This window comes from Panthera leo, chromosome A2 (assembly GCF_018350215.1).
Source record: "Panthera leo isolate Ple1 chromosome A2, P.leo_Ple1_pat1.1, whole genome shotgun sequence".
Classification (NCBI taxonomy): domain Eukaryota; kingdom Metazoa; phylum Chordata; class Mammalia; order Carnivora; family Felidae; genus Panthera; species Panthera leo.
Window position 1 is genome coordinate 75,845,628 of NC_056680.1, and position 121,557 is coordinate 75,967,184.

General features: G+C 44.2%; 2 protein-coding genes across 2 annotated transcripts; one reads left to right on the top strand and one right to left on the bottom strand.

Annotated features, from left to right (window-relative positions):
• Window positions 1–7,461: 7,461 nt before the first annotated feature.
• Window positions 7,462–81,636, top strand: LAMB1 (laminin subunit beta 1). The gene is made up of 33 exons (XM_042915087.1): window positions 7,462–7,751; window positions 8,831–9,006; window positions 11,312–11,447; window positions 14,589–14,662; window positions 21,961–22,149; window positions 22,238–22,301; window positions 26,011–26,213; window positions 28,293–28,413; window positions 29,881–30,069; window positions 30,559–30,738; window positions 30,873–30,985; window positions 32,471–32,550; window positions 41,515–41,650; window positions 43,155–43,313; window positions 44,158–44,285; window positions 44,519–44,642; window positions 45,330–45,534; window positions 46,701–46,844; window positions 47,056–47,287; window positions 52,027–52,190; window positions 53,216–53,440; window positions 54,477–54,691; window positions 55,391–55,487; window positions 65,774–66,143; window positions 68,994–69,178; window positions 70,296–70,537; window positions 73,653–73,856; window positions 74,488–74,632; window positions 76,657–76,864; window positions 77,075–77,216; window positions 79,502–79,678; window positions 81,029–81,188; window positions 81,342–81,636. The coding sequence occupies exons 1-33, from the start codon at window positions 7,715–7,717 to the stop codon at window positions 81,476–81,478; spliced, it is 5,361 nt and encodes a 1,786-aa protein (XP_042771021.1). The 5' UTR covers window positions 7,462–7,714; the 3' UTR covers window positions 81,479–81,636.
• A 2,581-nt stretch (window positions 81,637–84,217) lies between these two features.
• On the bottom strand, window positions 84,218–119,027 carry DLD (dihydrolipoamide dehydrogenase). The gene is made up of 14 exons (XM_042915100.1): window positions 118,696–119,027; window positions 117,121–117,199; window positions 109,706–109,785; window positions 109,160–109,228; window positions 108,523–108,592; window positions 106,785–106,885; window positions 105,846–105,989; window positions 105,215–105,316; window positions 87,973–88,163; window positions 87,354–87,524; window positions 86,843–87,032; window positions 86,048–86,185; window positions 85,067–85,156; window positions 84,218–84,972 (listed from the first exon to the last, which is right to left on the bottom strand). Exons 1-14 carry the CDS (start codon window positions 118,732–118,734, stop codon window positions 84,907–84,909), a joined length of 1,530 nt encoding a protein of 509 aa, XP_042771034.1. The 5' UTR covers window positions 118,735–119,027; the 3' UTR covers window positions 84,218–84,906.
• Window positions 119,028–121,557: the final 2,530 nt, after the last annotated feature.

Sequence of the window (121,557 nt, forward strand, 5' to 3'; positions counted from 1 at the left end):
GAGTGCTGGCTTGTTTCTGATGGGATAAAAATGCAGCCACTCGCCTCTGGGTGGGCTGCCCTTCACAAGTCTGATTACAAGCCTTGGCAGCCTCAAGCGCGACGGCCTTGATGAAATAAATACTCTTTCCGGAAGATCGGGCTTATTCTAGAGGGACCGCAATTGTACAGTCAATTCTTCTAGAAGGCCAAGGGCATCGTGGTGGGGGATAATGAGGCAAGGCTGTGCTACACGACAGAGGTGATGGCTTCTGAACTAGCATTTCCATCACTTCTGACACGTCCTCAGATCAAAGGTTCCATCTTCTCAGAGAAAAGACCGGATTGGGAATCAGGATCCCCTCCGAGTACAAGCCATGGGTAGAGCATTTAACTTGCTAATTAAATCTAGTTTCCCAGATCACCCTAGGTAATAATTAATAACCTAGAACTATGCGATAGGGTTGCAGCAAGAGAGTAGGTTAAACTATCCCTTCAAGCCTCTGGTACAAAGATACTGCCTGAACCTTATTGGGCTCAAAATAGAGGTTAAATAAATGCTTTTTCATTCCCTAAGCATTTCCTAAGTACCTACTGTATGCCAGGCATGTGACTGGGGACTCCTAGGGAAATGTGGTGAGGACTTTAGGGACTTACTGGGAAGTGAACTGGACATTTCAAATGGAGAAAGACAGAATCTGGATTAAAAAAGTGTAAAGGAAGAGTTAAAAAAAAAAAAATACAGAATGCCCTTTTCTCCTCCTCGGGCTATTGACCAAATTTCAGCATCCTTACAAAGCCAAGGGAAGTAACACCAACTGAAATAAAATTTTCAGAAGAGTCTTTAAAATGTAATTTTAGGGGGCACCTGGGTGGCTCAGTCCATTAAGCATCCAACTTCGGCTCTGGTCATGATCTCTTGGTTCGTGAGTTCGAGCCCCGCGTTGGGCTCTGTGCTGACAGCTCAGAGCCTGGAGCCTGCTTCGGATTCTGTGTCTCCCTCTGTCCGCCCCTCTCCTGCTCAGGCTCTGTCTCTCTCCCCTGAAAATAAACATGAAAAAATAATACAGTTTTAGGCAGATTTCCATAAGAGGTGAACTGAGTTTAATTAAAAGTGTTTCTAAAATGCAACTATCAAACTCTCAGTGCTAGCTTCTACTCAATTGGATGTTTGTGATTTTCAAGCAAGCAACCGTTTTAAAACAAAAAGCAGGCCTCAAATTTTGGATGTCGATGTATTTTGTCCAAGCACATAGCTCATCTGAAAATTTTTTTTAAGTATTTATAGAGCAAATAGTTGTGATAATTTCTTAAACTTCCAGTTATACAAATGTTTGTGAATGTAACTATCAAAGTTGACAAAAGCTGACCAGAGAAACAAAAACCTTTACTTTTAAAGGTCTTAAACTGTATTCTATGTGAACGGCAAGTAGTTTTGTTTTTCATTCTTTTTTTTTTAATTTATTTTTTTAACTTTTATTCAGTTTTGAGAGACTGAGAGAGACAGAGCGCAAACAGGGGGAGGGTCAGAGAGAGAGGGAGGCACTTAATCCGAAGCAAGCTCCAGGCTCTGAGCTGTCAGCTCAGAGCCCGATGCGGGGCTCGGACACACAAATGATGAGATTATGACCTGAGCCGAAGTCGGATGTTTAACCGACTGAGCCATGCAGGCGCCCCTTGTGTTTTTCACATTCTTACTGCCCCTCCTTCTTACACAGGACACTCCTGAATGAAGGTAAAGATATGATATGCCAGAAAAATGAAACTAGCTCATGACTAGTATTCAAGTCTAAAAATGTTTAATTGACTACATCGAGGTTAATCCTGCTATGAATCTAATTTGAAAAAAAAATTTAAGAGCTTTGCTAAGGCTCTTTAGCCTTACCTCAAACATTAATCTCTCTCCTACTCATTTTTAAAGTGCCAGGATAGCAACCAGATGCTAAAATCCATAAACAAAGAATAAATAGCTGAAAATGTGTCCCACTTAGAATGTTTCCACGGCATTCTTGTTAAATATAGACAAACAACTTTGAAAGACGTTTGGAATTCACAGGCATCTCTGGGTAGAAAGTGCCACCCTACCCCTGCTGGGATCTAAAGTGTCTTCTTGGCCCCCTTGCTGGAGGTGAAGTTCGATGGGTATGCAGCCTTGAGAGAGTCTGTAAAAAGCATGGATGTGACCTTCTTATACTTATTTTGGTGACTACCTTAAAACATTCAAATATAGACTTGGGTACTCATTTGTGACCTTTCTTCTGAGCTCTTTAAGAATAGACAGACGGCTGTTTTTAAGATCGTATTGATAAGGGTCTGCTTGGATCGTGATAAAGTAGGTCATGTTGCAATTGAAAACAAAAACGTCCCAGATCTCAGGCTACAAACAACAAAGCTTCGTAAGTCTGACGCTACATGTCCAGAAAAATGTATTGGCTCGGGGAATGTCCGCTGGCTTTAGGCATAGCTGGATCAAGATATTCTAAGGTGGTACTTAAGGATCTTCCCTATTGCTTCCCCCAGTTCTGCTCTTCTCTGTGGTCAGCCCCAGTCTCCAGCCGCCACCAGCTCCATCCATATAACTTCAAGTCCAGGGAGAGAGCGCTTTTTCTCTCCCACAAAAATCCCAGAAGTCACCTCACTGGAAAACTTGAGTTGTATACCCATCCCCAACACTGGGTTTGGGTTCCCTGAACCAAACACTGGGAAGAAGAAGAGAAAGGGGTACTGATTAGCCTGGAGCCCATGGAGGGATTAGCCCCATCCAAATTCTGTTGGGCTGACAACATCAAAGGACTAGTCCCCCAAGAGAGTCTGGGGACTGTTCCCAGACAAAGGGATGTTAATACAAGCCCAAATAGCAGCTTCTATTGTATAGTCCGAGACTGAAAATGCTGTGACGCCCTGCCTGATTCAGGCCTTCCATATTCTAGAAGGTGATGGTATTCCTATGGGCTCCCTTAATGGTCATAAGGAACGGTTATTCAGTTTTAGTCATTCATCCAACAAGCAGATACTTAGTGACTCTGTACACCGAAAACTCTGCCCTTGGATGAGAATACAAATTTCAATAAAACACAGTGCCTGCCCTCAGAGAGCCCCTGAGGGCAAGGGCATTTGACACAAAATTACAAATTACTGTCCTGCATATTATGAGAGGTACTAGATGGAGAAAGTGCCACGTGACATTTGTTCTAAATTTTCCTGGTCATGGAACTTCTTGAGCTCATTACTGATTCTCACAAAGTACCCTTCAATCTAATTTTCAAAACAGCCCAAATCTAGTATTTTTCATGAGAGCAGAGTTAGGTAGACAGCCAGGTTTTAGAACCTAAAGGTCAAAGCCCAGAATGTGACCTCCTTGTCATTACGCTGTCAATCCAGGACTTAAAACGAGACCCATAAGTGGCATTTTAAGACTGTGACGGTAACCTTGAAAGCAGTTTTTGCTTTGTTTTTCCAAGCAAATAATCAAGGCCTCGGGGAGACAACTGTTGCACATTCTTTGAGACTGAACGGCCAACAGTTTGCAGTCACATCTGCTATTCAAGATGCTGCAGAACTTTCCAGTAAAAGACTGCCTTGTGCTGAAGCAGGTAGTGACAGGGGGGTACATGTGTGGAATGAATAAGAGGGTAGGGGTGGTGTCAGCAGGAGTAAAGCCTCAATGAGCTTTACTAGCAAGAGTGATTCATGCCTCCTACATTTGTAACATCAGAGAGGAAGAATTGGTTCATGAGCAAAATTTGGAAGTGTTCCTAAAATGAACTCCAGTCTGGTGATATTTCTTTTGCTACTTGACTAGAAACTCATGTTGGGTAGAAAGTGGACATTTAAGATTTAAAGAAGTTTTTAGAACCTAGAGTCCAGTCTTTATTTACTTCCACTCAAGAAACATTTATTGAGCACCTACAACGTGCCCATGTCATATTAGGCAACGTTTGTGCATAAATCGGTGTTGCTCAATACTTGGCTTGGACTCACTGTCTAGTGGAGATAAGGGCATAAACAAATAGTTACAGCGTTATGTCATTTATGCCGGAACAGGCTTTTACAAGGTGCTGGTGGACAGAGTTGGGGGTGGAGAGGGGGTAGAGACGAAGTCTATTTAAGTGGATGCTTCAAAGATGCGTGGTAGTTCACTACACTGATGAGCTCAAGGAGGGTCCATGGGACAGAGAGGCACAGTATAAAGCATGCCCTGTGTTGGGAACTTCAGGAAGCTCACATGGGCAGAGGGAAGCCATTGAAGGCTTTTGAACAAGGGAACGACATGATCAAAGGGGTGCCTCAGAAATCCCTCTGGTGATGTTAGGGAGGATTAGACCAGCGGAAAGGGAGAGTTTGGAATCAAAACGGCAGCCAGGGAGGCTCCTGCAGGGTTCAGACCAGATGGCGAGGGCAGACTGAACTAAGGCAGGGTGATGAGGTTGGAGCGAAGGGAACGTGGTGGCTGGTTGCTGGTAAGATAGAAATGACAGGAGCTAGTGATAGGAAGAGGTAAGGAGATGTTAATGTCCAATATGAGTCCCAAGCTGGGCTGGTTTTAAGGAGGATGTGTACAGTCTCTGAAGGGTCCCGGGCTAGGTTTACTGCTCTGTCACCATCTTGAAATCATTAATTTTTGAACAAAGCGTCCCCGTGCTCCTTTTCCTTTTTCACTGGGCCCTGCAAATCATACAGCGAGTCTTGTTCCCAGGCTCGTCTTGAGCTCAGAGGTGGATCATGGGGCCAATAACAGAAATTGGAAACAGAAGAACACATTTTGTTCCAGGAGGGATGGATGGGGAGGTGACTTAGGTTTTGCAGCACACGTACTTATGGGCCATCAAAGCAGAGATATTCAGTAGGCTGTTAGAAACTGGATGTAAATTCCAAACAAGGTAGAAGCTAGAGTTACAGATGTAGGGAGGACCAAGGTGAAGGTGGTGGAGAGGCTGGTCACAGATGAGAATGGTTATAGAAGGAAGAGAAGCTGGAGACAAAACCTTTGGGAGCACCCTATGTTTAAGGGAAAGAGAGAGGAAAGAGAAATGGGAGAGAGCGAGTCAGTCCTATGGGGAAATTTTGGAATGGTGTCCTGGAAGTCAAGGAAGAAAAGTCTCAAGAAGGCCGTGGTCGGGGTGCCTGGGTGGCTCAGTTGGTTAAGCGTCCGACTTCGGCTCAGGTCATGATCTCGCGGTTTGTGAGTTCGAGCCCTGCGTCAGGCTCTGTGCTGACAGCTCAGATTCTGTGTCTCCCCGTCTCTCGGCCCCTCCCCTGCTCATGCTCTGTCTCTCAATAATAAACAAATGTTAAAAAATAAAAATAAAAAATAAAAGAAGCGCGTGGTCATGGGAGATAGACCACAGAGAGTTCCACTAGGGAAAACGGCCATTGCACTTGGCAGTTGGAGGGCCAGCAGTCATCACTGAGACCAGTGGCGGAGATGGGAGTTCTGTTATAATGGGATGAAGGAGAAACCGATTGGAAACACAAGTGCGAACTATCCTTTCAAGCACCTGGGCTAAGAAGTCAAACGGAATAAAGGAGTAGAGAGTATATAGCATAAAGAAGGGTTTTGGTTTTCTTCCCTTAAGATGGGGAAATGGAGCAGGTTTGCATGTGAGAACATTGTGCTTAGCCAGTCAGAGGAAGACACATGCTTCCAGGACAAAAGTACGTTCCAGGACAGGGAATGGAGACAAATTCAGCAATGGAGTGGTCAGATGGTGAAGGTGTGTTATATACACTAGCCCCTGCACACACATGTTAAAAAAACAAAAAAGAAAAAAAAAAAACAACCCCCAAACAAACCACTCAACAAATCTCTTAACTGTCTCAGTAATGTTTACTCCTGAGAATGAGGTGAGAGCCTCAGGGCTGTAGGTAACTCTTTGCAATCTATGAGAAGACACTGACCAGGGAAAATGATCACCACTGAGTAGCAGGGAGGTCTTGTGAAAGAGGCAGAAGTGAATGATGCTTGCAGTACGTACGGATAAAAAACTAATAAGCAACTTTGACCCAGGGTATTAAGAGCTCAACAAGGGGAAAAGCATTTGCCTCTGAATGTTTTTTAATTAAGCTCTGAAGACCCTCCGTTGCAAAATTAAACCCTCACAACAGCACCCGCTTTCTCTTGTGTTTTCAGGGCTGCCCAGCCAGCACCAAGGACCCTGGACGTTAGCTGGAGGCAAAAAAATCTCCAGAGGCTGCAACAGGGCAAGTGCTGATTTAGTGAATAATTAATGCATCACCAAGACCTGAGGCTCCTGCCTTCCTCAGCAGAAAGGAGGTTTATAAACCCATAAAGCAGCTTTACTTTGTGGTCTAATGATTAAACTTTCCCTGGGTCCTGTTTCATTGCAGCTAAGTTAAAAGCTGACCAACTAAACCCTTCTCCCTGGGGTAATTAAAAGCAAGCAAAATCTCCTGCGGGGACTACCAACTAACTGTACTCCCCTTATTCAGGGCACTTTTGCGCAAACCCCAGCTTTGACTCCATCCATCCACTGCTAAGGCAGCAGAATTGGGCCAGTTCACTGGAAGGGCGGCAGTCCCGCCGCCTGCCTCTCTTCCCGCCCCCCTCCCCAGCCCCCAGGACGTGGGCGAGCTCTGTTTACCCCTTATTCAACCAGACAGGTCGCACACAAGGCCATTAGAAGCCCTCTCTCCCCATAGAGTTCCTCTCTGGAATTGCCCAGGTGGCGCTTTGTGGAGACCCTGAAGGGGGTCTCATTCGTGGTTGAATCAACCCTGTCACGGTGAGATGGGAAACACGCTTCACCAGCAATAGTGTCGATGGAGAAACGACCTTAATTAGAGCCATCGTCTGGATTTAGGTAAGTAGATTTTTTAAAACAGAATTAAACGGGCAATTCGATGCCGTGGCCACCTGGGTGGCAGGTCCAGAATAAATGTGCGCGCAAAGGAAGCCTAGGGAATAGCAGTTTCGTCGCCTCGCGTGGTGACATTAGAGACGTCGCGTCCAGCCCAAGCTTCGCGATCCCGGATTCCCTTCTTTGTAAGGCAACAAACCTGACAGGTCGACCCTCTTTCTAAAGGGTTAACCCGCCTTTCCCGGGCGCTCGGGGCGGGAGTTTGTGGCCCCGGGTACCCTTTCGTGACTCACCCCTTGCAAATGTAAACGCCCGAGTGCGCGGTAGGTCCCGCCGGGGAGGGGGTGGGGGTGTCTCTCGCCGCGATCCCGACACCTACCTCCGCCACCAGCCCAGACGCCTCCCGCCCCCCCGCGCTCCGGCAGGCGATGCGCACCCCGGGGTGGCCCCGCCGGAGACCGGGAGAGACGCCCGCGGCCACCGCAGGCGCGGCCTTAAAACAAAAGAGGCGCCCCGGGAGGGTGGGACCCGGACCTCACCCCCTCCCCCCCGGCGGTGGCCGCCCGCCCCCTCAGCCCCTACTCTGCGTGTGCGCATGAGCGGAGGCGCCTCCCCCGGTTCCTCCCAAGGCTAAACTTTCTAATTCCCTTCTTTGGGCTCGGGGCTGCGGGGAGAGCGCTCGCACCGCCGGGGCAGGAGGACATAGTGGCTGAGCGCTTTTTCCCCTCCGACCCCCCGCTTCCGTGGGAGCGGCAGGAAATGGAAGGGCCCCTCTCCTCTCTCTGAACAGTTGCTCTCTCTTTTTGTGTTTCTTTCCTCCACCTCTCCAGAAGGGAAGACGGGGAAAGCGGGCAGGCGGCTCGGCGGGTGCGTTCTCCCCTCCTTCGCCGTGTCCCCTCGGCTGTGCAGGGACTGGCCATGGGGCTGCTCCAGGTGTTCGCTTTCAGTTTCTTAGGTAATCGCGCCGCGGCGGTGGGGAGAGGAGTGGGCTTGGGAAGAAACCCCACAAGCCGTTGGACCCGGCTTCGCGGGAGCCTGGGGGCCGGGGGCGGGAGAGGGGCTGGGGTGGGAATCGCGCCCCGGGATTAAACGCCAGCGCCCTCCGTGGCGGCTGAGGACTGCGCGCGAGGATTGCCGCGGACCCGCATCCCCGAGGCTGGGTGCCCAGAACTGGGGATCCGCGGCCCCTGCTCGGGCTTTGCACCTTTGGCGTGTTCACCGTGGGTCTCTCCACTGCGGGGGGCGGGGGACAGGCTGCCTGGGATGGGCTGGGGGGCTCGCCGCGGGGGACTCCCCTGGAGCCCTTTTCCCAGCCAAGTGACCAAGCTGAGCACAGGCTTAGTCCTGGGAACTGACTGGGGCCATGTGGCTTCAATTAACCATCGCTGTTTGCCCCCGGATGGCGCCAGAAACAGCTGGGCCGGGTGCTTCCCTGGAATGACGAAGCGTTGAAGCCACTCCAAAGCCACAGGGACTGTTCACTCACCCCTTGCTCGGGAAAGCGGCGTCCCCTGCAAGTCCCACCACCTCGCCCCCAACCGAGCGCCCGGGACCCCCAAGCGTGCACGCACACACATCCGTGACCCCACACTCACAGATCTGGCACGCACACTCACGGTTTCACACTGAGGGTGCACAGGCTGCCGCACGCACGAGGTGTATACACTCACCCACCTACTCGCATGCACATAGGCGGTTCGCCTGTCGCCTCCCCGCACACAGGTCCAGGCACAGGCACGTCAAGGTGGCTGGTCTGCACATCTACCTTTTGTGACCAGAGCTGCTTGCCCGGGACGGATGAGGGTCTCCCGGGAATGATATGGGCTGCTGGACAAATTTGACATCGTGTCTCTTTCCAAACCCTCTCCACGTCCTGGCTTCTCCCGCGCTCATCTTTCCATTGTGCCTCTATTCTGTGCATTCTGCTTTCTTCTGAACCTACTCTCTTCCCGCCCCTGCTTGTTCGTTTCGCTTGGGCTCGCTCCCGGCTTGTGCCCTCCTCCCCACCTCCCCTGTCGCCTGCCCTTTCCACAGCCCTGTGCGGAGCCCAAGTGCGCGCTCAAGAACCCGAATTCAGCTACGGCTGCGCGGAGGGCAGCTGCTACCCTGCCACTGGCGACCTTCTCATCGGCCGAGCACAAAAGCTCTCGGTGACCTCGACGTGCGGGCTGCACAAGCCTGAGCCCTACTGTATTGTCAGCCACCTCCAGGTGAGGGCAGAGATCCCAGCCCTAGGCTTTGCGCGCGCGCGCGCCTCCTCCAGTCCAGACCAGAGGGGCTGGGCGCTGGGGACTCCACATCCTGCCAGCTATCCAGATAGGAAGCGCGGCCAGTCGGGGAGTCCCGGGATTAGATGGGTTGCTCGCCCTTTTTTTTGCTCCATCTCCGTTTGCACAGTTGCATCCGCCATACATTTCCTGCCGCCTCCACCGCCCGCATAGTCCCTATATGGAAAGTCAGGACCGCCCGGACCTGGCCCCTGCCCGGGATCCTGACCCCAGGCCTCCAGAAGTCTCCACTGTTGTTTTGTGATCTGTCCTCCTTGGAAATGTGCATAAGAGATAGTCCATCATCTCTTTCTTAGACTGAGTAGTGATCTTGGGTTTTTCCTAAGTCTTGTGCTTGCGGGAGGGGTATTGTAGCACTGACAGATGTCTTGTGAGGTCACTCTAGCCACTGAACCTAATATTTTCTGGTGTGGTGCTGTTCCCATCTATCCTCCAGTAGATACTTTTTCAAATGCCCTGGTTGCCATGGCACCCTGGTAGAGGAGGACCAAAATGAAATTTCAGGGTGTCCTTTCTAAAAGTAGGCCTAGATCTTAGATTTCTAAAGTCCTATTTTTAAAAAGTCCAAACTAATTTTAAAAGAAGACAAAGCATAAGCTACCTAGAATCAGAAGCCTTTTCCTTGATTTTTTTTTTTTTTTAAGTATGCGGATATTTCTGGCCTCAGCAAGCCAAAGGCGGCCTAGTCTCACATGCAGGGCAAGGGCCAGAGGCAATTGCTATAATTTTGGCCCATCCGCCTACCTGTACACCTGCCCTTTGGGAAAAGGATAATGTCCTATGGTTTGCACCACAGATGCCTTAAAATGGAGTCACTTTTCCAAAGCAGAAAGGGAGCCCATTCTGTAGACCTGATAAATTAAACCAGAGGAATGTGGTCAAGTGGATTCCGCTCATTTGCTTCCAGGTTTATACAGAGATGTCTAGACTGTTTCCTCCTGATTAGAAGGGTGGCTATAATTAACCTTTTTTTTTTTTTTTTTTAAGTTCTGGTAATTGTTCTCCAGTATTAGTTTTCTTGACTACAAGTTAATGAAGGCCGTTGATGTTACCTTTTCTAATATTAGCATGTAAATTTTACCTAAAATATTATGTTAACATTCACCTCAGAGGCGAGGACATCCTGTAAATGAGTCACCAGATTCTGAGACCGGCTTTGACCAGAATGAGAATTGAACTGTTTGTCTTACAGACCAGCCAGAGCTAAACTCTCTGGTTTACGTGATTAGCCGTGAAAGCATGGAGTGCTCTCTGTAGATACCAGAGCCGAGAGAAAGGGCCTGGGTGTGCACTTTTCTCAAGCATTTAATGGGTCTGAAAACTGAGGCAGGAATCTTAAGTATTTTGTCCAGTATTTGGTCCCATTGCATTCCTGACTTCTGTTCTCTCTCTTTGTCTTAGTACATCTTACTAGTCCCTAAATCCTTTGGGGAGGAAGGTGATAACTAATAGCTAAATAAATACAAACTTAAGAGTCTAGTCCGTGGGTATTGTCCTCCTCACAATATCACCCCTGCTTAAATGTTGTTTGTGAGGTGTATGTGGACCTCTGTGGGTGCCCGTCTTAGTGCATGTTGGCCTTGTGTGAGTTGGTCTGTTTATAGTGGGTTCACCCCGGCAGGTACCCACTTCCCCAATATCCTGAGTAGTTTGTAGATGTCCCCTACAAGCTGCCACCCTTGATTCACTGCTGGGGCAGCACAGAGGCTCAGGAAACTGGTTCTGTATTTCCCAAAGCTTCTTAAATACATTCGCCTAACACTTGGCCTCTGCATTATGTTGGTTTTAGAAAATCAGGCTGCGTGAGTTGTTTTTTTTTTTCCTTTCATTTTTCAGTTTGCTTTAAAGCATGTCAGCAAAAATTTTCTAATACCTCTTCCACATCTCGCTTTAAGTGTAAGCTTCTCTAGCTATTATTCATTGAGATGAAGGCTTAGGCCTAGAAATTTCATTTTGATTCAAGTACTAGCTTGTGGAAACAATGCCTTCTTTTACTTTTGACCTTGAATTTACAAGAGTGGAGGAAGTTTTCAGGAGTAATTCATACTCCATGAGTTAAAAAGTGGAAGGCATATTATATGGCATGTAAGTAATTTGGACACATTCATTGTTCTTGAAGCAAGCAGGTTTGATTTTTGTATTGTGGGCTTGATTTTTGGTGGGTGTGTGTGTGTGTGTGTGTGTGTGTGATTGCTTCCTACACTCATGAAACTAACTTTGCTTTCAGGAGGACAAAAAATGCTTCATATGCAATTCACAAGATCCTTATCATGAGACCCTCAATCCTGACAGTCATCTCATTGAAAATGTGGTCACTACATTTGCTCCAAACCGCCTTAAGATTTGGTGGCAGTCCGAAAATGGTATGTGGTTGGTGTGGGAACAAGTTCTATAGAGTGAGATTGGTCACCTGGAAGGGGCTCGCAGGCTCCTGGGTATTTGTAATCTCGATTGATTTCTCTGCCCTGTAATTATGGTCTTTGGCAGATTTACTGCCTGAAGCACTAACTTCTCATGGTAAAATCTGATCCTCCTTCCTGAAGCATGCACTTTCTATAAGAAAGCAGTCTTTCATGCTGGACCAAAGGGATATTTCCTGGTCCTTCCCCTGAGGGGAGCCTTTACGGGGGCAGGGTGTATCGGGAGGATGGGGCCGGGGTGGGGGGAGACCCTGCGCTATTTCAGGCCCTTAATCTTCCCCAAAATAGAGCATCTTTCTTTGGGATCGACCCCAAAAGAAAGGGCAGAATCAGCCCCCACTTCTACCAACACCTTCCTTCCATCTCGAGAAAATTCAGTAATAGTACTGTGAAGCAGCACTAAATCTAAATTTTCAATGACTCTGTCAACATGGATATGACCCCAACTCAATTCCTTTAGTGAGTATGGGAATTCAGCCCTTTTTCCTTCCTTTGCCTTTTGGGTTTGGGTTTAGTAAATTCATTAAACTTGATGTTACTTCACTGGGAAACTAAGCCCAAATTAGTTTTGCATTTGTTTCAAACTTGAAGACTGAACTTTAGGAAATAAAGGTAGAGTTCTTGTGTCTCTTAATTAACAGTGGATCATTAGATCTTTCAAAAGAGTATGAGAATTTTGGCTGTCAAAGAAGTGAACCTAGGGATGGTCATAGAAAGCATCGACTGTGCAAGGTCTTTTTATTATATGCCCTACACCTGGGACATTTTCAGATGTTTGCCGTCATTTAACATTCTGTAAAGAGGAACTCCCTTAATAGACGTCTTTGTCATTAATTATGAAGTTATACATGCTTTCTAGAAAACTGTTGGTTTCTAGGGAGGATTGATTATTGGTCAGCCATGGGACTGCATCGGTTACCAGACTGAGACAGGCTGGTCCTTAGAAAGCATGTAGATTAGAGCCTTATCAATTCTTTTAGGAGGTTATCTTGGTTCAGTGTGAAGGAGAAGGTTCTATAAATCTGTACCTAAGTCACAGAGGACTTCTGAAATAGCATAGAGCTTATTCCAAACAGGGAGCAGGAGCATGTCCTGACTGCCCACATTCTTCCAGTGAAATGAAAAGACAATTAGAAGGATGCCTCTAAAAAAATTAAAAGTAAAAAAAGGATGCCTCAACATTAGTATGAAGTTGATAGACAGTAAAGTTGTTCATCATGTGCTGTCATTCTAGAGAACGGTTTTTCTTGGTTATGTCAGGACTTCATCAATTTCTGCAACTTTGAATTTGTTGGACGAGAGAGTCCCAAATGTCAGAAGGAAGGGATCTTCAAGTAGAGGGGCTTGTGTTGTCTGTCACAAGAGATCAGATGATGTTGGGCTGGAGTTTGGTCTTCCGAAAGTCAGACTGATGAGTACTGTCCCCTCCGTGTTGTCTGATAACTCACCGTTGGGGATGTTCTTTATGGATGTGAGTTTATCCATTTTCTGTGGGTTTTGTCCAGTGTCCTCGTGGCATTAAATTATCGGTGCTCAGGCATAGAAACAGGGTTGGCGTGTACAGCTACTTTTCACTTACCCTTCCTAACAATCTATTTCTAGGTCGGACAGAAGTCAAATACTCTGTAGAAGAATGATCTGGTTTCTTTTCTCTGTGGATTTTTCTTCCCATATTGAAACACACATACGCGGGCGCTCGTGTGCACGCACGTGCGCACACACACACACACACACACACACACAAACTTTACTGCTTTTATCAGGTTATAAATCTAAAGTGGAATGTGCTTTTAGTGTACCCATTGTAGCATATTTTCTTCCATTGCAGAAATGGTACTGGTCCTGTTGGTACTTTACATTATCTTTTGTTATCTCTTCATTTTGAACAAATCTTGCAGGTTTTTAAAAGCCTGGGAGAGAAGAGCTGCGTAGTTGCTTAGCTAACATTTCACTCAGAAATGTCCAGAGTAGGTTTATAAGACGGTTCTTTTTAATAAGTTAGATAAGGTTAGTTAGTATGATTATAATGTTTTTCTTTAACATTCCAACTAACTCATATCCGTTTCAGTGACCACCCCCCCACCCCCCACAATTGCCTTGGCGGTTTTCCAGTGGGAGAGTTTATTTCAAAAGTCCTACTGATTTCCTGAAACTACACCAGCCTGTGACATGATTCATTCTGACACATTCCTGTCTTCCTGCAGTTAAGACTTCTTAGGCTCTAGAAGGTGGACCCCCAAAGTGCTCTCAAGCACAGGAAACGGGGGAAATGCTCTCCTTTAGCAAACAGGTGGGCTTGAGGGCCCAAGATGAGAGAGGGGGTCCTTTCTATCTCTGGAATTCCAGTGGTCTTTTCTGTGTGGCGGGACTGACCAACCCTCAGGGGACTCAGGGGACGGCGCAAAGGCTCATTTGTTTGTTCAGGCTTTCCCCTGAAAGGGAAGACGCTAGTATTTGTTCTGAGCTAGTTTATTTATTTGGCCGATTCTTTGTCTCTGGCATTGTTTTTTCGGTTGTGGCGATGCATCCAAAGGCTTCCCCATCAGGGATACCTCTTTCTAAATGGGAGTATAAGTAACAGACGCGGTAGGCTCTGATTTTCTTTGCTGCTGCATAAAAAAAGGAATATTTGTGTCCCCCCACCCCACCCCGCCAGGAGGATTAAGTCCCCTGCTTTAGGCTGCAAACTGAACCCCTGCTGTGCACAGGAAGCGGACCCCTTCCTTCCCCCTTGGAGAGTCCCTTGGCTTAGATTTGGGAAGATGTTTTACTTTGTCCTAAGCAGAAGCTGTCTGTCTTGACAGCAACTCCAGGCTTCCCGCCAGGTGTCTTGTTCCGGTGAGCAGAGTCCATATGTGGAGCTCCAGAATGAGTTGAGGAAAACTGAAAGTTCATTCTGGCCCGGGCCTCCCCGCCTAAGCCAAGACCAAGGGGTCTTGTCTTCAGCCTCACTGTCAGATAGAGCGCCGAGAGGGGTTCTGTGCGGGGCGTAAAGAGAATTCAAGAAAAATACTCCCGACCGTTCACAGATGTTCCTGTTTTCCTTACTATTTCCTTTTTGAATTTTGAAAAAATCTCCTATAGGCGTGGAAAACGTAACTATCCAACTGGATCTGGAAGCAGAATTCCATTTTACTCATCTCATAATGACTTTCAAGGTAAGGAATTCATAACTTTCTTGCAAATGACACGTTGAGAGCGCTATGTAATTCCCTTTTCGGTATGGGATGTCTGTTGTGAGTTGGCCTCAGTGGGAACTTAAATATTATTGTTGCCATAAATTGGGATAATTGATCAGCTTTTTAAAGATGGACGTGAATAACCATGTTTAACAAATACTCAATCTTCGTGGCAAAAAGGAGAGAGAGAGCCACTATTCTAAGGTAATTCAACTGTAAACTTTTAATTAGATCTCGTTTTATTTCCCCACGGAGAGAGGCAGCTTTGACTCTCTCCCAAACCACAATAAAACATCTGGAGAGTAAATCCCTGATCCCTTGTGTTGATGTTTTAATGCTGAGCTTGGTAACTGAAAAGGAAGTATATTATCTTTAGTTTTCAAGGTTTTGCAAAATTTGTGGGAACAGTTTTACAGTTCCTTAAGAAATGTGTATGCCTTCTTAAACGTGCATTTTTCGCATCCTTTTTCTTTTAGAGATGTAAAATGACTCCAGGGCTAGGGAATTTCTCTGTACAAAGTCCCTTTGTTTCTTCATAAGCAGCTGCCTGGAAATGACCGACTTCACATGGCTTAAAGTACATGTTGATGCACATAAAACCCATAATTTACTTATGGCTTCTCAGATTAAAATCACTTTTGAGTGGGCTTGGGTTGGAGTTGGGGGCCTTATCTGTACCCCGTCAGGTTAGCAAAAGGTGCCAGGGAAAGATTTAGCATGTGGGCAGGTAGCCACGAAAGTCCCACCGTGTCCTCCACCAAAGCCTGGGAGGCCAAGAGCACAGGTGGGCGTGGAAGTCCGAATATGACAGGAAGGATGTAGACTGCTGGTTCCCAGGCCTGAGCCCCTCTCCTCAGTCCCCCACCCAGAAGTGCTGTTGCTGCTGGGGAGGAAGGTTTATACTGTGACATCGGATACTGGCGGAGAGGGTAGGGGGCTTTCCCTAGGCAACTCGACACTATGCCCCCTCCCGTCATTGACCATGCCCTCTGCTTGGTGGTTAGAAGCAAAACTCAACCACGCATGAGGATGTTGCCTTCATGTTATGTGACACCTAAAAATACACAAAACTATCATTATTCGTGTTGATGGTCCTAGCTTTTCCTTTGGAAAGGGCGTCCGTTCACATACGTGGGAAGTTCTGAGTTTGCTTATATCCAAGTCCTTTGGGTACATACTCTGTCATTACTCATCCAGCTGAGTACAGTGGGCCATCGATGAAATTCTGCACACAAATGCTGAAGATAAAACAGGAGGCAGGGGGACTGAACTCAGACGAGAAGAATAGGTACAGGTTGTCAGACTGTAGTTGGTGAGAGAATTCAACCTCTGGGCTTTAGATCCTGTGCAAAAAGCAACATCTATGGGGTTGGACAGACTTGGAGATAAATCCCCATCCTGCCCCTTATTGGCACATGTGGCCAGAACTTTGGCTTCCTCTTTGGAAGGGAGAGTGGGAAGAATAAGGTCACCTACATTCGAGGGCCGTGTGACCTTGCCCTCTGCTCTGGAATAGGCATAATCTTGCCACCTGGCACATAATGGGAATATGATCGCTCTTCTCTCTGCTGATGCTTGGCAGGTAGTGATTGCTCTACAAATATTTACTGAATGAATACATGCATAAAGGAATTCAACTGTCTTCTGTTTGTAAGAAACTGCCCCGGGGGTGAACGACACTTGCAGATAACTTACATCACGAATGTGCTAAGAGCTCTAGCAGAAGTTCAGACGATGTGCGGTAGGAGCACCGAGGACGGGGAGAGTAATCTTAGCCTGGGATAAAGCAGAAAGCTTCATCAGGAGCGGTCTGGGACTGTGTGTGACCTGGGCCAGGAAGGGTGAGCAGGATCTCAGTGGGAGGAGGTGGAAGAAAAGCCGTTCTTGGCAGAGGAAACCGTCTGAGAGCAAAGCTCTGGTGGTGGACAGTTCAGGCAGAGTTTGTTCAGCGTAGATTAGCCTTGAGCTCAGGGCAGTGAGGGGGAAAGGGAAGTAAGGTTACATACAATCAGAAAGTCCCCGGCTCCTGGCTGAGGGGTGTTAATTATATAGGAAACAGGGAGCCACTGACAAGGAAATGAGACTGGATTTCAGGAAGATGGCCAAGGCGAAATACAGAGGAGGGCGTGGGACAGTGAGAACTGACGGTGCGTGGGGAGGCCCTTGTTGAGGTCTGTGCTAACGGGGGGCTCACCTGAGAGGGTGCTGGTGTTAATGCAGAGCCGGGCCTGATTCTCAAGTAGGAGGGAACCACCCCAGCAACCCAGGAGTCCTGGAAGTATTACCAGAAAAGCTTTTGCAAATCACGTATATGCCCTTGCTGCCAGCTCTGTTACCTGCCACTCATAATGCCTTTGAGAATCATTGCCCACTTTCCATGGGAGTCGTCAGTTGGACCCTCTGGGATCAAAGGTTCAGCCACGGGGGCGCCTGGGTGGCTCAGTGGGTTAAGCGTTCAACTTTGGCTGGTTAAGCGTCATGATCTCACGGCTCATGAGTTGGAGCCCCGCGTCGGGCTCTGTGCGGACAGTTCGTAGTCCGGAGCCTGCTTCAGATTCTGTGTCTCCCTCTCTGTCCATCCCCTGCTTGCACTCTGCCTCCCTCTCCCTCTCTCAAAAATAAATAAACATTAAAAATTAAAAAAAAAAAAAGTTCAGCCCCGAATCGGGGGAAGATGAGAAGCAGAGCAGTGGAAGGGAGAGCAGGAAAGGGGTGAATCCAAGATCACTTGGATGTCCAAGCTGAGCAGGCGGGAGGGTGGTGATAGAGTGACAGTAGCGAGACGGGGGTGGGGGGGGGGGGTGGGAGTTGTGAAGAACACCACCCGTGGAGTGGCCGTGGAGATGGCTGCTTGCTAAGTGGACTGGGTTTTCATGGGCTAGTGAAGCTCATGTAACGTATACATGGTTTGCTTTTGTAGGCAGCCAGATGTTTCCAGAATCGTAGCACTTCTGCTTAGTAGACATTCAGAGGTGGCAGGGCGCCTGGGTGCCTCAGTTGGTTGAGCGCCTGACTTTGGCTCAGGTCATGATCTCGCGGTTAGTGAGTTCAAGCCCCGGGTCGGGCTCACTGCTGTCAGCACAAAGCCTGTTTGGGATCCTCTGTCTTCTCTCTCTCTGCCTCTACCCCGCTCGCACTCGCTCTCTCTCTCAAAAATAAATAACGTTAAAAAAAAATTAAAGGGGCACCTGGGTGGCTCAGTCAGTTAAGCGTCGGACTTCAGCTCAGGTCACGATTTCCCAGTTCGTGAGTTCAAGCCCCGTGTCGGGCTCTGGGCTGACAGCTCAGAGCCTGGAGCCTGCTTCATATTCTGTGTCTTCCCTTCTCTCTGCACCTCCCCTGCTCAAACTCTGTCTCCTTCTCTCTCTCTTTCTCTCTCAAAAATAAATAAACATTAAAAAAATTATAAAAAATTAAAATAAACATTAAAAAAATCAGAGGTGGCCATGCACCAGTATAAGTCCTGAGCACGTTGGAGACTCAGGGAAGAGTGGGAAGGGCCTCCATTCTCTACATAGAAGTGTTGTCCTGGTTTCCAACAGCTCTGGAAATCCACAGGAAATTGGATAATTCTTCAGTGACCCTTTGGGACTCAGGAGTTTCCAGAAGGGAGGGAGAGAAAGCACAGCCAGAACTGCCTGTAAGGCTTTTCCTCTCTGCTCTCTTGTGACACAGAGACATTAGGCTAGTCTGTCCCCAGATGTCACCACCCAGGAGGCAGGTCTCATGGTGAGTTTGTCTTGGCTGACTTAGTGATTAGGGTTTTTTTTCCCCCCTTACTTTCAAATTCTTCATCTCATGCTCTGGAGTTTAATAAAGTATCCTTTTCTTCTATTCCTGAATAAGTAAAAAAGTAAAAATTCAAGTACCTAGTAAGTAAGTCAAAGAGTCTGTCAAAACGTGACCTTTCATTTTCTTAACCCTTGTCTCCTTTTTGTTTTTTTAACGTTTATTTATTTTTGAAGGAGAGAGAGAGAGACAGAGCATGAGCTAGGGAGGGGCAGAGACAGAGGGAGACACAGAATCCAAAGCAGGCTCCAGGCTCTGAGCTGTCAGCACAGAGCCCGACACAGGGCTCAAACTCACGAACCGGGAGATCATGACCTGAGCTGAAGTCGGACGCTTATCCAGCTGAGCCACGCAGGCGCCCCACCCTTGTCTCCTTTTATCAGTGAAGAAGACCATCAGGATTATTAAGGAAGGCAAAGTATGTCTGGGGATATACGAGTTTCACCATTAGTGATCACCCCGATTTCTCTCCAACATTGGTTTTAACTCGGAGGTGAGCATGTGTCCGGGATGGGTTTGTTCAGCCGGCTCACCTGGCCTGTTCTCCCTCTGCCATAATGTGCCATCCATCTCGCAGGTGCACGTACCCCCTTCTGTGGCATCGAGGCCTGTGCCCAATGGTAGTGCTCATTCTGCTTCATCTCTTATTTCCAGCTCACCCCCTCCACCACACCCTCCGAAATCTCTGTCCTGCCTGTTTCCAGGATTCTTGTCTTTTTACTCTTTCCTCTCTGACTTCCATTTGTCAGCCTGCTATTATGCTATGAGCCAGTGAGGCAGAAAGATGGGTTTGGGCCAAGTTCAACGTGGACTGGGATCTAAGCTCTGCCTTTAGGTAGCAGGTCAGTTAAGGTGTCTGAGCCTCTTTCCTCTACTGTAGGAAAAGTGTGTCGTGAGGGTATATTAGTCTCCGAGGGTGGCCATAACAAAGCACCACAGACTCAGTGGCTTAAACAACAGAAATGTATTGTCTCATGGCTCTGGAGGCTTGATGTCTAAGACTGAACTGTGGGCAGAGTTGGTTTCTCCTGTGGCCTCAGTCTTTCCTTGGTGTGTAGATGGCTGTCTTTATCTTCACATGGTCTTGTCTTGTACATTTCCATCTCCTAATTCCTTCTCCTTAGAAGGACACCAGTCACATGGGATTTGGGTGGACTCTAAGCCCTCATTTTACTTTTTTTTTTTTAATATTTTTTTTTACATTTATTCATTTTTGAGAGACAGAGCACGAGCGGGGGAGGGGCAGAGAGAGAGAGGGAGACACAGAATGAGAAGCAGGCTCCAGGCTCTGAGCTGTCCGCACAGAGTCCAATGCGGGGCTTGAACTCACGAGCTGTGAGATCATGACCTGAGCCGAAGTCGGACGGCTAACCGACTGAGACACCCAGGCGCCCCTCATTTTACTTTAATTAATCCTTCAGAGAGCCTGTCTCCAAATATAATCACATTCTGAGATCTTGGGGGTTAGGTCTTCAACATAAGAAGTTGGGGGGACGCCATTTGGCCCATAACAGAAGGTTATAACATAATGGAATTAAAGCTCCAGGCACCACTCTCCTTCTTTGTCTAGTCCTGTGTGGATGCATTTTCTGGAGCAATGATTGCAGCTCCTTCATCTTGCCCTTTGCTCTCTGGGAGGACATTCTACCCTCTATATTTGGAGGTGTCAAGTGTTTTATGCCAACAGTGATTTCCAGATCCACGGTTCAAGCTCCGTTCACGCAGCTGGGTGCCAGACCACTGTTTCCAGTTGTCTGTCCAGTGGGTGTCCCCTCACATGTAGCTAGTCCAAAACCAAATGGCTTCTTTCTCTTCTGTGGCTTTGCTCTTAACCACAGTTGCCCCCGCTACTCAAACTCAAGCACCCGTAGTTCTTTCCTCTCCGTCCCTTTCCACTGAAACCAAATTGATCGCCAAGTGCAATTCTTTATATTTGGCTAAATTCACTAAGTTTTCAGACGGTTGATTGCATCCTTTCCATCCACCCATACTGTAATGCTTGAGTTAAGACCTTCGTCTTTTTTTTCTGTCTCTCAGTTGGTTTCCTTGTCTCTTGTTTTTTGTTTGGTTTTGTTTTGTTTTTCCATGTCTGATAGCTGTGCCACGGGGTTATTTTTCTGACGTGTAGTCTGATCATTTCATTCTGCCCACTTAAGTCTTCTGGTGTTCCCCTTTCATGGTGTAAAAATAAAGGAAACCCCTTAGCGTGGCGAGCAAATTCCTTACTTCCCTGCCCTAGTCAACCTCTTCTGTCATGTGTAGCCACCTTCACTCCCTGCCTGGAAAACACCTACCCTTTTAGGATCCAGTCTGATGCCGTCTTCTCTCTGAAGCATTCCCTGGCTTGTGTGTGTGTGTGTGTGTGTGTGTGTGTGTGTGTGTGTGTGTGTGTGTGTAGGTGGTAAAATGTACCTAACACAAAATTTGCCATTTTAACCATTTTTAAGTATCCAATTCAGTAGCATTAGGTGTATATGTTGCACAGTGTTGTGCAACCACTTCCACTATCTGTTTCCAGAACATTTTCATCACCCCAGATACAAACTCTACCCTACTCTACTCTATTAAGCAATAACTCCCCGTTGGCCCCTCCCCCCTGCCGGTAACCTTTAACTTACTTGTCTCTATGTGCTTTCCTATTCAAGACATTTCCTTGTAAGTGGAATCCTATACTGTCTTTCCTTTTGTCTGGCTTCTTTCACTTAGTGTAATGTCTTTAGGGTTTATCCATGACGTAGGAAGGACTAGAATTTCTTTTTTACGGCTGAGTAATATCCTTTCGTATGTGTATACCATTTTTGGCTTATCCATTCATCTTTGATGGATACTTGGGTTGTTTCTGCCTTTTGGCCATTGTGAATTGTGCTGCTATGAACATTCGTGTACAAGCACCCATCTGAGTCCCTGTTTTCAGTTCTTGGGGTGATGGAATAGCCAGGAGTGGAATTATAGGTTTCCCCATCTTCTTGAGTTAGTCATTCCTTCCTCTCGTTTTCCCTGAGCGCACTGCATGAGGCTCTACTCTGGTGTTTCGTGTTGTAAATGATTTATACCTATATCTACACTTCATTGGGCCGTCTACAGCATGTGGACCACCGCGCGGTAGTGAGCAGGTGTCTGTGTGCAACTGCTGAATGAATGAAGACCAAACACTCAAACTAGCCAATCCAATTATGGGTGGTGACTGACTAGACCAAAGCTTGTTTACTGTAGGGTCCTGGTTATAATCCACTCCTAAAGAGAAACAGTTTACTAATCTCTCTCAGGGTGGGAGAAAGCGCAACATTTCAAGGCTAGACCCTTTCCTACAGGAGGAGTCTCCATGGAACAGCCTGAAGTATTTGAAATCCAGCCACAGTCTGAAATACCAACCCCACGCTGTCAGCATTTGTGCTGCACAGTGGAGTGATACCTTTGTCTGAGATTTCTTGAGAAATGCAGATCACCAATGCAAAACATCAAATGAGCCTTTTCTGCCCTGCCTTTAGACATTCCGTCCGGCCGCGATGCTGATAGAACGATCGTCTGACTTCGGGAAAACCTGGGGTGTGTACAGATACTTTGCCTATGACTGTGAGGGCTCATTTCCAGGCATTTCAACTGGCCCCATGAAAAAAGTGGATGATATAATCTGTGATTCCCGCTATTCTGACATTGAACCCTCGACGGAAGGAGAGGTCTGTTTGCTGTTTTTGTTTTACATTCTATTTACAAATCCTTTCTGATCATTGCAAAAATACCCATTACTCTTCTGTCTATTTTTAGGTGATATTTCGTGCTTTAGATCCCGCGTTCAGAATAGAGGATCCTTATAGTCCGAGGATACAGAGTAAGCTTGTTTTCACATAACAGCTTTGATGGAACACCGCAATCACGGAAGAACTCTTACCCAGAGCACTGCTACACAGAATCTAAATATTCAGTGCTAAATCCACCATCTTTATTTCCTTTTTTTCTTCGCAGTACCCAATCAGAGGCTCTTGAAATTGGCAGGAATCAAAAAGGTTTATGTCCTAAGTACTCAAACAATTATGCTCGTCATAATACCTTATTTATTTTATTGCTCAGTATAATATATATTATATATATATATATATATACACACACACTATATTATATACTATACTATATATTATATATGTGTACTCTCTATATATACATATACGCGTATATGTATATATGTATGTATATATATATAGAATGTACATACATGTACATATGCATGTATATGTATATATAAAATACATATAAACTAGGGTATAGATTAAGCTGTTGTAACAAAGGGTCCCCCCAAAAATACAGTGGTCAAATAACATAGAAGTTTATTTCTCTCTTAGGAAATCATCCAGAGGGATGATACAAGTAGACCTACTTGTATAAAATACAGGATGACGCCCAGTTAAATCTGAATTGAAGATAAATAGCAAGTTATTTTTTAGTATAACCGTATCCCACGTAATGCTTGTGACTACTACAAGGATATCCCATGTAATACTTGGGTTGCTGTAACTATGTCCCATGTGACATATTTGGGATAGACTTTACTAAAAACACTATTAACTATTTATCTGAAATTCAAATTTAACTGAGCATCTTGTATTTTTATTGCTAAATCTGGCGACCTTAGCAACCCAGTTCCCTTCTGTCTTAGAGTCATTATCCACATGGTTGGGGCTGGACGAACCCTACCATGTTATTGTCCCAACCTAAAAGATGGGAGGAAGAGAGGGGCAAGCAACATGGAAACTGTACGTGGCCCCTATCCATATCCCATTGGCCAAAATTAGCCACATGACCCTACCTCAAGGCACACTGGGAAACCTCTCTAGGTAGGCGGCCATGTGCCCTCTCACACTCTTGCCTAAGGTTCTTACTATCAAAGGAAGAAAAGAGAGTTCTGGGGGAGAATCCGAAGTCTCAGCCATGCTCCATATGCTGAGTAAGGTGGCGGTTGTCATTTCCATTTAACAGATAAGCAAACTGAGGCTCAGAGAGTTAGAATAACATGCATGTGGTGACATGACCATTTAGTGTCAGGCAGGTCCTGAAGCCATACGTTAGGATTCTAAATTTAGAGTTCTTTCCAGCATTTAACAACCATACTTCTGCTGTTAAAAAATTACATTTCGATCATCTTCAGAGGCAAAATGTGAACTACTTAAAAGAGTTCAGAGTCCGACAGACCTGGGTTTAAATCCCATTTCTAGCATATCCTAGCTCTGTGACGTGGGGCAAATAACCTGCTTAAACCTGGTTATAGTTGGGTTTTTTTTAGCCTCTGTTTTTTCATCTGTCAGTGGAGATAGTAATGGTGACCTGAGGGTCATTATGGAGGGAAAAGGAGTTCTGTAAACGACTTTCCAACGTGCCTGACACACGGAAAGTGTTCAGTGAGTCAAAGAAGCTGCTGTTGATGATGGTGCCATCAGCCACGGCCTGGGTCTCACCGTGGACCCAGTCCCCTTCCTCAGAGTGAAGGGATGAGACTCTCTCTCCTGCGGATAAGGTGTAGTCCGCCGAGCAGAGAGGCAGGACCGATTCTTGGTGCTCCTTCCTCACTGAGGATGGCCTTGTTTGGAACCACGGTGCCATGGAACCTCCCAGCATGAAGCATGAAAGAGTAGAAGGGAAAGCGTCCAGGAAATATTGCCAGACAAGTGCTATTTCCCCACTTAAATTAATTTTACGTGTGGCCCAGACTGTCTCTGGATTGTAATTCACTCATTCATTCTATTGTGAAACAAATATTTAATGGCACATCCAGTTCTGGCATTTCGGAGTGAGCTCTGTGAGGCCTGCCCTCCCTGCTCTCCAAATCCAGTTGTGAGAAAAGTTCACATGGTCTCCAGGACAAACACCTCATGGGGCCCTAGAGGAACTCGTGGTCTGCTCCTTGTTGGGTGAAATTTGTGGGACTTGGAAAATTGGCTGCCATTATAGTTCCTTGTTTTTCATTGTTAAATGGCCTCAGAAAAATTCAAGAGGCGTCCATTTTAACTGATCACGTTTTCGATTGACCTTGTACTCGCGGGAACAACGTCTCTTTCATCGTCCCTATTGTGGAGAGCTCAGAGACTCTCTTCACAAGTGGTTTTGCCTCAGTATACAACAGCGGTCAATATACAAGGCTTAGTTGTTGTTAACTGTGGTAGGAGAGAGTGGAAGGAGCATATTTGCTCTTCTGAGGCCTTCCACAAAGATCAGTTCAAGGGCTTCTAAATACTCCAGCTGCTCTCCAGCTTTGTTGTCTGGCCTCTTGTCAATAGGCGCTTGTGCTCGTTCTGTGCAGGAGGAAACGTTGGCATTCATAAATTCCATTCAGCTAAGTCGTACCACGGTTTCTCTGTTTTGTGTTTGATTTTTACAAAGAGCCTAAGTTTAATGCATGGACTCATGGACTTTCTCTTTCAACCCACGGCTATTTCTATAGTCTTCATTGTAAGCTCTGCATAGATTTTCAGTAGTTAAAATTGTATCAGGGCTTTGAATATATCTGACGCGTGGGGCCAACACCCCGTGTTCGGTTGTTCCCTGTTGTAACTGATGAGAATGTATCAGCCCAAATGAAAGTAAAGCTTGGGAGAAACCTCAGGCTACACAGGGCATAGGAGGACTGATGGACTCATCGGTGTTTTAGGGTCCACTTAGTAATTGATGAAAGCATTGGTAGAGAAGGTTGAATGGCTTCTGGCTTATCAGGTTACTAATAGAATGTAATTGCTAGCCAGCTTCTGTAGTAAGCATTCATCTATAGACCCAGGAGAGAGAAGAAAAGATCTGAGAAATTGATCTACAAGTAACTTACATTTAGGGGGGAAAAAACAAAAACTTGCCCAACCTCCTGATACTGAGCTCCTTTATCCCTATGCCTCGCTGTGGATGGCAAACTAGGACAAAAAAGTGGGAGACTGTGACGTTGTGTAGAAATTTGGTGGAGACCTTCTGTCCCTGGATAGTAGTTATTCCATAGTGTTAAATCTATTTTAGCAACTTGGATTTCATCTTTGTGGTGGGAAATTTCAGAGAGTATTTTCCTCTCCAAAAATAAACACAAAAATGTTTTGTTCTATCTTACAATAATGAAGACAATTGGAGTGTGCCGCTCAACCCCCTCCTACCTGAATAGAACTCTCTGATTTTGAGACCGACCCTAGTTGCTGTGGGCACCGCGTGGAATTGCGATGGTTCAGATTACTCTGTGCCAGTGGGTTCTTGCAGTCCTGCAGCCGTGTTCTTAAATTTCTCTGCTTTTGCGCTTTTTCCTGAAACAGTCTGCAAGCACATCCGTCGCAGAATAGATATTCTTACTAAACTAGTAAGGAGGCAGCAAACCTTCTTTCTTCCAGAGACTCACAGTCTTGATATACTTGTTAAACTTTACTAGCATGGTCATCTAGATCATACAAGGGGGTAACCTTTCCTTTACTTCGGCATTTTTATCTGCCGTGCCTTTCTATAAAGAGAAGAGGTGTTGTATAATTGCAAAACAAGTCTTGCTTGTGTGATCAGACTTTTCATCTTCTTGGTGACCTTTGTAGATCTCTTAAAAATCACCAACTTGAGAATCAAGTTTGTGAAGCTCCACACTTTGGGAGATAACCTTTTGGATTCCCGGATGGAAATCAGGGAAAAGTATTACTATGCAGTTTATGATATGGTGGTTCGAGGAAATTGCTTCTGCTACGGTCATGCCAGCGAATGCGCCCCTGTGGATGGAATCAATGAAGAAGTAGAAGGAATGGTGAGTGAGTGCTGTGGGGGGGCTTTCTCCTTCATACAGATGATTCCGGAAAGCAATTTGAATCTCGTCTTACCTTAAACCTTGCACAATTTCTAGGGGTTTTACTTTTCCAGACTGACTTGGAGCTCTTTCCGCCATTACTGGTGGTTGATGGTTTTCTCTTTGTTAACGTTCTTAGACTGTGAGAATATAAAAGCTTTTCATTTCATGGGCGAAGAACTAGTTTGGGGAAATTGTTGCAGCAAGCTGCTACTACAATAGATATTTTTTTGTAGTCAGTAAGGAGGAAAAAGCTTTCTACGTAGCCAGTGCATCTTCTTTTCCTTTAGGGAAGATTAGACACCACAAACACCCCCATCTTTATGCTACAAGGCATAAAGTGATCCCAGTCCAGAAAACCTGGACATTTGAACCTGGAACCACGAAATATGATTTCGGAATCCAATGGGCTTTGTTTCTTTATATATTTCTTCTAGTTTCATTCTTTTCCCACTTTTATGCCAAATATACGTGTTGGCAAACTACGTACTTCTAAAAATTGGGGGTTTGGATGATTTGCCAAATGGAGAAAGTCGGGGTTATTTTACCAGTCTCTAAGTAAACTGCTAATTCTTATAGACCCACAGGATTTTACAGCTAAACAGGATTTATTCAGCCAATTATCCTTGTAAGAAGAGAGCAGGGATTAAATAGTTCACCAAAGGGCCCTAAGTAAATGGCAGATGGAAATTCAAATCTTACCCTCCTGGACTCTGCCCCAGGATTCCTTCCATTAGACATTGGGCCTCCCTCGTTGAAGAGTGTAAGGCTTCCTTACTTGCCGTTTGCTTTTTCAAAGATCATTAGTCCTCATCAAAGAAGGTCCAGGATTGAGTGTATTCAGCTGCCTGAAACTTCCGCCTTCATTCGCTCCAGTTAGAATATTTGCTACGTAGATAAAGTGGCATTTTCAATGGGGCCTCAAGGGAGGACCTGTCCTTGTAATCTCTTGCTACATCTTTCAGGGAATGCTAGGTAGATAATGTTTACTTTGCAGGATAACAAGCCTGGCATGTAGCTAAGTCCTACAGGCCCGTCACTGTCACGGGTCTCCGTACATTATGCTGTTAATTCAGACACTGTAGGGTCCTGTGGCATGTGCTTTGGGTCTGTTTTTCAGTCTGCAGAAAACTAGCTTGTAATGAGATGATTTTAGTCTTTTGCTCACTGCACTCTTGTCAAGGTGAGTCCAGGGCGGACCTGTCTGTCCTGTTCCTGAATTCCATTCTGTAGAAACTAGTGTTAAGGTGAGGTGCCTAAGTACATGCATATTTGGTAGACTGAAAGAATTTATCATTTACGTGCCTCAGGGGCTTAGGCATATCTTGCCAGAGACACAGTGCAAAAGAGTGCATCCTAGGCCCTTCACAAAGCAAAATAATTTATATTTTTCCCCCAAGATTTTAGATTTCCTTTCTTAAAGAAAAAAAGCAAATGTGAATGTGGCAAATGATTAATATTTTGAATCTCATTTCGGTTGGGGAAAAAAAATGAAGTGCTTTGCCTGAAGTCAAAAACAAAACAAAAGAAGCAGAAAAACCCATTCTGTTCTGTGACTTAGTGGTAAAATTTGCAGTAATGTGAGTTGGTTTCCAGTGGTATGCATACATTTAGTTCTGCATTATAACTTTTGTTGATTTCTCTTATAATAAGTTTCTTTTTGACATAGATTTTTTTTTTAACTCTTAAGTACCTAGTTTTTGTGTTTTGTGGGGCTTTTTTTGTTTTTTTGTTTTGTTTTGTTTTCTAATTTTTAAGTGACCGATTTTGTTCATCTGGGTTCTTTGATCCCTACTTCAGTGACATATATATTGAGTATCCATTATATAATAGGAACTGTTCCTAGAGATGGGAGTTCAAGCCACCAAAAAGACAGAACTCCCTTCAGGGAGGGACAGAATTAAAACAAATCTTCATTGCGCTGAGCTAGAGATGCGGATTAGTAGGAAAGGGGTTTATTGCTTCCACTGATTGTGGAGAAAACCTGGCCATCAGGTTGCATCTCTAACTTTGCTCCTTCCTGTTTGTGTAACTTTCAAGGTTCATGGGCACTGCATGTGCAGGCATAATACCAAGGGCTTAAACTGTGAACTGTGCATGGATTTCTACCACGATTTACCTTGGAGACCCGCTGAAGGTCGAAACAGCAATGCCTGTAAAAGTAAGTCTCCGTCAGAGGGACGTCCAGACTCCAGGACCCATTTTCTGATTAGAGCTACTATAAGAGTACGTGACTTTTGCAAAAGGAAGAAAAGTTAGTACCCTTTTGCCAGCGTCACCCAGATACTCTTAGGAAACCAATATCCACTCAGTTCAATCAATACATTAGCATTCAGAGCTGTAGCCAGGGGCTTGGCAGACTTAGAAGTTGGAGATGTTGTCCCTGACACTGTACCTGTCTCAAAGGCAAGAGGAGCGCGAGAGAAAAATGAGAGAAAAATACGGCACGGTAGATCACTAAGGTGTAAGAGTTGTTGGCCCTGTCTCTGTGCCAGTCTGGCTGCAGCCCATGGCATACGTCTGGCCAGCTGGCCAGCCCGGTGGCATTCTCTGGGCAGACGTGTAGTTTGAAACACCTCCCCGCCCCCCACAGTGATTGCAATGCCTGCCCCTTCCCCCACTGAGGCCTGTTCTAGAAGTTCAGAAACCAGTGAGGGCTGGAGTGGTCAAGGATTGTTATTAAGTACAACCCTTTGATGATAGCTGAGATTGTTGAGGTAAGAACAAGAAAGGGAGGTGGGGGGGGGGGAGGGAGAGAGGGAGGGGGAGGCAGGAAGGAGTTCAGATAAGGAGAACCGAGCAAAGCCTAAAGCCCCAAGGACGTTCTTCTTAGGACCAACACCGAGTCTGCCCTGGGAGATGATTCCGACATTTAATTCAACAGGTGTGTCAAGGGCAGTTCCCTGCTAGGCACCCAGAGTCTGTCGGTGGATACCTCGCAGCCCCTCCGTACGGGAGGTTGTGTTGCAGGAGGGAGAGGATGAGGCCAGAGTGTAGAGCCCTGTGAGGGCCAATCGAAGTTAGGCTTCATTGTGAGAAGACAGAGGAGTCCATGTGGGTCACAGAGCAGAGAGTGAGATGATGTGACAGCCGGGTTGGACCAAGGGGGCTGCCCAGTGGGCCAGCAGAGGGTCAGAAGGCCGGCCAGATGGCTGTTGCACAGACCTTAATTCTCACTGAAGAGCCTGGTCACGTGAGCTGGTGGGAATGCGAAGGAAGAGCATCACCTTGACACCACACTCCCCAGAGCTGGCGGCCCAGCCAGGCTTTCCCAGAAGTATCGCCTAGAAGGTCCTCTGGAGGGGTGTGTTCCCACCCTGAGTGGCACCCAGAGGCGTCCTCCACATCGTGGCTACCAGGGGCAGTCCTTTCCCCCAAGTTTTCCACTCTTTGCTTCGTAGCCCGTTCTCTTCCAAAACGGGCAGATTGTTCAGTTATTTCATAAAGCTTACCCTTGGAAGGCTTCCAGCATGATGTCAGGCGGACATGTCCTTTTCCACGGGCCCCTAAATGTTAGCTGCCTGAACTTCATCCCTGCTTTCCAAAATGAGTTTCTTCCTGGCACTCCCTCCTCCATTGGTAAGTAGATATAAAAAAGGCTTTACTTGACATTGGCCTTGTCACACAGAGTGTAACTGCAATGAACATTCGAGCTCGTGCCACTTTGACATGGCCGTGTACTTGGCCACCGGAAATGTCAGCGGAGGGGTGTGTGATGACTGTCAGCACAACACCATGGGACGCAACTGTGAACAGTGCAAGCCGTTTTACTTCCAGCACCCGGAGAGAGACGTCCGAGACCCTCACCTCTGTGAACGTACGTGGGGGAATTTCATGACGTTTTCCGTCCTCTTTCAATTTGATTTTTTTTTTTTTGATGTTTATTCATTTTTGAGAGAGAGGGACAGAGCGTGAGCAGGGGAGGGGTAGAGAGAGAGAGAGGGAGACACAGAATCTGAAGCAGGCTCCAGGCTCTGAGCTGTCAGCACAGAGCCCAGTGTGGGGCTTGAACTCACGAGCTGTCAAATCATAACCTGAGCTGAAGTCGGACACGTAATCAGCTGAGCCACCCAGACGCCCCAGTCACCTTTCAGTTTGAATAGGCTGGTGACCACCATCCTCTCTGGACTCCTGGTATGAGCATGAGACTCCGCTTTATTTTAACTGCTACATAGGATGCTGGCAGCAGAAGCTGCCTGGCACCCTCTCTTCTTTAGTCTATTTCTGTGACCTTCCGAGGGGCCGACAGGAACGTGTGTTTATACAAACACTCACATCGTTACCTGGTGCTTTTTGTTCTTCTTAGGATGTACCTGTGACCCAGCTGGATCTCAGAATGGGGGAATCTGTGACAGTTACACCGATTTTTCTGCTGGCCTCATTGCCGGCCAGTGTCGGTGTAAATTACACGTGGAAGGAGAACATTGTGAACTCTGCAAAGAGGGCTTCTACGGCTTAAGTGCTGAAGATCCATTTGGTTGTAAATGTAAGCGCATTTGTGAAAAAGTTGGGGTGTTCTCGTGGACGCTGTTCCCGTTTGACTTTGCAGTTCTAAATCCAGACCACCTCTTGGTGCTCACTTGGTTTGTGTTTCTTTGCTTTATTTTATCTTTAATTAAGCTTGTGCCTGCAATCCTCTGGGAACGATTCCTGGCGGGAATCCTTGTGATTCTGAGACTGGTTACTGCTACTGTAAGCGTCTGGTGACAGGACAGCATTGTGACCAGTGTCTGGTAGGTAAATCCTGATTACATGGGATGAGGAGTTCGTGAAGGTGGCAGGTTTTAGTGGAGAATGCCTTTTGCTACTGCAGACCCTACCATCAATCACCCTTATATATAAATGTTAAAAGACACAAGCCATTCACAGAAGAATTGCCAATGAATTTTAACAAGATATTCACTGTCGCTGTTAGAATTATAAAAACCACAGCGACATCCCATTTTTATAGACAGAACTAACGAGTTTTTAAAAATGGGGATGCTAACTATTAGAGAGGACATAATGAGGGGCTGGTCCTCTAAGCTGCTGATGGAAATGCACAGTGGTTCATACTTGGCAAAGAAAGCATTTTAGAAATATGTTATCAGTAGCCTGTAGAAATGCACGTACCCTTTGACCCGGTAATCCCCCTTCTGGGAATCTTTCCTAATGAAATGAGCAGAAAATTGGACAGAAATGTATTCGCCAGAAGACTCATTGCATCTTGTACTAATCATAGCCAAAAACCATGGAAGCAACGGTGGGGAAAATAGTAAACTAAATTTGGGGGTTTGTATACAGTGTGATACTCAGCTGCCATTGAAAATGACAGTAACGTGAGGAAATGCTTATGCTGGTATTAAAAAATACATATATAGGATGTGAGTAGTACCTTGACTGTGTAGGAAAAAATTCATCAAGAAAAACAAAATCTGGGAGGAAATACACTAAAAAGTTCACTGTGGTGATTCTGGGTAGAGTAATTCCGAGAGTAATTTTTTAAATTATTCCATGTTTTATAACGTTGTTATGAATCCCTTTATAATTTGTGAGAGGGGTTCCACTGACCCCAAATTATGTTTATGACCTATAGGCACATTCGCCTATATCCAGATGCTTAAAGTAAATTTCTGGAAGTCTGATTTAAATCAATGGACCTGGTTTTTATGTGTTCATTAGGAAATAGATATTTATTAAGGTGCAGAGAGCTCTTCTCCCCTACATGGATTCTGTTCCATTTCTTTTTATTTCCATCTCCACTGCTCTCAGGATTCAGTGATTTTCTCCCCTTTCAGTTGTGAAAATACTTGCTTTATGCCATTTGGACGCAGATAAATCCTTGAAGAGGTTTGCTTATGAGGTTTTTGACAGGCTGAACTTATGGAAAATTTAAAGGCCTGCCAAGTAGTTGCCAAAAGTCTCTTACTGCCAGAGTACTTCTAATGAACAAGATTGGCCTCTTAGCTGCTTGCTCATATTAATAACTGGACAAAGGCTGTTGGCTTGGAAAAGCAGCTGTTCTGATCTGGCGTTACATGATGATGGCCCCAGCAACCTGCAGCTTGGGTTTCTTGAATTCAGAATGTTTATACTCCTTCCCCTTGTAGGCTTTGTGCTTTCACGGTACAAAAGTGCATTTGGTGGATCAACCCAGACACGCCATAACTTGTTCCTTGTTGAGTCTATTGTGTAATTATGGGAACCCACCTTTCGATGTTAAATCTTTTATTCTGCAGCCGGAGCACTGGGGCTTGAGCAATGATTTGGATGGATGTCGACCTTGTGACTGTGACCTTGGAGGGGCTTTAAACAACAGGTGAGTGAAGCTACACTTTCGCTCTGGTGCTCAGTCCCCTCAGTAAGCCCTCCTGACCTCTAGGAGCCGTGGGATGCTCGGTGTCTCTGAAGGAGGTGAAGTGCGTTCCCCTTGACTGCGAGGGGTCGGCCATCGCTTTCACCTGGGGTCTTAGTGTTTGCAAAGATCGGTTGTCCCAAGTTAGCTTTGAAGCCCTCAAGTACATTTCTGTTTCTTGGCTTTTAATAACGTTGTGGTTAGTTTTGTACTTTACAGTGTTTTTAAAATTTTGGAAACAATGTATGCCCATCGTTTAAAAGAAAAGCATTCCAACAGCTAAGGCAGATATCCTGCCCTTCCCCTCCCCCACCCCCCATCCGCGGCTGCAAGTGCCACTGTTAGGAGTTTCTCATAGTCGAGAAACTAATAATAGAGCTCAGAATACCTATTAAAAATGGCAATATCTTGTCATCCTTTCATTTCTTCTTAGTTACCTACAAATTTTAGGATTGGTTGTTCTAGCTCTGTGAAGAAAGCTGGTGTTACTTTGATAGGTGTTGCGTTGAATATGTAGATTGCTTTGCATAGTATCGACATTTTCACAACGTTTGTTCTTCCAATCCAGGAGCATGGAATATTTTTCCATTTTGTGTGTGTGTGTGTTTTCTTCAATTTCTTTCATAAGCTTTCTATAGTTTTCAGTGTATAGATTTTTCACCTCTTTGGTTAGGTTTATTCCTAAGTATCGGATGGTTTTTGGTGCACCTCTCATTTCTTTTTAAATAACATGTTAGATTAAAAAAAATACATTTCAACATGTATTCATGTGCCTCTTTTTAACAGCATATATTCATCTACCTCTTCTTTTTTTCTTGGTATTCTGTCATGGGAAATTGCCACAACTTATTTCCAGTTTTTGTTTTTGTTTTTGTTTTTGTTTTGTATAGATGAGGTTCCCAGCAATGGAACGGCTAAGTCAAGTACATGTGCATTTTTTATTTTTATAGAGATTGTTAGATTATCCTCCAGATTGTGCTAATATTTTTCCAGCCACCTGGTTACAAAAGCAAATTTTTCCCCAGCCCCACCAGCAGTTGGTATACTCCTTTTTCACCAACCTAAAAGATGGAAAGTGAGAGGCACTTGGCTGGCTCTGTTGGTAGAATGTGTGACTCCTGATCTCAGGGTCGTGAATTTGAGCCCCATGTTGGGTATGGAGCCTACTGTAAAAAATTAACTAATTAAAAAAAAAACACACACACACAGAAAATGAACTCCCATTAAAAATTTTTTTTTTAATGTTTATTTTTGGAAGCGAGAGAGACAGAGCACGAGCAGGGGAAGGGCAGAGAGAGAGGAGACACAGAATCCGAAGCAGGCTCCAGGCCCCGAGCTGTCAGCACAGAGCCCAATGTGGGCCTCGAACTCATGGATCATGAGATCCTGACCTGAGCGGAAGTCAGATGCTTAACTGACTGAGCCACCCAGGGGCCCCAAAGAACTCTCGTTTTGATTTGTGTTAAGAATCTTTTCATTTTCTTCTTCTTTCTGGTTTTAATTTTTTTTCCAACCTCTGAGTCTATTAACGAAAATTGCATGCAATCACTTTTAGTTATCAAGACACGTTGGTATCCCTTGAATAGATGAGGTGCAAGCTCTACCAAAAATTAATCCCTGTACACATTTGGCAAGATGTAGATTTGTAGGAGTTACATGAACCACCTTTGAGTCAAAGAGAATGTTGGCCTCTGTAAGTGGGTCGGACTAAGAACATCTGGTAGAGACAGTGTTAAGTGGCGTCTAAGGGGATAGGCAGATGTTTCCTTGTGGCCTGAATCTCCCCTGAGAGAGCAAGCTGAAGTCATCAAGCAAGCTCCGTGTACTCCCCAAACTGACTGTCTTACAAGACTGTTTCCCAACACCGTCGTAGTCTGCTGGGAAGGAATGGGATTTTAGGCAGCAAGAACATGTTCTGTTTGGCGTCTGCATTTGGGTTGGTTCCATTCCAGACGCTGCAGTAAACTCAGTACAGCATGTAGCCTCTGGGACTCCAGTGTGAATTTCTGTTCTTAGAAAACCTCCAGAGGGGAGGAAGCAAGGACAGTTCCATAAAAGCAGGGAAGAAAAACTGCTAGTCTGCTTCTGGAATCACGTCTCCGACTCTCCTTTGTGACTCCCAGAACACCTGCTGATTCCTTTAGTAATTGATTGCTCAATTCAAAGCTGTCATCATTCCTAAAATCCTTCTTGATTAGGTGAAAGTGGCCTACATTGTTCTCCAAATGATGTCATGAATTCAAGAGTGTCCTATGTGCCTTTACCCTAAATGGTTTCTGTTACTTACACTCCCTTCCTCTGTTTCTCTATTGCACACACATTTCCTGTCTCTAAACTGCCCACACATGGCCCCTGGCCTGTTCCTTTGTCTCTCCTGCAAGAATTTATAGAACTCAGACACTCTAATCAAGAGAGTTTATGAAGTAAAAAATTTTAGGGAAGATTTTAAAGCAGGTAATTTGATCTTCCTAGCATGATTGATGAGATACCCTATTTTTTTGGCATCACTGATGGAAAAAAATAAGAGCCTTTTTTTTTTAATGTTTTATTTTTGAGAGAGGGAGCGAGAGAGACTGAGTGTCAGTGGGGGAAGGGCAGAGAGAGACAGAGGAGACACAGAATCTAAAGCAGGCTGCAGGCTCTGAGCTGTCAGCATAGAGCCCAATGCAGGGCTTGAACTCACGAACTTTGAGATCATGACTTGAGCCAAAGTTGGATGTTTCACTGACTGAGCCACCCAGGCACCCCAAAAATAAGAACCTTTAAATATTTCTCTACCTCTGTGACTCTGCAGTGTTTCGTAGCGATCCTTTTCGAAGTTTGCCCCCATGAGGACTTTCCCCATGAGGACTTTCTCCAGGAGCCCCATACAGTGATAGAAGATCCAATTAAGTCTTGGGAAACACCAATTCTGCTAGAAGAATGCTTGGTGCGTAGTGGGCACTGAGGAGAGATACTTGCTGGGTGATTGTTTCATTGCAGCCATGCATAAATATCTTCTACCTGGTAATATTCCTTTGCTCTGCCATAGGTACATGGTAGGTAATGGAATAAACGTTGATCAAGAAAAAGAATTTGAGAAACAGAAGATATTTATGAGATAAAAACAAATTATGCACTCTTTTGGACAGGCAGTCTCTGGTTGTGACCCCAAACGTTCCTCAGGTACTTTGGCCAGGAGCAGAATTAAACGTGAAAACCATGTCAAGTGGAAAAATGTTTTGTGTAATGAGTCAAATGGTTTTGTTTGTGTGGAATAAAATTTTAGCAATCCATGTTGATCACGTTGACAGGTAATCTGAATTGTGGAATATTTTAGAGAAGACCCATTTTAAGCAATGTGGCTTAAGCCAGGCTAACGAAGCTTTGCCTAGTAAATAACCTGCTTTAATAAATAGGAATGGTTGCTAGGTAAATGCTACTTGCAAGTGTTGGAAAACATTGAAAAATAGAAATGATTTTATAGCATCCTTTAAAATTTATTGCCTCGGTTAAATTTAGAGCTTTGGTGTCTGGCTTGAAGCCCACCACTCTTTTGAAGATTTCTGCTTCCTGAACTGACGACCCCAACCTTCCTTGGATGTTTCAACAACACATTACTTCTATACTGCTTTCAGCACTTAGTGAATTCTGCTCTGTGTTATCGCTATTTGTATTTTAAAGGTCTCTAGACAGAGATTGCGTCTTTTTTTTTTTTTTTTTTGAGAGAGAGTGAGAGTGTGCATGTGTGAGTGGGGGAGGGGCAGAGAGAGAGGGAGAGTGAGGATCTCAAGCAGGCTCCACACTCAGTGCCGAGCCCCGTGGGCTCAATCTCCCAAACCATGAGATCATGACCTGAGCCAAAATCAAGAATTGGACGCTTAACCAACTGAGGCACCCAGGCACCACACAAAGGATTGTGTCTTGTTTGTTTTCTCATCCTTCTCCATACTCAGCATTGGGGGCCTTGTGGATGCCCAATAAGTGAGGAGCTGAAATTCATTATACTTTGAAACCAGAGCAGAAGTTAATCCGTGTTTTCGCCCGTGTATTGAGTGATAATGGTATCTCACCAGTTGTTAATTACTGTGGTGGCTGGATGTAAAGAGATTATAGAACACATTTAAGAAACTATCCTCATTGGTTAGGAGGCTGGGAGAGAAGGCCTGGACTGCTGGACCCTGGACTGCTGACTGCTGATCAGTGTGGAATCAGAATTATGGAAGAGATACCAGTGTTGAATAGAGTGGTGGTTCTTATGAATGATGATGTTTTCCCCTTTTTTGTGCCTAATTTCTTAGTAATAGAGAAAAGTTGAAGCTAAACAGTATTGTCTCTGCTCATTGCTATTTAAATGAAATAGAATTTCCCTTCCAGTAGAATTTTTGTAAACAAGTGGCTAATTTCTACATTTATGGGAAATCTGTTTTTAATAATCTAGGCCTTTAGCCACTGGGAAAAAAAAATTGGTCTTGTATTAGTTTTCTTTTGCTGGCATCGTAAATTACTGCAACTTCGTGGCCTAAGACAACATAAGTTTATTATCTTACAGTTCTGTATGTCAGACACGGCCAGCCTTTCTGGAATAAAATCAAGATGTTGGTAGGGCTGTGTTTATGTCTGAAGGCCCTAGGGGAGAATCTGTTTCCTGCTCATTGGAGTTGTTGGCAGAATTCAGTTTGTTTCAGCTATAGGAGGAGATTCCTGATACCCTGCTGGCTGTCAGCGAGGGGCCATTCCCAGCTCCTCGAGGCTGTCCACATCCCTTGACTCACAACTCCCATCTTCAAAGCCAACAACGGTGGGTCAGATCCTCCTCAAGTCCCATCTCTCTGACCCACTTCTCTGCCTGCCTTTTCCACTTTTAAGAAATCATGTGATTAGATTCAGCAACTCTGGATAATCTCCCCATCTCAAGATCCTTAACCTCAGTCACATCGGCAACCCCTCTGGTGCCATATGAAATCACCTATCAGCGGATTTGGGGGATAATGATCAGTTATTATTCTTGGGGGGGGGGCGTTATTTCTGCCTGCCACGGGGGCTGACTTATTTTGTCGTCCATCATTATTCTACCTTACTGATGCAGCAAATGGAATCTAGTTATAGGGAAATTTCGTGGTATGGGGGTCAAGTGTACCATTTCTGCCTGATAGGGCTTTTACTTGAACACAAGAAGGATGATTACATGTAATCTTTTGTCTCACTATGGAGGAGGCAGGATTTGAGCTTCATTTTGGAAATCTGAGAGAGGTTTGGGAGGTGTGATGGGTGGGCAGGAGGACCTTCCAGCTGGGAGGGGGAAGACAGGCAAAGGTCCGGAGATAGAGTGAGTGTAACATATGCTCAAGACCTGGTCTGACCGTGACCGTCTCCGCTCACATTCCCCCTCTTTCAGCCTGTCATTCCTGTCCTCTCTTTGCCTGTCAGGATCCCCTGCCACCTTCAGAGCATGGCTTCTATGATGCTCCTCATAGAAGCCTCCTCTATGGATGCACCCTCAACCAGGTGAAGGGTGGCTTCCTCTGCAGCCTATATCTTCACTGTAGCTCTGTGTAGGTACTCAGTGCATTTTGCTTTGCTGCAGTGGTCCCTTGCTTTACAGTTTATCCCCCACCCCCCCCACCCCCAGTTCGACTGGTAGTTCTTCAGGGCAAGAACTATTTTCCTCCCATTTTTCCTTCTCCATATCCTTCAGAAATAATAGACTCGCCAAGGAGGTATAGATGGATTCAGAGGAAAAGTGACAGCGGGCGAAAATGTGAGGGTGTTGGCACCAGGGCCAGTATTGGCTCCATAAGTACTTGTGAAAGAAGGTGAGGGGTCTGGCTCACCGGAAAACAAAGGGTGGCCACCAGAAAGAGTAGCAGTGGTCTTCAGAGGATGGTTGTGGAGGCTGCTGGAAGCCAGGCAGAGGCATCAGGAGTTGTGGGAGGCTGCTAGAGGGACAGGTATGGCACGATGACATGCTGGACGGTGGTTGTGGCAGTGACAGCAAGATGACACTTCTGAGCTGAAAGACCTCTCAAAATAAGACTTGGATATCGAGGATGAAGGACAAGGAAGGTCATGTCTCGCCCCAAGTCAGAAGAATTTTAAATGTGGCAGTAAGAGCAGAGCTGAGGGTAAGTCAGTGTGAGAGGTGACGAGGTGAGTTAGAGATGACAGCGGGATGGCCGTGGTCCCCTTCGTGGCTGGAAATGGACGAGTCGAGCAGAGCTGAGTGAGGGCCAGAACCTAGGTGCATAGAGGCCGGTGGAGCCACAGGAATGCATTCACTAGAGGAGTAAGTGTCCAGTGGAGCCAGGCCTGTCGGAGACCACGCTTCACGTCTGTGGGCACAGAGGCACGTGATCGCCAGGGCAGATGTTACGGGAACTCCTTCCATGTGACCGGGTTCTCGTGAGTGGTTTCGTCTTCAGAATTAGGAATCCTGCGTCTGCTCGTCTTTATCCTTCACCGTCATTTGCTTGTTCTCCGGTGATGGCAGGTGAGGAATCGAGTTGTTTTCTTCTTTGGCGGTTCCTGTTTTACACATTCATTCCCTCAGGAAGGAAGGATTTTCTCTTGTCCGTATGGCGTAATGCCCGATGCCTAAGTTTTTGAAAATGACTCTGTTGGTGGACTGTGCCAGAAGATGGCTAGGTCCCAACTACAGCAAGCATTCCTCCTCTGGGAATTGGCTACAGGAGGTTAAGTACTCATGCCTCTGGGTTAGAAGCCATTCACGTGATCTGCAGGAAGAAGACTTTGCGGGGGGACCATGGCAGGGCCGTTGGGGACATTGGTAATAAGCCTGGAAGCGTTCCGTCTTCCCATGAGTTGTAACTTGCCTTAGGTACTTGGTTTAAAATGCACTTTGGGAGGCACCTGGGTGGCTCAGTCAGTTGAGCATTTGACTTGATAGCAACCCAGGTCACGATCTCATGGTTGGTGGCATCAGGTCCCGCATCCGGCTCTGTGATGACAGCGCGGAACCTGCTTAGGATTCTGTCTGTCTCTCTCTCTTCCCCTCCCCCACTTGCACGCATGCACTTTCTCTCAAAAATAATCATTTAAAAAATTAAATAAAATGAACTTTGGGATGAGGAAAAAATTTGAACTCTGGGAGTGGGTTTAAAGTAACAATTCCAAACCCCATCTTGACTTCAACAAAGTAAAAAATGGCCACCTATAATTTGGTTTTACCTTGTGCACAAGAGAAAGGAGACATAGCCTGAGAACAAACCAAATATGTTCTAGTCTATCCAGAGGGCTTTATTTGAAACAACATGTCAAATTAAAAAAAAAAAAAAGTTTGGGGTGCCTGTGTGGCTCGGTCAGTTGAGTGTCTGACTCTTGATTTCCCAGGGTCAGGGGAGTAAGCCCGTGTCGTGCTCCACGCTGAGTGTGGAGCCTGCTTGGGATTCTTTCTCTCTCCCTCTCTCTTTGGCCCTCTCCCCTGCTTACACTTTATTTCTCTCTCTCTCAAAAAAAAAAAAAAGTTCTATCATTTACATTAAATCTATTTTATTTGTTCATATTTTGTATTCAGAATGCCTATCCCTACGCATTCTGTTTGTTCAACCAGTGTTTGAGTGTGATTGGTGTGCAGAGGGCTGCGCCAGGTCCCAGGAGGGGGACAGGGGCGTGACCGAGGTGAAGGAGGCATGGTTCCGCCTTTCAAGCAATCTGCCATCTGGTAGAGGCTCAGACGGATCTAGAGAGAAAGTGTCAAGAGAGAAAGTGATAACTGTCTTGACGGTGCAGGTAGAGAAAGCACCATGTGAGAATAGCGGGGGACCAAAGCAGACGCCATGACAGAGACGAACTGGGCTTGGAAAGGCAGGTAGGATTTGAAGACCGGTTCTTGCTTTAATGACCAGTTACTACGTGACATGCTTTGTTGTACGTGTTGTGACTACATCGTTTCTCCTGCAGGGAGGTGGTGGCAGGAAGGAGAAGGTGGTTCATTCTCTGGGGTGGAGAGTGATGGTCAGGAGATGTGACAGCAGGAGTCCTTTGTGAGCTGAATCTTTGAAAAATAGGTGGCTCTCTGCTGGGTGGATAAGACACGAGGGTATTCTCGGCTACTGGAACAACGTAAGCCAAGAGAAGGGGTCATGAATCACCCTGTGCGTTGCAGAAATCGTTCATATGGTTGGAGAAGCAAGGGGAGTGGTGGGGCTGGAAAGACAAGGGCCAGGCTATGGAAGGGCCAGCAGGAAGTGATGTGGTCAGTGCATCTTAGGAAGGTCATTTGGGCAGCTTTGCGGGTGGTGGTGGTTTAGTTTGGGAAGTTGGAAGACTGGCAACAAGAACACTGATGGGAAGACCGATTTTACCGTGAGTGAGAGAGAGCAGAAAGGCAGAGCCCAGCTGGTGTGAAGAGCGAGACAAAGCGCAAGATCCTAGACCAAGAAATCACATAATCGGGCTCCTCCTTAGTTATGAAAGACTTGAGAGAAGAGCTTCTAGGTTTCTGACTTGGTTGACCTCGTGGCTGGTGGTGTCCTCTCCCCAGTAGAGGACAGGGGAGGGATGGAGTGTTGCCCTTTGTGATCTGTCATTAGCCGCTGGGACAGCTACGTTGGAACCATCCTTCTGGGAATCGGATATTTGTGTCTGAGGCCCAGGAAAGAGAAATCAGGCATAAGATACAAGATACCAAGCAAACACATTGGTGATACCTACAGAAAACCTCAATAAGGTGTGAATGGAGCACAGTGAAGAAAGGCGAGCAAGATGAAACCAAAAGAACCAGCTCATGGGGAGCCTGAGCTCCAGAGTTTGCAATTAATTCGTAGGCAGTAAATTTTTTTTTGCACGTACTTACTTTCTGAAGGAAATAAGTAAACGCTACCTGAACATTTCACCCATTTGATGTTAGTGGGAAACGTAGACATGTGTCTGGTGGGTTCATCTGCAGATGGGGTGGCACAGCTGACTTGGCTTTGCCCCCCTTTGCAGCTGTTCCCCTGAATCGGGCCAGTGCGCATGCCGACCGCACGTGATCGGGCGTCAGTGCAACGAAGTGGAGTCTGGTTACTACTTCACCACCTTGGATCACTACATCTACGAAGCAGAAGAAGCCAACTTTGGGCCCGTAAGTAGGGGGGTGCTGGGCAGATGGGAAAAGCCATGTTTGGGGAGCAGTAATGGCATATGCACAGTTCATAAGGAGTCCGTATAAAAAGTATTTTTACAGCTCTTGTCAGTGGTAGGATCAGGACCATTCCTTCTTGGAAGCTGTTCTATTTATTTTTAAGCTTATTGATTTATTTTGGGGGTGGGGGACGGCCACGAGCAGGGGAGGGGCAGAGAGAAAGAGAATCCAAAACATGCTCCACACTGTCAGCATAGAGCCCGAGGCGGGGCTTGAATCCACGAACCATGAGATCATGACCTGAGCCAAAACCAAGAGTCAGACGCTTAACTGACTGAGCCACCCAGGAACTCCAAGCACAGTCCTATTTCAAGCCAAGTAAATCTGTAACTCACAGAGACTTTGGAACATCATTAATAATGCTTCTGGTAGGTTTTTTGGCGGGGAGGGGTGAGTAGTTGTTTTTCATTGGTCCACTCCTCTACTTATGCTCCAAAGTTCTTGTTGATCTAGTATAGCAAATAGAGAAGACATTGCTTTCTGTTGCTGTCATTAGCCATCCCAAAATTCAGTGGCTTGAATGTACGTCTGGCACTTCAGCTGGGGTGGCCAGAACAGCTGTAGGCTAGCTGGGCCTTTTTTTTCCACATGACCCCACCCCCAAGAAGCTGCCTTGAGCTTCCTCACAGCATGGTGGATTCAAGACCATGAGACTTATTACATGGGGTCTGGCGTCAAGGAGGAGGAAAGAGAGAGACACTGCCAGGTCTCTTAAAGACTGGGCTCAGAAGTTTCAGAGGTCCCTTTCTCAAATTCTCTTGGTCAGAAGTCACAAGCCCAGAGTAGATCCGAGGGCAGGGTAACACAGGTTCCAACTGTTGGAGGGAGAGCTGAACGCCTATGCATAGAGAGAATGAAGCACTTTGTCTTTGGAGGCAACTGATCACAGTGGTTCTACGTGATCCTGTGAACACACTCAGATGGGTGCTTGGGGTAACAGAAACTGATCGATTTTTAGTCTCGGTGGCCATCAGAATGAACTCCTCTGCGGTGAGCCCTCATGATGGTATGAAGTTTCTTCGCTTGTACTTGGAGCTTGAAACGAATGCCAGTGAGAAAGGCAAATACATCCACTGGATACTGGACGAGACTTGTAGAAAATCTGGGAAATGGCTCGTCACTCCTCGGCTTGCTTATGAAAGCATTTGGGACATTCCCCCTCCTTCCTTTAGGCTCATTCCTGGTTATATCATAGAAGGTGTCTTCCAGGCCCTCGGAGCCTCATCTCCAGTGTTCCAAGACTACCTCAACCACAAAACCAAAGGGAAACCGATTCCTCTTTATATGTCAAAAACTTACACACTCTACTGAAAAACGTGACTGCAAGAGATGGGTGTAATGCCTATGGTTTGGACCTTTGGGTGACTTCAGATTTCTTTAACTGTCGTATTTATTTGAATTCCATTTCAAGTAAAGCCTAACTACTGCCCCCCCTTGTCCGCAGGGGATCAGCATCGTGGAGCGGCAGTACGTTCAAGACCGGATTCCTTCCTGGACGGGAGCCGGCTTCGTCCGAGTGCCTGAAGGGGCTTATTTGGAGTTTTTCATTGACAACATACCATATTCCATGGAGTATGACATCTTAATTCGCTATGAGCCACAGGTAAACCTTCTGTGGACTATCGGGGGTGGTAGAAATCTCTTCTTCTAATGGACACGGTTTTTGTGAAATGTGGAGGTTGCATTAGCGTAGAGGAACCCCTCTGACTTCATACCCCCATGGAAGTGAGAATGTACATTTTTCTCGAATTAAGCTTCGCAAACTTTTAGTGATTCATCGTTAGGCGCTCAGCCTTGCTGACACTTGAGGTGGTGATGTGTGAGACCCCCTCCTTGACGTCACAGCCTGCGTAGCCCAGGCTTGGATGCATACCCCACCTTTAGCAAAAGGCTGAAAGTGGAAGGTGCAAGAGCAGAGAGGCAGACAGTCCCGGAAGACAGAGAGGCTCACAGCGGCCCAGCTGTGCCAGCGGGTGCCAACACGTCCCATAAAGAATCGGTTCTAGGCCTTAAAACAGAGATGGAATTTTGACATAAAAGGAAGTGAGGAACGGTGTGGCCAGGGGGAGAGCTTTGAGAGTGTGGAAACGCAGCTAGATAAGGGCATAGGATTGGCAAGGAAGCTAGGATCAGCAAATGGGCTTGGACACTATATTAATAGGGGTTTGAGCAGGGGATTGTCCTGATCTGAGCTGTGTTTCCAGACACAGCTGGAAAGAGGATTGGGAAAGGCGGGGAGCGTCGGGAGGCTGTGTCTTGTCCTGGTGAGACGAGATTAGGGCTGGAGCTGAGACAAGAGCAGAGGAAATGGTAAAGAGGGAAAGGAAATGCAAGCAAGTGTTTTTCATTTAAACTTGGCAAATGACCGATTGGGAGAGGTCTTTGTAAACAGACAGGCAGCAGCGGCCAGTGTGGATGCTCCTTTGATGGCTTGCTGCTTCTTCTAGCTCCCTGACCGCTGGGAAAAAGCTGTCATCATGGTGCAGCGACCTGGAAAGATCCCAACCAGCAGCCGATGCGGTAATACCATTCCCGATGATGACAACCAGGTGGTGTCCTTATCGCCTGGCTCAAGGTCAGTGTGACACTGGTTTGCAGCTCAGGAGAATGAATATGCAAATTGTTTTTTTGTCCGTGGTATCTTGCCTTGTGTGTTGTCCAGTTAGCATTTCCGAGCCACAGCCAAACATGGGCAATTGCCTTTCTTCCTTGGCAAGGATCTGTGTAGATCTTCGACTGATGGACTGATGGATTGGACACTTAAAAGCTGACTTTCTGTTGTTATTTTTCCCTCTCGTTTTGGGGCAGGTATGTCGTCCTTCCGCGCCCCGTGTGCTTTGAGAAGGGTGTGAATTACACGGTGAGGTTAGAGCTGCCTCAGTACACGTCCTCTGACAGCGACCTGGAGAGTCCCTACACGCTTATCGACTCCGTAAGTGGAAGGTCATTTCTGACGTGAAGGTCATGGGGGAAAGGCTGGGCAGAGAGGGTTCATCTATTCCCCCAGAGGATTTGATGGAGGGGTAACATGGAGAGCTTAGGTACAGTCATTCTTTCTTGCCTCCAATGCCACTTTGCTTATTTATTTTACTTTATGTTATTTTATGTTTGTTTTTTTGAGAGAGAGAAAGATCACACACGAGCAGGGGAGGAGGAGTGGGGGTGCGGGGAGAGAAAGAGAGAGAGAGTGAATGAATGAATCTTAACTAGGCTCCACGCCCAGCACAGAGTCCAGCTCCCGTCTTGATCCCACGATCCTGGGATCATGACCTGAGCTGAAATCAAGAGTCTGATGCTCAACCAACTGAGCCACCCAGGCGCCCCTGATTTTAATAAAAACTCTGCCGCCTGGAAAGGATTTACTCAAGCTGATTGTTGATGAAAATAAAAAGTATCTTAAAAATGGCATTGCAAAAGCCATCAGGCTCTGTAAGGTATCTCTAAATTTTTTTCTGGCAAGACTATTTACGAGCGAAGAGGTATTTACTGTATTGAATGAGTCCGAGTGTTTTCATTGCCGGAGTCAAAAAAGCATTTGGGGCTTTCACGTGTTGGCTCTTTTCAGTTGACGACACAGACACCACCGTAAGAACGCTCTGCTGTTCCTCTTTCTCCGCAGCTTGTTCTCATGCCGTTTTGTAAATCACTGGATATCTTCACTGTGGGAGGATCAGGGGACGGGTTGGTCACCAACAGTGCCTGGGAAACCTTTCAGAGATACAGATGTCTGGAGAACAGCAGAAGCGTTGTGAAAACACCAATGACCGACGTGTGCAGAAACATAATCTTCAGCATTTCTGCCCTGTTACACCAGACAGGCCTGGGTAGGTATCCCCAACCCCTCTTTCTTGACAGCTAGGAGTACTTGGCACCGCGAGGTGTGTTGGAAGGCATGCCCTCTAGTTCTGTGGCAGGCAGGTGGCAAGCACAAAGGAAGTAGTGTCTCAACTGTGATTTGTCTTTTTTCTTTTTTTTTTTTTTTTTTTTTTTTTTGGAGAATATTTTAGTGGTGGGGCACCTGGGTGGGTCAGTCGGTTGAGCATCCGACCCTTGGTTTCAGCACAGGTTAGGGTCTCCCGGTTTGTGAGTTCGAGCCCCACGTCAGGTTCTGTGCTGACGGTGTGGAGCCTGCTTGGGATTCTTTCTCTCTCCCGCTCTCTCTGCCCCTCCCGTGTCTCTCTCTCTCTCTCTCAAAATAAATAAACTTTAAAGAAAAAAAAAACAAAGGAATATTTCAGTGATAGAGCACCACTATTTTAGTGATAGATGCAACCAATATTCAGGAAATACACATGGTGACGAGGGGCAAAGCCATGAGGACACTGCATTTCTGTAGGCAGGTGGGGACTTGGGATGGAATCAGGGAGCATCATACTACTGAAGTTTGCTTTTCTCCCTGAAAGGTCATACCGCTCCCAAAGGTCACTGGCTTTTGTCTACGGTCCTGTGCTTATTTGACCTTTGAAGGCAAGGGGAGAAAAACCTTAATGACCTCCTTCTGAGAAAAACTGCTTTTATCTGCCAACTCCGTCTCCTGTTGGTTCCCGCCTGCTCATCATAGGGATGACATTGTTTGAAATGGGAATTCTGAATAAGCCAAGGTGGTGAAGGGGAAGGATCAGGGCAAGCCCAAGGAAAGGGGTGGTCCAGTTCACAGCCAGTGTGACTGGCTACATGCATTGCTTTTTTTATATATATATAATGTTTTAAAATCTTTATTCATTTTTGAGAGAGAGAGTGTGTGTGGGGGGGGGGGGGGGCGGAGGGCAGAGAGAGAGGGAGACACAGAACCCAAAGCAGGCTCCAGGCTCTGAGCCATCAGCACAGAGCCCGACGTCAGGCTCGAACTCACATAACACGAGATCATGACCGGAGCCGAAGTCGGACGCTCAACCGACTGAGCCACCCAGGCGCCCCATGCCACGCTCCTCTCTCTCTCCTGGGGTTGGCTGCTCCGTGTCTCAGGTTCTGACCTCTCTCTCCCCTGCAGCTTGTGAATGTGACCCCCAGGGCTCCTTAAGTTCCGTCTGTGATCCCAATGGAGGCCAGTGCCAGTGCCGGCCCAATGTGGTTGGAAGAACCTGCGACAGATGCGCCCCGGGCACCTTCGGCTTTGGCCCCAGTGGCTGCAAACGTACGTTAATCAGAATTGTCACGTATCTGTTGAGATGACCTGGGAAATACCGAGCTGGGCTTTGTGGCTTTGGAAGGCAGGGCTTCCCTCCGCAAAACCCATCGCCTGAGTCATGAGCGTTCTGAACCGGGCACGGGGGTGCTTCTGTTTGGGGGTGTGTTTGCATTTAAGGAGTTTCTCAAGGCGGTTCCACCCTCGCCTGTTCCTTCAGCTTGTGAGTGCCACCTGCAAGGGTCCGTCAACGCTTTCTGCGACCCCATCACTGGCCAGTGCCACTGCTTCCAGGGGGTGTATGCTCGGCAGTGTGACCGGTGCTTGCCCGGCTACTGGGGCTTCCCCAGCTGCCAGCCCTGCCAGTGTAACGGCCACGCCGACGACTGTGACTCTGCCACCGGGGCGTGCTTGGGCTGCCAGGACTACACCACGGGGCACAACTGTGAAAGGTACGTGCTCACCGCCTCTTTTTTTAGTTTTTTTTTTTTTTAATGTTTATTTATTTTTGAGACAGAGAGAGACAGAGCATGAATGGGGGAGGGTCAGAGAGAGAGGGAGACACAGAATCCGAAACAGGCTCCAGGCTCTGAGCCGTCAGCACAGAGCCTGATGCGGGGCTTGAATTCACGGAACGCGAGATCGTGACCTGAGCTGAAGTCAGACGCTTAACCGACTGAGCCACCCAGGCGCCCCTTTTTTTTTTAATTTAAATTTTTAATATCTCTAGAGGAGTATAGATGTCTAGAACACGTATAACCAGAAAAGAGTAAACGTGAAGGTCTAACATTTCACATTATCTTACGATGCAAATCACAAAAAGTTTTTATTGTGTCATCATCAGAAATTATAACCACTGCTGGATGTACATATAAGATTATTGCTGCATGAGCATTTTTGGAGTGATCAACTCAGCGGATTTTTAGTAATCCAAAACTTCACAAAATCCCCTTTTTTTATTTTTATTAAAAAAAGTTTTTTAATGTTCATTTTTGAGAGAGAGAGCAAGTGGTGGAGGGGTAGAGAGAGAGGGAGACACAGATTCCGAAGCAGGCTCCAGGCTCTGAGCTGTCAGCACAGAGCCCGACACAGGGCTGGAACCCAGGCACCCCAAATCCAGTTTTTTTTTAACCAAGTTAGTTAACGTAGTATAATAATGATTTCAGGAATGAAATTTAGTGGTTCATCACTGACATATAACACCCTGTGCTCATCCCAACAAGTGCCTTCCTCAATACACATCACCTATTTAGCCCATACCCCTATCGACCTCCCTTCCAGCAGCCTTCACTTTGTTCTCTGTATTCAAGAGTCTCTTATGGTTTGTCTCCCTCTGTTTTTATCTTAGTTTTGCTTCACTTCCCATACGTTCACCTGTTGTGTTTCTTAAATTCCACATATGAGTGAAAGCATATGTTTATTTTTCTCTGACTAACTTATTTCGACACTGTAGATCCATCCACATTATTGCGAATGGCAAGATTTCATTCTTTTTGATGGCCAACTAGTATTCCATTGTATATAAGTACCACATCTTTATCCATTCGTCAGTTGATGGACATTTGTGCTGTTTCCATACTTTGGCTATTGTCCATACGCTGCTGTAAATATTGGGGTGCATGTGCCCCTTCAAATCAGCATTTTTGCACCGTTTGGATAAATACCTGGTAGTGCAATTGCTGGGGCGTAGGGTTCCCGGCCTCTTGAAAGTGAAGAGAATGAGATCATTTTTGGCTGAGCAAACAGCATCTTAGACCAACACCAGGCAAAAGCTCCAGCAGACTCCAGAAGGTTTCATTTCTGTCCACCTCAGTATTTCCTAGGAACTCAGTCCTTTAGCTAGCCCGTAGTTGATTCCTTCTATGTGCTGGGCATTGTGCTGGCACTGCAGAGGCAGCAGAGAACAAAACCAACGTGAGCTGCCCTCCTGGGGTGCCATCCTAGAGGTCAGCACAGACCTGGACGGAAATCCTGTCTCAGCAGATTCTTGCCCAGGACCCGAATTCTGAAATGTTAATGCCTAAATTGGGTCAAGGTAGAAACCAAATCCGAATAGAATTAATCAAATTTTAGACGGCTTTTTGGTTTGAAACACATTATGCAGCTACAGGTTCTGGGAGACTGTAGAAAATGTGCATCAGTATACCTGTTCTCCAGGTAGCAAATGAATTGAGTAATTTTTATGACTCTAAAGCATACCCCACTGGGTATAGTAAAAGAGGACCTACCTAGAACGTACCCCTACTAACGGTACAGCCAAGCTCGGTAGATGCGAAATAATCCACGTGGAAAAATCACATGCTGGTTTACACTGTTCATCACTAAATAAAGGCAGATGTGCTATGAGAACCTGATTTTTCTGGAGTAAATAGTCTTCACCTTTTACCTCAATAGATTTTCTGTCTTTTAACGTCCATCCACACTATCTGGGACTTTTGTTTTTAAAATAGCAACAAATGCTTCAGTCAGTGGGAAAATTGCTCATCGGATGAGAGAGAAATTGTCCATGGAAAGTGAATACGTGATTGACTTATGGCGGAAAGACGTGCCTGGAAGCAAATACACGGTTCCCGACTCTGTGCTAGAGTAGTTGGTAGTCAAGAATTTGGAGGTTCCAGTAAACTACTCCTTCAAATAAAAGTTACTCCTTCCAAGTACAAAAGTGCCTTGTAAGAAGATAACAAGGAGACAGTTATACAAGTCTTGAAAGGAAGAAATTAATATATTGATGGTGTCGGTTTTTTGCATTAAGTTTTTCATTCTTGTTCTTTGGAAGATGGAGAATAAGTTTAAGACCGACAGATGAGAAACTTAGATTCAAAAGGACAAGGGGGGGCCTGGGTGGATAAGTCAGCTAAGTGTCTGACTTGATTTCAGCTCAGGTAATGATCTTGGGGTTTGTGGGATCAAGCCCCGCCTTAGGCTCTATGCTGACAGTGCGGAGCCTGCTTAGGATTCTTTCTCTCCTTCTCTCTGCCCTCTCCTGCTCTCTCTCTCTCTCTCTCTTTGTCACTCAAAAATAAACTTTAAAGGGGAGCCTGGGTGGCTCAGTTGGTTAAGCGTCCGACTTCGGCTCAGGTCATGATCTCACGGTCCGTGAGTTCGAGCCCCGCATCAGGCTCTGTGCTGACAGCTCAGAGCCTGGAGCCTGCTTCACATTCTGTGTCTCCCTCTCTCTCTGCTCCTCCCCTGCTCATGCTCTGTCTCTCTCTGTCTCAAAAATAAAAAAAAAAACATTTTTAAAAATTAAAAAAAAAAAAACTAAAAAGGACAAGAGAGTGGGGTGGGGAACACAGGTGGTTACCCGCCCTGCGGGTGTGAGATCCAGCATGCTGGGCAATGAAGTGGGACGAGCATCTGTGAGAAGAGCCTACTTGATATTTGGGACTGTTTTGGGTTTTATTTGTAAAGCGTTTTGTTTCTTTTAGGAAAATGAGGGTGTGGGAGGGGGAGAATTTTTAGCCCTGCGTTTGGATGACAAAGCTTTATTAAAATATCTGGGATTCTGTAAACCAACTTCTCATCTTTCTTTTTTCTTTGCTTTTCTCTTTTCTCTTTTCTTCATTCCAAGAAGATCAGAGTTTCAATCCTGTGAATTTAAGAAGTAGCCCTTGGTTCAGCTCACTCCCAAGGGGGGAAGTGGTGGGAGAGGCAGGAAATGAACACTCAGTTTCTATCATGAGGTAGTTGGATGTATTTCACCTAGAAAAGCCTCATAGAAAACTTTTTCAGAGCCTGTCATGCAAAATTGCTTCACCTCTGCTGACTTTCCCAGCACATAATCTGGGAACATGTTCTTGTATTGTGTCTGTGTCTAATTAAATAGAAGGTTAATTTCCACTAAACAGCTTTGCCTTCTATTTCCTCATCTCCCTCCCTCTGCCCCATTTAAAAAAAAAAAAAATTCTGTCTCAAAAGGAAAAGAGCAAAACAAAAACAAGGCATGGAAAACAAAATGAATTGGCAATGTTTAGACCTGAGTTCCAGGCTCAGCTCTGCTTCTAACCTGCTCCATGACCCTGGGGGAGTTAGCTCACCTCTCTGAGTGTCCCGCCGTCGGCAAGTACCATAACCAGGTTGGGTTAGATGATCTCCAAAGTCCCTTCAACCTTTTACGTTACAGGAAGTGAAAAAGTAACCCAATTAATCACTCATGTAGAGAAGCAGCATCACATAGAAGAATTCTTGCTTCAGACAAGTCAGGAGGCTGAATTCAGATCCTGGGTTATCAGTAACTGGCTGTGTAGGCCTTGCGAGTCATTTAAGCTCCATGGATTCCTGATCTGTAAGGAGAGGAGTTGGGAGTTGATAAATGACATCCCTTGTGCGTCTCTTGTTTGAAACCATCTGACAGGGGCGCCTAGGTGGCTCAGTCGGTTAAGCGTCCGAGTTCAGCTCAGGTGATGATCTTGCAGTTTGTGAGCTCGAGCCCTGCATCGGGCTCTGTGCTGACAGCTCAAAGCCTGGAGCCTGCTTTGGATTCTGTGTCTCCCTGTCCCTCTCCCACTCCCCCACTTGTGCTCTCTGTCTCTCAAAAATGAATAAATATTAAAAAAATTTTTTTTAAAAACTGAAAAAAAAAAAAAAAAAAAGAAACCACCTGGAAGGCTCAAGAGTCCTGCTGCTGGAGCGCATCCTTATCAGCTTTGTTACTGGTAAAGGCTGGATTGCAGAACATTCCACCATGGGCTTGCTAACTGATTCCTCACACCTCCGGGGCATCGACAGATGATCACATGCTGTCTTCCCACCCTGCACCCACCCCCTTCTCCAGACCCTTTAATGCAAGGCAGAATGCTCTGGAAGGCAGGCAGCTGTTAGGACAATAGGGTCACGTGAAGAGATGTATCTCTTCTTCTGGGGGCGGGGGAGAAGGGGAAGTGAGTTAGGGTCCTACTGCAGTGACCCTGCAGGTGTTATCCCCAGACCAGCAGCATCAGCATCACGTGGAACTTACTGAGTTAGAAATGAAGGCATGAGCTAGCAAACCGTTTTAGCAAGCCCTCCAAGGGATTCTGATTGGTGTTACCGTTGGAGAACCAGCGCCCTAATGGAAAGTTCTCCAAGTCAAAACATGAGGAATGGGGAGTGAACGTTCCCCAAGCAGAGAACACAGTTTCTAAGACTCCTTCTTGTAACAGGTTTCTTACAAATGTGATTCATGGCCCTCTCTCCTCTGCGACTGATGCAGGTGCTTGGCCGGTTACTATGGCGATCCCATCATTGGGTCAGGAGATCACTGCCGCCCTTGTCCTTGCCCAGATGGTCCCGACAGTGGACGCCAGTTCGCCAATAGCTGCTATCAAGATCCTGTTACTTTACAGCTTGCCTGTGTCTGTAATCCCGGATACATTGGTAAGTAAGGTACAGACTTTTGGAGGAAAGGATGTGTCATATTTATGAGTCTGGTTGTTGGTATAGAAAAAAGATGAAGAGGGAACCAATTGAGTTTCATTTTTACAATCCTTAGTTACACCTGAAGGGAAGGTGAAACACAAAAGATGCTCTTTTCCTGTTGGGCATGTGGAGAAGAGAATTCTCGAGTCTCCGTGATGATGTTATAATACAAAACAGGATAGCAAGTTCACTTAAATCCATGAGTGAATCCCTCGGAATAGTTTTCCCTTACTAAGCAGTAGGAAGATTATCTTACATTTTACTTTTCCACTCCCTTATCCAGGTCCTGGCAGAAGGGTCTCAAGGTAGTGGTGAAGTGGCCAGACAGTGGGCGGAAGGAAGACAACTGCCATCCCCAGATGGCCCCCAGATAATGGAATTGGTCAAAGCTAGATGTGTTCTTTGTGGTTTATTATACTCACCATGATCTGTCAACACTCAAGGAGGACAGTTCCTTGTGAAAATAAGCTCCCTTTCATTTCACCCTTGATGCCACGGTTTCAGATACTAGTTACCCTTATTCTTAGCGGAGAAATATTGGCACACGTGTCAGGATTTCAGGATTTCTTAGGGAAATCGGTCATCATGAGGCACCCCATTTTGCAGGTTGCTCACGCAGGAGCGGTGATTTTTTTCCGTTAACGTAATGTTTGCATTAGGAGCTAAGATTAGTGAAGCTTTACGCTGTTAGGTGGTGATTTAGCTCCGAATCGGCTCCACCTATGGAATGAGAAGCTGAAATGTCCTGTTACAACTCTTGCAGCTGGCCATGTCCCCGCTGTGGCCTCTGAGCCAGGGTGCCGCCATGTTGCAGACTACAAAATTCTTCTTGCCCCTGGCATCTTGTCCCTCCTAAAGACAGGGTCATCCCGGGCTCTGGGAGGAACACAGCACTGCCTGGGAGGGGTGCAGGAATGTCGGCGGGGTGAGGGGTGGCTGGACTTTTCAGTCAGCAAGCTGAAGGGGTTGTGCTTGGTCACCAGGCTCCAGATGTGACGACTGTGCCTCAGGCTTCTTTGGCAATCCCTCGGACGTGGGGGGCTCCTGTCAGCCTTGTGAGTGTCATGGCAACATTGACACGACAGACCCGGAAGCCTGTGACAGGGAGACCGGAAGGTGCCTTAAGTGCCTGTACCACACGGAAGGGGACCAGTGCCAGCTCTGCCGACTCGGGTACTATGGGGACGCGCTCCGCCAGGACTGTCGAAGTAAGATACGGATTCATCTTGCCCGCTTAGAAGGACTTCTGCCTTCTTCTTCGTCATCGGGGGATAATGACATCTTGAGGTGTTTGTTTCGTTTGGGAAAACCCTTTTAGAGTTTTTCCTCTGACAAAAGAAAGATGAGATTGACTTTTTTTTTTTTTTTTAACATCCTCATTTTCTGGCAAGACTGAAGTCCCAAGATGTAACTCAGTGCCTGAGGGAGGGAACCGGAAAGAAAACTGTGTAGCTGTGTCACCACAATAAGTGCCACCCAGTAGAGTGTATTGATTTTATATTCTGCCCGTGAACTTGCCGATGGGCTGGGGCTCCTAGGTCCTAAATACCTACTGGGGTCCGTACCTTTCCTCGTGTCATTGATGGGGAGAGCCTTCCCGCTTAAGGGGAAGGAAGGGACATCTCTGAAGTGTCTCCAGAACATCTCCTTCCTCTCTTATCAGGAATCAGCCAGCATTTCTTCCTCTGCTGCTGCTGCACAGCCCGGGGCCCCATAGTGTAGACGCCAACATGCGTGGAATGTCAAGGGCCACTGGGACTGGATTCCCCCACCATCTTAGAGGGCTTCTACCTGCTTTGTCTGACACGTTCATTACCGCTGCTCCCTGCCAAGAATTTGAAATCACTAGATATCTCAAGTCCCACAGCAGACTTCTTGTTATTTCCAGTTAAATCCTCAATTTTCAAATGATTTGCCAGCAGCTTGTTAAGTCTGAGTATTTCAGAAATGCTGTTAGGCAAAATGTGTCATGGTGCCCATTCACCTGGGATATGTCAGAAAGGTCTGTGTCATAAGAACTGCGAAAGAACAGCAGTTTTAGTGTTTGGGGGTTTTTTTTGGTTTTGTTTTTTGTTTTTAATCCCTCCATTCCTTTCCTTACTTGTTTGCATCTCCAGGCCAAAATCTGGAGAGGGAAAATCTTAGCCATGAGAAGGTAGCGAACTTTTGCATCGCAATGGGTGTTTTGTGAATTTTAGGAACTTGATGCATGTGAGTAAATCTGATCCCGCTGTTCCTTTACAGAATGTGTCTGCAATTACCTGGGCACCGTGCAGGACCACTGCAACGGCTCTGACTGCCAGTGTGACAAAACCACCGGTCAGTGCTCGTGTCTTCCTAATGTGGTCGGGCAGAACTGTGACCGCTGTGCGCCCAACACCTGGCAGCTGGCCAGCGGGACCGGGTGTGACCCGTGCAGCTGTGATCCTGCTCATTCCTTTGGGCCATCTTGCAATGAGGTGAGGCGCTGTGGCCGGGGGTGAGGCTGTCATGGCAGAAGGAAAGGGTCTCACCTGTAGGAGTCCTGCCCGTCGGGTGGCTTGGCCCAAGTTAGAGAAGGGCACCCCCTCCTCACGCTCGCAGCCTCACCTCGGAGCACACGGCTTGGCAAACACAGCGCAGACTGAATATCAGCTCTCACTTGGTGGCTCGTCGGGGATGACCTTTCAGTCCAGGGCCCCCGCTGTGGTGTGGACCCCCATGAGCACGGACAAGGGTGTGCTATATCTCCTCCATACCAGGCTGCTGAATCAGACCCTTTTCTTAGCTGTCCCGCCTGAAAGGAAGCCAGCGGCTGTTTCCGGCACTGCAAAAGGTGCTGTTGTTTCCTGAGGCACCCTGAGAATGAAGGGCTCCCCGCGGCAGGTGACTCTCTCAGGGTGGCCTAGGTCTTTAGCGGTTTGTGAAGAAACCTGTAAATAAAGCCTAACGTGCTCTGGGCCTTTCCAGCCCGTGGTACAGAACAGCAGGGAGGAGATGCTGGCATGGGGGCCCGAGCACCCAGGAGAAAAGTGAGATTCGCTTCTCCCGTCAGGATGTAGGGGTCTTTTCAGGCTAACAGTCCAGTCCCACCTGCCCTAACCGGCAGCCAAAGAAGAAAACACACACTGCCTCCCGCCCAGCAGCCCGTGTGACCGAGGTGTGTTTTCTGGCCGCAGTTCACGGGGCAGTGCCAGTGCATGCCCGGGTTCGGAGGCCGCACCTGCAGCGAGTGCCAGGAGCTCTTCTGGGGAGACCCCAACGTGGAGTGCCGAGGTGAGGCCGCGGGCATTCTCGGTTGGCGTTGGATCAGGGCGGAGGGAGCAGACAGGTGTCTCCCCGAGCTTTTTGTCAACTCTAAAGTAGAACACCAGTGCATTTATTTCTGTGCTTTGTTACAAAAGAAACTCGCGCTCGTTGTTTGAGAAATGACTGGGGTGCCCGGGTGGCTCAGTCGGTTGAGCGTCCGACGTCGGCTCGGGTCACGATCTCAGGGTTCGTGAGTTCGAGCCCTGCGTCAGGCTCGCTGCTTTCAGCCTGTCAGCACAGACCCCGCTTCAGATCCCCCTCTGTCTCCTCTCCCCCACTTGCCCTCTCCCAAAAAATTATTTTAAAAAATAAGAATAAAAATAAAAATCTAACGAACGTAGCCCTATTGAGAACGTAGGTAGTAAAAGCAGGCCTGCATTCCCCAGGGGGTAACCTTTGTCTCTGCACAAAGCCGTGCACACACCATGAAGACACACAGAATGGCTTTTTTAGATGCTTTTAACCAAAACGGGCTCATATTAACCATGTATTTCCGCAGACTGACTTTCCCCCCTCTGAACAGTATCTATGGCCAGCTTCCTTACCAGCACACACAGAGTTAAATGCCTGCTCTGGTAAATTCGTCTAATTCCAATGCGTCAAATGCACTCTGCTGACAGCAAAAGCCACCGGTGCGTGTGCCCCCCGTGTGATGTCCCCACCAGTGGGAAGCAGAGGGCAAAGTCCTCACATCTTTACGCACAACAAAAGAATAGGTGACAGGCACTCTAGGTCTGTTACATGTGAACAAAAGCCAGATTTTCACATAGGCTTATGATAAAACTGGGTACGAGGGAAGACTTGACATTTTCTTGAGAACAAAAACTTGTTGAAATCATGTGAATCGTAAGGGTTGCTTAATTTTCATGCTGTTGCAATTTCGGTTTGGACCTGCCAGATATTTTCAAATGTTTTCAGATCTTAAAGGGAGAGCATTTGTGGAAAGGATTTTAATGGACTGTTTCTATTCTGTTTTCCTATTTTTTCTTTCCTACTTGGGTTTTCTTCCCCATGTTCCACACTTACAAGTATGGAAACTATCTCCGCAGTTTCTTCACTGGTCTTGGATATATTTTCCTTGTTACACGTCTGAAATTCTAGGTCCCTATTGGACTCTAAATAAAAAGTGACCTTTTTGTTTTTTGGATGCGACTATCACAAGAAATGATACAGATGTTCAAGTTAGTGGTTCCCTGAGTATCTCCTATCCATGGTCAGAAACCAAGATACTAAGTGTTCCTTCACAGTCTGCCCATCTGTTCCTTAACAAGGGGGGAGAACCGACCCGAACAAATATCAGATGATTTGTTTTTCAACTGAGGCTTGGTCAGAAGGGTTCGTACCAACATCATAGGTTAAGGTCTGTTCCACAGAAGAGATGATCCCTGCAGTGTGGATGGACAAGGCCTTCTCCACGCATCATTCTTCAGTCCAGATGTCGGTTCCTCATGGGATCTGATTTTCTCACTGCCTTTAGAAGGTCCGTGACATTCAGTGAGCTACTTGCTCTAGGTTGTCTCCCTCAAGTGAAATCCTGTTTAAAATACGGTTTCTCCAGGGCCATAATCACTCTTCTCTCAGATCCCTCAATCTCATAATGCCCCCAGGGCTTGATTTTCTCCAGGTAATGGTTTTATCATAGCTTAGAGCCTGATTCTCCCGGCGTGGGTCATGGGCAAAATAGCTTGCTGACCTTTGGCTCTGTCTAAGCTTCGTGCGCACGAAAAGCCTGTTACCCGGAGCTAGAGTCAATCAGAGAATTGTTCACTTGGTGTGGAACTTTACTCCTCACCCTTTCATCTTTAAACTTTTAGCCCTCCATCTGCCAGAGGAATCGTGGCTTATAGGAACAGTGTTCTCTTATTCAGGTCAAAAGTTAGATCCTGTTTTAGAAATTTTGCAAAGAGTGAAGTCCGTGACATCTGCATCCACCAGTTACTTTGTTTTATCCAGCAGAGAGGTCAATCTCGAAAGTGTTGGGACCCAAACAGCTCCTAATCTGCAAAGCTTCCAGAGAGAGAGAGAAAGAAAGACGTTACTTAACAGTGGCTGGGGGCGGGGAGGGGGCTGGTCACCGCATCACAGGGCCTCGTGTGTCCAAGATGGCAGTGCGGCAGGACTAGTGTGATCGGATGAGACAGGGGCAAAAATTTAGCAGCACCTGGAGTTTGGGCTTTGGATGGACTAGACTATCCTCACAAATAGAAATAGGGGGTGGACAAGTTCTAGAAGGGACGGGGTCCAACAATGAGTAGGGACAGGAATAGGTATCGACTAAAATTAGATGGAACCGTGGGGGGAAAATATGTGACCGCTTTTCTCAAATTAGGTAATTAACTGCCAAAGAGTCTTCAATTTCAAATCTTTCGGTTGGAGCAGGGCACACATTTTGACTTTCTGGTGCCACTTTGTAAACAGCATGCTTATAGGAAGACCCAGGTCATAGCTAAGTTTTCCCCTTATGGAAAAAAATGTGGTTGTGTAAAAGACAAATGAGTTGAGCCTCAAACTTATAACTTGTTGAATGTTCCTATTGTCCAGGCGGGTTGGGGCTCTTGGCCAGTCGTCCGAGTCTGAACAAGCCCACCACTGTGCTGGGGACGGAGAGAATCTCGTCCACCCACCAGCAAATGTGCCGGAGAAAGCCTCAGCTTGGAGCGCCACATTGTGCCCCCTCAGGAGTCAAAGGGTCACATGTGGAATCATTCTGTTGATTCATAGATCGCGAAGGGAGGGCTTCTGGCTGTTGGAAAAGGCCAGTGTCTCTTAAACCAGCGCAAATTGGAAATGTCGGGCATAGGTGAGAGGTTCTGGGTAGTGGCCATGTTCCCATCATGCTTGCTTCTCATTTCAAAGTGTTTTTAATAGAAAAATTAAGTGCATTCCTTTGCTCAGGCATGAGTTTTTAGAACACTTGTGCTCTTAGGCTGGGATTCATTTATAATTACCCACCTTGTACTTTATTTGCTGTGTGACTTGGGAAATCAGACTTAATTTGATTCTTTAGAGAACCACAAATACTCTTGTTAGTAGAGGGAAGCCTCGTCTTCCATGATCCTCAGCACAGCCTGTGTCTCCTGGAGGGTGGGCGAACCAGGGCTCAGTCAGCAAACCCAGCCCCCTGCCTGGGCGCGATTGTTTATGTACCGTCTGCGGCTGCCTTCGTGCTACAGAGCCAGAGTTGCGTAGTCGTGACAGAGACCATACGGCCTGCAAAGCCTAAATATTTACTATCCGGGCCTTGAGACAGAAAGCCTGCCAACCCTTTGACCAGCCAGCCAGCTCCTTTCTGCAGGTAAAGTCGCTATTGCCCAATTTTCATCCCCAAACCGAAGTTACGTTAGCAAGACCGAAAAACAGGTGGGGCCGAGGAGGCGGAGAATTTAAAGCGAAATCACATTTAAGAGACTAAAATGTTTAGATGTCCCTTGTGGTGAAATGGAAGTTCCTGGGTAAAGAATCAGCAAACCTTTTGGCATTATAGCAAATCCTGGAGCCCCGTGTTACTTTGAGGCAGGGTGCGAGACAGAAGAAAATAACCCCGTTGCCTGAATTTAGGATAGAGCATTTTCTTTGCTTTTCTTTTTTTTTTTTAATGATTATTTTTGAGAAAGCGCAAGTGGGGAGGTGCAGAGAGGGGGACGGGATCTGAAGCAGGCTCTGTGCTGACGGCAGCGAGCCCAGTGTGGGGCTCGAACTCATGAACTGCGAGACGATGATCTGAGCCCAAGTCGGACGCTCAACCAACTGAGCCTCCGGGCACCCCAGGATGTCGCACTTTCTGTGTCCCAAGGCAGATTTAAGTTTTAGGAAGAAGGCTGGATATGAACACAGTACTGAGCATGGCCGTCCGGTGGGGAGTGGACATAGCAGAGAAGCGCCAGGCGCTGGCAGGCCGCCTGAGGAAATGGCGCACGTAGAGTAACCTGACGCAAGAGGCAGGAGGAAAGCGGTACGGACCTTTCCACCTGTCAGAGGAGGCAAGAGCCGCAGGATCTGGAGCCCTTCAGCAAGGGGCCGGGGAGAAGGTTCGCGCTGATGGCCATCCGCAGAGAATCTGCGGTGTGTGGAGTGCTTGTGGGGACATTCTGTGCCTGCTCTTGGTTCTATCCTGACAGCAGAGAATCTGTGAGGACACATGTAACCTCCACTTCACAGCTGAGAAATCTTAGGTGCAGAGAGGTTAAGTGAGTTGCCCAGAGACAAAGCACAGGTGAGGGCAGATCTGGGCTCTGAAGTCAGGTCCACGTGACCCAGTGTCCCTGTTCTTTGCCTGGGCCTGTGATTCCTGATGAAAGATATTTAGAGAGAGGAGTTCATGTCCTGGTTCAAGGACAAGAATGTAGCAACGAGGCTGTGGGGGGGCGGGGGTGCCCTCAGGAAACCATCCATGGGGACCCATGGGGAGATTCGGTTTTACCAGACTGTGAAAGCCTTGAACGCTAGGCCACTGGGGACAGACTTTGCTCAGTTGCTGGAGGGCCCCAGAGAAGATAGTTATACCTACTGATAAAGAGACTGAGGTTTCCTGTTCTGACATTGACCTGCCAGTGTGTTCCTCCAGGCCTCAAGATCTATAAAATGGGTGCATTATAGGTCATTTACCTATCTCTTAGAGATCACATTTTTAAATGAGGAGAAAACTTGGGAAAAACAGAGGAGACCTACTGACCACATAACCGAGAATGTATTTACAGAGGAAGGTGGAATTCTTATGGCTCATCAAAATTGATGACAGTCTTGTTTTATTTTATTTTTAATGTTTATTTATTTTGAGAGAGAGAGAGCAGGCAGTGGAGGGGCAGAGAGAGAGGAAGACAGAGAATCCCAAACAGGTGCTACATTGTCAGCACAGAGCCCAGCTCGGGACTTGAACTCACAAACTGTGAGATCATGACCTGAGCCAAAACCAGGAGTCAGACCCTCAACTGCCTGAGCCACCCAGGCACCCTGATGACCATCTTGGTTTTTTTTTTTTTTTTTTTTTAATTTTTTTTTTTTTAATGTTCATTTATTTTTGAGACAGAGACAGAGCATGAACAGGGGAGGGGCAGAGAGAGAGGGAGACACACAATCCGAAACAGGCTCCAGGCTCTGAGCTGTCAGCACAGAGCCCGACGCGGGGCTCGAACTCACAGACCGCAAGATCATGACCTGAGCCGAAGTTGGACGCTTAACCGACTGAGCCACCCAGGCGCCCCCCCATCTCGTTTTTAAAATGCTAGTCTTCATCTCCGTGATTTGTTCACCTTAAAGGTGAGGCCACAACTTCTGCTAACCACTTTCTTCTTCTTTCCAAGAGAAAGTTTTTGGTCCTCTGCCAGAGAATCCCATTTGTTAGAGCAGTGCTGAGCTATAGGTCCACCCGCGCCCCGAGCCCTTCCTCTGAAGAGAGGACACAACCCTTGGCCCTCGTCAGAGATCGCCTGCCTGGTTAGTGTGGGAGTCTTAGACCCCAGCGTACGTGAGCCAGGATTGGAGGGTCTCCTTCGCAATTTCGGTGTCCGTGAAGTTGTCAGTGGACAGGTGAGAACCAACCTTGCTGCTTCAGCGGGACATGCTCTTAGGGTAGGTCCTTTTACGAGGTTGTAAATGTGGGCTTTGTAGTGCTTGCCTCGCATGCATCCCCAGGAGTCAGGGAGGGAAGCACGCGTCCACAGGAGCTTAGTGGTTTCCCTGCTTCGGTTTGAAATGAAAACCTGATGCATGTAGTCTTCGGGTGCCTTTCCGGGGTTGAAGTTCTCAGTAATGAAACTGCAGTCTGTGAACTCTATCTGTGAAATTTGACTCTTTCCAATCAGAGGAAAGGAATATTGGTCAGTTCAGCTAAACTGGTCCTGTCACTCCACTCCTTAGAGGGCTGGCCTGGACTATGGCCCTATCCCCAGAGAAAGAGGAAAGCCCTCAGGGGAGTGCATTTGCCTTTTATTTTTATTTTATTTGACTTTATTTTTTTTTTAAGTAGGCTGCACGCTGGGCATGGTGCCCTCATTGCTAGGGGGCTTGAACCCACAACCCTGAGATCAAGACCCAAGCTAAGATCAAGAGTCAGATGCGTAACTGACTGAGCCACCCAGGCACCCCTGCACTTGCCTTTTATTTATTTATTTTTATTTAATTTTTTTTAACGTTTGTTTATTTTTGAGAGGGAGACGAAGCGCGAGAGGGGGAGGGGCAGAGAGAGAGGGAGACACAGCATCAGAAGCAGGCTCCAAGCTCCGAGGTGTCAGCACAGAGCCCGACACAGGGCTCTAGCTCATGAGCCGTACGATCGTGGCCTGAGCCTAAGTCTGATGCTTCACCAGCTGAGCCACCCAAGCACCCCTGCACTTGCATTTTAAATCCTACAGTTTGGGGCCAGGGTCTGTCCCTCAAAGATGCCCACGACAGAATGAGAGCAAGAAGTGCCTTTATCACTGAAGTAAATACAAAATTATTAGAGAAATTAAAAACTAAATGCAACATGTGCACCCATCCCTTGCCCCAAGCATGAAACCAGTAAAAACCTCTTTAGGACTGAATGAATGTGTGCCTTTGCACTATCTATGGGAAAGAAGGCATTTTCAAAGCAAAGTGAAAGCATAAGCGCCATCTGCCTCAGGTGTCCCACGCCTGGGAGAGATGACCAAGCAGACATAGGTCTACTGGGCCACCTAGGGCCCCCATGGGTCTGCCCATTGGGATGAGCGGGGCAGGAGCAATCCCATTTTTACAGATGGTGTCATGTATTCCTCTTCTTACACAGGTCACTAGGTTTGTGCGTCAGCCTACATCGGTCAGCTTCCAAGGTCATGACTGCCCCGGCTCCACCCTTTGAAGGATGAACACATCAAACACACACACACACACACACACACACACACACACACACACACACACGCTCTTGCTCTCTCCCGCCTCCTTCCTCCCTGCCCCCCCCTTCCCCATTCTCTCCCCCTTTGTCACCACCCACCCCCCACCCCCTCTCTCTCTTTCTTCTCCCTCCCTCCCTCTATCTTCCTCTCACCCCTACAAGCACACATTCACATACAAAAAGAAAGCTAGAACAGGTAGCAAAGTAACACCATCCGTCCTCCTCAAAATGGGATCCAGTGACCCTCAGTGTCAGCAGCACCTGACATCCATTAGAAACACAAATTCTCAGGTCCCATCCCAGACCCACTGATTCTGAATCTGGGTCTGGGGAGTTGGGGGAGCAGTCTGCGTTTTTGTGAACCCTCCAGGTGATTCTGATGTACAGCCAAGTTTGACATGCTAGGACTTAGATGACCCACGTAACTTTCAGCTTTCTGAAAGATGGCTGAATTTTACCAAAATGACATGGAAATCCATTCCTAAAACTTAAAGAATGTAAACTCTTCATTATTCAATTTCTTTCCATTCTTCTGATCTCCGAAACTGTGAAGGCTGTGGTTTCCCACACCTTCCCCGTTGTTTCTCTGGGGTGTCACCTGGTATTCCACTAGAAGACTCGATGGCCAAATGTGTTTGGGATACAACTGGGTAAAAACATGAAACAAGGCTTCTCCTGTAGAATTACTCTGAATCTTCAATACACTGCCGTTTGTTTGGAATCTTCAACAGGATGATTTTTCCTGAATTTACTGATCATGGAACCCTTCTCTCCGGGAACATCTCCTGGAAATAATGGTGTAGGGAACACATGTAAAGTTATTCATAGCTCATTCAGGCTGCTCCCTGACTCATGGGCATGTTCCCCCCAAAAAACAGGAAAAATGAAACATGCCTGAAATGCCTGGAAAGAAACAATATACTTAATGGAAAAAAAAAAAGTTTAGTTTTGAGAACCCAAGGCACTAATGGAATGCTACGTTTTAAATCCCAAAGGTTGAGGACTAGAATATTCCATAGTTTAAATCTTTGAAAAACTCATGTTATTGGCAAATATACAAAGATAAACACAAGGCCCTGACAGGTTTTCTTTTCCTCCCCTGCCCACAGTAGAAATGCGGTCAGGCAACACTCTGGGCAGGAAACGCCCAGACACTTGCACGGAACACAGAAAGTGATGATGATAAAAATGTTTGAGTGCTTGCAATGAGCTAGATATTCCTCTAAGCGCTTTGGAATTAAGCTGTTAATGAAATCCTGAAAGCGATCCTGTGTGGTAGGTGGGATCCATCGTACCCATGTGGAGGCCGTGACTCCCGTTTCCTCAGCACCCGGAGTTGCATAGCTGTGGTGTGGAGAAGGCAGGACTCGCAGCCAGGCACGCTGACCGCTGCACTGCTCAGGCTTGCCGCTCAAGGACGTGGAGTGGTGTTGGCCAACAAAGGCCGTGAAAGATAAATGATGATAAAAGGCAGAAGGCGGGGCGGGGGGGTGGGGATCAGAAAAATGGGCCACAAACGCATCTCTCTGGGTTTAGAGCATGGAGGTCAGCGAGCAAATCTCAGGACCATCCGTGAAACTGGTTGTGGACGATGTTTGATGAGAAAGTCTTGCAGGGACCAATTGCAGCTAGGGACCCAAATAGATCACAGTATCTGAGAGTATGAATGTGTTGTGTTTTGCCACAGTTGACATCGCATTTTTAGTAGGATGATTTTGTTTTCATGGGGGTGGGGGTGTAAATGTCCCTTGCGTGCCTGTACGGAAAATGAGGTTAGAGCCTCGGTTGGCAGAGACTGTTGAACTCCAGTTGCAGGTTAATCCTGGGCTTGGTGCGGAGGATGGAAAAAATGGTCTAAGATGTACTCCTGCCTTGGGCGCCGGGGTGGCTCAGTGGGTTAAGCGTCCAACTTTGGTTCAGGTCATGATCTCGTGGTCCGTGAGTTTGAGCCCCACATCGGGCTCAGTGCTGACAGCTCGGAGCCTGGAGCCCGCTTCGGATTCTATGTCTCCCTTTCTCTCTGCTCCTCCCCCACTCGTGCTTGGTCTCTCTCAAAAATAAACATGAAAAAAATTGGGGGCACCTGGGTGGCTCAGTGGGTTAAGCGTCTGACTTTGGCTCAGGTCATGATCTCACAGTTTGTGGGCTCAAGTCCCGCATCAGGCTCTGTGCTGACGGCTCAGAGCCTGGAGCCTGCTTTGGATTCTGTGTCTCCCTCTCTCTCTCTGCCCCTTCCCCACTCACTCTCTCTCAAAAATGAAATAAACATTAAAAAAATTGTTAAAAGAAAATAAAATTTAAGATGTACTCCTGCTCTTGGAGTCTTTGGTCTATTTAGGGAAATAATATATTTGTTTTGGGGGACTTCTGGGGGGGTGTTTTTTTTTTTCTTTTTTTCTTAATCCCTTACCTTTTCCCAGAGAGGATTTAAGGCCAGAGATGTTTGTACAGGCCTTGTGTTTTTTTAGATAGTATACAAATACTGCAAGCATCAGGTGTTGATACAGAAATAAGTTGGCCCCCTGAGATTTGGGGCTCTAAGCCAGGGGTCAGTAGCACACGCACCGTGATAAGTAATGTCAGCCAAGCTCCATTAGCCAAGATCACCAACGTTAGTTACCCTTTCCCATTTGGTTCTGGCTGAGATGCCAGCCCTACTGGGCCAGTGAGCAGTTGGGGCTGACTGGTTCCCAGGTCCCTTCTCTGACTTCTGACATTTCACGAGCCTGCGGTCGCAGTGCTGGGGCGGGCTGGTCGTCACAACGGCAGATATCCACACGTTACACTTAGTGGAAAGCCTTTAAACTAGATACTTAGGATTCCTAGGACTTTTTTCTCAATTGAGTTTTCTCGTTATCAGGTTCATTGCATTTCATCGCGTAGTCACCAGTTCTGTGACCAGGTAGGGCGAGGTGTGTTAGCAGGTGTTCATGTTGTCAGGATGCCACCGGAATTGCCTGTGCTGCTGGCATCCGGGGGGGTGGGGGGGAGTCAGAGTAAGAGGGAGACAGAGGCAGGCCAGAGGTTAAGAGCGGACGGGAGTTGTAATGTGCTCAACTGGAATCCGGGCCCAGCCATTTCCTTGGTGTGAGACTTGGGGCAGGTCCCCCGTCCCGTCGGGTTATCGTGAGAGTTCGGTGACAGGCACGTAAACCATTTCTGCGCTGCTGGGTACCATGAGTGTCGACTGGAGAAAAATCAATACTGTCGCTGTAAAGGGGTTAGTGGGTGTCAGGGTAACACGTGCTCCAGGAGGCTGGTCTAGTCTCCACCAGAGCCGTTGGTAAACTGCCCCGTTGACGCCTTCCTATTGTAACATGACTGAGGATTCTGAATGCCAGGTCTTGTCGCTGAGGTTCGTGATCTAGGGGATCATACAGCACTGCTCTTTCCCTCCCAGCCTGTGACTGTGACCCCAGGGGCATCGAGACACCACAGTGTGACCAGTCCACCGGCCGGTGCGTCTGCGTGGAGGGTGTCGAGGGCCCGCGCTGTGACAAATGCACACGCGGATACTCGGGGGTCTTCCCCGACTGCACTCCCTGCCACCAGTGCTTTGCCGTGTGGGATGTGATCGTCGCCGAGTTGACCAATCGGACCCAGAAGTTCCTGGAGAAAGCCAAGGCCCTGAAGATCAGCGGCGTGATTGGGCCTTACCGGGAGACTGTGGACTCAGTGGAGAAGAAAGTCAATGAGATCAGAGACATCCTGGCCCAGAGCCCAGCCACGGAGCCGCTGAAGAACATCGGGGATCTCTTTGAGGAAGCAGAGTAAGTAGTTCCTGAGCCAGAGAAGGCGCCCACGGTAGTGTTTCCACTTGGGGAATAAAGGGCAGACATGCCCGCTGGGTGCCTCCATTGGAAGGTGTGGTTAGTCCCGTGAGTGAAAACAGATGCTGGGCACTGGCTTCCCGGCAGCCTTTACTCCGGGCATGGGGCGAGTGAACATTGACAAAGCGTGTTAGAGCTACTGCCCCCATTTGTAGCCAACGCTACAAGGGAGTAGAACGGCAGGAGCTTTGAGTTCAGAGACCAAGGATCCGTAACGGAGCCGTAGTTTGGTTACTCGTTGGCTTGAGAACTTGCATGATTCACTTACGCCCGCGTCTGTCTCCTCTCCTGTGGACCAGGGAAGGACAGTACATTGTCTGTACCTTGCAGCAGAAGACTGATCTGTGAAGTGACCGTGTCATTGCCAAACGCACGATGCATACAAGGGGAGGTTTTCTCCTCCCGAGGAGATGAGTTACCCCCGATTTCCAAGCGATCTCCGCAGCTTCACTAGGGCAGTGCTTCCTTCATTTAATTGTAACAAATTCTCTACAGTGAAAAATTCTCTTCTTAGCCTGTCTCTGGGTAACGCTGTCTCTGCACAGTGTTGATTTTGCCAGTGAGAGCAGAGAGAACTGAGTCGTGCTGAACTTCTGGGGGATCGTTTTTCTGCATGTTTCCTGCTTCCAGACATTGCAACTGCTTTTCCACAACGGGCCCACCAAACGGGGGAACTCTTTCTTTCTTTTCTTTCCTTTCTTTCTTTTTTTCTTTCTTTTTCTTTCTTTCTCTTTCTTTCTTTCTTTCTTTCTTTCTTTCTTTTCTTTTCTTTCTTTCTTTCTTAACGTTTATTTTTGAGAGAGCGAGAGACAGCACACCAGCAGGGGAGGGGCAGAGAGAGAGGGAGACACAGAATCTGAACCAGGCTCCAGGCTCTGATCTGTCACAGAGCCCGATGCGGGGCTCAAATCCACAAACTGTGAGATCATGACCTGAGCTGGCTGGACACTCAACCAGCTGAGCCCCCCAGGCGCCCCAAGGGAAACTCTTTCGTAGCTAAATCCTTGTACACTGAGGTGACTCTAAGTTATGACAGAACCATAGTAAGATTTTCTGTGTCATGGGACTTGAATCAGCCTGAGAAGACAGATGGACTTTTCACCTCTGCGCTGTAAACAGCAGCAAGGGAACAGCAGACATGCGCTTAGGCACCTTGTGGGGGGTCCTTCCTAGACCTCCTAGGTTTCAAGTAACGGGTCCTTGATTCCAGGCTGGAGGTCTTGTGTCCGGGACACAGAACGTTCGGAAATGTCTGCTGCAGGGCGATAATGCATTCAGTGAGGGATTTTACCTCATTAAAGAGACGGTGGTGCCCTCAGCCTCCTAACACGTAGCAACAAGCTTGAGAAGGCTGTCGGCCGAGTGCAGGCCACTTAGGACCTGATTCTTGGCCTCGGTCTCCTGCACCTAAGGGAGAACAAAACAATCTGGGTGTCCTTTGAGAGCCTGCCAGAAGAGAGGTTACATTCCTGAAATGGCTCTGTTTCTACCCTCACTATTCATCTAATCGGGTAGATTGTAATCGCTCGGAGAAACTGGTTTGATTAATCTTGTGTCAACACAACATCCAAGGACACAGGTCTTAGGATCCAAAGTGGCTGTTATTAAAAAATATACAATGTTAGATTTGATTCCTTTAAAAATTGTAACATTGTAGGAGACCTGGGAAGAAATGAAAGCCTGCTGAGAACCAACACATGAATAAAAGAGCACTGAGAAAAGAAACTATATTATAATTGCCTCAGGAAAAGAAGGTTGAGTTTATAAAATGCAATTTAGCCTACAAATCCTTTTAAGCACTTTTCCTTTGAGTCGGGTCATGATTTTTATCTCCGCTTTAAATAGCATTTTTCTAACGGCCCCCAGCCTTTTGGCCTTTGTACATCTTCCCCATGTTTTATACTGACTCTTACCTCCCTGAGGAGACAGTTATATTCAATTAGGTGACCCAGTAAAGCCCAGAGCTAAGGTCTTCTCAAACATTACGTTCTTTGTGATTATCTATGTACACACACACACACACACACACTGTATATATAAGTAATATCCAAATAGATGCCTCAGATACAGCTTTGGAGATGTGACAAACGGAAGAGAATGCAGTTGGGTTTAGATTCCAAATGAAATATTGTGAAAGCTAAATGTGTTTCCAAGTCCATTCTGGGAGATAACTACTTTCTTTCTTACGGAAGATAAAAGAGTTGCTTGTCGGTGGACGAGGAGGCTCCTTTGATGGGACCTTGCTAAGGCAGAATGTACGGAGGGCTCATGTGGGTGGCTCTTTGTCTTCCTGGTGGCTGTGGGGCTTCCTCTCTGCATGTCTCATCTTGAAGGGGATCCCTGAGGTTTGGAGAAGAGCCTTTTTGGCAGGTGGCTGGGAGGCACGATTCTACACTGGCGTCAGTTAGGTCTTTCGAGCTGTGGGGTTGTGTGGGCTTGGAGCCTGCCCACATAGGGGGCAGGAACTCCATGCTCTGGACCTTTGCTCAGAAGACAGCAGGTGTTCGGAATCCCTCTTCCGGTGCATCCACCACAACACCGCTGATTGGCGCTTCTAGGCTTTTCTTCCAGGTCTTCGAAGAAAGGAAAATTGGTGGATTTGATACAGCTTCCTAATGTTGAAGAGAATAAAACTAGTACTTGGAAGCAAATAGTTAACAAAGTACTGAGTTGGTTTGAAGTTACAGAGTAATGGGGACAGTATTTGTAGAAAATGTTAAAAAAAAAAATGAGACTTCAGAATTCCCTTTGGTTGCTTTTACTTCTGGAAACTTACCCTTCTCTTTACAGGAAATTAACCAAAGATGTTACAGACAAGATGGCTCAAGTAGAAGTGAAATTGTCTGACACAGCTTCCCAAAGCAACAGCACGGCCAGAGAACTAGATTCTCTACAGACAGAAGCAGAAAGCCTAGACAACACAGTGAAAGAGCTTGCTGAGCAGTTGGAATTTATCAAAAACTCAGATATTCGGGGTGAGCATTTTTTGTGCCAATGTGCAATCCTGGACAACAGGATTTAACCCCCTCTGTCTAACCTTTACTACAGCACTTTGAGAGTAAAAGTTAATGCTTTCTAGTAATTTTATTTTATTTTATTTTTATTATTATTATTTTTTTTAGCATTTATTTATTTTTGAGACAGAGAAAGACAGAGCATGAACAGGGGAGGTGCAGAGAGACAGGGAGACACAGAATCCGAAACAGGCTCCAGGCTCTGAGCGGTCAGCACAGAGCCCGACGTGGGGCTCGAACTCACGGACCGTGAGATCATGACCTGAGCCGAAGTCGGCCGCTCAACCGACTGAGCCACCCAGGTGCCCCGCTTTCTAGTAATTTTAAGGCTTTTTCTCATTGAGTCTCTGGCACAAGTAAGGATTACAGTCCCCATTTACAAATGTGGGAGCCGGGGCACAGAGAGACAAAGGGAGACGCCATGGAGTGAGCAGCAGTCATCGTGTGTGAGAATGGCATCTCTTTCCAGGCTTTTTTCAGTGAATGGTTTAACTTCCTTGTCTTTTCTTGGAAATGGGCTCTCCTGAACAGTTAGGAAATTAAATTGGTACTTCAGCAAATTCTTTTATATTCAAGAATGTTGCCTGTTCAGGGAACAGTTTCTGCAGTGTTAGATAGCACTGACCATCCTATTGTACGCACGATCATTTATTTTTCTGGCTAGGTCCTTAAAGCTAAAACATGCCATGCTGTTTTACATATGTAATACTAGTCATTTGAGTGGATCGAAATAGTCAAATGACCAAGAAAAGATTAAAATACATCTGGACGTGTGATCTGCAGGCTGCCTGACACCACTAGCTATTGAGAAAGAACTGGAAAGTTGCCTGTATGCAGACATCTGCATGATTGACTTGATTTGTCATCCAGATGTTTGGCCAGAAATAGCTGTTAATAGGACAAAGTGTAGCCATTGCTCAGGAGAGGAAAGTTCCAGGTCTTCGTAAAGATTTTGGTCCTTGAGTTTTAAAACAAAACCACACAGTAAACTGAGGGCTGGAAGACACCAGATATGGGCATCCCTTACGGGCACGAGGACGAGAGGTTTAACCGCGGGCCATTTCATTTGATGCCCTAGGCGCCTTGGATAGCATCACCAAGTATTTCCAGATGTCTCTAGAGGCAGAGGAGAGGGTGAACGCCTCCACCACAGATTCCAACAGCACTGTGGACCAGTCGACTCTCACTCGGGACAGAGTAGAAGAGTTGTTGTTGGAACGAGAATCCCAGTTCAGGGAAAAACAAGAGGAACAGGCCCGCCTTCTGGATGAACTGGCAGGCAAACTACAGAGTCTAGACCTTTCAGCCGTTGCCGAGATGGTAAGGTTTTGAGGGTCTGGTCTCCAGGCTCTGATGCAAATTAGGAAGGAAACCCACCCTGTGTTGTCAGTCGTACTGTTCATTTTGCAAATGAACCAGCGGGAGTGAACCTGGCCTCAGGTCTCTGGACCCCCTATGGGTATCCACCTTCAAGCCAGATAAAAACAAGAGTGGGTGCCTTTCCAACCTTCCCCCACGTCCAGCTAGCTGGTTCCTCTGTGATACAAAGAATCAAGACTCCTTTCCCAGACTGTTAAATTGAATCTACGGCCATACCACCCTGAACCCGCCCGATCTCGTCTGATCTCCGAGGCTAAGCAGGGTCGGGCCCGGTTAGTACTTGGATGGGAGACCAGACTGTTAAATTGAATCGGTGACTTCTTATTCAGATTTTAACCTTTTTTAAACTGTAGACATTTTTTTTTTCCACATAGTTCTTTATTATTTTTTTTAAGGTTTATTCATTTTCAAGAGACAGCGGGGGAGGGGCAGAGAGGGAGGGAGACAGAGAATCCGAAGCAGGCTCCAGGCTCTGAGCTGTCAGCACAGAACGCGACATGGGGCTTGAACTCACGAGCTGCGAGATCATGACCTGAGCCGAGGTCGGACACTTAACCAACTGAGCCACCCAGGTGCTCCCTTTTTCACGTAGTTCTGATTCCAAATGCAAACTCCTTCACAGTGGAGCCATTCAAGAATATTTGGGGGCGGGGGGGGGGGCGGGGGGGTGGTGGGGCTTCTTCAAAAAAATTAAAGGAGCAAAAGAATGTTTCCCTGGGTGTAAATTAAAAATGTTCCTTTGTTCCAGTAACTTTACCTGGTGAAGATTAACCTTGAGACCAACCTCGAAAGTAGATTCATTTCCCAGAAGCTTTTAAAAAGTAACTCTGGAGCCAAATGAAATTGAGGAGTGAGTTTAATGAAAATCTGGCAGAGGGCCAAAAAAAGCCAAACTCTGCCTGTTTTCTTCCTCTTGCTTCCTTACCGTTTTTCACGGAAGGATACCTATTGGGAGAATTTGGAGCGTATTGTTTATAGACTCAGGCTTGTGCTCTCTTAGCTTAGGAACAGTAGAAAGCAGGAGGCAGGTGGTGCACAGAAGACCATGAACGGTTCAGGCTTCCTTACGATTTGGTTTTAGTGCAAGTCCCCTCCCTCCTGGCCTCCTCACCTTCCCCCCATCTCGCTGTCTCTGAAATTGGCAAAAACACACTGTCATGACTGTATTGTGCCCAACGTAATTGATGCCTACAAGGTGATAGATTATTAAGCATCATAGCATTTAGTGGAAAGAGGGAGTAAGGCGGATCACTCCTGTCGTGGCTTATTAGAAAAATCGAGGCCCAGAGCAACGTGTAGACTTCACAGGGGACAAAGTCACTACATATAGGCATGAAATGCCAATTCTCTCTTTCCTTCCAGGATTGAGTGCTACATTACAAATTCTAGTAAAAACCAGTAATCACAGATAAAATCTCTGCAAACTAAAATGAAAGCAGCTATCATGCTAAAGGAGGTTTGCTTGTTGCAACAGGTGTCTAGGAAGGGAGGGCGTGAAGGGTCCCTTGCCTGATCAGGCCATACGATTGGGGGCCCTTCCTGGTACCTGCTTTTCCATTGGGTGAACTGCCCAGGGATGAGCTGGCTTCTGTTCGCTCACTGCAGGTATTTAATTCTCCTATGAGATCTCCCTTTACAGGTTCCATACTGGTATTTCTTGGGTAGAGAGGTTTTTGTCCCTTTGTGTTTTTTGAGTACCTTCAGTTCTTTGTTTTTGCATCTGGTTTTTTTCCTGCTTGCAGGGTTGAAATAGAACAGATCTCCTAGGGTGTCGTCAGGTTGTTTTTAGAAGGCCTCCCTGAGGCCTTCTGCTTCTCTTCTTGATTACGGCTCATGTTCTCCTACGGCAATGCAGAATAAACTGTTTTCTGAAGCTTTTTATGTTCTGTAAGCCAGCTACATGAAAGACTATTTTTTTTAAGTATTTATTTTTGAGAGAGAGAGAGCACAAGCGGGGGGGGGGGGGGGGGAGGTGCAGAGAGAGAGAGAAATACAGAATCTGAAGCAGGCTCCCGATGCGGGGCTCGAACCCACAGACCGTGAGATCATGACCTGAGCTGAAGTAGGTAGGACGCTTAACTGACGAAACCAGCCAGGTGCCCCAAAACTATTTGTTAATTTGAGATCTAATGAGATTATAAGTACCAGAAAATTATTAGTCTAAGGAGTTGACTATTTATTCAAAACCTACTTTATTTCTTAAAAAGAATACCTTCCTTGTTTGGGAGCCTTACCTGCTTCTCACTGCCTCTTTTCAATATGAGAGGACGGTTCTGCAGTTTGCTCCCTGCTCAGCCTTTCCCATCACACAGCAGACTTGTAATTTATCAGTGTGCATGTGCATGCAGTGGCCAGAGGATTATGGGGGGTTGCTTTTTGTAAAAGTGAAATCCACCTTTGCCCCTACTATTTTCTGTTTTCCTCTCACGTCTGGAATGTTCTCCCACTTGCCCAGCTCAAACCCCACCAGACAGCAAGGACATCCTTCCCCAACTACAGCTGCAGCCGTCAGTAGTCTCTCCTCTGTCTGCTTTCCTTCTTCCTGACAGTACCTGACCTATTCTTGGCTGTTTTATGCACAGTGAGCCTGTCTTCCCAAGATTTGAAGGTACTAAAAGGCCAGATAATGGGCCTTTTATGTCACCCTATTGACCAAAACAGACCAGATGCCAGGTCTAAAGAAGTTTGTCAATACCTCTTGCTTGCTTCTGTCAATCCAATGGTCTAGGATCAAGGGGAAGCATTCTTTGGCTCCCATGTTGGGCAGATTTCAACTTGACCCAGCAGATAACATTTGCACCCCACATAGCACCCATATGCTATTCCAGTTCATCAGGGCAGGAGGTATTGACGAAGCGTCCTAAGTTTTCATGGCTCCCCTGGCCATGATTCCTGAGCTCTCGGCTCCTCTCTCCATCCTGAACACTGTGTTCTCCAGCACCCTTGCTGAGGACCACCTACATGCTCTCTGGGGCCCCCCGGGCCACCCAGGCCCTGCACAGCTGTTGCAGACTCCCTCTCTGAAGGCCCGTGCCTGCCTCTTGGCTCGTTGCAGACCTGTGGGACGCCTCCGGGGGCCTCTTGTTCCGAGACCGAGTGTGGCGGCCCGAACTGCAGGACTGACGAAGGAGAGAAGAAGTGTGGGGGACCCGGCTGCGGCGGCCTGGTCACGGTCGCCCACAGTGCCTGGCAGAAAGCCATGGACTTTGACCGCGATGTCCTGAGCGCCCTGGCCGAGGTGGAGCAGCTCTCCAAGATGGTAATTAGGCCGACGGCCCTGGCGTTTGCTCGCAGTGACCGACTGGAGGAGGATCGGGAGGGGAGAAATCGGTTCTAAATGGTAAAATCAAAAGCGAGTGTCACCATCAAATAGGAAAGTTCAAGTTTTTGTGAGGTCAGGGAAATACACGAGGCGGTTTTGTTCAGAGATGATTTAGGAACGTGCTTTCTCCTCCTCACCGTAATCTGAGATTTACTGACCAGGGGGCCAGGCTTCTGAATACATTCAGCTGTGCTGTAAAAATCTCATCCTGAGCAACGAACTGAGCATTGATTTTTCCAAAGTGACAAAGTTAACTGAAATATTTATATTGATACCCCCCAAAAAATATTTTATAGGCCACCAGATGTTCTGGAGGAGTTAAACACATTAGAACAAATGTTTATACCCTAGCCCTGTCTGTAGAAGACTATCATGTAGCAATCTGTATACTGAGTACTTCCAGCCTCTATGGGGATACACTGCGGTTGAATGAAAAGCCATTTGTTTCTAAAAGCCCGGATTCCAAATGCATAGTTTCTCAGCATCATTTTCTGGACCATTTATAGTATTCTGGTCTGCTTTAGAAAGAGTGAAGCTGTTCCCTGGGTAATTTATTCCTCCTATTTAGGTCTCTGAAGCGAAACTAAGGGCAGACGAGGCAAAACAAAATGCTCAGGATGTTCTGCAGAAAACCAATGCCACCAAAGAAAAAGTGGACAAGAGCAATGAGGACCTGAGAAATCTGATCAAGCAAATCCGAAACTTTTTGACCCGTAAGGAGTTATTTTCATTTTACTTTTAGATATTTCTATCTTGGAATATAAAAACTGGTTTTATTTACTTTTTTTAACTTTTGTCAGGCATCTATAAGCCATTTTTAAAAAATGTTTATTTTTGAGAGAGAGAAAGAGCGCGGGTGCACGAGCAGGGGAGGGGCAGAGAGAGAGGTGGGGACAGAGGATCTGAAGCAGGCTCTGTGCTGAGAACCCAGCGCAGGGCTGGAACCCACAACCCAAACCATGAGACCATGACCTGAGCTAAAGTTGGACACCTACCTGGCTGAGCCACAGCACCCCTAAAAACTGTTTTCTAAGAGTCTGTGTTTGAGAGACCAGAATTCAGGTCTGCGTTTTAGATAAAATCAATTTCTGCTTGGGAATAAAAAGTAACATTTCCCAAACCAAAACAAAAAGAAGTTCATGTTAAGAAATGTTGGCATTTCTTAAGCTTATGTGCACGTAAGAATCTCTGATGTTGTGCAGACACAGATGGGAAACCCAAGTAGGAAATCGGGAAGTCAAACCCATAGTGTGAGAACTGAATTTGGAATCTGTTCTAGATTACATAGAATGTCACTAGATCCTTAGAATAGTGGCTTATTTTGACATTGCCTGCAAAGCGTTGTAATCCTGTCATTTACAGGATCTTGTATTTATGGTCAGCTCTATCCCTTAGTGTTGTATCTAGAGGAAGAAAATCTCTAGAATTGGTGGTTCAGCGCATGTTTCTGGTCAACCATCTAAGTGTTACCAATAAGGAAGGTTTTGGCTTCTAGTTACACAAAACTTTTAAGTGAAATGGACTTAATAGAGATGCATATTATATCACATAACAAGTTCAGTAGTAGGATAGCTCCATGGTTCTGGGACCCAGGGAGTAAGAATATCAGGCTTGCTGTCAGGCCGGCTCCTCCTGGTTACAAGGTGGCTGCCCAAATTTCAGACTTCACATAAATACTCAATAATATCTAATGGAAGGAGACCCCACCTATTCCCATTGTACCTTTTTTAAAGGGAGGAAATCTTCCCCAGAAGCCGTGAGCAGTCCTCTCCATAATCTCACTGGCCAGAAATGCATCCCATGCCGATGCAGAAATGTCACTGGCAAACAGAATGGGATTACCCTAATTGGCATGCCAATCTCCATTTAACTCTTGAGTTGCTAGGTTTACCTTACCTTAGAGGTAGGTGCCTGAACAAAATCAGTATTCTGTTAGCAGGAAAATGGGGAATAAGAAAGGAGCCAGTGATATCCTACGGGTATCTTATGAAACATCCTGTGGAAGCCATCGCTTGATCAAATATTTTCCTGTGCTCAAATCCTTAGGGGGGTCCATTTTTGTATTAACAGTGAAAAAGAAAATCAAAAAACCTTCAATCAGTGACCTATTTAAAGCTTAACCTCTTAAGCATTTTTTCAACCACCTTTCACATTTGACATTTGAAATCCTTTGGCTTCTTTGATAATACACAATCTGATTCTCTTGCTTCTCTGACTAGATTTTCCCCTTTTTGGTAATTTCCAAAATCCAGATCATTTGTATAAGGAATATGAGTTCCTTACATCTGCATTTATAATAGTCTCCTAGCTATTCTTCCAACCCCAACTAAAAGTTTTCATTGCCTTTTAGAATCAAGTCCCAGATGTACATCCTGGGGTCCACTCTTTTCTGTAATCGGGACCATTCACTCTGTTTGACTTTCCACATGACATGCTCAGCCCATACAGTCTCTCCATCCAAAGATGTCCCTCTCTCTCCTTCCAAATCCTATTATCCTTCAAAACCTGATCAGTTCCTCATCCTCCATGAAGACTTTCCTGACTTTCTCAGCCTACGGGCAAATTCTAGTAGTTAACTTTTCCATGTGTAACTACTCAACAAGACTATAAGTTCTTAGACTATGTGTATGCCTTGATGTCGCCCCAGAATGCTCTTCACCTGGTGGGTGACCAGAAGTGACTGAGTTAACCATCTGTGACTTTTACCTCTTTATGGGGACATCTTTGCTTTTGACAGAGGATAGTGCTGATTTGGACAGCATTGAAGCAGTTGCTAACGAAGTGCTGAAAATGGAAATGCCCAGCACCCCAGAGCAGTTACAGAACTTGACAGAAGACATTCGGGAGCGAGTTGAAAGCCTTTCTCAAGTAGAGGTTATTCTACAGCAAAGTGCTGCTGACATTGCCAGAGCGGAGATGTTGCTAGAAGAAGCTAAAAGAGCCAGGTATCTGAAGACGTTGTGGCATTTAGGGGGTTTATTTTGTGTATCTAGCAGGGAGTAAAAGGGATTTCTTCAACCAGTGAAATTTCTAAGTGTGACCTGTATGAGTCCCTCTGATTGATTCCAAAAAGGCTGTTCTTGGAAAGAAAGGTATTTTTAAATGCCCCGAGAGGAAGTACTTTTTCACATAGATTGTCTCATTCTTTTCCTCAGCAAAAGTGCAACTGATGTTAAAGTCACTGCAGACATGGTCAAGGAGGCTCTGGAGGAAGCAGAAAAGGCCCAGATTGCAGCAGAGAAAGCAATTAAACAAGCAGATGAAGACATCCAGGGAACCCAGAACCTGCTGACTTCGGTAAGATCCTTGCTGTACGTGGGAGAAAACAGGCACATAAACCCTATCAAAGTGCATTTGACAGTTACATGAAAACCATTACAACTAAACACTAAAGGATTCCTCTAATTTACATAAATCTGAACTACTCCCTCAGCACAGATGCTAAAAGTGTTTTCGGGGGGGGGGGGGGGGGAAGACCCTGAAGACACTGGAACATGAGGGCCCCCTTTACGTTCACCCCTACAAAAAGCCTAAGGAAGATAGTGTATATTTTTGTCTCCTGTTCAAGGACTCTATTTAGTAGTATGAAGGATAGTATTAATTTCCAAATTTAGTTTTAGAAAACTCATTCTGCTGTAAAGCAGCCCAAAAGTAACCTACATACTTAAGACCAGGATCTCAAAATTGATGAGGTGGGGGGGCATCTGAATGGCTTAGTCAGTTTAAGCATCTGATATCAGCTCAGGTCATGATCTCACAATCCGTGGGTTTGAGCCCCACATCAAGCTCTGTGCTGACAGCTCAGAGCCTGGAGCCTGCTTCGGATTTTGTCTCTCCCTATCTCACACTCTTTCTCTCTCTCTCCCTCTAAATAAACATTAAAAAAAATTTTTTTTTAATGGATGGAGGAAAAAGTGGACTCAGGTGATCCTTACACATCTTCTCAGAATATATTTTGAAATTAGATGCTATTAGCCCTTCTCAAGCCAACAACCCATAATGTTTAAAACCTAGGAGGTGGTTTTTCAACCTGCTTTTCTTACCATTGGTTGATACAAACTTGTCTTCCCCTACTCTATTGTTCTTGAGACTCGACAGTTCCTTCAGCCACATTTCCTTCTTAATTTTGAGTAAACAAAAGGCCCTTTCTTCAGGCCACTTGTTCAAATGTAGAAAAAAAATATGACACTTTCCCACCAGACTATGTTCTCTTTGATTATTCTGACTTTTCTATCTCTAGGGTTTTTCAAATTTCTCACTGTGCTGTTATCATTTTACTGAACTTTAATTTAGGTGACTTGATAAAAAAAAAAAAATTACGTTTGGAAAAGCCAAATGGGAAATATAGGATTTAATCAAATCATACGTGGGATATTTGGCTTGATGATGTAAGTGAAAACTGGTTTTGTTTTTCTGGGGTCCCTGGGGGACAGGAAGCACTTTAGGTTAAGAATAAGAAAGAAAAAGCAACTCTAAACTATGCTATTAATGAAAGGTTGTCAAAAACTATTCACTCCTTTAAAACTATAGAGCTTATCCTCTAAGAACTATAAGAATACTTTTATGTTAATTAATAGGTGAGCTTTTAGGTTAAGAATCATTTAGCATGAAATACCTACAAATTTTACCATGTATCCACAGTGACTCCTTAGTTTAGTTATGACACTGTTATTATTCAGACCTAATTCTATGGTGCTCCATGAAACTGGTTCTTCAGTCATGGGTCAGACTACTTACTTGGGCTAGCTGTTAAAAATTGATGTTCATTGATTATTCTTTGAAAAGCGATCACATGTGGACCCTCACCAGTTACCCAAATAGATTTTCCTAAATGACTTTGAGTATTTATAGGTTCCAGCTGTCACTTCCCCAGACTACCTGACCTCTCACGGTCCTATAGTAACTTTTCAGTTTTCAGAAACATTCCTGGTCTGCCTTACCTGAAAACACTCAACTTTCCAGGTAGTTGCTGAAGACCCATGACCTCCACTAGAGTTTAATATATTTTAATGTTTATTTTGTGACAGCACACGTGGGAGCAGGGGAGGGGCAGAAAGAGGGGGACAGAGGATCCAAAGCAGGCTCTGTACTGACAGCAGAGAGTTGGGGGCTCAAACTCATGAACTGTGAGATCATGACCTAAGCAGAGTCAGACACTTAACTGAGCCACCCGGGTGCCCCTTGGAGTTTAATATTTAGGGCTGACAGGAAAAACTAAAGGTGACTTGGGAGTACTCATTTTCCCACCCACAGTAATTTGGAAATTTATGTGGCAATCCTTTTCCTCACATCTGCTTATTTGTGAACATTGTTTTGCCAAAGTTTGCAGGTGTCCTTAAAATGCTTTCTCAACACATCAAGCTGTCTGGGGGTGGTTCAGTGAAGAATTTTACATTTCAGCCTAGATCATCAGAATTAAGAATAAAGATGGGCACTTTATATAAGCTTTCCTGAAATTATATTTTCCTTTTGGTCTAAAGTGAAACGGCAGAGTGGCCTTTTAATCTTCCTGTAAACTCGTATTCATAGCATGTCCTACCGCTTACTGATGGCTTGCTGGGTGACTGACATTGTACTTGTAGATTGAGTCGGAAACAGCGGCTTCGGAGGAGAACTTGCTCAACGCCTCCCAGCGCATCAGCGAGCTTGAGAGGAATGTGGAAGAACTGAAACGGAAGGCTGCCCAGAACTCTGGGGAGGCAGAATATATTGAGAAAGTAGTATACACCGTGAAACAAAGTGCGGATGATGTCAAGAAGGTAAGTAAATCCTTGTGACTTCACAGCTGTGTTTTGTAAAGGAGCAATGAGCCTCCTCAACCGCCTTCCCTGGGATTAGTAAGGGATGTGGACCTAAGAGTTACTTATCAGAAACATCCCAAGTGACCGGTTTTGAAACAACAGTCTTTAGAGAGACAGATGGAAAGGGTGGGAGTGGATATGGAAGTGTCCAGTAAGCGTGACCTAAGCCCTCATATCCAAACTTGGATAAGGGTGCAGAAAAATGAAAGTAACTTGGGGGGAGTCTTTTATTTAACTGTTTGATTTAGAGAGAGAGAATCCCAAGCAAGCTCCACACCGTCAGTGCAGGGCCTGACACAGGGCTCAGTATCACAAACTGTGAGATCATGACCTGAGCTGAAATCAACCGACTGAGCCATGCAGGCGCCCCAGGGGCAGAAGTCTTAAAACCGGCGTACTGAGCTTGTACTTTATGGCATAATTACCTGGCCTTTAAAAGCAGGGTAGAAAAAGCTTAAGGGGTTCATACCAGAACAGCTGGCAGGGAACTAAACCTCACCCCTTCTTCTTGCTGGAAGGTGCTGTATTTTGCAGAGAAGGTCTCCTAGGATTCCCATTTGTCATTAGAAGCCAAGTTATCACTGAAACATGTTTAGTGGGCAAATGTCTCTCTCCAAAGGAACTTTTAAACTTCTGAGGGGAGCATTCAACCCCTGACATCTGGTTAGGGAAGAGAACCGAACAGTGAGAAAAGTGTTCTGCCATGGTTTGTACTTTCTTGCAGCTCTGAGAGCATAAATCTCTCAAGCAGTCTTTACAGAGCATTTTTGCAAAAATATAGCACTTGATTACAGTAAGAACAAAACCCTGAAATGAAATCCCTCTATCAAATGGCTGTTGTTGGAACCGTGTTCCCCAAAAGCTGCACTTGCGGTGCCTTTTCAGTTTCACAGCTCCTCGCCCACCCCTGTGCCCTGTGTGCATGCTAGTCTCCCCTCTCCTCCCTTAACTCTCTACGCACCCGGGTCCAGATCCAGATGGCCCTTGTCTGAGATCTAAATGATTAGATCTCAGCAAATCTACTTTAGAGAAAAATATACTTCTCTACCTCCATATAACTGTCCTATAACATCTCCAGAAAAGTGCTAACCTAAAGGCTTAGCCCTAGAGACCTGCTGACAACTCCAAACGTGAGTTTAAAAACTCATGTTGGTGTTACATTTAATTTCACTGTTGCACAATATTTTCAACATATTTACACTTAATAGCTCAACACCCGAGTACGGTTCCAAGCTTGCTCCAATTACACTAGGCTCTTAATGTCCGAGATTACATTTATCACCTCTTTGTGTCTCGATGGAACTACAGGCTCTGGATGGTGAAGTTGATGAAAAGTATAAGAAAGTAGAAAAATTAATTGCCCAAAAAACTGAAGAGTCAGCTGATGCCAGAAGAAAAGCTGAAATGCTACAAAATGAAGCAAAAACACTTTTGGCTCAAGCAAACAGCAAGCTGCAGCTCCTGAAAGGTAGGGCTTAGGCTCGTGCTTTCGGGACGTATTTAACAATAAGGACACCCGTAAAGTTTCTTCTATTTAAAAGGCGGAAATCAAACGACCATTGTTAGATTGAGGTCAACCGAGAATAAATTGCTCAGACTTTTTTCTTTTTCTCTCCCACAGATTTAGAAAGAAAATACGAGGACAATCAAAAATATTTAGAAGATAAAGCTCAAGAATTAGTAAGACTGGAAGGAGAAGTCCGTTCGCTCCTCAAGGATATAAGCCAGAAAGTTGCTGTTTACAGCACCTGCTTGTAACAAAGGGCTGCAAGGTGGCTGAGGTGACCAAAGTAAAACAGCTACATTTTAAAAACTGACAATGATCTTCAAAACTAAAACTGATTACCTATTTAATGTTTTTAATCACCACATTTTGTATGGAGTTAAATAAAGTACAGTGCTTTTGTATAAATCTATATTGAGTATTCTTCTTACATTGTTTTACTGATTTAGTGTTCAGGAATCCCTTTAACCAAAAACATTTTCAATGTACAGATGGATTTATAAACAAGCCACTTGCCTCTGGGACCCCGATTTCTGTTTTGTCTGTAAACAGGCTGTAATCTGTCTGCTACATCAATATCCTCCACAAATCTGCCCCCGAAATCACCTCCCCGTGGGACTCCCAAGTGGAGGGGAGGAGAAAGGCTACAGCCTGAACCACCTTCACCATTTCAATGGCTGCTCAGGAAATCCAATCTCCGAAACTCCTCTAAATACTCCTCGGTCTGGGAAAGAGAACAGAAGGCAATTTTTAGAGAATGAGGAGGGTAAATTGTGGCTTTTAAGGGTTAGCAATCCCGGCCCTACTGTAGATGGTGAGGGGAGGGTTTAAACTGCATGCAGCCGGATATAAACATTGTTCCCGCCAGCTGAGCAGGGCACAGTACAAAGGGGTGCTGGAACTGCTCACCTTTATTTCTTTATTAGATTTCACAGACTAAAGATTCTCCACAGCAATCTGCAGGTGAGGCCAAAACAATCACAGGATGACCATTCCACACACTAAAGAAAATAGCGGGAGTACCGCCAGACCTGTGTCAACGTCACAGCCGAGCTAGCTGGGTAACAACAGGCCCCAAGTGGTTTTCTCACACATTCTCGTTACAGCAAGGCCATGGCCGTGTACCACTACCAGCCACCCCCACACACAACACAGCTGCGTTTGAAGCTAGGCCCGAACAGAAGCTAAACGGACCTAATTCAAACAATAAGGCAACTTCCTCCCTCAAGGCAATGATGTCAGTTTTCTTTAGGTAGAGATCCCAATTTCTTTAGGTAGAGATCCCAATACCTAGCAAAGTAGTTTCACCTCATCATCTACTAGAGCAACTGTTCTCTTTCCTTAATTTTAAGTACTTTGTTTACTATTCATTCCTTTTCAGTTTAAAGACTCACTATGAAATCACTCATTTTAATCAGCTCAGTGATTTGGACAACTGAGTCACACCCTTCACAAGCCAAGAAAATATTGAGAACTTAATAAATAAGTGAATATTTAAAATTCGTTTTACACCCACAACTTTGTTCCCACCTAGATATATGTAACCATTTTGTTTCTACAGCTAGGAATTCAAATTAAATTCTATTTCACTCTTCCCTAATTAGAAACTTTTTCCCTAGAGGAGGGGACAGGTTTTGAAGTTTAAATAAGCTGGCACTTCACATAAGATTGGGATTTCAGATTTTAAAGCACAAGAGGTCATTTCCAATAATGGCAAAGTAGCACATATCAGGACAACCCTCCTAATAACAAATGCAAACTCTGGACAAAATATATACATATTTTTAAAAAGTACAGGTCCGGGAAAACAACCAGAAGCAGGCAGAAGGTACAAGGGAGGTGACCAAGAACAGCACTGGGTGTAATTCCCATTTTTAACGGCTTTTCACTTGAGGGTAGGTCCCAGGAAGTGGCAACTTGGGCAGAAGCCAAGTTTTTCTGGTTACAGGATCGGAAGGACTGAATTTGGGGCAATGAGGAGAACTGAAATAGGAGGAAGGAACCCCAGAAGAGCACGGCACGATGGGGAGGGCCACCCAACTGCACATATAATCTGCCCGACCTCTGGTTGGCCTGTGTGTGCCCCCAGCAAAGACAACAAACTTGGAGTCGGGAGTTTAGCCAAGTTAACTGCCTACTGAAGAAAAATTCCCTAGTTTTCAGAGGTAGGTAACAACCCAGAGCCTTTACAATGTCACATTCATAATGACCACACCACAATCTACGACTACTGGACGTAGGAAGAAAAAGGGAGATGGGACCCATTATGTGTGTGATGCCACTAAAACCCGAAGACTACTGAGCATTTTCAGTAACAAGATACTGACGGTATCTTACTCCACACAGCTTTCTGCTGATAGATTACATTCTAAATTTTCCTTAGACTATGATCTTTAAATTGCAATCAAGTATCTAGTTTACATATTTCTTCTACTTCAAGATAGTTTCTTTTCCTTTTCAGAATACACTTACCTAAATTTAAGAAGTACTTAATCTGAAATGATACTTAAATTTAGCTAAAATATGCAAAAGCCCATTTAACATTTAATTATTTGAGAAATGGCCATTTTACTTTTTCCTTCAAAGATTTTAAGTAACCTCTACACCCAGTGTGGGGCTCGAATTCACAACCATGAGGTCGAGAGTCGCATGCTCTATGGACTAAGCCAGCCAGGCGCCCCAAGCAATGGCCATTTTAAACATTAAGTCAACAAATACAAAGAAATAGTCATTTACCCAGCCAAGGACACACTGGAAATCCATAGAAGACAGCAGACTAAATATGCTATGTCTCCAAAAGTCTATGTTCCACATAGAGCTGGAATCACTAACACAGACGTAAAGGTAATGACTTTACAGTTGTCCCCCAGTGTGGTAAAAAGATACATCCGGGCCTCTAAAAGGAACAACAAAGAGAAATAAGAATACACACTAGCGGTAGTCAGAGAAGAACTAGGACCATCTTGATATCCATTCAAAACAACCAGTAAATGTATATTTAAGACTGTTTATTTCTGGATTTTCATTCCCTGCTGTAATACATGAGTCCTCATTTAATATTTGAATTTCACAGATGTATCTCCTTAATTTGGATAACTAACTACAGACTGTAGACCTCAATGGGTCCTTAAAAATTTAAACATTCTACCTCTAAACCGTAAGAATTTGGGGATTAAATAAAACAAGTGAGAGACCATTTATTTACATTGGTTTGGTTTATACATATTTCAACCTTATTCTAATGACTAACTCTGTTTCCAATATGAAAACCAAGTTTAAAATAACTTGATCACCTTGCATCAAACACAGCTAGTTCACATACCCTACCTCCAGCTCCATCCATGTAAGTAAATCCAACTTTACAATAGCAGAGATTAAAAGCTACATAACATAAATTTAGTGAAGGTGAATTTTTCAGAAACAGCATGAAAATATGGGTTGAAGAAAATGTTCCAGGAAGCTACTATAAGTAGCTTCTTCCTCCAATATTAATGTGCTGAAACAAAATATTAAATTTATTTAAAATAGATGAGATTATTCCATTCCATCCAAACTTACTAAAACCTTCCAAAAGTTTCATAATTCAGTCCTAGAAATTCTTGGAGCTGTGAGCATTTCCTGTTCAGAAATGTGACCTCTACAAAAGCTCCCAGGAGATTTCAGAAAAATAGAATCTTCTATTTTAAAAGTTGATTGATTTGCCAAATGATGCAGCCAGGTTTGCTTCTCTAAATGCTTCTGATAAGGTCTGTAAAGGAAGAAATTTGAAATTACAAAGCAAATTATTTGCAGGTGAGACGAAAATCTAGGTAGGCATTATTCCGTACACTGTTGGTAATTACCGGGTGTGCGTGGCAGACTCTAGCTATATCTTCACAGGATGCTCCATACTCCAAAGCAAGAGCAGCTTCATTTATCATCTCACCAGCACCCTTGAAAATAATAAACCAAGAAGTCGTTTATGCCCCAAGGCAAAAACTACAAGCTAACAAGATTTGCTGTTACAGCAGTTAACCAAAGCCTCAGTCAGGAAAAGCTTCACAGAAAAGGTGGCACAGAAGTTAAGGGCCTAGGCTCTGGAGCCGGCTGGCCTGGATTCAAATCCTACCACTTACTACCTTAAGTGCTCATGCTGTGTGCTTCATTCCATTTATTCACTTCAGAAATGGGAACAGTGACTCCTACCTCCCAGAATTGGGAAAACTAAAGTTACTGAATGTATTCAGAAAAACGTATTCCAGAGTAAGCGCTCGAGGGGCCTATCATCATGATTACATTGGATACCTTGGGGGAGGCCATATTTCAGATTCAGTGGTAGGAAAGGCTTCTCTTAGAGGCACCACGTGAGCTGAGACCTTGTAGGAGCCACTCATGCAAAGCCCGGGAGGCCCAGCTCTCCAGACAACAGGTTCTCCAAGCCCAAGGGCTCTAACCTGGCAACACCGGCCTGCTAACAACCTGAGAGAAGGCCCACAAGACAGGGAATCAATGAGCAAAAGGCAACAGTGAGAAGACATGAGGTCAAAGGCAGACAGGACCAGATTTAGTGGGGCCTTGGATATAACAGCCCAAAGCTGAAAAGGGCCACTGGAGAGTGTTAGGCCCAGGGCCTGGTGTAGGTTTTAAAAGGATAACCTTAGTTGCGGTATGGAAAGCTGATGATGTGACGGCCAAGACTGAGTGCTGCCTTATCAGAAACCACACACACAAATGTTTGCCGGTAAATAAAAAACTCAGGATGTAAACAGCAGGTGGTTTTAAATTCATCTACACAGCAACACTTTCCAGAAATCACGATGGGATGTGGGGTCTAGAATACTCACTGGCCCGAGAATATGTGCTCCCAGTACCCTGTCTGTGGATTTCTGTCCCAGAATCTTCACCAGGCCATCTGTGTCGGCATTGGTCTTTGCCCTGCTGTTGGCAGCAAAGGGGAACTTGCCGACTTTGTACTCGATGCCCTGGGAGAGACAGAAAAGGACAACCTATGTCAACTCTGAAACAACGCATTCCCATTGGTGAAATCATCCGTCATTTGTTCAGAAAATAAGCCCCAAGAAGGCAATTCTTCAGAGTGTGTTGAAGGCAAGACCAAAGCCTCTTGCTAATGAGATACAGTTTGGGTACAAACATAAGCAAATGCCAGTCGACCTGGGGATATTTCAAGGGAAATTAAAAAGCTCTGGAATTACTATTTGAATACAGGCAAGTGAATGATCTCCTCTATGCTACTAACAAAAGGAAAAGTATAGAAGCTATAACTTCTACATAATTTCAAAATGCATTAATGCAATAATAAAATGATTCTCAGCCACCAGGGTCATTAACACAGTTCATACGCTATACAGTACAACTACCCTCGCATTCAGAATAACCTCTTCTTTTGGGGCTCCTAGGTGGCTCAGTTGGTTAAGCGTCCAACTTTGGCTCAGGTCATGATCTCATGGTGTGAGCTCAAGCCCCGCATCGGGCTTCTTGCTGATAGTGCGGAGGCTGCTTGGGATTCTCTCTCTCTCTCTCTCTCTCTCTCTCTCTCACCCCCTCTCTCTGCCCCTCTCCCACTCGCTTTGCAACCTCTCTCAGAATAAACAAACTTAAAAAAAAAAAAAGATAATTACCTCTTCCTTCAACTGTTCTTCTGATTTGCCAACCCAAGCAACTTCAGGGTGCGTGTAAATCACCGATGGGACACAGTTGTAGTCAATGTGCACAGCGCCACCAGCCATTCCTTCAACACAGATAATGCCTTCATCCTCCGCTTTGTGAGCCAGCATCGGACCAGCAACCACATCACCAATAGCATAGATGCTACCGCACAGATGAAAAGAAACATGGTGAACTTCGGCCACCACAGATACTCATCTTCAGTCATGCCGTGGTAATAAAAATAAAAGTCTCTAGTTATTAAATAACCGATAAGTATATAAAATACAGCTCTTCATAGATCTGTGAGTTCAGGTTCTAGTCTTTGGGTAATGAAAAACTTCCGTTAGTTTTGTTTTCACATAGAAGTTTACCATTCTTCCCCAAAGCCAATGGCGTGTTTTAAGCGTGGCAAAAGTCAGATTTTCAACAGTGTTTGAAATAAATTAAAACATTTTTGAAAATGCAATTAACTATCCAACTTACTTTGGAATTTTAGTTTGGAATCTGGTATTGACTGGAATTCTACCTCTAGGATCTAGTTCAATTCCAAGCTCTTCTAGTCCCAAATTCTGAGTAAAGGGTCGTCGGCCAATGCAAACCAAGAGCACATCACACGTGATGACTTCAGCTTTACCACCAGAAGCGCCTTCAATACTAGACAATGAACAGTGTATGACTATTAAACACACATCAACATAAAAAACTCACAGACTTAGAATTAAGACCAGACATTTCTCAAGTGTTGCCAACAATTCTAACAGGAGTCAGGCAATGAAAAACTGTACATATCCCCTGGAGGTCTATCAATAGTAAGCAATCTAATATTATGGATTTCCACATAGATCTAAAACTACGGAGTTTCACTGAACATTGAAAGTTTAAATATTTCTGAATATATACTATGAGAAATCACATTACAGTGAGAACACTGGGTTAATTTTCCTAGCATCAACTTAACCATGAATTTCAATGGACTGATTTAATAAGCAATATGGAGTTATACTAAGCAGTAAGATGGCCCTAAGTTCTAACCAAATCTGATTCTGCAAAAGGAGTGTTTTTCTTAAGGATATCATATCAAAACCAAATGTAGCATACTTACGAAACATCAATTTTTCCATCTGACTTCTTGGTAGCACCAGTAACTTTTGTATTCAATTTAAATTTAAATCCTTGTTTTTGAAGGATGCGTTGAAAGTTTTTAGATATCTCCATATCAATTCCAATTCCACCAACATGACCTAAAAACTCAACTGCAGTCACATCGGCACCAAGTCTTTGCCAAACTGAACCCTGTAGAGAATAGTTTTTAAAAGTCATAAAAAAAAAAAATTAAAGTTTCTATAGTAGATATTTACCAAAGCATTTTAACTTATTGTCAGATATTTTCTTTTATTAATACATTCCTATTAGAAGCTCTGAGGTTTAAAATTAACCTCAAATTAACCTGTGGTAAACATATTTCATATACTATTCATTCCTTCAACATTAATTGAGCACCTACTATAATCTAGGCACACATCAGCGAACAACACGTTGCCCCTAGGGATCTTAAACTCTGGTAGGGGAGGCATATGAAGTAAAATTCAGAGGATAATAATGTGCTCTGAGAGAAATAAATGAGGAAACAAAACCAGGACTACTGGAGGAGTAAGCCTGCAATTTTAAACCATGGGGTCATTGGGGAAAGCTTCACTGGGAGTGACGTGTGCACAAAGACTTGAAGAAGAGAGGGAAAGAGCTATACCGGAACTGGTTGGTCCAGAAGGAGGGGAACAAGTGGGAAAGGAGGTCCTGAGGGAGAAGAAAAAGCCTCTTGTTGCTACTAATTACCGATGTTTGTAAACTATTAAACTGGTTTCCTATTTTATTTTCTCAATAGAGACATGTTTACTTTTTTATTCAAATTATAATTTAAACAGAATGCTGGTTTTATTTTAGCAATTATCACTTTGAATACCTATTTGTGAAATAGGCAAGATGAATATAATTTTACAACATTAAATAAAATATGAAAAACTATGAACATATCCTCTGCAAGAATTTGTATCAAAATCACCTGGTAATTTAAAATTCACCATTAAGAGGTTTTACCTTTCAATTAGGTTTATGCATTCATTTTTAAAAGTTTCAGGAGTTTTTGGAAAGCTGAGTTAACTAAAGCCAATACAGTAACACTAAAAATTCAACCACAAGCATATACAAAAATTAAGCCAAAATGAAGCATGGACCTTAAGGTAAAGCCCAAGATTATAAAACTTATGGAAGATTGAAACGGAAGATGGCAGCATAGGAGGACGCTGGGCTCACCTCCTCCTGCTGACAGCTTATATTCCACCCACATCGGCCTAAAAAACCCAGAAAACCGCCAGAAGACTAGCAAAATGGACTCTCCAGACCTCTCAAGTGTAGACAAGAGGCCCACGGAAGGTTGTTAGGAAGGGCGGAAAGGTGACGCGGACTGGCGGGAGGGAGCCAGGGCAGTGGAGGGGCAGCCCGCCCAGCAAGGCAGGGCCCCCGAAGTCTGGCTTGCAAAAGCGGAGGGGCTGGACTGTGTGAGTTCTGAGAGCCAGCAGGACTTAACATCTGGAATGTTAAAAGTGAACAGCTCTGCTCTTGGAGAGCGGAGAGCGGGAGGGTGAGAGGACAATGGGAGGGAGAGGTGTTGAGCCCTGGAAGGCAGAGCTCAGCTCAGCAGGGAACAAAGGCGCTGGGAAGCGCCATCTCTCTCTCCCATCCCCCACCTGAAATCCCAAAGGGAACCAGTCACCATCACCGAACTTGCTTGCACCTCACGAACACCCAACGCTGTGCTTCTGTGGATCCATCCCTCCAGTGGGTCTGCCTCCCTCCAGGTGATGCAGGGCCCCTCCCACAGGGGACCACCGACAGCAAAGCGAGCTAAGCCTGCCCCTCCCACCCCTGTGCACCTTGCGGATCCACCCTGGCTAATATGCCGGATCCCACTGAAGGAGCACCACAAGCCTGACAGTGTGCAAGTAGCCCAGACAGGGGCCACACCACTCCACAGTGAGTCCTGCCCCTGGGAGAGGGGAAGAGAAGGTACACACCAGTTTGACTGTGGTCCCAGCGGTGGGCTGGGGGCAGATATCGGGTCTGACTGCGGCCCTGCCTGCCAACACAAGTTACTCCAGACAGCACAGGGGAAGTGCCCTGCAATTTGAAGCCACCCTAGGGACTACCCAAAATGATGAAACGGAAGAACTCTCCTCAAAAGAAACTCCAGGAAGTTGCGACAGCTAACAAATTGATCAAAAACGATTTAAGCAATATAACGGAACAAGAATTTAGAATAATAGTCATAAAACTAATCGCTGGGCTTGAAAAAAGCATAGAGGACAGCAGAGAACCTATTGCTACAGAGATCAGGGGACTAAGAAACTGTCATGAGGAGCTAAAAAAATGCTATAAATGAGGTGCAAAATAAAATGGAGGTGACCACAGCATGGATTTAAGAGGCAGAGAAGAGAACAGGTGAATTAGAAAATAAAATTATGGAAAAAGAGGAAGCTGAGAAAAAGATAAAAAAATCCAGGAGTATGAGGGGAGAATTAGAAAACTAAGTGATGCATCAAACGAAACAATATCCGTATAATAGAAATTCCAGAAGAGGAAAAGAGAGAGAAAGGGGTTGAAGGTGTACGTGAACGAATCATAGCAAAGAACTTCCCTGATCCAAGGAAGGAAAAAGGCTTTGAAATCCAAGAGGCACAGAGAACTCCCTTCAGACATAACTTGAATCAATCTTCTGCATGACATATCATAGTGAAACTGACAAAATACAAGGATAAAGAGAAAATTCTGAAAGCAGCTAGGGATAAACAGGCTCTAACTTATAAAGGGAGACCCATAAGACTAGTGGCAGACCTATCTACTGAAACTTGGCAGGCCAGAAAGGAATGGCAGGAAATCTTCAATGTGATGAACAGAAAAAATAGGCAGCCGAGAATCCTTTATCCAGCAAGTCTGTCATTCAGAACAGAAGGAGAGATAAAGGTATTCCCAAACAAAAACTGAAGGAATTCATCACCACTAAACCAGCCCTACAAAATCCTAAGGGGGATTCTGTGAGTAAAATGTTGCAAGGACCACAAAGTACCAGAGACATCACTACAAGCATGAAACCTACAGACATCACAATGACTCTAAACTCGTATCTTTCAATAATAACACTGAATGTAAACGGACTAAATGCTCTAACCAAAAGACACAGGGTATTAGAATGGATAAAAAAACAAGACACATCTATTCGCTGTCTACAAGAGACTCATTTTAGACCTGAGGACACTTTCAGATTGAAAGTGAGGGGATGGAGAACTATCTATCATGCTACTGGAAGTCAAAAGAAAGCTGGAGTAGCCACACTTATATCAAACTAGATTTTAAATTAAAGGCTGAAACAAGAGATGAGGAAGGGCATTATATAATAATTAGAGTGTCTATCCAACAGGAAGAGCTAACAATTATAAATGTCTATGTGCCGAGTATGGGAGCCCCAAAATATATAAAACGATTAATCACAAACATAAGCAACCTTATTGATAAGACTGTGGTAACTGCAGGGGACTTTAACACTCCACTTAGAGCAATGGATAGATCATCTAGACACAGGATCAATAAAGAAACAAGGGCCTGAACGATACATTGGATCAGATGGACTTGACAGATATATGTAGAATTCTGCATCCCAAAGCAACAGAATATACTTTCTTCTCGAGTGCACATGGAACCTTCTCCAAGATAGTCACATACTGGGTCACAAAACAGCCCTTCATAAGTATAAAAGAACTAAGATCATACCATGCACACTTTCAGACCACAATGCTATGAAACTTGAAATCAACCACAGGAAAAAGTCTGGAAAACCTCCAAAAGCATGGGTCAACCCATGAATGGGTCAACTAGGCAATTAGAGAAGAAATTTAAAAATATATGGAAACAAATGAAAATACAACAATCCAAACGCTTTGGGATGCAGCAAAGGCAGTCCTGAGAGGAAAATACACTGCAATCCAGAAACAAGAAAAATCCCAAATACAAAATCTAACAGCACACCTAAAGGAAATAGAAGCAGAACAGCAAAGACACTCCAAACCCAGCAGAAGAAGAGAAATAATAAAGATCAGAGCAGAAATAAACAATATAGACTCTAAAACAACTGTGGGGCAGATCAATGAAACCAAGAGTTGGTTTCTTGAAAAACTAAACAAAATTGATAAACCTCTAGCCAGGCTTCTCAAAAAGAAAAGGGAGATGACCCAAATAGATAAAATCATGAATGAAAATGGAATTATTACAACCAATCCCTCAGAAATACAAGCAATTATCAGGGAATACTATGAAAAATTATATGCCAACAAACTGGACAACCTGGAAGAAATGGACAAATTCCTAAGCACCCACACACTTCCAAAACTCAAACAGGAAGAAACAGAAAACTTGAACAGACCCATAACCAGCAAACAAATTGAAATCAGTTATCAAAAATCTCCCAACAAATAAGAGTCCAGGACCAGATGGCTTCCCTGGGGAGTTCTATCAGACATTTAAAGCAGAGATAATACCCATGCTTCTCAAGCTTTTCCAAAAAATAGAAAGGGAAGGAAAACTTCCAGACTCATTCTATGAAGCCAGTATTACTTTGATTCCTAAACCAGAGACCCAGCAAAAAAAGAGAACTACAGGCCAATATCCCTGATGAATATGGATGCAAAAATTCTCAACAAGATACTAGCAAATCAAATTCAACAGCATATATAAAGAATTATTCACCATGATCAAGTGGGATTCATTCCTGGGCTGCCAGGCTGGTTCAATATTCACAAATCAATCAATGTGATACATCTCATTACTCAAAGAAAAGAACCATATGATCCTGTCAATCGATGCAGAAAAAGCATTTGACAAAATTCAGCATCCTTTCTTAATAAAAACCCTCGAGAAAGCCGGGATAGAAGGAACATACTTAAATATCATAAAAGCCATTTATGAAAAGCCCACAGCTAACATCATCCTCAATGGGGAAAAACTGAGAGCTTTTTCCCTGAGATCAGGAACACAACAGGGATGCCCACTCTCACCGCTGTTGTTTAACATAGTGCTGGAAGTTCTAGCATCAGCAATCAGACAACAAAAGGAAATCAAAGGCATCCAAATTGGCAAAGATGAAGTCAAGCTTTCGCTTTTTGCAGATGACATGATATTATACATGGAAAATCCGATAGACTCCACCAAAAGTCTGCTAGAACTGATACATGAATTCAGCAAAGTTGCAGGATACAAAATCAATGTACAGAAATCAGTTGCATTCTTGTACACTAACAATGAAGCAACAGAAAGACAAATAAAGAAACTGATCCCATTCACAATTGCACCAAGAAGCATAAAATACCTAGGAATAAATCTAACCAAAGATGTAAAAGATCTGTATGCTGAAAACTACAGAAAGCTTATGAAGGTAATTGAAGAAGATATAAAGAAATGGAAAGACATTCCCTGCTCATGGATTGGAAGAATAAATATTGTCAAAATGTCAATACTACCCAAAGCTATCTACACATTCAATGCAATCCCAATCAAAATTGCACCAGCATTCTTCTCGAAACTAGAACAAGCAATCCTAAAATTCCTATGGAACCACAAAAGGCCCCGAATAGCCAAAGTAATTTTGAAGAAGAAGACCAAAGCAGGAGGCATCACAATCCCAGACTTTAGCCTCTACTACAAAGCTGTAATCATCAAGACAGCATGGTATTGGCACAAAAACAGACACACAGACCAATGGAATAGAATAGAAACCCCAGAACTAGACCCACAAACGTATGGCCAACTCCTCTTTGACAAAGCAGGAAAGAACATCCAATGGAAAAAAGACAGTCTCTTTAACAAATGGTGCTGGGAGAACTGGACAGCAACATGCAGAAGGTTGAAACTAGACCACTTTCTCACACCATTCACAAAAATAAACTCAAAATGGATAAAGGACCTGAATGTGAGACAGGAAACCATCAAAACCCTAGAGGAGAAAGCAGGAAAAGACCTCTCTGACCTCAGCCGCAGCAATTTCTTACTTGACACATCTCCAAAGGCAAGGGAATTAAAAGCAAAAATGAACTATTAGGACCTCATCAAGATAAAAAGCTTCTGCACAGCAAAGGAAACAATCAACAAAACTAAAAGGCAACCAACGGAATGGGAAAAGACATTTGCAAATGACATATCGGACAAAGGGCTAGTATCCAAAACGTGTAAAGAGCTCACCAAACTCCACACCCAAAAAACAAATAATCCAGTGAAGAAATGGGCAGAAAACATGAATAGACACTTCTCTAAAGAAGACATCCAGATGGCCAACAGGCACATGAAAAGATGCTCAACATCGCTCCTCATCAGGGAAATACAAATCAAAACCACACTCGGATATCACCTCACGCCAGTCAGAGTGGCTAAAATGAACAAATCAGGAGACTATAGATGCTGGAGAGGATGTGGAAACGGGAACCCTCTTGCACTGTTGGTGGGAATGCAAACTGGTGCAGCCACTCTGGAAAACAGTGTGGAGGTTCCCCAAAAAATTAAAAATAGATCTACCCTATGACCCAGCAATAGCACTGCTAGGAATTTACCCAAGGGATACAGGAGTGCTGATGTACAGGGGCACTTGTACCCCAATGTTTATAGCAGCACTCTCCACAATAGCCAAATTATGGAAAGAGCCTAAATGTCCATCAACTGATGAATGGATAAAGAAATTGTGGTTTATATACACAATGGAGTACCATGTGGCAATGAGAAAGAATGAAGTATGGCCCTTTGTAGCAACGTGGATGGAACTGGAGAGTGTTATGCTAAGTGAAATAAGCCATACAGGGAAAGACAGATACCATGTTTTCACTCTTATGTGGATCCTGAGAAGCTTAACAGAAACCCATGGGGGAGGGGAAGAAAAAAAAGAAGAGGTTAGAGAGGGAGGGAGCCAAAGCATGAGACTCTTAAAAACTGAGAACTGAGGGTTGATGGGGGGTGGGAGGGAGGGGAGGGTGGGCGATGGGTGTTGAGGAGAGCACCTGTTGCGATGAGCACTGGGTGTTGTATGGAAACCAATTTGACAATAAATTTCATATTAAAAAATAATAAATAAATAAATAAAACTTATGGAAGAAAACACAGGAAAGAATCTTTGTAACCCTGAGTGAGGCTCACACACCACCACAAGCACAATCCATGAAAGAAAAAAAAAGATGAAAGATAAAAGAGACGTCAAAATTTAAAACTTCTCTCTAAAAGCTAATATTAAGAATACAGAAAAGGCAGACTGAGAAAAAATATTTGTAAGACAGCTATATGATAAAGAATTTATATTCTTTGCACAAAGATGTCTCAAAATTCAATAAAACAAATTGAAAAAAAGAAAAACATTTAAATGCCAGGAAAGACAATACAGAGATGGCAAGTAAGCACATAAAAAGATGCTCGATGTTACAAGCCACTAGGGAAATGCAAATGAAAACCCGAGACCCCAGAGCACACCTGTTAGAGTGGCTCGAGTCAAGAAAGCAGCGCCGAAATAGCGATAAGGAGGCAGAGCAGCTCACGCTGCCAGCGACTGCACGACAGGGCAGCCGCGCTCCACAGCACAGCTCCTTGGAAGGCTAAACACTGAATTACCGCTTGACCCAACGACTCCACCGCCAGGTACATGTGCAAGAGAAGTGAAAACACGCGTCCAGACAAGAACCTGTACACAGACAGTCACAGCAGTGAAACACGTAGCGTCAAAGTGGAAACAAGCCCTATGTCCATCAACTGATGAATGGATAAACAAAACGTGCTAGGGCCACAGGATGGAATACTTGGCTATAAAGAGTTACCAAGTATGGGGCGCCCGGGTGGCTCAGTCAGTTGAGCGTCCCGACTTCAGCTCAAGTCATGATCTTGCAGTTCGTGGGTTTGAGCCCTGCATTGTGCTCTGTGCTGACAGCTCAGAGCCTAGAGCCTGGAGCCTGCTTTCGATGCTGTGCCCCTCCCTCTCTCTCCCTCTCTGTCCCTCCCCAACTTGCACTCTGTGTGTGTCTCTAAAATAAACATTAAAACAAAAAAAGAGTTATCAAGTATATATAAACCTTGAGAACATTATGCTAAGTGAAGAAGCCACAGATTTAAATGCCATGAATCCCATTTATACGGAAAGTCCCAAACAGGCAATTTCAGGGTCAGAGAAAGTAGGTTAGCAGTTTCCAGCGCCGGGGAGAAGGGAGGAATGTAGAGTCACTGCCAATGGACACAAGGTTTCTTTCTGAGGTGACGAAAATGCTCTGGAATTAAGACAGTGGTGACAAGTGCACAACTATGTGAACATCCTAAAAAACCACTGAATGGTACACTTTCAATGGGTAAAGGATACACAAGACTGTATCGCAATAAAGGTGTTAAAAAAAAAAACACTTCTTTAAACCTAAATCAGAAAGTAAGAAACAGTAAGAGTATGTCAAATCAATGCTGTACACCTGAAACTAATACTATGTCAATTATACTTCAACAAAAAGAAAATTAAAATAACAACACGTGTGATATATATCCATAAAGGAATACTATTCAGCCACAAAAAAATGAACAAAATCCTGACATTTCCCACAACAGCAAAAAGAAATAGGAAGAACCATGGGAAATAATACACATCATCTTGAAGTCTATAATTCAAAGTAGGGGACAGTGACCATAGCTAGCTAGACAAATGCCTTACTCTTCAGGAAAATCTAAGAATTTCAAAATCCTTAGAGATGGGAAAACTCCAATAGTATCTACCAGTTATTAGACATTAGAGCTTATTGGATGTTTGGTACTGGATTAAGTGTATTACAGGTTACTACTTTACTAAGTCCCAACAATAATCCCGTAAGGCAGAGCTGAAATTCAAATTTGTATCTGATTCTAAAACTTTATACTAAACTGGAACGGGAAAAGGTAATATAGTCTACATATTATATACACATAGACATATGTAAAAGTCTATATACTATACGTATATAGTAAAACATATATAGTCACGTGAGTAATCTTTATGATAAAAAGGTAAATAAGACTACACAGTAAGTTACTTCTAATAAGTTTAAATTAAAAAAAAAAGACATCTGTGAAAACATTCAATATAGTGACACCTAAAACATGAAGATGTTTGAAAAGACCCAAGACTTGTAAAAATACCCCAAAGTACTGAAATGAAAGACAGAAGTATTGCTTCAGATATTATACTTACCAACAAAAGAAAGTAAATCTATATTATTTTCTTCTTGCTCGTTTTATCCACCCATGAGAACAATTTTCAAAGTGGAGTGAATAGAGGAAATACTAAGAAACTAGTCAATTTTTTTAAGTTAACTCTCCAGTCAAATCAGATCATAATGTGATAACAGAGACACTGTCAGTAAACTCTGGGAACTTAATCGGCATAAGGGAAATGTCACAAAGGGTGCCAGACAGGCAATACATTGCCTAAAATTTTGCAAAGTGAAAAGAAAATATTCTGGAAAATAGATTCTGAAATTTATTTCAGAGGTCAATCCCCACTAAATACTAGAAGACATTATTGAACAGCTGGTTTGAAAATCATTAGATACTACCCCAAGTGTTCCAAACAGGTCATGTCAACAATTTTCTGAAGGCTTTTCTGGACTGGATAATAATGCAGGATATTTTCATCATCAGCAAAGTTGTCAAAAAACAAAAAAAAAAATCTCATATCCTATAGATGTGACAGATCAATGGAGATTCAAATACCTTTATAAGCAGCTTAAAAAGTGTACCGTCAGATGGCTCTCTGTACTTCATACTGACATGAATGACACCAGAGATGGATTCATTAACCAATTTAGACAAATCAGATGATAGACCGCATGCCTCAGTCAACAGTCTTCCCAGATCTATTTACCCATGGCAAGAAAAAGCAGGTAAGTGTAAGGATGCAAGAATCAAGAAAGAGGAAAGGACTGGAATAAGGGTACAAGTGAACATTAAAGCAAAGATAAAGGTTCATAATCCTTTATTGAGGTTTATTTATTTATTTTGGTTTAAAAAATCAGAATTCCTCAAGCAAAAGATGTGAAGTTTTCAACTGACTACAAACTCGATAGTCTTTAAAAAAGAAAAATAACTCAACCAATCTTAAAGGACGAAGAAAAGAAGTACATTACATTAAAAGTACATATCAAAAGAAGTTTTCTCCATTATCCAGAATATAATGCTTAGTTTTGATTTTTTTTTAAGTTTATTTTGATAGAGAAAGATGGACAGAGAGAATCCCAAGCAGACTCCACTCTCAGTGCAGAGCCCGACATGGGGCTTGATCCCATGTGAGATCATGACCGGAGCTGAAATAAAGAGTCGGACAGACGGTTAACCAACTGAACCACACAGATGCCCCTATTATGCTTAGTTCTAAACACCATTTACAAGTGACCCTGACAGACCAGAGTGGATCAGAAGGATGACAACAAAATAATGGATCCGGTACCTACAAGACCTAGGTAAAAAGCATTAAGGAAAGCAACAGAGATTCAAATATGAATGACACTCAGTCTTTGCCTTCAAGGAGCTTACAGTCTCGTAGTAAAGACAGACATAAACAAATAAATGCAATATACTGTCAATTAGTAGGCGATACAAACGCAGACATACCATACTAAGACTCAAAGACAGAAAGACTTGCACTTTCTCAGAAAAAAGGAAGTCTTCGCTAAAAAAGTAACTTGTAAGGTGACTTTTGAAAAGTATTTATTATATTAGCAAATGTTTAGTCAGCAATAATAAAAGCTAACATATGACGACTTATTTCATACCAGCCACTGTGCTGCGTGAAGATGCACAGAAGTGCAGCCACAACCTCCGCCTTCATGCAGTTTATGACTTAACAAAAGAGACACAAGTGAACCAGTAGTATCAGTGAACTGAGATCAATTCTGTAACAAGCACAGGGTGCAAGGGAACACTCAGTGAGAGCACTTAAGGGCATGTAGGGCAGTGGAGGAAGGCTCTGAGAGTGCAGGGACCAGGAGAAGGAATACATGTTCTGAACAGAAGGCCTACAGGTAAAACAAAGAGTGCAGCTGGTTCAGAAACTGGTATTTCGCTCTACATGGAACGTAGTTTGAGAGACAGAGTGCCCAGAAATGAGGCTAGAGACGTGAGCCAGTGCCACATCATGCTAGCCTTTCAATAACAGTAAAGATTTTGGATTTATCCTAATGACTATAGTTAGTGAAGGATTTTTAGCAGGGAAGGGACAGGATTACATTTGCGTTATAAAGGACTTCAGCCCCTATGGGAGATTAGATTAGAAACGACACTGGCCTGAACAAGGATAAGCAGATGTGTGAAAAGGCGGCTACATCCATGACATCTAGGTCTCACAGTATCACATTAGGACCCAGTGACTCAGTATGAGGCACAATGGCATCAGAGAAGTCGTGTCATTCCCAAACTTCCTGCTCAAGCCACTAGATGTGCGGTGGTATGACTCACTAAGATGAGAAATACTAACAAAGAAACGGGTTTTGTTTGGTTTTTTGGAGGGTGAAAAGAGGGAAAAGGGGGAGGGAAGAGTTAAGTTATAAATGTACTGAAATGAGTGTCTGTGGGACCTACAAGTAGAGGTGCTAGTTGGCACTTAGATATAAAAGTCCTGAAATGTCCAAGATGGCAGCACAGGAAGACCTTGAATTTACCTCCCACAGACACAAGAAATCCATACCCACACATACGGCAATCCCTCCTGAAGAGCTGAGAATAGACTGAACAGCTTCCATACAACAAAGGGTAGAAGGACCACACAGAGGACAAGAGGAGAGCCTGAGACACGGTAATGACAGGAAACTGACCCCAACATTAAAACTGCAGTAGGGAGAGACAGGACTGAGGAGCCACGTGCAAATTCACCCACCCAGGGTCACAACAAAAAACACAACAATCTTTTAAAGAGCAGAAAGACTATAGAAGTGGAGAAAACTCATTTACTAACCATACAGCATGGGCCAGACGGTGGGGACTGCTGGAAAGCCCCCCAGAGATGGAGACGCTAAGAGGCACCACTGTTTACGCTCTCCCTTCACCTTGGTAGTGCAGACAGGAGCAGGGTCCAGGCGTTCTAAACGGACTGCTGACTCAGTGGCCCTGGGCTCCTGGCCCACACCTACCATAGCTCCAGCTGTCCAACTAGGGCTGCCCCAGCACAACACATGAAACCCCCCAGCCTGTGCCCACTACAACTCCATCTCCAGCTGTCCTGCCAAGGCAACTTGGGTGCAAAGCACCCCAGGCATTCTCACCGATCCGGCCAGGGAGCCCCCTGTGGAGTGCTGCAGCTGGCACCCACCCCAGCTCCAGCCATCCCACCAGGGTAGCCCAACACAGAGAACCCCAGGACCTGCCAGACCACATCTGATTCAGCTCCAGCTGTCCTATTAGGGTGGCCCTGGCACAAAACAGCCCAAGATGCCCCAGCCTGTGCCCGCTCCAGCTCCAGCCAGAAAGCCAAAGCCATCAGGAACATGGAGTCTACACAGGGGAAATTCCTATACAAGGCCACTCCTTCAAGAATGGGAGAGGTAGCCCTTTCACCTAATTCACACAAACACAGGAAGTCAGATAAAATGAGGAAACAGAGGAATATGCTCCAATCAAAAGAACAAAAGGAAACAGCAGAAAACAAACTAAAGAAAACAGACAAGCAATCTACGTGATAAAGAGTTCAAAGTAATGGCCATAAAGGCGCCCACAGGACTACAAAGAAGAGTGGATGAACTCAGTAAGGACCTCAACAAAGTGATAGAAAATATGAAAAAGAACCAATCAGAGTTGAAGAACACATTAACTGAAGTGAAAAATACACTAAAGGGAATCAATGGCAGATTAGAGGATGCAGGAGACCAGTTCAGTGATCTGGAAGACCAGATAGTAGAAAGCACCGAAGCTGAACAGCAAAAAAATAAATGACAGGTTAAAGGACCCCTGGGACAACATCAAGCGGAAAAAAATTTACATTATAGGGGTCCGGGAGAAGAAAGAGCAAAGGGCAGAAAACTTATTTGAAGAAATAATAGCTCCAAATTTCTCTAAACAGACATCCATGTCCAGGAAGCAAGAGAGCCTTAAACAAAAATGAACCCAAAGAAGTCCACACTAAGACACATAATCATTAAAATGTCAGAAATTAAAGATAAAGAGAGAACCTTAAAAGCAGCAACAGAAAAGCAACTAGTTACACAGCAGGGAAACCCCCATGAGGCTATCAGCTAATTGTTCAGAAGAAACCCTGTAGGCCAGAAGGGAATGGCTGGATATATTCAAAGTGCTAAAAAGACAAAACCTACAACCAAGTATACTCTACCCAGCAAGGTTGCCATTTGGAACTAAAGGCAAGACAAAGAGTTTCCCAGACAAACATAAGTTAAAGCAGTTCATCACCAATGAACCGGCCTTACAAGAAATGGTAAAAGGACTTCTTTAAGCAAAAAGACCGTACCGAGAAGAAAGCATGACCCAAAAAAATTTCACTCATAAAAACAAACATAGTAGAGGTAATAGTTCAATCACTTACAAAGAAAGTTAAAAGACTAAAAAGCAGCACATTTATAAATAAAATATTAGTTAAGGGAACTCAATTAGAAAATGTAAAATATAACAACATACACATAAAACATAGAAGTGGGCAGTAAAAATACAGTCCTTTTAGAAGGTGCTCAAACTTAAGTGACCATCAACTTAATACAGACTGCTATATACTTATTATAAGTTATACAGTATCATTATAAGTATCATTATGTTACTTAGAATCCTATATACTTAGGATGTTATCTATGAACCTCATGGTAACCACAAAGCAAAAACCTGTAACAGACACACAAAAATTGAGAGAGAAAGCCAAGCATAACACCAAAGAAAGTCCTCAATCACAAGGAAAAAGAGCAAGAGAACTACAAAAACAATGAGGAAACAAGTAACAAAAGGCACTAAGTACATACCTATCAATAATTACTTTAAATGTAAATAAATGCTCCAATCAAAAGACATGGCTGATGGAACGGATAAAAAAACAAGATCCATCTATATGCTGCCTACAAGAGACTTGCTTCAGAAAATACAGACCAAAAGGGAAGGGATGGAAAAAGATATTCCATGCAAATGGTATCCAAAAAAAGCCAGGGTATCAATACTTACATTATACAAAACATACTTTAAAATAAAAAAAAAAATTAAAAATAAATAAAATATAAAGACTGTAACAAGAGACAAGGGCACTGCATAATGACAAAGGGATCAACCCAACAAGAGAACATAACAATTATAAGTATCTATGCAACCAATATTGGAGCACCTAAATGTATGAACATAAAAACAGACATACACAGAGGAAATGACGTAACACAGTTAACAGCAGGGGACACCCAACTTGCATCAATGGAGAAAATCAAGCAGAAAGTCAATAAGGAAACCGTGTCTTTGAACAAGACATCAGACTAGATGGACCTAACAGAACATTCACAACATTCCATCCAAAAGCAACAGAAAACACCTTCTTTTCAAGTGCACATGGAACATTCTCCAGGATATGCCACCAAAAAGGTCTCACCAAATTGAAGATTAAAATCAGGGGCACCTGGGTGGCTCAGTTGGTTAAGCATCCGACTTCAGCTCAGGTATGATCTCACGGTCCGTGAGTTCGAGCCCCGCGTTAGGCTCTGTGCTGACAGCTCAGAGCCTGGAGCCTGCTTCAGATTCTGTGTCTCCCCCAAGCCCCCCCCTCTCTCTCCCCCCCAACTTGTGCTCTCTCTCAAAAAATAAACATGAAAAAAAATAAAAATAATAAAAATTAAAAACAAAAAAAAGGATTCATCATGATGAAGTTAGATCTATTCTGGAGACGGTTCAGTATCCTCCAATCAATCAATGTGACACGCCACATTAACAAAATGAATGAAGGATGAAAATTGGTATGATCATCTCAACAGATGCAGAAAAAAATTCGGCCAAAATTCAACACGATAAAAACTCTTAACAAAGTAAGTTCAGAAGGAAAATACCTCAACGTGATAAAGGCCATATATGACAAATCCACAGATAACATCACATTCAACAGTAAAAACCTGAGAGCTTTTCCACTAAGATCAGGAACACGACAAGATGGCCACTCCCACCACCTTCACCCCAGCCACAGCAACCAGACAAGAAATAAAAGGCATCCAAACTGGTAAGAAAGAAGTAAAACTCACATCTGAGGATGACAGAACACTATACACAGAAAACCCTCAAGACTCCACCCAAAAACCATCAGAATAAATGGATTCAGTGAAGATGCAGCATATACAAAACCAACATATACAAATTGGTTACACTTCTATACGCTAATTTAGAACTAAGTGGCAGAAAGAAATTAAGAAAATAATTGCATTTACAATTGCACCAAAAAGAATGAAATACCTAGGAATAAACTTAACTGAGCAGGTGAAAGACATATACTCTGAAAACTTTCAAACACTGATGAAAGACATACCATGCTCAGACTGGAAGAATTAAGATTGTTAAAATGTCCATACTCTCCAAAGCAATCCAAAGGCTCAATGCGATCCTACCAAAATACCAAAAGTAATTTTCACAGAACTAAAACAAATAATCTTAAAATTTGTACGGAACCACAAAAGACCCATAACAGCCAAAGCAATCTTGAGAAATAAAAACAAAGCTGGAAGTAACACAATCCCAGATTTCAAGATACACTACAAAAATACAATAATCGAAAAAGTGTATTAATGGCACAAGAGAGACACACAGACCAATGAACAAACTAGGAAGCCCAGAAATAAACCTATGTTTATATGGTCTATAATAAAGAAAGAAAACTTATGCAATAGGGAAAAGACAGTCTCTTTAATAAATGGTGTCAGGAAAACTGAACAGTCACATGTCAAAGAATGAAACTGGACCACTTTTCTATACCATACACAAAAATAAACTCAAAATGGATTAAAGACCTAATGTAAGACCTGAAACTATAAAATTCCTAGCAGAAAACAGGTAGCAATCTATCAGACATAAGCTTTAGCAACATTTTTCATAGCATATTGCAAATACCATATGATTTCACTTGTATGTGGAATCAAAACAAACAAAAAAAAAGAACTAAACACAACAAAACAAACAACACAGAAAAAGACCCATAAATACAGAGAACTGGTGGTTGCCAGAAGGGAGCGGAGGGGAGTGGCAGAATGGGCAAAAAGTGACAGAGTGGGAGGTACAGGCTTCCAGTTACAGAATGAGTAAGTCCTGGGGATAAACGGTACAGCACAGGAAGTAACAACAGTACTGTCATAGAGTCTTATGGTGTGAGGTGGGGCTGCATCTGTGGTGGGCACAGCATGATATACAGAACTGAGGAGTCACTAGGTTGTACACCTGAAACTAACGTCACACTGTAGGTCGACTACAATTTAAAAAAACAAAGAGCAGACAGCTGAATTTCCTCAGGACTAGAGCTCTGCCAGCAGGGATGAGGGAACAAGGAGGCAAGGGACTCAAGAAGAGTGGCTAAGGTGATAGACTATGGAATCTAAGTGGATCAGGAAAGCAGTCAAGACAGGACGTGCAGAGAGCAAAGACACAGAGGGACCCAAGGACTAGAGCACCTGATAAACCACCTGTGTGCTGAGAAAACCTGAGTAAGAGAGGAAAGGAGGTTATGGTTAGAGAACACAACGTCTGAATTTGTGATTTCACAAGTGAAGCAGTTCTTTGTGCTATCAAGATCCAGCAGCCCTGGGAAAGGATACCTGAAAATGGAGAGAAGAGGTTGCTGGTAATACAGAAAAGTCACCAGATGGACAGGAAGGGAGAACGAGGAAGGCAGAAAAGCATGAAACAGCAAGGTTCTCAGGAGAATTGCAAGCAGTCTGACAAAAGTTAAGAGGGATCAAGATAAGGATGGAGAGGGAAGAGCCAGACCACAGAAGTCATATCTGAAAGCTAATTTGCTCAAGATGAGAACTGTCTTCTGAAGGACTGAAGGGCTGTCAGATTTTTTAAACATCCATCCTAGGAAACAGAAAGGGTAGAAGATACAGGGAAGCAGATTTCAAAATAAAAGAGAATGTTCTAATGACTAACGATTATATAAATTGGTTGTCTTAAAAATTAGTAATTCTAGTAATACTAGAAGTGTTTAAGCAAAACTCAATGTTGATCTGCCTACAATGTTGTAAAAAGAATCAAACAGGAGACCATTAAGTTCCTTCCAACTCCATGAAGGCAGTAAGAGAAGAAAAGGCATTACTTACCAATTCTACACCTATTACTCCTGCACCAATGACAACCATCTTTTCTGGAACTTTTTTTAAAGATAAAGCACCTGTAGACGACACTATCGTATCTTCATCAATCTATAACAAAATATATACAATCAAAATGATTTGGAAAAACCTACTGCCTTATAAATGAGCTCACAAAAAATACTAAGACATTCATCTGTTCTGAGGTATCTATGACTTCTATCCTTACATTCAATTCTTTTTAATATAATTTATTGTCAGACTGGCTTCCATACAACATCCAGCGCTCATCCCAACTAGTGCCCTCCTCAGTGCCCATCACCCACTTTCCCCTCTCCCCCATCCCTTACAGTCCATTTTAACAAATCCCATTAAAAATGCTCACTTGAAATTTCATCATTCAATATTTCAAAACAAAATGGTCCATTTTAACTACAAAATGAACCCAAGTCTATCTTAATATGAAATGTTCTATTTCTGGTCAAAATCACTGCAAAATAGAGATAGCTTCCCAAAGCTGAGTGTCAACATATGGTATTTCAGTTAGAAATTTTTCATTCAAAGTGCATAAATAGCATGAATAAAGTAGTTTATAAAAGGTCTTCCTGAAGGAAGGTTATAACAGTTGTAAAAAGCATACCGTGATTCCAGGAAAAGGAGTAACTTCTGACCCTGTAGCTATAAGAATGTTCTTTGTATCAATAATTTGAGTGCTGCCATCGGCTTTCATAGCAGTGACCTGATTTTTGCCCGTTATCTTTCCATATCCATTTACGTGAACAACCTTTAATAAAATAATATTTATACATTGACAAAGTTTAAAATGATGTTTGCAATTAAAAAAACATGGGGCGCCTGGGTGCCTCAGTTGGTTGAGGATCCAACTTCGGCTCAGGTCATGATCTCACGGTTTGTGAGTTCGAGCTCCACATCAGGCTTTGTGCTGACAGCTTACTCAGAGAGCCTGGAGCCTGCTCTGGTTTCTGTCTCCCTTTCTCTCTGCCCCTGCCCTGCTCACACTCTGTCTCTGTCTCTCTCAAAAATAAACATTAAAAAAAATTTTTTTAAATAAAAATAAAAAAACATGATTAATGGGGAGGAAAATAAAAGCACTCTATTAAATAATACACCCAGTACAAAATACTTCCTTACTTAATAAGGTTACGCATAGAGCAGCAAAAAACTTGTTATATACGTCAGGGAATCTATTTCAGGTTAGCACACAGTTTTAAATTAATATCCCCAGCAGGAAAAAAAAGAGATAGGGGTGCCTGTGTGGCTCAGTCAGTTAAATAGCCAGCTTCTGTTCAGGTCATGATCTCATGGTTTGTGGGTTCAAGCCCCATGTCAGGCTCTGTGCTGACAGCTCAGAGCCTGGAGCCTGCTTTGGGTTCTGTGTCCCCCTTCTCCCTCTGCCCCTCCCCCACTCATACTCTGTCTCTCACTCTCTCTCAAAAATAAATATTAAAAAAATATATATAATACCCCCAAGCATTAAGTTCTAAGGGCATCACTCTATCAGCAGAATGTTTCATATGAACATAAGATAAAGTAGGCATCTGAACATTAAAACACTGACCTTATTCTGTTTGAATAAGTGGGCAATTCCACCAGTTAAAGCTTTTACCGCTGTACTCTTCTGCTCCATCATCTTCTCTAAATTCAAGCGAACTTCAGACACTGTAATTTGTTAAATAAATCTTTAGTCCTTAGCTAAATTCTTGACGCAATGTGATATTTTTCACTAATCAGGTCTGGAAAATTTCAGCTTAATGCTTACAGAACTGTAAAAAAGGCAGTGTTAAAACTTCTCATGTAGTAACTGCTATAATAATTGTAGCTCGCAAAGAGGCCAACAGCAACACATCACGGTCAATAAAACTTATCAAACACAGTAAAAAGTCCACCTTTGGGAAAAATGCAGTCCAAAATACACATTACATCCCACGTGGCAACATACTCATGCTCCGAACACATGATGATGATTATAAATCTGGACAGAATTAAATAGAGATGGCAAAGTAAAACATCAGCTGAAATTTTAAATAGGAACAACTTCACAAAACAAAAACAAAAATACTCATCTGAAAACTTTAAATATAGAAACTTAACATAAAAGAGTTTAATCAACTGGATTTAATCCCTCATTTGGGTCGCCTGGGTTGCTCAGTTGGTTAAGCGTCCGACTTCAGCTCAGGTCATGATCTCATGGTTTGTGGGTTCGAGCCCCGCATCAGGCTCCACACTGCAGAGACTGCTTGCAATGCTCTCTCTCCCTCTTTCTGTCTCTGATTCTCTACCACTTGCGTGTACTCTCTCTCTCAAAATAAATAAACTTAAAAAAAAAAAAATATCCCTCATTTAACTCCTAACTCTAAAGCAACAACATAACAAAGCAGCTCAACTCAACAGAACTTCAAAAGAGGGAGATCTTAGCAATCTGCACATGCAATCAACCCATATCTCAGAGATGAGGAAACAGAGACCCTGAGAGATCTGATTTACGTAGGTCATAGAACTAGAAGAGGAAGCTTGGCCTACGATGCAAGTCTCTTGACTAAACCCTGTTTCTTCTTTCCTGAGTCAGGAAAGTGGGTTTTGATTCTACCTTTCATCTACTTTGATATGTTTGCTTTAATGTGTACATATCACCTCTATACCCACTGGATTGCCTACTACAGCCCATTCTTTCAGAAACTACTACAACAAACAAATGAAAGAAAAATGATTACCCCTCCATACCCACTGGTATGTTTAAGCTCTTTCTAGAACAGACTACCCTTCTGGATGAATCTGTCAACAATTGGTGAAAAAGGATGAAATGAAAACAGCCCAAAAAGAATGGTGGGAGACAAGATTTACCAAATTAAAATGAAATGCCCTCCTTTTACACTGGGTTACATTCCCCATTCTCTCCTTTGTTCTTGCCACACTACCAACAACCTAAGCAGTCTGTCCATCCTTCCTTCCTTCCTTCCTTCCTTCCTTCCTTCCTTCCTTCCCTGCCTAGAGCACTCAGGAATCCAGTGCCAACTCCCCACCTCGAGATCTCCAGGTTTCAGGGAAATTGAAACGGACTCTTCATACACATACACACACACATACACACACAGCAGACTTCACACAAAAGTTGTCAAAGGAACAGAAGATGTCATAGTAGAAATCTGGATTTAAGCCTTAAGTAAATCTCTATTTTTAATATCTTTTTTTACTCTTTCCTCAATGAAACAAGTATTACTCATTAGACATACAGAAGTCTTTAACTGGAAGAGTCAAGTATGGCTGGTAATATTGCTAAATATGAAAGGTATACTTACTTTCAATTCCCCTAGATGCAAAATCTTTTCCATGGGCCATATGGTAATAATGAGAGTTATTTAATAAAGCCTAAATAGACAAAATGATGAAATGTTAATAAGACTATATATGATAAAAAAGCACTTAAGAAATGACATCCCCTGCATGCAATAGTACAAAGGACTACAACAATTCAGTTTCTGTTCTTATGTAATTAATCTAAGTCAAATAATGACACAATGTTCAACAGCAGGACTGAAAAACAAAACACCTTTACTTTCTTTAAAAGCAAAGGAATAGGTACCCTCTTCAGGGGGCAGGTGAAAAGGGCAGTCCTGTCTACATCCAAAAGCACCTAAAAGAATTTACTGCCTATGATCTGTTTCGTTGGTAAAGGAGAACTAAAGAGAAAAATGGAACATGAGAGTCTGTTTGAATGGAAAGGCTAGGGATTCCAAAACAAAGAAGCAATTTCAGGAATGTATGGCAAACCGCTGAAAGCACTGCTTAAGCTTTACCAAGGATAACGTGTTTTTTATCAACCTTGGGTTGTTTATTTTTTAGTAACTGTATTAGTCTAATATTCTAGTCTTAACATATCCTTCTAGCTGGTGGCTAATGACAGAAGCCTTTGCACTGTACGAAACACACGTTCACCTTAGAAGGGATACAACCGACGTTCAAGCACGTTCCACCAAGCGTTTCATTTTTCTCAACGCAGACTGTCTATAACCAAAGAAAATATTATTTAACGGCACATAACCTGCAGAGTTTCAGTTCACTAAAATTCCCATGTATCTGTCCTAATTCTTGTACAAAATAAGTTTGCATTTGTGAGAATGAAATAGAGTCCTTTAAAATTTATCATCTGAGTAATACTAAATGCAGGCTAACCCAAATGTGAATTATTCCAAGACATTTTTGTTTAACATTACCAAACACATGCTTTTAGTTCTATTACTGTTGCTTCCAAAGTGAAGTTAGTAGCCAAACGTGCGAAGCAGTGTGGGGAGTTGGGAATAATGGACTCTGCTATTTCATGAGACTACCACAACTGAGTAACACTCTTCACTCGTCTCAGGCCTGAATAGAACTTATAAAGACATTATTTACCACTGTTATTTAGGTGCAAAGTATTTTGTGAATATGATCAAGTCCTTCCAAATAAAAATAAATCAACACCTCGTTTAGTCTAAACTTTACCTTGAAGCCCAACTGGGCAGCTTTAATAGCGGCAACATATCCTCCGGGACCAGATCCTATCACTGTTACATCAGCATCAACTACAATAAAAGCAAATTGATATAAACAGTAAATTGCTTAATATGGACCAAAAATAGTACATTAAAAAAACAAACAAAAAATCTGATACTTTAAACCTCCAAGAAAGTACAAGGAACCAGAATTTTCTACCCAGTACTATTTTATTCCTAGGTACTTAACATTCTTTGATGTTAACTAAAACTGGCATTTTTAAATTTCATATTCTATTTGTTCATTATGACATATGGAAATACAACAGAGTTCTATATCCACTGTATCCACTGACCTTGCTAAATTCCACACCGTTTTACTTAATAACAACAAGACAGGCTTTTAGTGACACTAGAAGACACATCTGCATGAGGGAGAGAACTTTGGAATCTGACATACTTGTCTTCAAATCTCAGCTCTAACATTTATTAGCTGTGTAACCAAGTGACTTAATTTTTCTGTCATAAAAGAAACAATAACACTACCTTAAATGACTAATGTTAGGATTAAATTTTGTACATCCTTAGAGCTGTCAATAAATTTAAGAATGATATGATTCCAGGTACTGTACTTGAGATACAGGGAGAAAAACCAGCTTCCCTGTAATAGATGGCAAACACGTTTTGGACTTTATTTGAATGCTGATAAATTTCATATAGTTTATAATAACAGGCTAACCAGAACATTAAGTGAACCACTCTGGACATTTACCATATGAAGATAGAAAAGGAAATTAACTTTGATCAGCAGCCTTAGTAATATAATAATTATAATGCAAATGGAAAAGAAGTCCAATTATTCCCACTGTTCTCAAGCCAACTTCAAATAAAAATACACTGGCTTGAAAGAGTTAGGAGACAGTCTCCCTTCTCCTCCGCCTCTACTATCCTTACAACCCCAAGCATTTAGCAGTTTATAACACATTTTCACATCTATTATCCTGTTTGATTATCGAACTTCTTATGAAGACGGTAAGGCTGGCATATAACTGACATTTCACAGATAAGAAACACTAGGTTCAGAGAGGTCAGTTAACTTGCCCAAGGTCATATAGCAAGTGACTGGCAGAGACAAAATGTAAGCTTTTTGTCTCTATTTCCAATGGTCATCCCATTATTCAACGGTATTCTATTCCTCAATTTCAGCTATCATAAACTAAAATCCTAAGAGCAATAATCAAGCTTTATAATTATTAGACATCTAACCTTAGGAGAGTAATTTAACCTGTTTCACTTCAGTTTCTCTAACTGCAAAATAAAGGCTACAAAAAAACCTACTTCATAGGGGCATGATACAAAATATGTAAATAGCTTAGCACAATACTTGGAGCATACATAATAAATATTTGCTATATGGTAGCTATATTCTGACCTCTGAAGATGGCAGTTTTAATTTCTGATCATCCCTCCTCAAGAAAACACCCACCCCTCCAAGGGATGGCAGTGCTAGTATCATCAAAAAACTTCTGCAGGACTGAAAAGAAACACAGAACCCCTGTGTTGAAAGAGAACTAAGAAGTTATCCAACCCACAAAACCTAAGAATCCTTCCTACTGAATAAATAAAAGTACTGATTCTCCTTGGTTATATCAAATGATAATTAGGATTACTCAGTACATGAAAAAAATATATAGCTAGTCCAATACATGAAAAAAGGATCGTTTCAAGTTTCATCGATCCACTTGTGCTCTTTGGCTACGCTGTCTGGTTCCCTGATTCATGTTCAGAATTAAGTACATAATAAAGTGTATATCTATTTTCAAGTTTTGAACCAAATGATGGCCTAAACAATATTCTTTAATTTGGATTCTAATTTTTAATTCACAGTAATGAAACACAAGCTACAAAAAACAGGTTTCTTTGCTGAATTTTTAACATCTTTTCTGATTAAAGTATATGTTAATTAAATAAATTTAAACACAAAATAGCCAAAAATTTTAGTTTCATTTCCCATCGTGCTCTTAGATTTTTTTTTAACTATGCAAAATACCAAAAATTTAAAACCAATCACCCCTCACTGAAGATATTAGATGTACCATTCCATCAGAACACCACTAAAGTGCTAGGGAGAACAAAAAAGAAGGGAAAAAGGAAAATTCTCTGAAGATCAGTCAGCTGAGACTATAGGAGGGTGTGATCCAGTAACAAACCTTCAAAAACAAGCCAGTATTTAGGGGATGTCTGCGATTTACTTTTAAATGTGTCAAAAAAGTAAGGTGGACTGATGGGTGGCTAAATGGATGAACAGATACATGACAGTTTAAGTACAGTAAAATGTTAGTGGAAGTATCTATGAATGTTCACTGGAAAATTCTTACTTTTCCGAACATTTGCGATTTTTCATAACGAAAGGTTACAAAGACAAACCAGTTGGCTCTCACCTATACAAAGGCTGCACGCAGGTGAAGAGTTTACAACACACAATTCTGACTCACCACCTCCTTGTCCAAAAGCATTTCTCAATTTGATTCCCACATACACTTTTAAAAACCAGGATACAGACAAATAATTAAATGAAACACACTAAGGAACACTTGATGGTTAATTTTACAAAATTAGCTCTAGCCTTTAAGAGTGAAAAAGAAAAACCAAACAGGACACACAAATCAGTATCATGGGAGAAAGATGACTAAGTTAGAAGTACGGCAGAAGACAGCTACATAGCAATCTGCATTTTAGGTGGCAGTGAAATATCAGGAGAAAGTTATCAGGCTGATGCTTTAAAAAATACTGGGATACAATTAGGTGTGATGGACTTCAACAGACATGGCAGTTAATGCCATGAAATGAACTGAAGGAGAAAAAGCAGGAAAAAGTGTTCTACGAATGTTACTTACTATATCACTGTGAGGAAAATAAGTACACCGTGTCATCAAGGCTACCACTGAAATATAGGTGTTGAGTTACAAATAAATGATAATCATCAACAAAGTGCAAGACGTATTTTAAGGAGTCAGTTTGCGATAACATCTACCATTTTGGTAATTTATTCTGTGCCAGGCAGTGAGCTGAGTATTTCATGTCGTCTCATTTAAGCCTCCTTATGTCTCTATGACACAATTATCAGACCTCCATTTCACAGGAAGAAACTAAGGCTGAGAGTGACTAGACAACCTGCATAAGGTTGCACAACTAGTAAGTGATGCAGCCAGGGTTCAAAGCAGGTTCTTTCCATTCATAAGCCTCCACTCACTCCTATACCTTTCTGTCCTAATGCCATGCAGAACACTCAGATGACCCCATCATCTCCAGGGCAATCAGGAACTCCAACTAAAATGACAAAAAGCTCCTTCATTAACATAACGAAAGCAACAAGTATTTATGAACACCTACCCAAGAGGAAATCACTACCTTCAGTAACCTGACACTACAGTTAGGGAAAACACGCATGTTTCAAAATATACATAAATCAAGATTATTTTTAAAAATAAAAAAAGGGGTAAGAAAAAACATATCGTAAGGCAGGAATTATTAATTACCAAATTCACTAAATGAGTATAAGAGCCAGTTGGCAAGGTTTATTTGTTTTGGGGGGTAGAGGGGTCCTTTTTAAATTATCAACGGCCTTAATCTCCAGTCTATTTTAGTGACCCTTTCATAGTAACATCCTATACTTGTCATCACCCAAAACGCCCAGCCTCTAAAATCCTGAATTCTATAAGAATTCTTTACTTTCTGATCATTACCCTACAACCTCCTTAATCCATAAAGGAGAAATATAGTAAAAGAAAAAAAGATTTGAAATTGAAAGAAAGAAAGAAAGAAAGAAAGAAAGAAAGAAAGAAAGAAAGAAAAGAAAAGAAAAGAAAAGAAAAGAAAAGAAAAGAAAAACTGGTGTTCAAACATGAGCTCTACCCCTTCGTAAATTCTTGGGCAAATATTTAATCTCTCTGGTTTTGATGTAACATAGGAATAAAAGTGACAGTAATACCTACATCCCAGGGTTTGAGGTCAAAGATAACAATGCATGTCAACATCCTGGGATGATGCTAGGTGCATACAAGGCACTCGACGGATGTTTCTTCCCTCCTCAGATCCACCTCCCAATCTCACAACCTCCAATCTTCGTAACACCAATGCTACTCCAGTGTTCTCTCCCACTAAAACCCGACCCAGACATTACTCTCTCCTTCTTCATTGGTCTTTTCTTTTTCATTCAACAAACATTTATTGAGCATTAGACACTATTCTAAGGTCTTTGGATACCTATAATGACACAGCCCTGGTTCTTCTAGTCTAATAAGAGAGAAAAAGCAAAAAGCATTACAATAAAAACTCCAATCTGCAGCAAGAATGATCTTTAAAAACAAATCATATCAGGGCACTGGGTGGCTCAGTCGGTTAAATGTCTGATTTCGGCTCAGGTTATGATCTCATGATTCAAGAGATCAAGCCCAGAATCGGCTTGGCACTAACAGCATGGGTTTCTCTCTCTCCCTCTCCCCTCTTCCCCTGTTGGCATGCGCATCTGTGCTGTCTCTCAAAAATAAACTTAAAAAAAAAAAAAAAAAAAAACAAATCGTATCAGGCCTCTGCTTAAAACATTTCCAATGACTTCCAACTGTCGTTAAAATAAAGAGTTAGGGTCTTTCATTATCTGCAGAGGTCAACTCTCAATCTTCAACACACTTCAGCCACACTGGCCCTTTTCAAGCTCCTTAAAGGCACTGTGCTCCTTCTCACATCAAAATACTCCCACATGCTGCTCCTTCTACCTGGAACACCTCCTCCCATACCCACTCCCACCCCAACCCTTTTCAGATATCAACATCGTTTCCTTAGAAAGAATTCTGTGACCATTCTCCATCGGGATACAGATTTCATAGCTCCCTTATATTTAGCCTATGGGGTCTTTACCACAATTTTTTTTTTTAATGTTTGTTTATTTTTGAGAGAGAGAGAGACAGAGTGCAAACAGGGGAGGGCAGAGAGAGAGGGAGACACACAAAATCCGAAGCAGGCTTCAGGCTCCGAGCTGTCAGCACAGAGCCCGACCTCACACCTGAGCTGAAGCCAGACTCCTAACTGACTGAGCCATCCAGGCTCTCCGCTTATCACAATTATTGGATGGATGCTTGTCTTGCCCAAATGGACTATAAACTCTATAAAAGCTGCATCTTGGGGGCACCTGGGTGGCTCAGTCGGTTAAGCGTCCAACTTCGGCTAAAATCATGATCTCGTGGTTCGTGAGTTTGAGCCCTGTGACAGGCTGTGCTGACAGCTCAGAGCCTGGAGCCTGCTTCGGATTCTGTGTCTCCCTCTCTCTCTGCCCCTCCTCCATTCATGCTCTGTCTCCATCTCTTTCAAAAATAAATAAACATTAAAAAAAAATTTTTTTAATAAAAAAATTTTTTTAAAAAGCTGCATCTTGTCTGACTTGTTCACTGCATCATCCCAGTCACTAGCACATAGTATATATCCCATAGTTGTTGAACTGAGGAATGAATGTAGCTAATGTGAGTGATTAAGTGCTGTGAGTCCACTCCTGTCATGAAACAGAAGGTCCTACCACAATAACACACATCACTCTTCAAATCTTGATGAATTTGGTTCATACAGTTATTCAAACATCTTCCAGATGTTGTAACAGGGACTGTATTATAAGAAATTTTGAACTCCTCCAGGTGCTCTCATCAATAAATACTCAACAGAAGCTGACCAAACAGAACAGAAATTAAAAACGTAGGCCCTAGGAGCGCCTGAGTGGCTCAGTCGGTTAAGCGTCTCACTTCGGCCCAGGTCATATCTCACGGTTCGTGGGTTTGAGCTCCGTGTCAGGCTCTGTGCTGCACACAGCACAGAGCCTAGAGCCTGCTTCGGATTCTGTCTCCCTCTTTCTCTGCTCTTCCCCCACTTGCACGTGCTGTCTCTCAAAAATAAACAAACATTAAAAAGGTTAAAAAAAAAAAAAAATGTAGGCTCTAGGGTCAGAAGAATTTTCCCAATTCTGTCATTTCTTAGCTGAACCTCTTTTCACTCAGTTCCTCCAGTTATAAAATGGGGAAAATGGAAACACATATCTTACAAGATGGCAACAAGGATTAAAGACTGCTTGAGACACAGTAAGCCCTCAGTGAATCAGTTACTATTACTGTTGTTGTTGCTGGTTACTTACTTTGTACCAGGTACCATACTGGATGGTACCATAGAAAAATTAAAAAACCAAAACCAAAAACAAAAAAAACAAGCCTATTAACTTCCTGTTTTAAGTAGCTGAAAAACAAAATATGTGTCATTTACAGAAGCTTCAAAAATATTTTTTAAAAAAGAGGAAAATATCCATAATCCATAGCTTTCATAGCTTCCTTTCAGGGTATATCCTTCTGTCCTATAATATGTCTTTGACAAGCCCATCAAAATCTTCGCTCAGGATGTCAAAAAGTCATCTTACCATTCTAAACCATGTCAAATAACCACCACACTTAACCTCACCCAGTGGACAGAATTAACTTTTTCTTTTTTTTTTGATGTTTATTTATTTTTGAGAGATAGGGACAGAGTGTGAGCAGGGAAGAGGCAGAGAGAGAGAGAGAGAGAGAGAGAGAGAGAGAGAGAGAATATGAATCTGAAGCAGGCTCCAGGCTCTGAGCTGTCAGCACAGAGCCCCACATAGAGCTCGAACTAACAAGCCACGAGATCATGACCTGAGCCGAAGTCGGACGCTTAACTGACTGAGCCACCCAGGCGCCCCTAACTTTTTCAATGTAAACATTCAAAAATCATCCCCTGCTCAAAACCCTTCATTGGCTTTCCCACCACACTTGGGAATAAAATCCAAACTCCTTCACCTGGCTTCCAAAACCCTCCCACCATGAACTGATCCCCGCCTACCTCTCTGATTTTACATCCTCCAGCCACACCGGCCTTTTCTGCAATGCCTTAAACCTGACAAGCTAGTTCTCACCTCACACCCTTGTCACAGTTGTTTCTGTCTGCCTGAAATAACCTCACTCCCTCCCTTCACTCAGACATCATTTCCTTAGAAAAGTCCTGACAGCCTATCTAAAATAGTCTTTGTTCCTCTCCGTTGCCCACTTTAATTTTCAATCACTACCCAAAATATTTACCTATTACTTCAGTATTGTTTGTCTTTTGTCACCAGACTATTAGTTCCAAAAGTACAGGGCTTTGCCTTGTTCACTGCCTGGAGACACTAGGTGCTCAATAAACATTTAAGTGAATACACAGATGAACAAACGAATTCTATGAGCCACTATTTTATTACCGGTTACTCTAATTCTATGACCCACTATTTTATGACCCACTATTTTATTACCAGAAACTCTAATATTCACTTACTTTTACATTTAAACACAAAGGAACTATGAAATAATGTGAGGAAAAACTGTTTTACTAAGTACTTACTTGGTTGATCAGCGTAAGTTCTCAGAGGAACTGCAGAAACTCCCTGTAAGCCATGAGATATTCGACTGAAATGGCCTCTCTGGAAAAGAAAATTGTTCATATGATGTAAAATGTGAATTCAAAACAGTGAACTACTGAAGGTCCATGAAAATGTAATAAATGGAGCAAACTTTATCACTTATTATTATTAATATATCTTCCATTGCCACATAGAGATTACACATCAATTTCTCCTCTTTCATAACAATTAAACTCTCCACCACAGCTCACCACACTATCTTTTCATTATGAATATTCAATAAACTATGTCATAGTTAGCCCAACAAAAAGTGTTATTCAGTGGCGTGAAGTTTTCTTAAAGTTTCAGAAAGCACGGCTCATTTCTGGCGCCAGGGATCATTTTAATGTCACGGTTAAAGTTCTTAGAGTTCTAACTTAAGTACCCAATAATCTGTATTATGACAATCCTACTTGTAACTGCTGTTTCCTAACTCAAACTACCACGTACAACCTATGAAGATGCTCCTGAACAGTTAACTAGGAACACAAATTAGACAAGGTCACTTTGGAAAACGCAGTTACTGACATTCAACAGCTACTCAGGTTTCACAGACTGCATCACAACCTCCATAAAAATCTCTATGGACGTCTACTCTCTCCTACGCTAAGAACAGGGAGGCACAAAGAAACAAAGCAAATAGCTCCTATCACAGCAGGCAAACGGGAGGCAGTGATGAAACCCACACTAATGCAGTCATGGTCTCTACTCCAAGGTAACTCAAGGCACCTGAGGTCAGGACGGTAGGCCAAAGTGGAGCAGACCAACCAAACGTCAGTCCTGACTTTTAATCCCTGCTCCCCCACTAACTAAAAATGTAACTCCTAGCATATTACATTAACTCTCAGGAACACAGATTACTCATCCTAGACACAAAGGAGTTTGACCAGCATATGATCTTCAAGGTATCCATCAGCACAGTACTCAGCTACGATCCCACATACGTACAATCTGGCTGTATTCGACACGGAGATGAAATGGGAGAGCTGTCGTAACGAAAGATAACCTGCTGCAAGCCTCTAGGAGGGAAGGCAATGGACACTACCTTAAAGCTGCAAACAATGAAGAGGCCTCTGAGGAATTCTTAGGGTTACCTGCCGGGGCTGACTGCGTCTGGCTGTTTCAAGGAGCAGCCGCAAGGTTACCTGCCCACTGCCACTCTAGGGCTGAGATGAGGATTCGAGATAAAACGTAGAACGTATGAAAAGCCAGACCAGACGGGGCAAGTGCTATTTCTACTTCCTCTGCCAAGGTGGAGAAGCCTGTGTGCCCAGGGCCCAGGCTTGGGAGTGGACAGTGAGTAACTGCTGGCCGTCACACAACAGGCGGGGCCTCTCCGCCGCCCGGGTCTTTGCTCCGGTCGCGGCCCGGGCAGAGCCTGCTCAGGGGCGGGGCCGCGGGTGGTCCCGGCCCGACCGCCGGCCTCTCTCGCCCCACCAGTTAGGCCGCGTCCGGACTCCGTCAGCAGGCCCTTCTGTGCCTCTGGTTCCGCACGACCCCACCCAGCCGGCCCTCACCTTGGCCAAGGAGCAATACACACGACTCCAGCTCTGCATTTTACCGCTCAACTTTCCTCTCCGCCAACGCTTTCACCTCCGCTAAGCTCCTCTGCCGCCTCGCCAAGGTCTCCCCGCCCTGCGCATGCACAAGAGCAGCTTACGTCATGGGTCGGCAGCAGCGCGATTGGCTGGAGCGGTCAGAGCCCATGGGACTAGGCGTTCCTGTCAGGCGCGGGGTCGCACACTGTCGTAAGGCGCCTAGTGCTTTGTGGCAGGGAGGGAGTGCCGTACCATTTTACCGGTGATAGGTAAACGTGGGCGCTCGTAATGTGATCTTATACTTGGAAGACGAGCTAAATTAACAAGGCTATCGTTTGCTTGGTGCAAGCTGCAGAAAGTAAGGCTTGACGGGTCCTTGATTGTGCTAAGCTGAGGAATCTCAGCACTTTCCAGGCATCGTCTCACTTCACAGCAAGTATATGAAAGATGATGAGTTTTACCACTTCATCGGATGAGGCCTGAGAGGTTAACTATCCCCGAGGTCGCACAGAGGAAAGATGACTGCTTTATAATTTATCTCCTCCAATCAAATACTATATAAGGGATGGAACCGACTTTGGCATCACCAGCAGCCTACTCTAAGCTAACTGGCAAAACAGAAAACACTATCTTCCTCCTCTGTTAGAGCAAATTAGGATGGGTTGGGTGGGGGATAAGATTTTAGGTTTTTATAAGAGACAATGAAAAACTGTCTTCGGGGCGCCTGGGTGGCGCAGTCGGTTAAGCGTCCGACTTCAGCCAGGTCACGATCTCGCGGACCGTGAGTTCGAGCCCCGCGTCAGGCTCTGGGCTGATGGCTCGGAGCCTGGAGCCTGTTTCCGATTCTGTGTCTCCCTCTCTCTGTGCCCCTCCCCCGTTCATGCTCTGTCTCTCTCTGTCCCAAAAATAAAAAAAAAAAAAAACAAACAAAAAAAAAAAAAACGTTGAAGAAAAGAAAAACTGTCTTCAAGATTGAGCACAGAGCTCTAAGATCTGATTCATGCTTTGTGATAACTATATAGTGTGAATAAAACTTAATTCTACATTTCTTGTAAGTTTACTGCCCAGGCACCGTGCTGGGGTCTGTGGATTTAAACACCAATTAAAAATTATTCCTTACCTAGCTATACTCGGCTTTAGGGGAGAAGAGAATGCTATCTAGTTAGTGTTTGTTATACAGGCTGCTAGTTGTCCTCCAACATCCATTTTCCCTGTCCTTTACTCTGTAAATAAGCATTTTGGTCATCTTAGCCATTTTCATGGCTTTAGCACCTGCCTACGTACACTGATAACTCCTAGACACTTATCTCCAGTCTGTACTTCTCTAATCTCTAATTCCATATTTTCAGTTGTCTACAGAGCATGTCCCCCTGGGTGATCCTGTCAGCACCTCAGTTTCAACTATCCAATTTCTTATTTAAACATGCATATTTTCTCCCTTATATTTATGATTAGTGAATATTTCCAAATATCCAGTCATCCCTAGTGAAAATTGTGTAGCCATTCCCAACTCCTTTAATGGGTCACTGTTTTAGTTGACCAGCCCTAGAAGCAGTCCCAGAAATAAGCAGTTGAGTGCAATGAGTTTATTTGAGAACTGATCCAAGCAAGCATTGGTAGAGGATGAAAAAGGGATGGGAATGCTTTCAGATACATTAACGAGTAGATTACCAGTGTGAACAATTGGTATTCAGACTCACTGGAGACCTCTGGGAGATAATCTAGAACGTGCTTCAGTTTTCCTATTCAAAATACATCCATCAACTTCCATCAGTCATTAGATGAGGATTGCTCCCAGGGACTTTAACTCCCTGGCACTTCTGGGTTTCCCCATAGGTGAGCCGAGTGAGCACCAGCAGCCAGAGAAGTCTCTCTAGCAGAGTCTCTAAGAAGGCTTGTAGATGACTATACAGAGGAAAAGTGAATGCTAAAAGGATACAGGTGAGCCACCAGTAAGGTTGGCAATAATCACCAACTTCTATCAACTCCGAATGTGAGAATGAGAGTGAGAGAAACACTGAAGATGGCTCCAAAATTTCTGGCTTAGATGGCTGGGTGGGTAGCGAAACCATTACAGAAATAGGCAACATGGAAAGAAGGATGACTTTGGGGAGAAAATAATGAGACAACTTCTTTGAATTTCAGATGCCAGCTGGACAATCCATTTGAGATCTTCAATAGTTACTGGAAACAAATGTCTAGAGCTTAAAAACTCTAGACACGGATTTGAAAGTTTGCTGGTATATGGACAGTGATGGACACTTGTAGCATAGATGCATTCTCAAAGGGCCACACTTTTCTTTTCTTTTTTTTAATTTATTTATTTTGAGAGAGAGACAGCATGAGTGGAGGAAGGACAGAGACACAGAATCCAAAGCAGGCTCCAGGCTCTGAGCACTCAGTATGATACAAGAAGATAGGATTCAGTGGGAGGAGAAGGAAAGATTAGGGCCTAAGGTCACTGGGTGGGGAAGAGTGTCTGATCACAGCAAAACCCCCCAGGCTTAAGGTCCCTCTTAAGAATGTAACAGACCTAGGGCGCCTGGGTGACTCAGTCGGTTAAGCAAGCGACTTCGACTTCAGCTAAGGTCATGACCTCAAGGTTCGTGAGCTTGAGTCCCACGACGGGCTCTGTGCCAACAGCTCAGAACCTGGAGCCTGCTTCAGATTCTGTGTCTCCCTCTCTTTCTGCCCCTCCCCTGCTCACACTGTCTCTCTCTCAAAAATAAATAAAAATTTAAAAATTAAAAAAAAAAAAAAATAACAGACCCCACCTACTCCCCCTCAGGTTTCCCTCAGGAATTTGACAAAAGACCTAACTAAAAATAAGTAGTAGACCAT

Coding starts and splice junctions, on each gene's coding strand:
- LAMB1 (XM_042915087.1), top strand. CDS start 7,715: ATGGGGCTGCTCCAGGTGTTCGCTTTCAGTTTCTTAG. Junction 11,448..14,588: donor TTGGTGGCAGTCCGAAAATG/GTATGTGGTTGG, acceptor AATCTCCTATAG/GCGTGGAAAACGTAACTATC. Junction 55,488..65,773: donor CCCCAACGTGGAGTGCCGAG/GTGAGGCCGCGG, acceptor TTTCCCTCCCAG/CCTGTGACTGTGACCCCAGG.
- DLD (XM_042915100.1), bottom strand. CDS start 118,734: ATGCAGAGCTGGAGTCGTGTGTATTGCTCCTTGGCCAAG. Junction 117,200..118,695: donor TGTATTGCTCCTTGGCCAAG/GTGAGGGCCGGC, acceptor TTTCTTTTCCAG/AGAGGCCATTTCAGTCGAAT. Junction 108,593..109,159: donor TCGGTTGTATCCCTTCTAAG/GTGAACGTGTGT, acceptor TTGTCTATTTAG/GCTTTATTAAATAACTCTCA.